Source organism: Citrus sinensis, chromosome 2 (assembly GCF_022201045.2).
Source record: "Citrus sinensis cultivar Valencia sweet orange chromosome 2, DVS_A1.0, whole genome shotgun sequence".
NCBI classification, from domain to species: Eukaryota; Viridiplantae; Streptophyta; class Magnoliopsida; order Sapindales; family Rutaceae; genus Citrus; species Citrus sinensis.
In genome coordinates, this window is record NC_068557.1 from 25,322,175 (window position 1) to 25,447,379 (window position 125,205).

At 34.0% G+C, this 125,205-nt stretch overlaps 18 protein-coding genes across 32 annotated transcripts; 10 read left to right on the forward strand and 8 right to left on the reverse strand.

The window, feature by feature from the left end:
- Positions 1–570: 570 nt before the first annotated feature.
- Positions 571–3,524, reverse strand: LOC102609919 (lipid phosphate phosphatase 2-like). 2 transcript variants are annotated; one of them, XM_006468696.4, is made up of 9 exons: positions 3,363–3,524; positions 3,057–3,164; positions 2,426–2,650; positions 2,005–2,092; positions 1,797–1,906; positions 1,586–1,679; positions 1,246–1,434; positions 1,087–1,146; positions 571–924 (listed from the first exon to the last, which is right to left on the reverse strand). In XM_006468696.4, the coding sequence occupies exons 2-9, from the start codon at positions 3,114–3,116 to the stop codon at positions 719–721; spliced, it is 1,032 nt and encodes a 343-aa protein (XP_006468759.1). In that variant the 5' UTR covers positions 3,117–3,164; positions 3,363–3,524; the 3' UTR covers positions 571–718. The 2 variants fall into 2 exon arrangements, with proteins under 2 accessions (XP_006468759.1, XP_052287825.1); XM_052431865.1 differs by having other exon boundaries at positions 3,057–3,091; positions 3,363–3,460.
- A 17,731-nt stretch (positions 3,525–21,255) lies between these two features.
- On the forward strand, positions 21,256–23,886 carry LOC102609615 (uncharacterized). The gene is made up of 2 exons (XM_006468695.3): positions 21,256–22,510; positions 22,628–23,886. Exons 1-2 carry the CDS (start codon positions 21,357–21,359, stop codon positions 23,583–23,585), a joined length of 2,112 nt encoding a protein of 703 aa, XP_006468758.1. The 5' UTR covers positions 21,256–21,356; the 3' UTR covers positions 23,586–23,886.
- Positions 23,887–26,012: 2,126 nt separating this feature from the next.
- On the reverse strand, positions 26,013–32,155 carry LOC102609346 (elongator complex protein 2). Its single transcript, XM_006468694.4, has 10 exons — positions 31,865–32,155; positions 31,620–31,707; positions 31,439–31,524; positions 31,054–31,207; positions 30,491–30,651; positions 29,715–30,392; positions 29,193–29,514; positions 28,107–28,324; positions 27,648–27,825; positions 26,013–26,837 (listed from the first exon to the last, which is right to left on the reverse strand). Exons 1-10 carry the CDS (start codon positions 32,012–32,014, stop codon positions 26,347–26,349), a joined length of 2,526 nt encoding a protein of 841 aa, XP_006468757.1. The 5' UTR covers positions 32,015–32,155; the 3' UTR covers positions 26,013–26,346.
- An 828-nt stretch (positions 32,156–32,983) lies between these two features.
- On the forward strand, positions 32,984–37,727 carry LOC102609057 (uncharacterized). Of its 4 annotated transcripts, none has more exons than XM_015527315.3 (9): positions 32,989–33,472; positions 33,589–33,666; positions 34,213–34,923; positions 35,100–35,202; positions 35,861–35,952; positions 36,084–36,258; positions 36,828–36,998; positions 37,098–37,198; positions 37,311–37,727. In XM_015527315.3, the coding sequence occupies exons 1-9, from the start codon at positions 33,161–33,163 to the stop codon at positions 37,371–37,373; spliced, it is 1,806 nt and encodes a 601-aa protein (XP_015382801.1). In that variant the 5' UTR covers positions 32,989–33,160; the 3' UTR covers positions 37,374–37,727. The 4 variants fall into 4 exon arrangements, 3 of the variants coding, with proteins under 3 accessions (XP_015382801.1, XP_006468756.1, XP_015382804.1); XM_006468693.4 differs by having other exon boundaries at positions 32,991–33,472; positions 35,852–35,952; XR_003063981.2 differs by lacking the exon at positions 37,311–37,727 and having other exon boundaries at positions 32,984–33,472; positions 35,852–35,952; positions 36,857–36,998.
- A 249-nt stretch (positions 37,728–37,976) lies between these two features.
- On the forward strand, positions 37,977–40,843 carry LOC102628880 (auxin-responsive protein IAA32). Its single transcript, XM_015527255.3, has 4 exons — positions 37,977–39,111; positions 39,422–39,667; positions 39,773–39,881; positions 39,996–40,843. Exons 1-4 carry the CDS (start codon positions 38,967–38,969, stop codon positions 40,039–40,041), a joined length of 546 nt encoding a protein of 181 aa, XP_015382741.1. The 5' UTR covers positions 37,977–38,966; the 3' UTR covers positions 40,042–40,843.
- Positions 40,844–41,962: 1,119 nt separating this feature from the next.
- On the reverse strand, positions 41,963–44,870 carry LOC102608765 (receptor protein kinase-like protein ZAR1). The gene is made up of 2 exons (XM_006468692.4): positions 43,151–44,870; positions 41,963–43,029 (listed from the first exon to the last, which is right to left on the reverse strand). Exons 1-2 carry the CDS (start codon positions 44,622–44,624, stop codon positions 42,359–42,361), a joined length of 2,145 nt encoding a protein of 714 aa, XP_006468755.1. The 5' UTR covers positions 44,625–44,870; the 3' UTR covers positions 41,963–42,358.
- A 5,166-nt stretch (positions 44,871–50,036) lies between these two features.
- LOC102608277 (uncharacterized) lies at positions 50,037–54,000 on the forward strand. Of its 2 annotated transcripts, none has more exons than XM_006468690.4 (12): positions 50,037–50,203; positions 50,295–50,393; positions 50,506–50,590; positions 51,030–51,099; positions 51,467–51,527; positions 51,612–51,665; positions 51,977–52,133; positions 52,222–52,318; positions 52,676–52,785; positions 53,192–53,298; positions 53,396–53,506; positions 53,594–54,000. In XM_006468690.4, exons 1-12 carry the CDS (start codon positions 50,114–50,116, stop codon positions 53,708–53,710), a joined length of 1,158 nt encoding a protein of 385 aa, XP_006468753.1. In that variant the 5' UTR covers positions 50,037–50,113; the 3' UTR covers positions 53,711–54,000. The 2 variants fall into 2 exon arrangements, with proteins under 2 accessions (XP_006468753.1, XP_006468754.1); XM_006468691.3 differs by having other exon boundaries at positions 50,189–50,203; positions 50,295–50,407.
- A 7,698-nt stretch (positions 54,001–61,698) lies between these two features.
- On the forward strand, positions 61,699–64,312 carry LOC107175605 (transcription factor PHYTOCHROME INTERACTING FACTOR-LIKE 15-like). Of its 6 annotated transcripts, XR_003063702.2 has the most exons (7): positions 61,699–62,339; positions 62,414–62,503; positions 62,592–62,657; positions 63,052–63,117; positions 63,216–63,654; positions 63,751–63,798; positions 63,875–64,312. XR_003063702.2 is itself a non-coding variant. In XM_025094589.2 (5 exons), the coding sequence occupies exons 1-5, from the start codon at positions 61,998–62,000 to the stop codon at positions 63,531–63,533; spliced, it is 882 nt and encodes a 293-aa protein (XP_024950357.1). In that variant the 5' UTR covers positions 61,699–61,997; the 3' UTR covers positions 63,534–64,312. The 6 variants fall into 6 exon arrangements, 2 of the variants coding, with proteins under 2 accessions (XP_024950357.1, XP_052291524.1); XR_003063701.2 differs by having other exon boundaries at positions 63,216–63,798; XR_008052615.1 differs by having other exon boundaries at positions 63,751–64,312.
- Positions 64,313–64,528: 216 nt separating this feature from the next.
- LOC102628594 (reticulon-like protein B14) lies at positions 64,529–65,914 on the reverse strand. Of its 2 annotated transcripts, XM_006469029.4 has the most exons (5): positions 65,554–65,914; positions 65,258–65,438; positions 65,032–65,161; positions 64,868–64,937; positions 64,529–64,780 (listed from the first exon to the last, which is right to left on the reverse strand). In XM_006469029.4, the coding sequence occupies exons 1-5, from the start codon at positions 65,612–65,614 to the stop codon at positions 64,611–64,613; spliced, it is 612 nt and encodes a 203-aa protein (XP_006469092.1). In that variant the 5' UTR covers positions 65,615–65,914; the 3' UTR covers positions 64,529–64,610. The 2 variants fall into 2 exon arrangements, with proteins under 2 accessions (XP_006469092.1, XP_024950011.1); XM_025094243.2 differs by having other exon boundaries at positions 64,529–64,937.
- Positions 65,915–66,051: 137 nt separating this feature from the next.
- On the forward strand, positions 66,052–67,598 carry LOC102608086 (DNA-directed RNA polymerases II, IV and V subunit 12). Its single transcript, XM_025094251.2, has 3 exons — positions 66,052–66,219; positions 66,324–66,416; positions 67,298–67,598. Exons 1-3 carry the CDS (start codon positions 66,180–66,182, stop codon positions 67,318–67,320), a joined length of 156 nt encoding a protein of 51 aa, XP_024950019.1. The 5' UTR covers positions 66,052–66,179; the 3' UTR covers positions 67,321–67,598.
- Positions 67,599–69,532: 1,934 nt separating this feature from the next.
- On the forward strand, positions 69,533–70,059 carry LOC102607790 (non-specific lipid-transfer protein 2). The gene has a single exon (XM_006468689.4). It carries the CDS (start codon positions 69,593–69,595, stop codon positions 69,872–69,874), a length of 282 nt encoding a protein of 93 aa, XP_006468752.1. The 5' UTR covers positions 69,533–69,592; the 3' UTR covers positions 69,875–70,059.
- An 801-nt stretch (positions 70,060–70,860) lies between these two features.
- Positions 70,861–73,288, reverse strand: LOC102607499 (hypothetical protein). Its single transcript, XM_006468688.4, has 3 exons — positions 72,992–73,288; positions 72,680–72,888; positions 70,861–71,324 (listed from the first exon to the last, which is right to left on the reverse strand). Exons 1-3 carry the CDS (start codon positions 73,082–73,084, stop codon positions 71,036–71,038), a joined length of 591 nt encoding a protein of 196 aa, XP_006468751.1. The 5' UTR covers positions 73,085–73,288; the 3' UTR covers positions 70,861–71,035.
- A 3,895-nt stretch (positions 73,289–77,183) lies between these two features.
- LOC102607203 (putative glutamine amidotransferase GAT1_2.1) lies at positions 77,184–79,565 on the forward strand. The gene is made up of 4 exons (XM_006468687.4): positions 77,184–77,576; positions 77,928–78,658; positions 78,776–78,982; positions 79,111–79,565. Exons 1-4 carry the CDS (start codon positions 77,486–77,488, stop codon positions 79,366–79,368), a joined length of 1,287 nt encoding a protein of 428 aa, XP_006468750.1. The 5' UTR covers positions 77,184–77,485; the 3' UTR covers positions 79,369–79,565.
- A 432-nt stretch (positions 79,566–79,997) lies between these two features.
- On the reverse strand, positions 79,998–84,351 carry LOC102606915 (uncharacterized). 2 transcript variants are annotated; one of them, XM_006468686.4, is made up of 6 exons: positions 83,705–84,338; positions 82,966–83,177; positions 81,522–81,783; positions 81,293–81,378; positions 81,119–81,210; positions 79,998–80,781 (listed from the first exon to the last, which is right to left on the reverse strand). In XM_006468686.4, the coding sequence occupies exons 1-6, from the start codon at positions 84,002–84,004 to the stop codon at positions 80,549–80,551; spliced, it is 1,185 nt and encodes a 394-aa protein (XP_006468749.1). In that variant the 5' UTR covers positions 84,005–84,338; the 3' UTR covers positions 79,998–80,548. The 2 variants fall into 2 exon arrangements, 1 of the variants encoding a protein (XP_006468749.1); XR_003063933.2 differs by having other exon boundaries at positions 80,713–80,781; positions 81,119–81,195; positions 83,705–84,351.
- Positions 84,352–93,171: 8,820 nt separating this feature from the next.
- LOC102630906 (thioredoxin-like 3-3) lies at positions 93,172–94,467 on the reverse strand. Its single transcript, XM_006468682.4, has 3 exons — positions 94,196–94,467; positions 94,069–94,094; positions 93,172–93,524 (listed from the first exon to the last, which is right to left on the reverse strand). The coding sequence occupies exons 1-3, from the start codon at positions 94,340–94,342 to the stop codon at positions 93,305–93,307; spliced, it is 393 nt and encodes a 130-aa protein (XP_006468745.1). The 5' UTR covers positions 94,343–94,467; the 3' UTR covers positions 93,172–93,304.
- Positions 94,468–101,189: 6,722 nt separating this feature from the next.
- On the forward strand, positions 101,190–112,277 carry LOC102628686 (LEAF RUST 10 DISEASE-RESISTANCE LOCUS RECEPTOR-LIKE PROTEIN KINASE-like 1.1). 3 transcript variants are annotated; one of them, XM_006468675.4, is made up of 4 exons: positions 101,190–102,069; positions 110,470–110,508; positions 110,653–110,904; positions 111,042–112,277. In XM_006468675.4, exons 1-4 carry the CDS (start codon positions 101,289–101,291, stop codon positions 112,016–112,018), a joined length of 2,049 nt encoding a protein of 682 aa, XP_006468738.1. In that variant the 5' UTR covers positions 101,190–101,288; the 3' UTR covers positions 112,019–112,277. The 3 variants fall into 3 exon arrangements, with proteins under 3 accessions (XP_006468738.1, XP_015382746.1, XP_015382745.1); XM_015527260.3 differs by lacking the exon at positions 101,190–102,069 and adding an exon at positions 107,446–108,543; XM_015527259.3 differs by lacking the exon at positions 101,190–102,069 and adding an exon at positions 108,978–110,073.
- A 2,757-nt stretch (positions 112,278–115,034) lies between these two features.
- Positions 115,035–116,087, forward strand: LOC102628956 (uncharacterized). Its single transcript, XM_006468676.4, has one exon. The coding sequence runs from the start codon at positions 115,337–115,339 to the stop codon at positions 115,838–115,840; it is 504 nt and encodes a 167-aa protein (XP_006468739.1). The 5' UTR covers positions 115,035–115,336; the 3' UTR covers positions 115,841–116,087.
- A 784-nt stretch (positions 116,088–116,871) lies between these two features.
- LOC102629236 (nicotinamide adenine dinucleotide transporter 1, chloroplastic) lies at positions 116,872–121,441 on the reverse strand. The gene is made up of 9 exons (XM_006468677.4): positions 120,788–121,441; positions 120,500–120,595; positions 119,745–119,851; positions 118,849–118,897; positions 118,635–118,747; positions 118,073–118,167; positions 117,725–117,813; positions 117,532–117,626; positions 116,872–117,385 (listed from the first exon to the last, which is right to left on the reverse strand). Exons 1-9 carry the CDS (start codon positions 120,885–120,887, stop codon positions 116,990–116,992), a joined length of 1,140 nt encoding a protein of 379 aa, XP_006468740.1. The 5' UTR covers positions 120,888–121,441; the 3' UTR covers positions 116,872–116,989.
- Between the last annotated feature and the right edge of the window lie 3,764 nt (positions 121,442–125,205).

The following is a 125,205-nucleotide window of genomic DNA, read 5'->3' on the forward strand; positions in this document are numbered from 1 at the left end:
CGATTTTGATTCATCAAAATCTTTGATCCCCTTGTCAAAACTCCATTCTTTCTTTTTCAATATTCTTTGCTTGTCCATGGCATTATCTCTTTTGTTCTTTTATCTCGCAAGATTCAATGATCTATAACGCATGATGAACTTTGAGAAAAAGTGGAACGTGGCAACGTCGCATCCGTGCGGATTAGAAACAGAGATAAATTAATTATTTTAAATGGGTAAATGAAACAACTGCCCACTTCTCTAATTTGGGATCTCAGATTCTGAAAATCATTAATAATTGTAAGTCGTGTTCATAATAAAGACGCTTAGGAAACGTTTATGCTTGCAGTAGCAAGTTGAAAAATTACATTAGTGAGTTTTCTATTCAAACAAGTGGTTGAAATCCGGGGCACTATTAAGCTAATGCAAGCCTGCACGGGTTGGTCTATCAATCAGAGAGCTTGCATATATAAAATTATTGATCCATCTAGGGAAGGCTTATCCTTAAACTTATTAATATCTTTAATTAACTTGACTAATTTCACAAGTAGAGATTCAAGTGGGGACGGCTCGACCAGGAAGGCCAACGACTTGCTAAAAGCCTAAGCATATTTTATTATTTAACCCAAAAAAGAAAATTAGTATACATTCAAAATAGCAAATTAGGGAACATATATGTACATAAAGCTACAAGTAATAAAGAATGTGAAGCAAAGGCAAAACTGAAGATGCGTAGGTTTCATCTCCTTCCTGACTCCATTTCATCCAATGTTGAGCTTGGAGGGCTGTTCGCATATACTGGCAAAAATGCGTCACCATTTGGTTCTGTTCGTTGATTAACAGAATGAATCTCCATCTCAAGTGCATTCACTGAATTCCTGGAATGCCCCATGTTGTTGCTATGTGACTCCTCCCTTGCTCTGAAATATGCATAAGGTCCCCATCCTGAAGTTCACAAAATTAAGCGAAGACAGAATGATTAATTCAACAAGATGCATTACATTCTGCCTATGATGACTATTTGTGCTGAAATCTCCATTAAGAGGGCTTATGTATATCAATCCAAAGATTAGCTTGAAATATGAAAGGTATGAAGATAAATTTTACCATCGTCATAATGTGGGGGTGGGAAGAATTGCAGATAGCACAAAGTGGCCACAACGAGCCCTGTATGAAGTAAAACATGCAGAAAGTTATTAACTTCCTAGGTTCAATGCATATTGATTATAGTTTTAGTCGTATGTAACAATGGAGTTCAAAACAGACCTATCATGCCACCAGCAAATACATCTTGCCAATGGTGCCAATAGTCAGAAACTCGAGAAACGCCAACGAGAGATGCAACGAGTAGAGGAAGAAGAACAATGCAGAGCTTCGCCACATGCCCTCTGCCATCAAATGCTTTAATTTTTCCGGATAAGTACAGTGAGAGGAAACCTAATCCTGCAAAGGACCCTGCAGAGTAGTCTCCATTAGATATTAACTACGTGGTTCGGTCGGTACTATGAAGCAATGAGGTGATCATGAAACAGCGATTCTCTTATATCACTACTGACAACATCAATATGTTTCACCACACTATGTAAACAGCAGGGAATTTGCTTACATGAAGTGTGACCACTTGGAAAACTCTTGTGTCCTTCCCTAACTTCACTGTCCTTACCATGACATACCACATCTCCCCAATGCCCACCATAATTCTGGAAACAAATGGCAAGTAAAAGGATCAGAAATGAAGTGTCACCTATCTAAAAACCAAAACCTGCAATCTTAGTATTAAAACATGTAACAGTTAAAAATGTTGAAGGCATATGTACCGGAACTCCATCGGGAAAGCAACGCCAGAAGAAGTTGGGTCGAGGCCTACCAGTTGCATTTTTTATTGCATCAGTAATAACCCCAGTAATCAACACAGCATATAAGAGCCCTGATACAGTTGACCATATAAAATTTAATGGACAGTTAATAAGCACCGGTTTATACACTGAGCTGATCATATATAAAATGATTGCAAAATGTAATTACCTAGAATGCCGTGGTGCAAATCATAAACGTCTCTCCTTCTAAGATAGCAGAGAAGGAAAATGGCTATGGGCAACAAAACTGCATACATCTGCCCATCAATGGTGAAAAACAAAAGTTCAATACATAACTCTTCCAGCGAGTACTATGACCAGAAGAACTTCAAGTGCCAGTAGCCACAAAGCAGGCTTCCAAAAACAAAGTGAAATAGGCATAAATGGACAGGCGTATTAGCCACTTGAGGATAACGAATGCACATGGACGAAAAGACATAAAATGGCCTTGAAGCTTATTATGCTCCTTCTATCTCTCTTAAGCCTCCGTTCTTTTCTTTGGTATACTTGTAATGTTGTTTTGTTTACAACTGAATAATACGGTAAAAGCAGCAATTGATTAAAAGCACATACAAGAAATGAAAACTTACAGGCACAGCCCAGATGGGCACTGTGTTGTCTTTGAAGGGATACTTCAAGTCTGTCATCATATCCTCTCCCACAAAGCGATAAAATGGATGAATTACATACAGAACAACCTCAATCACAGCCAGCAGCAACAATATAATCCAATCATGCAAGTGATTTCTCGCAACTCTGGCTCCATGAGATTTAATAGTGTGTGCACCAAGATCAATCTCCCTCATTTCCCCACGCTACTCAATGCCACCGAAACAACACCAAACAACACCCCAAGACAATAATTAACTACCCCATAAAGACACAAAAAACTTGATCATACGGTGATTAAATTATAATTACTTATGGCACATGTAAGACCACATGCATAAATGCGTTACCATGCAAAGCAACTTTATTTAATCAAATAATTATTCCCTGCAGAAACAATTTGAACGCAATAAACAGGCCACAAATACATCGACAACATTCTTAATTTTATAAATTTTCTGATCTGGGACTGGTCAAACATGGACTCCTTAGACAAATCATCAGTATCGAAGCATCTAATAACCCATTTCATCCGACAAATAAATCCCAAAACCATATACTTTTGAATGAGAAAAGGAACAAAAAATGTACAATCTTGTAGAACTTGCTGACCTGGAAGAAACCACGGAGGCCGGCAGAAGAACAGACTGATCGGAGCCATCCCCAAGCCATTGATGATGATGAATATGCAGGGCAGTTTATGCCAAAATTTTACCAAAACTGATCAACAAAATGAACCCAGATGAGGGAAAAAAAGAAAAAGAAAAATGCCGATAAATACTATGTAACCAACATATAAAAACAAGAAACGGAACTTTTATACAAGTATAAAACTTGAAAATAAATTAAGTCAAGTAGTGAAGGAAAAGCTAAAAAAAAAAAAAAATGCAAGTAAATATGAAGCAAAACCAGACTCACTTGTTCACGTTGTTTCTTAATACAAGAGAAAATTGAGAGAGAAGTGAAAATGAGAGGGACGCTGTAATGGAAAGAAATGGCGCCGGTTGGTTAACAAACAACTTACAAGTATGAAAGTAGTTCAGTTATTTTATACAATTAATTAATTAATTAATTCTTTATTGTAATCCGAAATTGAACCTTTTTTTTCTTTTTCATTTTTTCTCCTTTGTAGTCTTACGTTGAAATTGTCAAAACTGGGGTTGGACTTTCGCGAGCGTGACAGCTGCGGTGCTGCCATCACATTGTTTGACTCTTGCCGGCCCGACGCAGTAATTGCATGTAGCTCTCTATATTTTAGAAAATTACTTATAATGATATGGTTTACATTTATTTTACACTGGTCTATGTTGTTGGATCCGTACAAACGTCTGTTATCAATTACTTCACTGTTATACGCATGAAAAGTTTGGAAAATAAGTTCTCGAATAAATATTGTCATTGCGAATGGATTTTCTACAAAATCTAATGATAATATTAGTGATAAACTATGAAAATAATTTGCCGATCACATTAAACAAGATACAGCTTTAACAAATATTTTACTTAAATAAATTAATAGTATAATACTTGTATTATCCGTTTAATAATAACAATGTCGCATTTGTATAATTGGGATTCACAATTTGTATTCTAATTGATGTTTCACTTATCATTAACTAATCACACGTATAGTATCAGTTAACTTTATTAATGTGATAAGTTGTAACAATTATCAACGAATGACATGTTGCTATGTCACAATACAAACCATGCATCCTAACTATGTAAAATAGTATTTCTTACTTAATAATAAAGTTTTATTAATTAATTTAGTTAAAAATCAATTATATTAAGAGCTAATTAAATTTTGAGTATATAGTATTATAAATAATTAAGTATCAACAGAGAAGATATTATATATATATACACACACACACACATACATACATACATTATATGCATACATATTAGGTTAAACAATGGAGTAGCCAGAAAACCGAATCCATGAAACAAAACTATTTATCAATATAAAAAGAAAATAAGGAATGAAACATAAAAATATCAAAAAATTTACTACAATATTTATATGTCAATAGTTGATACATTTACAATTATCTTTGTGTTCTACACTTCTAGACTGTTGTTTTTGTTCTCGTTTAATGTTACTCTTCTCCAAAGAAACAATGATGCCCCCATTTGCCGTATCAAAGTTTTAGCTAGAAATCAAGGCATTTAGCCTGTTAGAGAAAGGCAGCAAAATGCCTAAATTATGAAAAGCTAAAATACGACTTTAGGTTTTTTTTTTTTTAAAAAAAATTATTCGGTTGGGCATTTGTTCATTAGATTCTATCAAGTTGGACATTTGGGCTTAATTTAAATTTCATAATTGGGCTAAAATTATAAATAGATGAGATATTTAATAAAAAAATTAAACTTAAATTAATGAAATAATTAATCCACTTAAGAAAATTTGTACATTTTACTGAATATGACAGAAACATATATTTTTAGAAAATTTAGGACATGTGGAGATAGCTGTCACTTCAAGTCCCTTGGTGGCTTCGCTACCAATGTTGAGTAGGTAACTCAGTTACAAGCTAATTGATAATTATATTGGATTATTTTTTAACAAAATTAATAAACAGGTTATCTTCTTTGTTTAACACACACAAACACTATTGTGAACTCAAATTACTTTTATTTGCCTCTAAGAATTTGATCAAATGGTTTTCAAATAATTTTATTTGATCAATCACTCAAGTTTAAATTATAAGAGAGAAGTGGCAATTTAAATCAAGATTCTTCTATTCAGTTTGGTTCGATTCAAACTAAATAAGCTTGGGTATGAAAATATTGATTCATAATTCGATTTGATTCGATAAATAAACGGACCGAATTTAAGTTTAAGGACATTCGTTTATTCTTTTGGGATTCATTTAATAAATGGAACATAAATGAATTGAGCATGGTCATTTGTTTGCAATTTATTAATTAAATTATTTTTTACCCTTAAATTTATTTGAAAAATTTTAAAACTTAAAAGTTAATTCAGTAATTATAAATGATAATAAGACAAAATATATAAGCGAGGGCAGGCATAATTTGACTTAATTTTTATCCACCCTTTACTAGTAATAAAAGATCAAACAAATTCAATTCATTTTTTATTTACGCTTAGCTTATCTTGGAGAAGTTCTAATATCAATCTTCACATTCTTGGTGTTTTTGGTGGTCTTTGCAGGATTCAGACTCACTTCCTTCTCATCATCTCCTTTTAGTAACTTGCTTTTCATTGTCACTCCAATCAAATCATCAGCAGCAGCACAAATCTGTCAAAATCATTTACTAGCTTCCTCTTATAACTCTTCTTCTTCAGAACAACTTCTTCCTCTTCTTCTTCATCGCTCAAAGCCAAAAGCCTCCTCCTCTTCACAGCCACAAGTGCTGGAGGGCGCGAAACAAAAGAACACTTTCATGGGTTGTGTTACTTGCTGCCGCCGATTATTTGTTAGCTAGAAATCTCTCAACTCGAGTCTTGAATCGTTGATCATCGAGATAGTTTCGTCTGATCCGTCGTCATTTTCTCCTGATCGGTAACAAATTTATTTAAAGCATTTGTAAACAAATTCATATTCAATTCGATTCGTTATGGATTTGTTTATTATGAGATAAGCGAATCTATATTCGATTGGATTCATATATTAATTCTACTAAATAAATTAAACGAATCAAAGCGAATTTTCATATAATAAACAAATCAAATCTGAATTTTGATATCGTAATTCATTTAATAAACAAATCAAATTTGAATCAGTGGAGTTTTGATTCAATTCGATTAAGATTCGATTCGGATTATATTTGTTTATTAGTTTTGCCATCCCTTAGAGAGGTAGAGTTATTTTATTATTATTATTTCTTCTTTTTTGCTTTAGTCTCCTAACTTTTATGAAAATAAAATATAGAAACAAAAAGATCTATATAAAAAAAGTTGAAAATTATATCCTTATTTGTGATTATATAAAACTTACGGACCCATGGCCTATTATTCCCTTTTTGATTCTTTAATTTGGCTGTGCCGCGTGAGACCCACGAGAGGGCCGGGAATGGACAGACAGATTCATAGATCTTAACACTTTTGGGGTACTCTAATTCCTCTTATTTTTTGAAAGGGGTTTGAATGTTTATCATGACTTTCGCTTTTTAAAAATGAATATTAATAACGAGTGACGACTTGTCGTCTGGTTTACAAGGAAGGACTTGCCACTCCTTTCCATTAGAAGCTGAATTGCCTAGAAATTTCACTTGAATTTTCACCTTCTGGAAGTCTCTCGGACATATAAGCTAGAATGCCAATATCCTTCAATTCAGAAGAATCTTGGAAGATTCGAAAATTATTTAGCATGATCTCCATGTATCACATAATGTCATATTTGACAGAGGTAATAATAAAATATAATGATATTCCACAACATGCTTCTTCTTCTTCTTTAATCCCTGTAACATGCTTCTTAATTAAGCTAAAACAGGCACCTAATATACCTATCATTTTGATAAATAATGATTTTAGCATGAGAATTATATATATATATATATATATATATTTTATCTCATAAATATAAAAAGACTCGAATTCTTTGCAACTTTAAGAAAAATAAGAATGTACTAACACGCACAATTGAAGTTGAAGGAGGTGTTGGTTTAAGAAATTTTGCATGTACTCAACTTTTTTCTTTGATTGCCTCGCATAAATAAATAGTAAAAACTTGATGTGAAATGAATATATTCTTAAATAGCAAAAACTTGATGCAAAATGAATTTATCCTTTTGTTTATGGATTAGGCATGGGACAAAGGCTTTAAACCTAATCTACGGGTCTACTGATGTAGCAATCAGCAATGGTCCCAAAACTCTAAATAATTACCAACTCAAGCCATTATATCCTTTTTTTTTTCTTCGAATGACGAAAGAATAATTGGAGCAAATGTATCAATCATCCATTGTTAAAGATTGTCCTTAAGTTCAACATTTTCATCTCAAATGGTGAAAAATTTGGACCAACATTAGTCTACATAATCATATCTATTAATTTATCTCATATTCAACGTACAATCGATGTTTTATTATTATTATTATTATTATTATTATTATTATTATTATTATTATTATTATTATTATTATTATTATCGTTGTTGTTGTTGTTATTTTACTTCATAAGCGTTATTGTTGAGTGACTAGGTTTTTTTTAAAGTAATTTTTGGGCTACATTTTACTCCCAATATCTTGTTAATCCCTGTAGCTTCAAGTGGCTAACACCACAGAATTTGTTGGGCTCGACACAGAAAGGATATAAACACTTGCCTTTGGGCCCAAATATCTTGGAATTGAACTGCTTGCGAAAAATTGGGACCAGCCGACTCATTATTTAAAGTAGATATAAATAAATAAATAATCTGAAATTATCCCAAAACTTCATCTTAAATTGTTGCGACTTTTAAATTGTAGAATTAATATTGTAAACAGATAACACTCCGCATATATTATTATGGTGTTTTACATTTACCACATATGTAAAAAAAATTAAAATGTTTTAAACAAAACTATATAATAGGTTAAAAGATCTTGCATACATCAACGTGTAATTTATAATCAACAGTTGTATCAACTATAAAATATAGTGTAATGGTGTGACAAAGTTAACTATGTACAATCAATTAATCATGATATCTAAATTAACACTTACAGATCAATCACATTGAGTGCTGGTTTGGTAATGACGTAGTTTTTAAAATAATTATTATTAGTTATCCTATATAAATAATCAATCATAAAAAGAATTAGTTAACTTTTAGTAAAATTTATTTTTAAAAATATTGTGAATTTTAAAAACAATGATATATGTTTAGTAAATCTTATAATTTAAGACTGGGTATAGAATCAGATTCAGATAGATTCGATCTGATCAGATCCAATCCGTATAAATTCATATTGAATTTGAATTTGGCTTCAAATCAAATCAAATCAGATATGATTTGTAACATCCTATTAGATTAGATTTGGATTTGGATCGATCCAAATAATCTACTCGAATTCATAGCTGCAATAACGGTAGTGCCACTACCGAAAAAAAAAAAAAAAAAAAAGAAGAGAGAGAGAAAGAAAATATAAAAGGCAAAGTCACAGCACAAATGTGAAAATCCGTAATTCCATCTTCCTAAACTAGCAGCAGCCACGACCACGAGAAACGGACTTGACCCAAGAAACCACAAACCAAGCATAAGCCGCGGAAGACCAAACCAACACCACCAACGACATAAACTAAACGAACTCAGCCGCATCTTCGCAGACTACTGCATTTAAACCTCACCATATCGACCTTGATGTCGGAGAGATATTCTGGTAAATGTACCTTACAGATTCTGTAACGTAGTTTTGTCCTCTGATGAGCAGATCAAGAAGATGAGCTGATTTGACACCCTGGGCTTCTGCTAATGAAGCCAATGAAGGAATTTTCTAAGGATTTTTGTTCTCATTAATTATAGATTTCATAAATTTCTCGTGAAAATTGTCAAAAAGGTCCTAAATCTGAATTCAATTTGAACCAATCTGAATCCAAACTTACAGGAATATTAATCTGATCCACGCAATTTCGAATCAGATCGGATCAAAATTGAGGTTCGGATTGGAATCAAATGATATTTTTTTCAATCCGAATTATTTGAAATCCGATCGGACTCATCCTAATATGAAATTAGCTAACCTTATTAGTATTAAACTGCTGTAAAAGTATAAATAATTGAATTTTACATAATATTGAATAAAATTTATTTAAAGATTTATAAGCACTTATATTAAATATTTTTAATTGTGTATATATAATAATTGATAACTAAAATAAATATTTATTAATTTTATTTTTTACTTTGTTATCTCAATATAATTGATAATAATAATTTCTTTAAATTTGATGATCTTATTTCCTAATTAATAAGGATAAATTTGAATTTTTATAATATATATGAGAACATATATGGAATTGTATTAATTATAAAAATAATTTTTAAAATCAAATGTTGAAAAGTTATTTTTTTTTCTTCTTTTCAAAATATGATTTAAAATGAAGTGATTTGTCAACAGTAATCTTTTAAAAAATTTAACAAACACCAAAATCAACTTTTAATTATAAAAAAAATCACTTTTAAACTTTTCAAAAATAATCCCAAAGATAAGTGTGATAATGTAACAAAGGTAACAACGTATAATCAGTTAATCACGATACCTTAATTAACACTAACCGACCAATCACATTGAATTGCTTTAAAAAATCTTAAAAGAATAATCACATTTGCTATCGAACTTTCAAATTTCAACTTTAAAACAAAGTCCCACCAAATGCTAGTTGGTCTTCAATTTGTATTTCTTCTTTATTCTCGGAATAAAAAGGATTAGAGGATGGTTGTGTCCATTCTTTACAAGTTAATGATATCTTTTATCATCACATCATTATCACGATTATCGTCATCTTAAGAAATTAAAGTATCCTATGAATATTTATTTGTCCTATTTTGAGATTTTTTTTTTCTTTAAAATCTTTGACGAATTTCGGCAAAAGGTTAAATTTAAAACCGAGGTGGTCTCCACAGCTCCACCACCGCTAGTGGGTCGATTTTTTGATTGGTTGGTTGACAAAAATTTTATGTGATTCCAAGATGTTATTTTCATCTGAGTTTTTAATCCAAAACAAGGACTTGGCTTTTCTCCCTCGCAATGTACTGAAATTGAATCAATGTTTTTAGGTATTCAATGATAGTTCCGAAAACATATGACGTTGATATTACACCTTGTTGACAAAGTTAGGTCTGTATTTTATTATTATTTTGTTCTAGGGCGGTAATTGGGCCATGACAGTAAAATTAGTAGTTTGAATTGTATTGTTAGGAAATATATCACATTTTAGATAAGATTTTTTTTTTCTTCTTTAGAAGAATTTATATTTAAGGAATAATTATTTTTGTCTCTGAAACTTAACTTATGCAAGGAGGTATACAACCTATACAAGAAAGTAGTACTATATGTAGAAGTTGAGTTTACTTATTTGTATAACACAACAATCAGTTTCTAATGTGAGAGGAACGGTAGATTTATTGCGAGAATGAGTGTTGATAAAATTATAGGTGTGAGAAAAAGATAGAGTGTTATTAGAATTTTTAGGTGTGATGAAAGTATAAGAGTGATTGTAATAAATTTTTAAATAGTGATTTTTTTTTCTTGTCGGCCATCTAAAATTTTTTCGCGTAAATTTTTGTATTATGGGACTGATTTTGTTCTCTCTCTCTCTATGTGTGCGTTTGAGATTGAGGTTGGACAACTGTACCTTAAAAGATACAGCACTAAAGTGTTTGGTAAACACTAACTGTTGTAACTTATAAGTTATCTTGATATGATTTTTCATTTATATGATGAAAAATCTATTATATCTTTAATAATTTTATCAAAATTATTATTAAAAAATTATATTTACTATATACTATTAATTTTTATTTTATAATTACAATTTTTTTTTCTACAATAACTATAGTTTAAAAGTTACAACACCTCAATTTCAAACAGTCAAAATGAGATGATCAAGAAATGTGGTGTGCCTAAATCCCTTCACCACATCCCATTTCATTAAGGCGACTTTCCTTTACGTGGGAGCCATCCGAGCTGCAGCACAGCGCTGGAAAGTATTTAATGTTCTTTTATAAAGGGAATACCAATTATAAGTAAATCTATTTACTACATTGATAGAATGACTATGATTACATTTATATTGAGACTGTTATATCAAGAAAGTGTTATGAAACGACAAAGGAATTGAGTAGATGAAGATCAAATCTATACGAGAATTTATTCTCGTTTATCTAAAGGTGGCCATTTTCGTGAGCATGCAAAAATTTTTCCACCGGGAATCAACTTACTATTATTGCAAAGATAGACATTTCGTGCTGGAGCTGACTCGGACGACAGTGAGTTGTTTGCTTTACTCTTTCCCTTAAAAAATGTTACTTGCCTTCACAGCCAATAATGTCCGCAGAGTGCTAAAACTAAAATAGGTTGAAAGATGATTGCTTAAATTCAATCATTACGAAAATGTAAGTGAGTTGGGTTGACGGTAAATATTTGTTCTTTTTTATTTTTTGGTCTCAAGGTAAATATTCGAATGTAATAATATTGTTTAATATTTAAAGATTCAATATGGGCATTGCCTGATTAAATATTGTCCCAAATGCGATGTGTTACATGTCAGTGACAGTGAGACTTAACATTAAAAAGGCAACAAAATAAGTAGTAATTAAGGGACGTGGGCTGGCACGCTATAGCCGTAAATGGGGAGAGGGAAAATTGAAAAAATAAAATAAAATAGAAAAAAAATTCACAGAAATCGAGGTGGCTTTCATTAATGAAGTTTGACGACACCTCGGGGCCCTAAAACATAAAACAGTGAAGGGGAAATGGGGGAAAATGGCAGCTCTCCCTTCCAGTCGATTGATTAGCTGTTTCTTAAAGTGTTCACAGTCTCCCAGATTTCCATTCACCTGGTTCTTAAAAAAGTTAATAACAATTTACAGCTCTGGTGTTGTCACTTTTGACTTTTTGAGCTGCAGGCTTTGCCATTTGGAATCCAATTACTTACTTGCATAACACAAACTAAAGTTAATGCTCTCAAATTAAATAAATTTGAGTTTTGTTAAAAACAATAGTTACATAGTCATCCATTAAAATTTTGATATCTGTTAGTGATATTTAAGATTATAAATAAGCTTCGAGAAACTGATATTTTGTGAGTGAAAAAAAATTAATAGATGTTATCTTTATATTTTATGACATAATGAAACATTAAATTTAATCTTTTAATTTTTCTACATAAAATATATGATTATACACGCGCGCGCGCACACACAACACAGCAAAGGCAAAGACAAGTTGCTCCAAACGTTAATTACTTGAATGTGAGTCTCTTTCGCAAGAAAAGATGAATTGGTGCATGTATGATATCACAAGCTCCAAAATGACTTTATCATAAAGCCATTAGGTGAACAATTTTACGTTTTTTGTCCCCCCCTTTCTCCACCTAATATTAATTAGATTGTGGAGTCCCCCGAAAAATAAATTATGTCAGTTTAAAATTTCAGTTAGCCAAAAATCTCAATGGCGTTTGAGTCAAGCATTGCATTATTGCCCTATCTTATCTTCACGCGGGCAAAAAAAAAATGAAGAGGACAAACGTTTGATTTGGTGAATCATGACGTTTGTCACATGACCTTTGTGAAGGATTATCGTTGGCCTAATTAACTTTATTTTGTGATATTTTGTTGTTAATTTTTTTTCACCAATTATTTTCACGGGTAGATCTACTTTCAATCAGTCGAGCCCCATCCGTATACTAATCTACTCCTTAAATTTTCAATTATTTGAATCGATAAATAAAATCGGTTGAAATTCTAATGAATTTTGTCTAATATTTTGTAGATTAAAAGTCTATAATTATAGAGTAATAACATGCTTATTTTATCGTTATGATCGGTAGTTTTGATGATGTGGTCATATTAATAACATAATGTGATAGCTCAATTAATTAGCCACGTTAATCGCATAATTAATATATGAGTGGAGTTATCTGAGCTCATTAAACCAATCATTAAACTCATTTACTAAATAAACTCACTTTCAAATTTTAAAATTTTAAAATTTATTTAATAATCCTACTTAAATATCAAGTAAACTCTTAGTAAACTTAATTTTTATAATAGTAGTGTTTTTACGCACTAAACCTATCAAATTCATTTATAAACCTTAATTGATTTTTTTTTTTTTTAAAAGAGTGATGGAGATGGCAATGCAATTGAAATGGAATCCTCAACCCAGGTGCCACTTCAGCATGTGATAATAGTTAGATAGTTGAGAATCAAGCATGCCTAGTGGCTGGTGGTTAGGCTAAGTTGTCATTGGTGAATGATGATGCAGCTTAGCTTGATATAGCTCCATTAATTGGCCAAGTTAAACAGAAAAGAACTTTAACCTGTTAATTAAAATCTGCTTTTGATTAATGATAATTACAGCTTTCAGTAAATTTAAGGATTACTATTGTAATCAGAGCAGAGGACTCAATAATCGATGATGAGCTCCATTTGAATAAATAGAAGACCGTAGGAAGATAATTGAAAGAAAAAGATTGTCACTTGTAATTCATACCTCTAGTCGATCAGGGTTTAACGAAAATATAATTAAAATTTAACAAAATTATATTAAATATAAAAATGAGCTCAAAGAGTAAAGATTTTATTTTTTTTCTTTTTTATTTTATTTTAATGTTCATAATTATAATTTAATTTGGGAGTATTTTAATCATAATTTTTTTTAAAAAAAAATAAATTTAATGAGTAATTTAGTGGGTTTAAATAGTCATATCCTTAACATATTTGATTAGTTTTGTTACCCAAATCATCGCCTTCACAATCATCCTAGATTACCAAAAAGTAGTAGCTTGTAAAATTGCATCAAGGACAGAAGTTTATAAACATAAATAATAAATTAATGATTTTATTAAGAATACTTTTAGGTATTGTTTAATAATAAATCGACAATGATATTAGGTGAATTGGATGAGAGCATCAAAGTGACAAAGCAATGGCAACGCGCCACATTATCCTTAGTTAGGTACTTATATTTTTAATTGAAGGTCAAATTACTACCTCGATTCATATTTAAAGCAAGTTGGGACTTGGGACCGTATTTTATTACCTCGATTATTCTATTAATAATCCACCGTACATTTTATTTATTTTTACTTCAATTTAATGCATGACCATTGACGAATTCAATGAGAGAATGGTTTATGGAATTAGGTTATATTTGGTATGGAAATTTAAAAAAAAAATAAAGATCAAATTACCATATTTTAACCGAAATATAACTTAATTAAGAATAAGTGCATAATGAGTTATATTTACAAAAAGTGCTTGTATGAATGCTACACAAAATTGGGAGATAAATTGTTATTCTCGGTGGGCAAAGTTTCTTAATTAGAAGACAATTAAAGTTTTTACCTAAACAAAAATGAAGTCCTCCATGGCTCGGTATTTTTTAAATCTCATCAAATATGTCGTGTAACAAAGCTCCCAACTTGCTTGTAGGACCCGTTTCTTTTAAGAAAAGAATGTAAGGGCAGTGTTTCTAGTGTCGAAAATTCAATATTCCTACACTAGGCTAGACTTCTCAATCTCCCTTGGAAATTTTACTCTATTAAAAAAAGACCATTGGAATTATATCAATTTTGACTTGAATTCTCAATATTTGTTTCAATACTCTTATCCATCAGTTCTTTATTGATTCCAATGTTCTTTATTAGATGGTGAATATATATATATATACATAAAGAGAGAGAGAGAGAGAGAATAGTTTTTTGGTCTAAAATCTTCAAGTATGGGAAAAGTTTTGAGAAAATTTTAAAATCGTGGTGAGAGGATTAAAATTTAAAATTCTTAAACCGCACAGTTTATGTGTTTTTTCAAAATTTTCCGCATTTTAAAATTACAATCAGACATATTTCATACCGTAGAAGATTACAGTAAAATAGCAATAACTTAGAGTTTATAGAAATTTCGTGGTTTAAATACCAAGTTTATCTATCATAAATGTGAAAAATAGTTTTGATAAAATGATTATGAAATAACCATATAAATAATTATAAGTTAGTAATGGCAATTAAAGCCTAACATTCAATGACGGCATACTATGGCTAGAAGAAAAAGGAGAGAATATGTAGCCTTCTTCATTCACTAGGATATGCACATAGAATGACAATTACGTAAAGCAATCTCATGCCAAAATCTTACGACTAAATGTAAAGTTTAAAAAAGGAAGGAAAATATGTATGATGGGCAATTTTTTTATTGGGCATGGAGCTATGGAGCTGCCAGAGTTGCATGGACCATTTCAGATGTTACATATTCAATGAACTACTAGTACTATAGGGTCATCACCCATCAAGATTTAATTTATTCCATATGATAATTTATGCATACGTTCGCAAAAGCATCCACAAATTACAAGATCATTAAAATTTGTCTAAAGTAAAATCATTGCGATTAGAGGAAGTACTGTATGTAGATTTAAACAAACCATTTTATTAGTAATGGGGGTAAAAAATTAATAATTTTTTTTTCGAACAAATATTACAAATGATTGATACTTCCGTGAAGTCTTGAAATTACTAACTCTTAAAGATTAGAGGGGAAAAAAAAAATCACTTCTCAAAGCTTCTAAAAAAGAGAATGAGAAAAAAAAGTCTTCAAAGAATATCTCTCGGCAGCCAAAATCTTCCTAAAATATGCTGAATGTAAGCCTGAAATGATATGAACCTTAAACAAAAAGCTTGTAGTTGTAGACCAGAAGCACCTGATTCTTCCTTTATTTATTAATTTTATATATATGTATGATTATGGGAGCTGCTAAGTTACAGCTGCCGTAACTTACATCTACTTCAAAATCATTGTTTTAACAAATGGTGGGACTCATATATTTTTTAAGCAGCTGTAAGTTACGGCAGCCGTAACTTAACAAAATCCGTATGATTATTGATTAAAAAAGCTATGTAGAAACTGAAAACGTTGCCCTGGCAGTTGGCGAAACGCTGCTATATTAACACCTTACAGCATAGCATCGCATGGCAACCACGTGGACGCCGTCTGGAACTGCTCCACGCTTCCTACACACGCGCCATTAACGTATCCACCTGCTTCTGACAATCCAGACCGGTGGCTAGAGATGAGCGTGCGGCGCGTCGCATGAAGGGTCCGCTGTCTCTCTTCACCTTTTTTCCTGCGCAAGAGAGCTTCAAGCCTTCAACCGTCGTTCTATATTTTTCAATGGGAAATTATTATTTTACTACTAAAATTTTATTGACATATTATATTAGTATTAAGATTTATTAAAAAGTATATTTTATTATCAAAATTTTGAGTCGTTATCAATTCACTACTATTCTGTTAAGAAAAAATTAATGTTTAACGAAAATTGAGTTAAAAGTCGATTTTACTCTTAAAAATTTAGTAGTAAAATAATAATTCTCTTAAAAATTTGGTAATAAAATGATAATTCTCCTAAAATTTTAGTAGTAAAATGATAATTTATCTATTGAATTAATAAATAATTTTACTCTTATATCTGAAAATATCTTTGATACTCTTATGATATAAATAAATTTTTAACGTTGTTAACGGAATGATAGTGAATTGATAACGACGTAAAATTTTAGTAGTAAAATATACTTTTTAACGAATCTTAACATTGATATAATATGCCAATAAAATTTTAATAGCAAAAATAATAATATCCTTTTTCAATTTCGAAAAGTTAAAAATAACGATTGCGTCACCCGATGGTGTAGTGTATAAGATGCCGAAGTTGCGGCTAAGACTGCGTTTGGACCGTGCCTGGAAAATTTCGTAACTTGTTAATTGTAATTTTTTTTTAAATCATAAGTTTCTTTCTTTTTAAGAAAACAAAAAACGCGTTTTCTAAAGTGATTTCCATATAAAGATAAAATACCCAAAATTACAATAAAATCATATAATTTGATTCTTTATTTAGACTCCAATAAATAAAATAATTATTCTTGGGATTTCTTTATGATGCTGTAATTTTTTTTTACAGCATCAATAATATTTTAATTGTGTACCATTGGATTAAATCTAATGGTATACAATATTTGTACTAAAGAAAAAAAAATAAAAATAATAGTAAACAGATTGTTAACCGTTCAAGGGGTGGAGAAATTTTGAAAAATAATTGTGACCACCCTTAGAGTTTGAAGCAATTTCACTTAAATAACATATTTTATTTAAAATTACTTTTCAACTCTCCTTTAAATTTGTGATAATTTTTTTTAATAAATCTTTCAAAATCTATTACCATTAAGTATAAAATATAATATGAAGTATGTTATTTAACACAAATCAAATAAATAAGTTGCAATTTTAAAATTAATTATATATAATATAACACTAGTAAATAACATAACTAAATACATATACTTAAGTAAATGTCATAAGTACATCAATAAATTCATTGGTGAGATTGCTTGTAATCTAAAAAATACTTAATCACATATTTTAATAAAATTTAATATCTTTTATCAAAATATTCATTATTTTATTTATTATTAAGGACCGTTGTATAATTGACTATGAAGTATATATTATTTTTAACACTCATTTAATATACCTATTCTCTAAGCTTTTTATTTAGGATTTCTCTATAATATTGTATGAGTTTTTACAGCATTGATAATAGAATTGTTGTGGACTCGTAGATGTTAGGGTTTTCATGTTTACCATTCATTTGACATAGTGAATAAAAAATTAGTTATTTAAATCATAACATGTAATCTTCATGTTGCAAGTAAATATATATTTTTTATTTTTAATTAATTGATTAAAGAAAATTTATATTATAATGGATAAAAATCCCACAATCAATAATGGGATCATTGGATTTAATATTAGAATCTTCACCCTTAATTTAATTTTAATGGATAAGTAATTATGTAACAAGTAATCTGCAAGTTGTGATATTTCTTCATATTTTAAATTATTTTTTATCTAATCAATCGATAAATATTTTAAATCATCAAAAAATGAAAGAAATACAAATAATTTTGGAATTAAAATTATTATGTATTAATCCTCTTACTTTACAATTTTACATTTTTTTCACTTTTACATTTAGTATTAGAAATATATTTAATAGCATTAAAAAAATGTAATTAATAAGTAATTTTATTTCAATAATACTTTATATAAAGATATTACATAAAGTCTTATAATAATTTGTATTGTCTGAATTTAATTACAAACCATTAATACCTAAACAATAATGATAATAGAAGTTATTGTAATAAAATATTTTTTTATATATTTTATTAGTAATATTATGAGTCACAACAAATGAGAAATATTTTATTCACCAATGAAAAAAATATATATGGCTATATAAATATATAGTGAGAAATATTTTAATTTAAATTTTTAACAAAAAATTAAACTATTAATTTCATGCAATTCAGTTGCGGAGGATATGACAATATGAAATGTTGTTTTAACTTTTAATATTAACCATTAGACTATAAGACATTAATGGCTCAAATATTGTGTCAAAATTTTAAGTTCAAGTATCCCAATCCATGTCTTTAAAATGAAAATATAAAAACATGCAATGAATTTTTTTCTCATTTTGTCATTAAATATTATTAGATGTAATATTTTATTTATTGTCACTATTACTTATCATAATAAAAGCAATGACTCTTAGTAACATAAAAATTTTATAATTACAATCAAAGAATAATAATAAAATAATTTTTCATGATTCATAAACTAAAGTTAATTAGAAATATGTGTTAGATTAAACTTTTATGAAATTAACTAAGTGACATTTGAAAATAAAATGAAAACAAGCTTGTTAAAGTTAAATTTTATAAGGCTTGGATAATTTTCTACCATGTAAATAAAAATATAAAAAGATTTTCTTTCCTATTTTTTTCCACGTAAATATTATTGGAGGTAATATTTTATTCATTGTCACTATTAATTACCGTAATAAAAATAATGACTCTTAGTAACATAAAATTTTATAATTACAATCAAAGGATGTCAATAAAATAATCTTTCATGATTCATAAACTAAAGCTCATTAGGAATATATATTAGATTTAACTTTTATGCAATTAACAAAGTGATATTTGAAAATAAAATGAAAATATATAGCCTTGTCAAAATTGAAATTCCTATCATGTAAGAATATTAATTATAAGATAAACAAAAATAATATATACTTTATGATCAATTATACAATGTTCTTAGTATTATATAAAATAATGAGCATTTTAATATGCGATTTTAAATTTTATTAAAACATGAGTGATTAAATAGTTTTTAAGTTACAAGCAATCTCACCAATGAGTTTATTGATGTAACTATGACGTTTACTTGAGTATATGTACTTAGTTGTGTTGTTTATTAGTATTATATCATTTATAAATTTTGTAATTGCAATTTATTTATTTGATTTGTGTTAAATAACCTACTTCATATTATATTTTATACTTAATGGTAATAGATTTTTGAAGATTTATTTATAAAAAAAATCAAAATTCAAATTTAAAGGAGAGTTGAAAAGTAATTTAAAATAAAATATGTTATTTAAGTGAAATTGCTTCAAACTCTAAGGGTGGTCACAACGACTTTACAAAAATTTCTCCACCTCTTAAACGGTTAACAAAGTACTTACCATTATTTTTATTTTTTGCTTTAGCAAAAATATTGTATACCATTAGATTTAATCCAATGGTACACAATTTAAACATTATTCATGCTGTAAAAAAAAATTACAGCATCATAGAGGGACCCTTATTCTTGCTATAAATTTACTATAAAATAATTATTCTTGCTATAAATTTACTTTTTTTAATGGAAAAGAAAAGCATTTTTTATTAACACTAATTCATGCATATTAGCTTCTTTATTCATTGCAATTGTTATTTTCTAGAGGAAATCAAGATCAGATCCTTATTTTCAACCTATCCTTTTACGAAGCAAAATTACTTTAATTTCAAAAACAAAATGATTTTCTTCAACTTGTTGCCGATGAGTTACAATTATGACACTCTGTATTTTTAGGGCTGCTAGATGCTACTCCATCCCCAAAAATAATATAGTTTAACGGACTTGACTAGCTTACAGATTCTGTAAGCTACAGACAGCAGCATCAGCCGTTGGATGTGGAGTGAGAAACTAAACAATAGACAATCGGATGGTTGGATGACGAGAGATGTTTGTTACAGAATCTGTACCATAGACAGGTCCTAGTTTAACACATAAGTTCGTTATTATGGTATCTGTCTGTATCAATCGTATTGGGGGCTTGCTTGAGAGAATAATGGGTCCAGACGAACACTAACCGAAGATCGTCTTTTCAGCTCTGCTGTTACCATCAGACGGCAGATAACAAGTGAAGCGCACAACACTACCACGAGCCTTGCCGTAGAAAATTCACAAGCTACACCTCCCAAAGCACCCACACATGGTGCTCCAACTGGAAACAATCAGTAGACGAGCTGTCAAACCATCCGACCGTACACAGTTTCATTTCCTACTTGGTCTTTGCCGTTTTCCCTCTTCTTAAATTTTCTAGGCTTTTAGCTATTAATTCTCACAGCAATTATCATTTAACCAAAAAAAAAAAGAGTCTCTATTACATCAATTATCACTCTCTTTTCCTAAAATAACATGTAAAATGTACCATTAATTTAGCGAGGGCTCATTTTATTTTTTTCAAACCGACAATTTAACATTACTTTAATTCCTTTTTAAAGCAACTTCGGTTAAATGAAGGAATTTTTTACAATTTAAAATTTCAGAGATCAATCAGTAAAATCTCCGACGTAATAATACAAAAGGTTTGATTTTTTGTTTTTGTTTTTTAGTGTTGAAGACGAAGTGTCTCATTTGTATATGTTTTATTAAAAAAAACTCAATTTTAGTTTAAAAAATTTAAAATGATTGAACAATGCCTTAAAAAAAGTTTTTTTTTTTATTTTGATAAGATTATATAAAAAATAACTAGAAAATTAATCTTGAATTTAAAATTAAATATTTTTGTAGCTTTTTAAATTTAAAAAGGCATAATTCAATTTCTTATATCATTTATCCTTCAAATTAAATTTTAAATTCAAATAAGGCAAGCCAATTTTTTTTTTTTAAAAACGAAATAAAATAAATAGACAGCTGGAGTAGGCTAAGCAAGGTGTGATTGCGATGAGTGCCTATTAGAGAACAAACTCCCACTGACACCATCCCCTTCTCTCTCTCTCACCCCCCCAGCAAAAAATAATCAAATATACACTCCCCAAGGCCCCCATTTCCCCCACCGGCGATGGACCCTCCACCGCCGCCACCACCTCTCTCGTCCGCTGCACCCACCACAACCACAACCGCCGCCATCACTACCCAACCCTATGCCGACTCCATCGACTCCTCTCCCCGTTCCCGCCACACCGACTCCTGGGACGATCCTCCCACAAACGGCGCAGCCGCCGTTGCCCTGTCCTCTAAGCTCCGCCTCATGTGCAGCTACGGCGGCCATATAGTCCCCCGCCCACATGACAAGTCCCTCTGCTACGTCGGCGGCGAAACTCGCATCATCGTCGTCGATCGTAACGTCACTCTCTCTTCCCTCATGTCGCGCCTCTCGCAGTCTTTGCTAAACGGCGGGTCGTTTAGCTTGAAGTACCAACTTCCATCAGAAGACCTTGACTCGTTAATCTCCGTTACGACGGACGAAGATTTGGAAAACATGATCGAAGAATACGAGCGTACGACGTCGAATTATCAGAAACCTTGTCGTTTGCGCTTGTTTTTGTTTCAACAGAAATTGGAATCTTCTCAATCGGTACTCGAAACCAAAACTATCAAATCTGATGAGTGGTTTTTAAACGCGTTAAACGGAGCCGCTGGTGTCGTTTTGAATCGAGGATTTTCGGATTCCGCGTCGGTTAATTGTTTGTTAGGTCTCGATGACGAGATTGTCGCGGCAGACGCCGCTGCCGTATCTGGCGGCGCAGGCAGCGGGGGAGGGATGGTCAAGAAGGTGCAAGACGTACACTCGGTGCCGGATTCTCCCATGATGGAAACAACGTCTTCGTTCGGATCGAGTTCGTCGTCTCCGTCGTTGGCGAATTTGCCGCCAATTAGGGTTCATGTAGAGGAGAGTGGCAAGGTTCAAGAGCAATTTGGGCAGATGAATATTAGTGGTGGTAGTGGCGGTGGGCAAAAGCTCCAACAAGAGGAGGGGTTTGTGGTTATGTCGTCACCTCATCCGCCGCCGGTGGTGACAACTGCTGCGACGGTGGGTTTGGTTTCTGGTGAGTACGTAAATAGGGTGGTTTCTGACGATGAGAGATCGGATCATGGCGTGCCTGTTGGTTTCAAAAAAGCACCACCTCCACCTCAGCCGTTGCCGCAGAAGTCAAGCGGCGGCGGGGGCGGCGGCGTTGTTCTGGACTTGCCCTCCCCAGATTCAATTTCAAGGTTGGTAAATATTCATTTCTATATTTGAATTCATAATTTTAATCATGTTGGTTGTTAAGTGTGGAGAAATGAGTGGAATCTGAAACGTGTGCAAATATGTTTGTCGAAATGTTTCAGTGATAGTAGCCTTACAAATGCCATTTCTCGTCAAAAGCCTATGATTTATCAAGACTCAGTCGTGCAAATCCCTTCTGGAGGCAACAGGGTTGCTGTCAATGTTAACCCTGTTGATCCGACACCTAATGTCTCCGATCCCAACGCCCGTGTCCATGTACAACAGATTCAGGATCCTGGTTCAGGGTATGTATTTCAATCCCAACTTGATCAACAACAACCGCAGCAACCACAACAGCAGCAACAACTACAGCAGCAGCCGCAACAACTACAGCAGCAACAACTACCACAGCAGCAACAATTTGTTCATGCTGGTGGACATTATATTCATCATCACCCTGCAGGAGCAATGCCAATTTCAGCTTATTATCCTGTGTATCCATCACAACAGCAACCTCAAGTCCACCATCATCAACATCAACACCAAGTCCATCAGCTTGATCAGCAGTACCCAGTTTACTATGTGCCCGCGGGAAGACAGCCGCAAGCTTACAATTTGTCCGTGCAACAACAATCTCATTCTGTCAGTGAATCGCCCACAGCCATCACCTCTAGCCGTCCCCAGACACCACCAAATCCTTCCATGGTTCCCCCTCCAGCAGCAGCTTATAACCCGATGAGAAACACACATATTACTAAACCTGAAATGGCAGCAGCAGCAGGTGTGTATAGAACTACTACTACAGGCACTCCACAGATGGTTCAAGTGCCATCTAGTCAGCAGCAGTATGTTAATTACTCTCAGATTCACCATCCATCTCAGTCTGTTGCGCCTACCTCTGCGGCAATGGCAACTGCTAATTACGGTTATGAATATGCGGATCCTGCTCATTCCCAGATATATTACACTCAGCCTCTGGCACCAACAATGCCTTCTCAGTATCAAACCATGACTGAAGCTTCTGCTCAGCTTTCCAATGAGAATATCAAGCAACAGATCAGAACTTCTCAGGCACTATAATATCTGTCAAGAAAGAAGAAACAATTTTGAAGGAAGGGTTTGGTTCATATATACCTTTTTTTTTTTTCCTTTTAAAGAAGTTTTTTGGTTTAATGTTTTTCTTGTTATTGGTATTGGTTTGTGATATGTATCTGTGATTAGATATAATAAGGAACTGTGGATGTGTTTACTCTTTTCTTGTATTTCATATTTGTCATAGGAAACGATAGTGGTCTGAGAATTATACTGTAAAAGCTGAAACTCGAATATTGTGTACTTATGCAGTTCATATATCAGAGTTTCTGAATGATGCTTTTCTTAATCTGCTAGGTGTGTTTGGTTAATTGTTTTACATCGTCTTCGAGTTAAGGATTGTGAAGAACTTCATTTAACCTGTGAAGAACTTCATTTCCAGTTTAGAATTGCTGCAGCCCCCCTAACTCTGTTGCTGTTTCCTTCTGCACTTGATTCAGTTTCCCCACCGGTGCATCATTGATGCCAAATGTAACTTCTTGGTGCGGATTCAATCTTTTCATCGCAATGAATGATTGGACATTATCATATACAAAGATTTTCTTTATCTGAATAGGTAAATTTCATCTCTCAGAACTGTAATATAGCGCCTAGAAATTCCTGAAGATGAGAATGATCTTTCATTCTAGTGCAACCAATTCTTATCGATTTCCAAGTTTTCTGCCAAAGTCGTTATTTCTTTCGCTAGGATTATGGTCATCATCTGCTTTAGAGCTTAGCACAGGATCACATGGATTGTTACATGCCCCCAATTCAGCTCTCATTTCTTTAACGGAAACAAAATCATTGGAACATGAAGACTCACCCACCGGCCGAAGTGTGATTCAAGAATGATCAGAGTCACGTGGGAGGACCAAATGCAATGCATGTCCTAGATTGGGGACCTTCTCCAACCCAAGGTCATGAAAATGACAACCAATTATTTGATTTTATTTTGAATGGGATATCAGCCTTTACCGAAACTCAACAAGTGTTTGGAAGAGCAGGAACATGAGATAGGGGGCATGGGCGTCTGCTGGCAAGCTAAAAAGTTGGATCTAAAAAGGAAGGAAATAATACAATAGTAACATCGACAATAACCTTATCAGATATTTTTTTGATTTTCCCTTCCGTCAATCAATCGCCGGTAATCAGTCCAAACACTACTCATAAGAAAGTACATAATAAGAGAGAGTTCCGTGGTCCCATTTTTTTAAGCGACCCTCTTCACGAATTCCATCTTTTATTGATTCTATGAATATTCATAATGGATCGGAATTTGAACCGCTCAGAAGGATTGAGAAATTCAAATTGAATAGTTTGTAACTTTTTAACGATTGAATTTATTTTCTTCTAAAAATTGACTAGGCGACAAACTTTGGTTCTCTCTGGCCACATAACATAATAAAACCGTCCCATTGTTTTGACGCTGGGGCTCATAGATTTACCCATATCATTATGTGATAATATATACGCCCCCCTGATTTTCATGTGTGTACAGTCTGACACAACAGGAGACAACTACTTTTTGATTCTTGTTTGAAGTTTTCTTTTGTTTTTGTTAGTGCTAACTTATGTTAAATTATGTAGTAAATGTACGAGGTTAATGCGTGTTTGTTTTTCGAGATGTGAGAGTTTCGGCCTTCAGGTTGTTTTTATTTGGATGATGAGGCCAAATCACACGTGATTTTTAGCTAATTCTGCGAAGCATCTACGTGCATCCACTCTTCTCTGTCTTGGGTCCTATCCCAGCGAGGACAAGGTCATAACTCAATAAGTTGTGGTTTTCAACTATTCAATGTTAGGCCGTGTCCCTAACGTTCTTGTTCTGCATATGCAACATTTTGTAATTATCTCGTCGATTAAGTTAAAACGCTAAATTGCTTAATTAAATGTATGGCATTGTCTAGATCAGAATCAGAATTTGAATTTTCTGTTGTCCGGATTGTAATGGTTAAGATGAGTAAAAAATTCAGTGAGATTAAATTATAAAGGGGGTCAAACAACAATAAGAAATTTGTAAAAACTCTAAAAGAAACTTGTTAGAGTAGGGAAATGATTCATGCGTGTATCGTTTCATCATAGAACCTTTCGAAAGTGGGACAATTACATGACGTGAAGATGGATGAAACTTAACAGGAAACTTTGCCAAGGGCAAATGGCTTTTCAGTTCACACAACGGTCAATATGGAATAATGCTTGCCGCAGCTGACATTATAATATCTATAAAAAGGTGCTTATTCAATGTTCTTGACCCAATAATAGGAATGCCATATGTAGGACCGAATGCATGCTCCATGGCCACGCCCATAATGAGAAAAGCACGATAATATAATATGATGACACACATGGAAAATTCTTAGATTCAAGGTAGTAGATACTAACGTATTTCAAACACCAGAATTTTCTGCTTGTCTGTATCGGCAAGTAGCTATATTCTCTCAAAAATTTATATGAAATGTCAAAATTGACAAGTCACAACACGTAGCAGATTAAATCTGCAATATGTGTGAATCCTTAGTTACAACTTGTGGAAATCATGTACGCAGCCATCGAACCAGGGGACCATGAAAGATAGTTCTATCTAAATTTTCCAAGTTCAACCAGGGGACCATGAAAGATAGATCTATCTTTTTTCCAAGTTCAATAAAAGAGGCGTGTCTCAAGCGTCTACTACAAAGAATTTCATTTCTTCAACAAATGAGAGAATTAGCCCATACGCACAGATGTCAAAATTTTGTCTGTGGATACAAAATAATTATTCAACTAATCAAACATTAACCTGAAAAACTCTTACAGTATTGTCGGCTCCGCAGGAAGCAAGTTGCATCATCCTGGAATTTTTGGGCTTCTCATAGGTTTTCCAGGCCAAGCGGTTCACTGCAGCAACATGGCACGTGAAAGGATCAAATCTAATGACGAGATTAGCAGTACTGGGTGCTGTTGTGCTACCATCATCAGTTCTATTAACGGAAATACTACACAGTTCAATAACTCCACTTTCCATTCCCACTGCAAGAAACCCATGATTCTTCTGACGATCAAGACCGACCCATGATAGGGCAGTGACACTGCTGTTGAATGGTGGCAAAGCCAGAATCTGCTTAACTGAAGATTTGTTTTCCACAGCCCAAATCTTAACTGTTTTGTCTCTTGAACCAGTTGCGAATTCATGACCAAATGGGTTCCAAGAGCATGACCAAATTATTCTTTTGTGAGCCTCCTGCCTTGCTATAAGCTGATAGTCTATTTCACCAGTACCTAACGGAAAACAAGAAACATTGAATAATTAGTCTTTCATACATTTCCATCACAGAACACTTTATGAAAAGCGATGTTCATTCACGCAGAGTGATCGGGAATGGTGGTAAATATTTCCCATCATGAATCCAAAAAATTCTCCCTTTTGACTAGTTGACCTCCACATTAAATTTCATATCGCCATGGAGTTGCATATTGATCTCCAATGAGTTTCTTAGGAAGTAGAGTTCATGATAGATAGAGAAGTCACATGAAAATAATTACAGCTACCATGACAACTAGAGATCCCAGTAGTAGGGATAATTCCAAAAAGAACAGAATGAGGTTCTGGCACCTAAAATTGTAATATTTTTTTTTGTTCTCTGCCTTTTATCTTTGAAAGGAAATAACCAAATGAATTTGTTAAGAGTTAAAATCTATTGTTGGGCTCTTAGTTATACTATCATCTAAAGCGTTAGGAATTAATTATTTCTCAACATGGTATTAGCTAGTTTGACTAATTTCATGTTGAAATCAACTCAGTATTTCTATTAAATTATAGCAAGATGAGTTTATACTAGCATTTATATTTGTGTTTAATCGACATGAGAATCCATTACTCATTATCTTGCGCACAACAGAGATTATGACATGAGTTTCCCAGAATTGTTATCTCGTTATGTTAAAGTTACAAGATATCTTTTCAAAGAAAGCTTCATTAAATGAAAATTTGAGTATGAGACATTAAAATTCACTGGTGGGCTACAAGCAAACTGAAGAAGATGCAAAATTATAAGAGAATCTCTAAAGAATAGAAAGAATTTACAGTACCTGTCCTTCGAATTGCAAAGACAGAGAATTGCCGGTCTCTTGAGACAGACAAAAGAAGATTATCATCATGAGAAAACCTGATCTGTGTTACTGTTAAGCTGTGAGACTGCAAGCGACCCATTGCTTTCCATGAACCCACTTCCCATAGCCATATTTCTGCCGCTGCAGTTGATTGAGCCTACACGATATGTAACAAATAAGAGTAGCAATATACACATTGCATATACAATTCCACCACAGCCAATATGATGCATTAGAGTGAAAACAAAACTAGAAACTGCTGTCTATTCATAGCTGACTTTGAGTGATTTGAAGGGGAGTCGGGTAAGAAAATAGAAATTAGCACCACCTTAATGCACTCTTAAATTGCAAAACTTCCTGCAAACGTAATAGTCTTGCGTGCTTATGCATGCTTTAATTAGAGCACAAATTAACAGCTACAAGAAAGACGTCATATACCTTACACGATGAAGCAACAAGCTTCCCCTGGTGGTCACAACATAATGAGAACAGCTCATTCCCATGACCATAAAGTTTATGTGACTCTGGCCACAGCGTATGCCATGCCAACTGATCTTCAATGGGAGGCTCAGTGAACACAGCTGGAACTGCATCTGGGACACTTTCAAGGGTGTCAAGACCATCATTCCCATGTCTTTCCACCGTCTCACGTGTAGCTGCATAAGCCACTGGCTCATTAGATATTTACATTAGAAGTCATCAATACTGGCTGATAGTCAATGAAAAACAAAAATCTATTGCCTACAGAAACGAAGCAAAAGTGATAACATATTATGTGTTCTTTTAAGTACTGAAAAGCATGTTTCTGAAACAAGTTGACATTTCCAGTTTTCTGGTTTGCCATAGGCAAAGATTATGGTCTTAATATATGCATTCATGATGCTGTTAGTGAGACAGTAAAACTTCTATCTTAAAAAGAGTATCATGTTTGGCTACAAAATGGTCTCAACTGCCAAATCTGCCTAAGAACCCCCCCCCCCCCCCCCCCAACAAAACCGTTCCCAATAAATCAAGCTTTGGTTGGTACATGAACCCTTTATAGCTCTTCAAATAAGCCTTTCCCGACGCTAAAGCACAAAAGGTATACTTTTGCCTGCATCATACTTTCTCCTATAGCACTAAATCACCCCAGATCTCAAGGCAGAGCTGAGAACTGTAACCCTCTGCATGATGGTCCAATAAAAGGATCAAATAACCTTCTGGCAACCTTCTGACTCCTCTCAAACGGGTAATATTAACCTTTCTTCAAAGTAGGAGATGATATTAAGAAAGGACTCATACTGCAAGTGACACTTCGCGGTCTCTCCCCATTAGGTTATGCACCAAATGGAACAAAACAATTTGCTAATCCACAGAATAATCTGAAAGGCATGAACTATGAGCTGGGTAAAATGAGAAAAATGCGAAGTCCTAAAAGACTGGATCAGATTTGCATCAATTAATATGAAGTCCAGTTGAAAAATCCCAAAAAAGCTCCAAAAAATCGTGACAAGCCAAATTTATCAGAGAGAAAGAGAAACTTGCCATTTACATAAATAGGCTTCTGCGATAGCCCGAGAGCAGACATATTAGCTCCTAAAATCTGAACATCTACTTGGAGATCTTCAGGAAAACTAGACTCCTGAGAAGTGCCATGATTTAACGTCTTCAGAAAAGACAAAGGAGCTTCAAAGACTCTGGCAACTTTCTCATCAGCTCCACTAACAAAACGATGGTTTCCCTTTCCTTGAATTATGGTCACACAATTAATATCATGACCATGAACTTGAGGGCGTGCAACTTCATGCCAGGAGTTTTCACCCATGAGAGAAGCTACATTTTTCCATGGAGCAAAAACACGAGTTGTCTGCAATTGTAGATTAATGAGTCTATAATCACTATCAGGACTCAAGATTAATTGGATTCATCCAAAAAGAAACTAAATAAAAAAGATCAACCTCTGGAATTTGAAATGCTAAACACGAAAGAAATCAACCCAATTGACTAGATTTGTAAAGATATGTTGGTAATTTCTCAAAAGAGAGCCCTCATAAAGTAATCACTCACCTGGTCATGACTAACTGACAGCAAGTAATCACTAGACCTTGACCATGAAATATCCATCACAGCAGCAAAGTGCCCAGAAGGAACTTTCTGTGGTTGCCAATTATCTATGTCAACACCAACATTTCTCCACAGATGGAATGCTCCACCATATCCATGCGCCAAAATAGAACGTCCATCTGGGCTCCAATGGCCACCATAAAACCCTAGAGCAGAATGACTTAATTCTCCAACAGTGACTACATTCATCCAGATACCAGTTGTCTTTTCAGGTTGCCAGATCATCATTGTCTTGTCCATAGAAGCAGATAAAATACTTGACGGTTGTTGGCAGGAAACCCCATCAGAAGGTGCAGTTGAAGGAGGTTCCCACTGCACTGAGTACACCCAATCCTCATGGCCAATTAGAAGAGATTCCACAGATACTTGGTAAGATGATGATCCGGCTACAAGGACAGGACCTTCAATGTACGAAGCCAGGCTTATTACCTCTTTCCTGTATGTACTCTGGGTGTTGGCTGAAGAACCTCGTAGAGCCAACTTCCAAATTCGTATTACCTTGTCCTGAGATGAACTCACAAGTAGGATGCTGATTGCTTCACCACTTGTGCATACAGGTAATGAGAAGTCCAAACTTCGGATCCAATCTGTATGCCCTTTTAATTCACAAGCACGAACAAACTGGAAGCATAAACAAAATAACCACATAATATCTGAATGCCGTAGGAAAAATGCATGCAGGAAATTACATGGTAATTTCTTAATTTGAAGTTAAATACCTTTCCCGTTCTCTGCCCACGGTAAAGATGAATCTTGTTATCCAACCCCCCCATGGCCAGGACCAAATGATTGGTGTTTCCTGGCAACTCTGCCAAAGAAAGCGCCACCATAGCCTTCGAACCAACACATAGTGATTCCAGACATGACAACTTACAGTCACCTAAAGGAAACAGAGGCAGTATTTTTAGTGTTTCAGTTAGCAAACATGCCCAGCATGAATATTTGAACAAAACCAAGTATCCCAGCAAAACACAGATGATGATTGATATCAAATAACAGCATAAACTACTAATTGATCTTGAGTTCAAGCATTGTAACAATTTAAAGTTACATACAAACTCTGCACCTTAGTTGACACACAGCAACCAAGACTTTTAGGGTAAATGCTTAACCAAAAGTGAAAAGTGCAGAAAAAACATAGTAAAAACGGAAAAATGTTTCCAACAATCCAACCATCAATCAATGTTGTAGAATAGTGATCGAAAAAACTTGCATTACCCAACTGAAACTGAAATAATTACATTTAGTGCAAATGGAAAAGGAAGAAAACATAATGATTTACCTCCTGGAATAGATGGGAAGACCACTTCCCAAATATGAACTGCACCATCAGAAGAAGTAGATGCGAAAACTGCCTCACTTTGTGAAACCATAATTCCAGTAATGCAAGTAACACCCTTCTTATGTGATTGTGGCAATTGTAACACATGCCTCCACTGTAAAGGAGAAAAATAAAAACATACAACAATACTTACAAAGAATATTACTCAGACAAACTGTTAAGATAGCAAAATAAATTAATAATGGTTTGCATCTCTTCAAGTGAAAGACTTTGACAATTGACTAACACTTTGATGTAGCAGAAAATGAAACAGAAAAGAAGAACGGTCACATAGCTTTCAGTTTAAGATATTCTAAAGACAGAATACAATGGCACATTAGAATACCTTTTTGTCAACCAGTGATAATTCCCACAGAATAATTACACCATCAGTATCTCCAGAAAGCAGATAATGGCGCTCCAAATGTTTAGCTGTAAACACACTCATTAACCTAAACTTCTAAAGAAAAGATTTCGTACATAAAAGCAACGATTTTTAACGGAAATAAAGGAAAAAAAAATTATACCTTTGAATGCAAACTTAGTACTGGGAAGCCAGTGGGTGCAGTTGACAGAAGCCTTATGACCCGGAAGTGTAGTCAAAATCTGAGCAGTCTGTAAAAGTAAAACAAATATCTTGATATTAAGTAACAATAATAATAATAATAATAATAATAATAATAATAATAATAAGATAGATGAGTTTAAAAAAAAAAAAGATAGACGAGTTTAAGGCAAAGAAATGAAAAAATTAAAGTGGGGTAGTGCGGACCTTGGGACAGAATATGGAGACGGCGTTTTGGGCACCGAAAGAGACCAAACCAGAGGCGCCCCATGATACGTTATTGACAATTCGGTTGCAGCCTGCTCCTATGAACACTCTGTTTACATCTACTTCATTAGCAGTGTCATTCGATGACATGACTTTTAAACTTGCAGAGAGAGTGTTTTAGTGACGGCTCTGTGCTTTTCGTTTGCTTGTATCAGAAGGCGGCCCCAGCTGCTGAAACTCTGTTTTCTGCGTAGTTGAGCTTCAGCGAGAGGAAGGAAGACGAAGGTGTGGGGGAATAATAACAACTTCAATTTACGAAGGCAGTTTAGGACATTGGATTGGGCTATTCGGCCCAAAATATTTGGATCGCAGTAGCCCAGCAAGCGTGAAAATTGAAAAATACAAATTTTAAAAATAAAAATAAACAACCTTTATAAAACTGACGAAATTTTGACACATTGACTTAAGTTTTAATAAAATAAAAGAAAGAATTACAATTTTTGCTAATTAAGAGTAAAGTGATGATCAATTTTAAATAATTGAACTTTCACTTATTCTAATGGCTACCAATTTATTGTATAGATGATAAGATGTTATTCTATACTAGGGTTGGCAATGAGACGGGATGAGATGAGATTTACCAATCTCAGTCCCGTCCCGTATATATAAATGAGATGAAAAAATATCTCACTTCCGTTCTTATATATTTTTTTGGGATAAAAATTATGTCACGATTCCATCTCAAAAGAAATGGGATCCTACGGAATCTCATTATGATTGAAAAAAATATTTCATTCTTAGTCGACAATGAGACGAAATGAGACAAAATTTGTCAATCTTACTCTCGTCCTGTATATGCAAGTGAGATAAAAAAAATCTCATTCCCGTCCTTAAATTTTTTTTATGAGACAAAAATATATTACAATCTCATCTCAAATGAAATGGAATCCCACAATATCTCATCCTATCAGAAAAAATTATCATATACTTTTCTAAAATTATAATTTTTTTTTGTAGAAATGTTTAAATTACATAATAATATAACTTATATTAATTTGACAGGAGTGTGCCTGTGCACTAATACAAAAGTTGAATCGATTTTACCGATACAATTTTTGGTTGACCAAAGGCTATAGAGAAAATAGAGAGCCGCCGAATTTTGACGACACCTGTGGCGTACTACCAACCGACGCAAAGCAATTGAAGCAAAGCACCGAATCAAAGGCACCTCCATCAAATCTTTGGGAAAAAACAAAAAAAAAAAAACACAAACACAATCATAAGACAAAAACGCAAATGGCAACAACGACTGCAACACTTTACCACCAATTGCCATCCGATATTCGTCTTGCGACTTGCACGCTCTTCCGCTCTTTTAACCACCGCCACCTACTCATTCCCCAGTGGGCCGGCGCCTTGCGTTGTCCGCATTTCTCTCGCTCCACGACACCGTTTCGACTTTTAGCTTTTTCCACCAACGCGAATGAACCGTTCGTCGAGAAAGTTTCGGATAAACCGCCGATATGTTCGGCCGACGAGCTCCATTACGTCTCCGTCGCTAACTGCGACTGGCGACTCGCTCTTTGGCGCTACAATCCTCCGCCGCAGGTCCGTTTCACATCGTAACATTTCTATTTATTCATTTTTTTTCTTAAATTTTGTTTAAAGTTATAATTTTTGTTTTGATGAAACTTATGTTTCCATTTTATTGGAATTATTTATAGGCGCCAACAAGGAATCATCCGCTGTTGCTTTTGTCTGGAGTGGGGACTAATGCTATTGGTTACGATCTTTCTCCTGGAGTGAGTTGTAATTTATAACATGTGAACATCAACTTGTCTTACCTATATTCTGCTCTGGAGAATTTAATGTTATAGTTATAAACCACGACTATTACACTACTAACTAGTATTACTGTGCATTTCCCAAAAAAAAAAACTAGTATTACAGTGATAGTATGGTAGTGTTTGTAAATTGTAACCGTTTTGTTTCAAAGTACATATAACTACTCAAGTGTTTGGTTTGGTAAGAACCCAATTATTATGGCAGCTCAACATATCAAAATTTAGGATTCAAACTTGTACTGTTCAGGGGGAAAAAAAATGATGAAATTAGTTTATAATTTATGCAGAATGAGAAAAGGTATCGAATTTTTTAGAATCTCACACAATCAAGGATTTTGTTTGTTGTGCCTTTTGTTCCTTTGCTTTTTGGGTATTGTTTTTATATGAAGTGGGTTCATAGTGATTTGATGTTGTCATTTTCTACTCGATGCTTTTTGTCTAATTAATGTTGTGTATATCTGCTTAGACTTAAACCTGATAGTAATGCTAGTGATACATTTGCAGTCTTCGTTTGCACGGTACATGGCTGGCCAGGGATTTGACACGTGGATCCTTGAGGTTCGAGGTGCTGGGTTGAGTGTGCGGGGATCAAATTTGAAAGAAGCGCAGCAGTCTGCCCATGGAGTATCTGAACAGATGGAAGCTGTCGCTAACAGTACAACCAGTGAAGCTTTTGCTAAGAGTGCAACCAATGGAGTTTATTCTGCAGATCCGCAATTGACTGATTTCCCTGGTGCCTTGTCAGATTCCAAGATTTCTCCTGTCAAAAAAGAAGATGACTTGACACGGTTAGCGACAGTATGGGATGAATCAAAGTTGGTGACAAAGTTGACAGAAACATTTATGAGTTTGTCAGAAAGACTCTCTGGCTTTCTCAGTGAAAATCAATCTAAGATAATGTCTGCTAAATTATTTGATCAAATATCCAAACTTTTGGAAGATTCTCAGTTGTCTGAAGGCTTTAACGAGATAAGGGGGAAGCTTTCAAGCTTGTTGGAAAGAAGGCAAAGCTCCGCTATTGCTATTCAAATCAGAGATCTGAGTCAAAACCTTGTAAATATGATTGAAGAAGGTCAACTGTCTGTTTCACCTCAGTTGTTTGACTTGCAAGAACGTCTGTTTTCAACAATAGATGATTTTCAGAAGCAACTTGATCTGATTGTGCGATATGACTGGGATTTTGATCATTACCTAGAAGAAGATGTTCCTGCTGCGGTGAGGTGACATTTTATCATGCTGGAATTATAATATGGTTGTTTGGTTCTGTCTTACTCTACTTTTGCCAGTTTTAATCAGAACTAAATATACCAGTTTTGGGCTATATAATATGTAGGTCTAATATATGTACTCTTTGCATTTTGAATTAACATTCTCATATCTTATTGATGTAGATGGAATATATAAGGGCACAAAGCAAGCCAAAGGATGGTAAGCTGCTAGCAATTGGACACTCCATGGGCGGTATCTTGCTTTATGCAATGTTGTCAAGATGTGGTAAGATACCATCACTTGCCATTTCTAATGATATTACTATTACCTAGTCATAATAATGCATAAAGAATAAGTCTTTTTTTCTAGGGGGGAAAAAGATATATCTGATTGAGAAAAGCAATATTTTTTATTGGTTACATCATATGATTTATGTGTCCTGACATTCTAAATGTTATTAATATTTCTTATGTATAACTCTAATCGCTTTGCCCTAGGCAGCCTTCCGCACAAAACAAACCCCCACCCCCCTCCCTTTCCCCCTTTTTCCAGCTTGCAGCTCTCTTTGCCATCCTTTTTTTTTTTTTTTCTAATGACTTGGCTCTTAGATTGTCTTTAATTATCTATTTAGCATTGTAAATGGATTTTTATTTCTTATTAGAAAATAAGCTGTTTCATTACCGCTGGGAATGCTTCAGTGTCAAGCTGAACTTTAAGACTGATACTTTATCACAGCTTTAAGAATGGTGACTCCCTTGAAACTTCAATACTCACACTCTGCACATGTTTATGGTGCAGTTTCCCTGTTATTTGTCATTTGGGCACTATAGATGATGGAGTAACACAGCATTTGGAAACTTTATGCTGATAGTTTTGTTTTCTTCAATTTTGTATTCACCAATTATATACTTATTAAACAGTTTCATCTCATAAGGTTTTGAAGGAAGGGAATCTAGATTGGCGGCTATTGTTACCTTGGCATCATCTCTTGACTACACTTCTTCAAAATCGACACTTAAATTGCTCTTACCCCTCGTAAGTGGTTGAAAAAAATATATTGTTTTATGCATAAAGAAAGCGTTTGTTGGTGTCTGAAAAACTTACATGTAGAGTTTTAGGAGATTAGCCCTCATTGAGATAACAATGTCGAAGTTACTTGTATACAGGCTGATCCAGCTCAGGCGCTCAATGTACCTGTTGTACCTTTAGGGGCGTTATTGACAGCTGCTTATCCTCTTTCATCTAGTCCCCCGTATGTCTTTTCTTGGCTTAATAATTTGATATCAGCAGAAGACATGATGCATCCAGAGTTGTTGAAAAAGCTTGTCTTGAACAACTTCTGTAAGTATGATTGTGCTTTCTCGACATGACATGCAAGATTTATCTTTGTGCACAAATATGGATAGCATGCACATCAGGGTAGATACTGTCACATATGTGTTAAACATCAGTAGTTGGTATTCATTAATGGGCCACAACACTTAACTCACCCACAATACTTAACTCACTAGAATGGTTTGAGATTATTATTTTAGGCCAGCAGATTTCACTGAGGTCTAGCATTTCTTTCTACAGCTGAATGTTTCCTTTGAGTATCTAAAGTACTATTTTATATTTTGGAAAATATTTATGGACCACTCCTAAGGTTTGATGTAAATACTAGCAGATGCGGAGTTAAAGTTACCACTTTTATAGAGGCTCACAAATTCATGAGAGCCTTTTGAACAAATTTGAAAATTCCAAGAACTCACAGGATGCAAACTCTGTGTCCAACAAAGAACTTTGACTTTTAAAGGCTTTTTGTTAACTACAGTTATTTTATTAATTAGTGTACAGAATCTAATGCTTTACTTCCCTCTTATTTTGGTGCCTCCTGAGTTTGACCTCATAAATTTAAATATTATCGGTAGGTACTATTCCTGCCAAACTTATCTTGCAGCTTACAACAGCTTTTCGAGAGGGTGGGCTGCGTGATAGGGGTGGGAAATTTTTCTACAAGGACCATATACATAAATGCAACATCCCTATCTTAGCGATTGCTGGAGATCAGGATCTTATTTGCCCACCAGAAGCTGTAGAGGGTATGTTTTAACTACCATACAGAATATGCATGCACACGTTAGTCTTTCTTTTAGGAGATACTAATTTCTCTGCTTGCTGCTTCTCATGATTTGAACCAGAAACTGTCAAGCTCCTTCCTGAGGACTTGGTTACCTATAAAGTTTTTGGCGAACCCAGCGGTCCACATTATGCTCATTATGATTTGGTTGGAGGACGGATGGTATGCAGTTCTTTCTTACTCCTATAAAATTTTGCAGGAAAAGATCGTCGCTCAAGCTTGATAGTTATTTCCTTAGCTGCACGTATTAAATTTCCCTTCTCTGAAATTGCAGGCGGTGGAGCAAGTTTATCCATGTATAGTCCAATTTCTTGGTCGTTATGACTCAGTATCATGATCTAGGTCACAGACCTTCATTTCTGTTTCGGGTAGCAATACTCGTCCTAATGGCATGCATATCTTTATCCAGTTTTTAATTTGGTTCCGGATCGTGACAATGTGTACTCTATTTAGCAATTGATGCCACTTATGTGGTAAATGTATACCCGCTTTTTCTGCCATGATGCTCAAAGCATTATGGTGAAGGACCTCCAAAGAAAGGGAGAGAACGTTTGCTTACCAGGTTGTACTTTAAAATCGAAAATGAAAGAAAACTGTAAAAAATAGGGTTTCTCCAGTCGTCTTAAAACTGTGTAAATTAAGTGAAATTGGTTACGGAGCTCTGCATGAAAATTTTGATTATTGCTGGGCCTGAAGCTGTATACCAGATTGTGTAGTTATGGAGTCGTCATGTATCTTTTTATCTGCCTTTTTTTTTTAATAAAAATAAAGCGAACATTTCTTTTTTCTTTTTTTAATTTTTAAGAATGTAATGTTAAGTTTGGAAGATGTAATCGAACACTTGAAACAGGTAATAGAACTCTTAAAAAATGTGACGGAAATTTTTGTGGATGTGCAACATTATAACATGGAAATTTTAGAGTGACCTGTTGAATTTAATAGGATTTTCCATTCACCAGGTTGAATGTAAACTCGATCCTGATTTTAAAACCTATCATAATTAGATGATAGGTTTTAGGGCATGGACAATGGACGCTACTACTATTATCTTGATAGGGGGAAAACAAGAAGGGAAAGGGAAGAGAAAAGAAAACTTGTTTAGTGCAGAGCAGTGCAGTTATGTGCGTTTGGATCTCTGGTTAAAGCAAACTGCTCTAATCTCTACGGCAGGGCGGTGTGGGGTGCCTGATTCCTTACGAACAAATGTCTCCTTTGAGAGTGGCACTACATTGCTGTTTGAGAGAGACCATCTAACTGAATAGATGTGACAGAGAAACTACTGCATTAAGCATTTGATAACATTTTTTTTCTTTTTTCAAATAAAAACGATGAAATATATAATTGCTTTATGCTTGGTCATGAAATGTTGTCACAATGTAATGCAGTTCCTCTTTGGAGGATTTTTGAGTATGCAAAATTTTGAGTTGTAGAATTATTATTAGACTACATCTGTAATACTTCAAATGTACTTGCTCTGTGTATTGTGGCTTGTTTAGTATAAGCAATTGAATTTGAATCTTCATTATGCACTGGCAGGTTGCCCACTTTTGGTCACCAGTGGATGTCTGCCTGAAAAGCAGAAACAAATGTAGTAATGTTGGGTTGCAGGATCCAAACCAACTTTTGTTAAAATCACTTTGGCCATCCCTTGTTCTCCTGTTTTTTAGTTAACTTGCTTGTGTATCACCATGTTGATAGTAGCAGACTACCAGAAGAAGATAAGCAACATTAAATGATTGATAATGGGAGAAACCCTCCACTTATCTTCCATGTCTCTCTTTTGGTCCCCACTTTCGTTTCGGATTTGTAGATTCAGTTATATATTTCACTTGCTTGTCATAATATAAATAGCTGCCTCCAGTAATAGTTAGCATCATATCATTCTGCCTTGGCTGACAACACTGACTCAGTTGTTTTTCACGGTATTCCGATGGATTCGAATGCTTCAGGCTTCCTTCTCAAACCTTCAACTTTTCACTCAGTTTACAATCAAGCCAAACAAGATGATGGTGCTATTGATCTCGGTCTCAGCCTGAGAACTTTTCAACCCGAGGCCTATCATCCATCCGGACATAGTATGCCTTTACATTTTAGTTTGCATTTCTAGCCTTTTCGTCCCATGCATTGGGAAACTGATGCCCGTTAAAAAATCAAGGGCCTTGTTCATTCTAACATTAGGAAATAGTATGCATAATTTGTAAGTTGCATCATATTCATGCATTGGTTGTTCGGGAAGCTGAATGAGTAAGAAAAAAAGAAGGCTTAAAATCTTTCATTGGTTCTTTATAATGTTAAACAGAAGGATTTATTTATTCTCTCTTTTGTTCTTTTGGGAAAATGATTGCTTATAATGATTTAACTGAAGCTTGCATTTTACCGTGGCAGGCCTGGAGGGGTATGGTGATGATTTGATAGAATGGCCAGAGACTAATTTACAGCTGAAGAACTCAAACAGAAGATTCCAAGGGCTTGTAGAAGAAGATGTTGACGAGGAAGCAGAGGGAATCCAGAGCAAAGAGAGGTGGGCTTATGTGAAAGTTAACATGGATGGAGTTATGGTTGGTCGCAAAATTTGCATACTTGATCATTGTGGTTACTCAAGCCTAGCATGCCAATTGGAAGACATGTTTGGTAGGAATCAACTATATCTTGAGTCTCACGACCTCGAGATTTTTTCCCATTTTTCTTCTTAGAAATGAATAACATGATTAAGATTTTTTTTTTTTTTTTTGGTAGGGAGAAGTTCCACGTCTGGACTAAGGTTGTTCCAGGCTAGGTCTGAATTTTCCCTGTTGTATAAGGACGGGGAGGAGAATTGGAGGACTGTTGGTGATGTTCCGTGGACGTAAGTGCTTTAATGCTGCCAACAACTACTAACTTCTTCAATTTTCACGTTTATACCTGTTCTACTTTGGGTTGAATACAATTGTTGAACAACCTGTGTTTTGAATCCTGACAGAGAGTTTGTAGAATCAGTGAAGCGGCTAAGGATTGCACGAAATTGAGGCTCTTCGTTATGGTTCACCAAATTCTAGCCGCTTGATTTCAAGTTACTGTTACTTTTCAATGTGTTTTGAAGCATCTTTGAGAACTGACTTGACTTAAGAGTGAGGAATCAAAATTTGCAACTTCTGTGTCACAAAAAGAAAATGAGAAAATATTTGGAATCAGAATGGTGGCCAGTAAATACTGTTACAATTTGCAATCAAGTGTTATAAATTTCATACACTAGGTCATATTATTCTATGGCTGACAGGACTTTCCAAGTATATTAGAACGAATAACAACAATGAATTTCCTGGTATGATTGTCTATAAACTGCGTGAAATGAACTCGTCAATTGAGACAATCAAGATATATACCAGGGAAACCTTACAGTCATATATTCACAAAATGTAGAACAAAAATGTCAAAGATTCATAATGCTTCAGAAACTCACAATGCCACCAGACTTTGAACAAAGAAGAGATTTCAACCTAAACCGCTTGTACATTTGTGCGGAGATTTCTGTGAAACCATTGCACCTCGTTGTTGTGGTGGAATGAACGATAAGTATTCAACGATGTTGCAGATGCACAACATGCATTGCAACTGTACAGATAAATCGAATTAACCAGATGAACTTTACTGTCAAGCTGAGTTTTAATATCTAACCTCTGAGCATGGGGGAAATTTTAGGTTGCAGTAAGTTCTCCTCAGGAACTGAGATACACATTCATTAGTGAATTCTACTAAAAATTTCCCATAGAAAAGCCTATTTTGGGCAAGTTTTCGAAGTTAGGAACTCGGTATTTGATTGCCTCTTTGGAAAATAGAATGGCACCTTAGACGACCAAAACTATGGGTTAAGTGCCTACTTTCTAAAACTACAACCACAGGCCATCAATAATCAACATTCTCCGTATTCTGTAAGTTAATTATAAAGATAAAATAAGTTCAACAAATCAATCCCACAATCCCAGTTATCCTGTTTACAAGCACATGGTTTGTGACATATAAAATGACTTGCATTGATATGATACAAACATAACTCATAAGACCAACATTCTTATGCATTCCTAGAATTTGCCTCCATAAACTGAAAGTCCCGCGCTCTGGCTCCCTCATTTTGGAGTAAATCAGTATCAGCCCTTTGATTACTCAAACATTGAGACTAAGATGATCATTGATACTAAGAAATGGTAGCTGGCAGAGAATTGACCAAATACATTCAGACAAGAAAGATATGTTAAAGTCAAGACCGAGACAAATGAATCAATTATTAAATCCAATGGACAGCTAAGAATTTTCCACGCATTGCATCCTCGGGTTGGTGGACTCCACTCACCTAAATTCCCGCATCGTGGTTTGCTAGCTAGAAGATGCACCATTTCTGTTTTGACCATAACACAAGTGATTTTCACCAAAATTTAACAAAGATAAAAATTGTACTAAGGCTATTAATTTTATTAATTGAAATTAGGATAGGTTAGATAGGACAAAAGTTGCGTGAAAACAGCACCAAAGTTAAAATGTAAAGTAGAGCATCTAAAAGACAGATCATAGATGTGTCATATCAGACATAGACTATTAGCATTTCGTGAATGTGGCTGAAAGATTCGGAAACTGACTGTAGATAAGCAGATTGTCTTACTTGGCAATGCACTTCTCCTATTCACTTTTTTCACTTCCTGCCAGGATGCGAAATATGGGATGCAAATCGTTGTAATGCTGTAAGTCATAAGACAGGGACGGATACTTCCAAAATTAACTCAAAAAACACTTCCAATAATCTTCATCATCAGGTGGTTGCAGGGCCATTTCATTAGAAAATTGAATAAAGGATGAAATTAATGTGTAAGAAGTTCTTTCTTAAATCATGTGAGTTGTGAGTAGAAAATGCTTGTCATGCATTGTTTACTGAATGGTTATTATGACAAAAGGAAAGAAACAAACGAACAAACATTCAATAACTTCGCTGCCCGAGAAAAACAAAAGACAAAAGGTCTGTAATACGAGCAAGAAGAAGAATACATACTTTTACAAATATACTAAGAGCCAACTCATGCTCAGGGCAGTTACAAGTTACAGACTCTCTTAGCATGCTCTTACAGCAGACCAACATTCAGTTATCCCTTATGCATTGAGAAAGATGGGAATCCCACAAAAAAATAAAAATAAAAAGATGAACACTTTTCTTTAGAAGACAACTAGCAACATTTGTCTCCACTGCTGCAACATAATAAGGGTGCGCGTACTTTCCGATTATCTTCAAACCCCGCCCCTAGTCAGTGTAAGCAGGAAACTTCAAGCAATTGTTGAGACACAGGATTCTCTGATTTCTCAATCACTGGATACAATCAATCTGTCCAAAGCATCGGAGATATGCCTCATCGTAGGTCTCTTTTCAGGGCTGCTATGAACACAAGCCATTGCAATCTTTAGAACAGCAATAATCTCTTCTTCCTTATCAGCATCTGGAGCTAAATATGGATCTAAAACATCTGCAAGCGGCTTCTTCTCTTCAATGCAGAGCTGCATCCAGTTAACAAGATCCATTTCTGAGGATCCCACCTGGACAACTGCTGTTCTTCCAGTGATCATTTCAAGCAAAATCACTCCGTACGAGTAAATATCCCATTTCTGTGATGGTTTCACCACCTTGAGTGATTCGGGGGCCTGATAATAAGATCCCAAGTTACTTGAAGAGTTGGTCGTAGTAACCTCCAAGGACACACTCTTCTGTTGTCTTTCTTGAGGCTTCTCTGCAGGCATTCTATTAGATTGCAGTGTTGGAGACCCTCCAGCAATATTAGCAAGGCGTGCAAGTCCAAAATCAGATACGTGTGGTTCCATATTATGTCCAAGCAAAATATTGCTAGGTTTCAGATCTCCATGGACATACTTTTTGGGGCTGAATTCATGCAGATAAACCAAGCCTTTTGCAATCCCTTTTATGATTTTCACCCGTACTGACCATGGCACTGGCGTAAATGATACCATTCCTGGCTTCCCTGATTACATTAAGATAAAGATGAAAAAAGAAAATGAGGCAATCAAATAACCAAAACTCTATCTAGGAAACAAAATTATCTATCGCTGACAGTATTCACAAGAGGGTTTTGTAAAACATACCATGGAGTGCAGTGGCTAGGCTTCCATTAGGTATATAATCATATATGAGCAGTTTCTCATCAACAGACCAGTAATATGCTCTGAGAGTTACAATGTTTGAATGCCTTATCTTCCCAATTGCTTCTACTTCGGTTTGGAACTCCTTAAACCTCTGAGAGCCGCCTTCACCCAACCTTCTCACTGCTAAGGTATGTCCATCTTCAAGCACAACTTTGTATACAATCCCAATTCCACTCTTGCCAAGAACAAAAGCTGAAGCCTTAAGCAGCTCATCCAAATCAAAAGCCACCTGTGTATCCAGCGGCACAAGGTCATACTGTTCAACATTCTCTGAGAGAGTCTCTGATTCATCTTTCCTGAAGCACAAACACTCTTTTCTTCCCTTACCTCCTTTTGCATAACAATTTTCATCCTTGCCCTCGCCAAAACCACAAACCCTTGAATAGCAATATGAGAACAATAGCCCGACAAGGCAAATTCCAATTACATCACTCACAATTATAGCTACTATAGCACTCTTACTAAGCCCTCTTCCTTTTTCTCTCTTTCCTCCACCATCATCTCCATTCTCAGGTGGGTAATTATTAGGCAGAAACGGATATGAAGCTGGTGAACTTGCACCTGGAACATCTGAAGAACAAGGGTTCTTCAATGGGGGCCCACAGAGCCTGGGGTTCCCAATAAATGCAGTCGGTCCTCTATTCATTAGAGCACCATTTTGGGGTATCGGTCCACTCAAATTGTTATAAGTTAAATCAATGTATACCTTCTCAGGAAGATTTCCTAAGCTAGCTGGAATTGAACCACTAAAGAGATTATGGGAAAAATCAACAGTTCCTTGCAAACTAGACAAATTTCCCGTGTTACTTGGAATCGAACCATTGAATTTATTGAATGAAAGATTAAGTTTTTCAAGTGAAACCAAACCACTACCAAACCCATTTGGCAAAGGACCAGTGAAATTATTTTGACTAAGATCAAGAGCTTTCAGTCTCTTGCATTGCACAATTGACACAGGTAATGACCCATTAAAGAAATTCTGAGACAAATCCAAAATTTGAAGGTACTTAAGCTTGCCAATCTCATTCGGCACAGACCCAGAAAAGGAATTCCCATAAAGAACCAAACTTTGGAGCCCTTGTGCTTCAAGAAGCTCAACAGGCAAGCTACCAAAAAACATATTATTCCTTAAATTTACATGACGAAGATCAGTCAAAGAGCCTAAGGCAGAAGGAAGAAACCCAAGAAGTTTCTTCTTGGGAATGCTAACAGAAACAACTCTTTGTTCCTTGCATGTAATTCCATTCCATGAACAAGGATTCTCATCAGAAGAGTTCCAGTTACTCAAAGACCCTTCGGGGTCTTCATGTACAGACTGCTTAAATGACAAAAGTGCATAGCCTTCACCATTCAGAGAATCCACAAAACCATTGAAGTTACAAAGAACAAGAAACAAAACAACCCAAAAACACATCTTTTTACAGAGAACTAGAAGAAAAGTGACCGTTGGAGAAAATTTATGAAATGCAAAGTGAACAACTTGCTTACCTTTGAAGCTGAGACTCAAGTGAGCTGAGGGAGACAAACAATGGAGGTTTAGAGAGAGAGAGAGAGAGAGAGAGAGAGAGAGAGAGTGAGGAGAGTGTGAAAGCTGCCAAAGTGATGTAGAAAAGAATGTGCGTTGAGGAATGGTAAAGTTTTTGCAGCTGAGCTAGCACCTAGCAACGCAAAGCCAAAAAGCCTTGGGAAAATAGATAATTAATTGTGGGGAAAAAAAATGAAACTGAGAAAAAAACGGAGAAGGTTGGTGAGAAATTCCAGGGGAGAAGTTTTCTTCAATTTTTTCATAACATACAATTTCTCGTGATATCTCGGTGATGGGAGCGCCCTCAGTTGCTCACTACAAGGAGCTTCTCTTGCATAAATGCAACTATAAAATTTGCATTTTGCTTTCATTATTTATTAATCATTAATTATTTAGCGATCATCTACGTGTCAATCTCACAATATGGTTCTTTCATAATGCTGTACCACACACCCAAATGCTTTACTTATTACACCATTTTTACTATCAGTGACTTATCATTTAGGCGAATATTCTGAAATAAAATTATTCATAATATTTGCTGGATATAACTTTTTTAATTTTATTGTGCTTTTATGCAAGTTTTCAGTATTTAATTATTAACACAGCTTCCCCAAAAAAAAAAATGTTTCGGTTAGTTTTCCAAAATAAAAATAGTAATATAAACTTATCACAAGCTTACTCATAATTATGTTCAATACTTGTTTAGATCAGTACAATTTTCAAATTGAGCAACAAGATGAAACCATGACAAAAAAATTTTGTCGGTCGGTAAATTTTGGAATTTGTTTAAAAAGAAAAAAGAAAAATCATTATAGAAAATTACATAAATTGACTAGAAGACTTTTTTTTTTAATCATGGTTTTATTTCTTTAACATTATTCTTTAAAATTATGTTTCACATTATGAACAATGTAACTATCGTAACAGATGCATAGATATTCAAAGGAATAAAGGAGAATATTATTATTTGCTTTTGCTAACTGTACTGTAATAGAATATAACCGCCCCCCCCCCCCCTTTTTTTTTTAAGTCCACTGCTTTAAGAGAATCTTATTCAATGCTCTTTAAACTATTTGTCCATTTTGTGGCTAACATAACAATTTTATTTTTCTTTTTTAACATCTTTTTTTTTTTTAATCAGTAGCCAGTAGGGGTAAAATGTTCAATTTAAGAGAATATATTGATATGGGTTTAAATCGAATATATGTTTAAAAAAAAAAGAAAAGAAAAGAAAAGGTGTTCGATCCCATATGAGAGCCCCACGATAATGTTATTTAGGGCAGGGGGCTGGAGCCTTACTCATTTTTGGCAACTTTCCAAATTGAAGGCGGATTATCCAATGGCCACGGTTGGAAGATGAATTGGACTGCGATGATTATCCCACATTGCCTCTGAACCGTTAAGGGGACATTGTTATGATTATGGCCATTTTTCTGTCCCTAATCCATGATCATGCATTAAAATTAAGTTATAATAATTCAGTAGAGGCGACCAATAGAAATGTGATCATAGATGGAATCTTGACCGCCGTTGATCAGAACAACTGCCTGATTTGACCAGAAAGTTAATCACCATCAAAACAAATTAGTGGTCAGTAGGTCCCTAGCAGTGTAGCTCTTGAATGTCCAACACGTGCGTGCAAAGTCACGAGATGTTAAAATATACAAATTTTTTATTCACTCTACATTAAAATAATAAATGATAAATTGAATGAATTCATCAACTCATACAGCATGTTAGAATTCGATAGATAAAAATAAATAAATTAATGGAATAAATAAGATTTTTTTTTTGAATACAATGGAATAAATAAGATTAAACGATAATGATATCACATTTATTTATTTTTAACACATTAATAGCAATTCGTAGCTGAAAACTTTTATTTGTTTTTAGAATGACAAAAAATTGAAAAATCTATAAAGCCCTCTCTAGCCAAGTGGATATGCCCATGATTACGTGTTTCGGTCTGTTCTCTATTTATAAAGACCCAGCAGAGAATGGATAATATTTAAATTAATTTTTAAGTTCATGCATCTCTAAGATTTTAAATTAGATGATTGATTAAAAAAAATTGTTTAAAAACTAAGCGGTCAAACATTAAGTCAATTTGTTCCTGAAAATTGAATAGCCATATATATATCTATAGCTTCACATTGTTTTCTTTTTTAATTATTGTTACAACCGCTCAAAACCGCACCTCTAATTAGTTAATTAATTTATTTATACTATAAAACTAAAATAGATTAAAGCTTAATTAATTAATTTATTTATACTGTACAATTAAAATATATTAAAAATTTTCTAATAAATATTTAACATAACTATATTTATAAGACTCGAACAAAAAAGTTTAGTTAAATTTAAAATAACCGCGTGTCAGCTGATCTATGCAATACATTAAAAACTATTTAAACACTTTTTTTTTTTTTTAAGAAAACTCTGTCAAATGGAGTAATATTTGATTATTATATTTTTTTATGATAAAGATATTTTGTACGTAGTAGTTCTATTCTGTTAACAACAAGAGCAACTTTCACATGCAGTCAACACACGAAAAAGTAATTGAAGTTATCGTGATACGAAAGTGAATAATATCGAAAAACATTTAGCGCTAAATTGACACGTGAACTATTGATGTAGCCGTTTGTCAGTGGGGCTCGATGGTGAACCCCACGCCAGAGCTCAGGCTTTATCCTTCACATATGGGGCTCCTAGGAACAGTTTCATTTTCTTGAAGGACTTGTTTGTGGTAATTAAATTACTCGGCTGAGAAATTTATAAATAAAGAGAAAGTTCGGGTTCGTCTCTCTCTTCTCTCTAATGTCTCGAAGCTTACAATACAGTCAGCTGTTTATTCACACTTCCACGTAATAGAAAGACCATCTTGTCCCTTTCCATTTTATTCATTTAGAACTACTACGTTCAGTATAATTTTTTCAAGATAAAGTATTCTTATTTACTCACAATTTTAATTTTTTTAAAAAAGAAAGGTTAATTTTCAAGGCGTACTTCAAGTAACATTAACAGATTTTTTGTTTTTTAGAAAAAAAAAAACAGTGACAGATTTAATGCATGCGGAGGAACAAGGACACTATCATCGAGGTTGATTATTATTATTATTATTATTCTGGGTACATGTGGTTAGGCAAAAAGGCAAGCACTAATACATCGGTTAACACGTTGTTTACTACTCTCCAGTCTCAAAATTAGAGTGCATAGCTTGTAGTCTTTCTTATACTCTTCATTATATAAACATATGATAAGGCCAATTGTGCCTTTTTTTTTATTTTCTTTTGAATTTGTTACAATTCAATAAATGTATTATACTATGAAACTATTGTGATTCCAAATACTTACATTTGTAGTATAATCTAAAAGTCTCTGTCAATCATTAGCTCCAAATATACTCCCATAATAAATAATAAAAAAGAAATTTGTCTTCCATTTTATATTTTTGAGATTGAGGATTGAGATGAATTCGTATAAAGCTCGAACCCACGCTCCTAAGCACCTCGAGGACATGAGTTAACACTCCGCAACTAGGCCCACTGGCAAGTCGGTTGTGTCTTTACAACATGCAAAAGCCTGCGGCTTGTGAATACGAACGGGGAATCAATTTTTAAAGAAGTATTTTTAGTCCTATCATGCAATTAATTAAACATTTTGCTTCTCTTTAGAGACAGACACAGGCTTCAATCTTTGGAGCCCACTTCTATTTAATTGGCAGATCAATCTGTCTCCAAACACAACGCTTTACAGCCGAAGACAATACATTTTTAAAAAAAATTAAATTCTCGAGGAGCTGAAGATAATTACTTAAATACTATATTTTCAGCACCATTTTTTTTTGGTCTAGCCATCTCATATCTGTTATGTGTCAAGTAAAACACAAACAGATCCAGAAATCTGTACAGAACAGAAGTATTTTTGTTGGAACAGAGACTAATATTATGAAGATTGCCAAGTCACCGCGGCCTGTTTTTGTTTACAGGGTTTTGCTTCTTTCTTAAATACGTTCAGTTGCGTTGAGGACCATTTTGCAAAATAATGGTACTTGTACGTGCTGTATCATTGCAGCAGCCACACGGCGTACGGTGTGGTTGAGTTAACGGATGAAAAATATTAGTACAAAGAAAAGCAGTAGAAATAATGAATGAATAGTTTACCTTTATATTTGCGAGAGCAGTAATGAGAAGAAATGCCTTTGCCAATGCTCTAAATGAAATTATCGGCCAATTTAGTGCTTTTTTTTTTCTTTTCTTTTTGAAGAAGGTATATCGAGCTGTCTAAGCTCTTTATTTTATCTTTTCAGAGCATATGGGCTATTTTCATTTGGTACCTAATTTGAGCATGATTAGAGGCAGTTTTATTTCAGCATGCCTCATTGAAATCGGATTTGGTCCAATGGTCTCCGTCCATCGCGGTGTTGGTGTCCATGCACTGATGCAAGTTGCACGTGCTCATGCCAACTACAATGGGCCCGTGGCCGAAGCATAAACCCTAAATGAGTCTGTTTAATATTCAGTTGTTATGATCTTATGACTTGAAAAGTTAATGTTCTTGTGGGGGGCGTGTGTATTTATAATTTTGAATAATATTTTTGACAAAATCAATGAAAATATTATCAGATTTTTTTACTTAAAAACAGTCAAATAAAATCACTTTTAACTAAAAAATTACAACTACAGATGTCTTCCAAGCACTTAACAACTATAATCCTTTAAGTCTTCAATAGTAATACCAAACATACCTAACACCTCTCTAAGCATACTAGTTGAGTTGTGGTAATCGAATTCGTAAAGAAAAAAATATATTATGAAATATAAGTGTACGAGGATTCTATATTTTTAAAATCTTACGAGAAATATAAAAGGTATGATTATAAGTAAGACTTTTCATTATTAGTTGTGTTGTCATAATTGTATTGTTGCCACCAAATTGTAAGATAATATTTATCAAATTTAATCTAGTTCAATGCGACTATAATAAATTTGATCAAATTTAATGTTATTTGAAGTAGTGTAATAAGTATACATAATTTTTTCTCCAATGTTTTCATTCCAGAAACTGACGAGGGAAATTTATTTGTGAGATGATCAATTTTGTAATATGTAAATTTATCTAGTGTCATCTCATTACTCGGGAATATTTTTTGAAAAAAAGGTAATTCGTAATTGAATAATAATAATAATAATTAGACTTTTTAAATAATATCATAATTTCTAAAATTATTTTATCACTCCGCTGTTAAAAATGATCAAATTTTAATATCATGGTTGACAAAACGACACCGTTCAGATCGTTATCCAGTTGACTACATTCGATATACCGTGCTGCTAAACGACGAGCCGAGAGCAAACTGCAAAGCGAAAATGACGGACGCTTGCATCCGAGGTGTCGTGGAAGCCATACACGCTAGCCCCACTCAAGCCGTCGTCTACATCGCCGGCGGCGCATCTCAGGTCACATTTCTTTCTCACACTTTTTGTTAACACTAATTAGCGTATTAATTAAAAACTAATATTATATTGAGTAATTGAAAATTGTGATCAGGCTTTAGGAATGTTAATGTCAATTCCGGGAGCAACAAACACTGTGCTTGAAGCAGTGGTACCGTACTCCAGAATGTCCATGATTCAATTACTCGGCCAGGTTCATTGATTTTGGTCTGTCTGAATCTGATTAACATAATTGTAGCGACGAATTTGAGTTAATTCGTTTGGTATGCGTTAAAAATAATTATTTGATTAATTAAATGTTGCAGATTCCAAATCAGTTTTGTAGTCAACAAACTGCTGTTAATATGGCTTTGTTAGCTTATAATCGGGCACTTAAGCTCTCTAGACCAGGTTTTAACTCAGCTCTCTCACTCTGTTTCACAGGCTACTTAATTGCTAGCTTATATTTAGATTGTGTGGCGATATGAACTGTCAATAGCTCATGCTTTATGGCCTTTTTTTAGCCAGAGTATTTGTGAAATTCTATCTGTTGTGTGTGCATTAATTTAAGCTATGGCGACCTTTGCTGCTACAGACAAATGTTTAAATATATACTCCGTTTATAAGAAACTTGATCAAAATCTTGGTGAGAGTAGTATTATTCATGTTTTAGTCATGTTATTGTCACTACTGATCCTTTTATAATTTTATGAAAAGAAACAAGTTAACTAATATGCAGAACATCTGCATGCGCAGATAGACACATTTGTTTATTGATGTTGATTTATAAAAGTTGTGGCAATGGGAATTGTTACCTGACCCCATCTCCTTTTTTTTGTTTTCGGAATAGGTGCCCCTGTTCTTGGTGTGGGCTTTACTGGTGCTTTAGCCAGCACTCATCCAAAACTTGGAGACCACAGGTATTATTATTTGAATTCTTCACTTTATACGAGATGTTCCTTTACAACTATAAATAGATAGAACACTTTGTTAGATATTTTTAGAATCTAGATTTGAGCCCTTTGTTTGTATGAACAATATACTTAGATAATATTATTTTTTGTTTCTTGATTTCTAGACTGCAGCAATTTATGCTGCTGGTCATATACAATTGATGCTGGAATGTAGGTTGAGTTCATCAACTATAGAAGATGGGCATCAGTATTTGAAATAGCTTTCATGCATACTTCCCATTATGTGATTGGAGAATTTTTTGGGGTTGTTGAAAGCTGTTTTTCATGGCTATCCTCAGACTTGTTGAACATCTTGTTTCTTTGGCATGCATAGGTTCCACTTGTCTACAAGAACGTCTGACAGACTATGGGTATCTACAGTTACCTTGTCAAAGGTGAGGCAACAATTTGATTTGGTTTTGGGTTCAATTGTTAGTGTTTTAATTTTCATTCATATTTTGTTTGCTGAACAAATTTAGGGTTTGCGAACTCGAGAGCAAGAAGATAAGGTTTCAAGTCATCTTTTACTCAAGGTATGAGATGAAAGATTGAGGATGATTATAACCTTTGGTGCTGTTAAACTGTTGCATATTTTTCAGTGGAACCATTAGATTTATATTTTCGTTTCTTCTGTCCAATTATTGTTAATAAAGTTAAAGCACATTGAAGATCTGAAAATGTTAAAAAAAAAATCTGTTTGATGAACCAACAGCAATTATTTCATTTTATTGTGGTGCATCTCAAATGTCAATTCATTATGTATTTTTTTTTTAAATTTTTTTTTGAAGGCATTGTTTCCTATGTTGAACATCTTAATTAATTTGTTTTTTATTTTTTGGTTCAGGCAATGGCAAGTGCTTGCAAAGTTCCAGCAACATTTAACTCCGAGTTGACTGACTCTGAAACAGTCGATGAATGTGAGCAGCAGTTCAGTGAAGATCAAGAACTAGAACAGATTATAAATGGGGAGATATGCTTTAAGGTCTATCCATTTTTGAATGGTATGGTTTAACCTTTGAATGAAACCCAGTTATAGTATTACATTCAGTTTTATTTTATTTCCTATTGTCTATTGACTGCTTTCTGCAGAGACACAAGTGTTCAATGAAGAAAGGAAAATAATACTGTCTGGTTCTTTTAATCCGTTACACGATGGTCACCTCAAGCTTTTGGAAGTTGCGACTAGGTATATCAATAAGTTTCTATTATCATTCACGTTTGATTTGTTTTCCACATCAGTCATCTTCTAGACATTCATGTTTCTGTTTGTCAGCTACTGATGTTCCATGATCAGTCATTTCTTTTTCCTTAGAAGGCTTTGTTAACTAGTAATATATATAGATATCTTGTTCTAGATTAGTCATCCCCTGTAGACTAGCCTTCAGCTGCTATTGTCATCAGTTGCCTGATTTTCTAGATTCTTACAGTTTTCTCTAATGGGTTTTACATCTGCATGGCATTCCTGTCATATAATATTTCATAATACATTGTGGAATAATGTTGTTTATGAAGTACCTTTCGTCCATGATTGATATTTGTGTAGAATTTGTGGCAATGGCTACCCATGCTTTGAGTTATCAGCAGTCAATGCTGACAAACCTCCATTATCAGTTTCTCAAATCAAAGATCGTGTGAAGCAATTTGAAAAAGTTGGTGAGGCTAATTACTTGTAATTGTGTATCATTCTTTTTCCTGTATGTTTGATGTTGATTTGTGAATAATGCGTGTTTCCTGGTCATCTGGGCATATAAAACCATGTGTTGTACCCTACTAATCTGGCATTCTGGCGTTGTGATTGAAAACTGATCTTCTTAAAGATTTAAACTTCATTCATATATTGTGGAAATTCAATGTAATTATAACCCTTTATTTCTTTTTGTTATGAATATATGTTTTTCAACTCTTCATGTTATCTATTATTAAATGTACTTTGATACCAACTTATAATCATAACTGTAATCTCACTCGTATCATTGAATTTGTTTTTTAGAAGCCATTTTAGATACTAATTTGATCAATATTTTCCCAACACATTAATGATTTCTGTTTTGATTTGCAGGAATGACTGTGATTATTTCAAATCAGCCTTATTTTTATAAGAAAGCTGAATTTTTTCCTGGCAGTGCTTTTGTAATTGGCGCAGACACAGCAGCGAGGCTAATAGATGTATGGAACTTCAAATCTTTTAAAAATAATTTTGCTCAAATTATATTATTCATAATAAACTAGCTGAATTTTAAGCTTGGTTCTATCGCCGTTCTAGCCCAAGTATTATGATGGGGACCCTGGAAAGATGGTGGAGGTACTGAGTGGATGCAAAAGAACTGGATGCACTTTCATTGTGGCTGGCCGTAATATTGATGGCGTTTTCAAGGTGTGTACCTGAAACACATGCTCCTATTTCATGCTTGATTTGTTTGTCCTGAAATCTCTTCAATGCCATCAAATGACTTTTCTGCAGGTTCTTGAAGATTTTGACATTCCAGAGGTGGTACGAGACATTTTTGTCTCCATACCAGTAGAAGAGTTCCGCATGGATATATCCTCTACTGAGATAAGGAAGCGCGGTGGAATGTAAAATCCCGCAGTAGCTACATTATTCAAACAGGACATAATTCTTCCTAGCAATCATTGATTAGGGACTACATGTCTCCAAGGAAGATTCTATATATAATACACAACACACACAAGTTGACAGAGATCGCAACAAAACCTTAACAAAAAAATCAAAAAAAGCCTATAGAATTTTTCAGCCGTGTAATTTTATCTGCCATTGCTAGTTCTGCTCTATGAGTGTATTGGTGGGAAATTTGCTTGAGCAACTAATTTGAGTGAATATATCTGTATTTTTATCTTGTGCACTATTAATTGCAATTCGTCAAATTGTTCTTTTATGCCATGTTACTTTGTCGCATTAGGAGGGTGACATCTTGTATTTAAAAAGTCTGTTTGAATTTGAGATGCCTTGTATTGTAAGTATGAAACAGTTAGGCTTTCAAAATTAGGTTGAAACGAAATGGTTAAAAATGGTTTTTGCTGCAATCTACAGATTTATTACAATATAAGGTCTACTAAAAAGTTAGATTCATACATTTTACAGTGAAGTCTAGAGTTCTAAATTTACCTCTATTCCACAGCTTGTGGAAGAGGGGAAAGTGCATTAGTCCATCATAGGACTACAAGCTCGCTGCTTTAATTCTAGAAATGCCTTTTTTCAGCCATGCGAGGTTTCTTTTAATGGGTAAACGTTCATTTAGTCCTTATATTTTAAACTTAGTATCCGTTTAGTCTCTATCTTTTTAAAAATACCTCAAACAATTCCTACCATTAAATTATTGACACTCTTGTCATTATCTTCAACTTATTTTTACAATATTACCCTATTATAATATTTTTTTAGACATTATTAAAAGAAAAAAATAAATTACTAGTTTAACACTAAAAAATAAAATGAAATAAAATAAATATGTTAATTTTTGTGGAACACTCTCTTGAGTTAAAATATTAATTTTTCTAAAAAAATTGATAATGTAATTTTTTACCATATTAATTTTTTAGACATACGTGAGCTTCCCTAAAAATTAATATATACTTTTTTTGAGTTTAATTTAATAATTTAATTTTTTATTAATATCCAAAAAAGAAATATTATTGTAAGAGTATAATATTGTAAAAGTAAGTTAAAAAGAATAAAAAAAATAATGACATGAGTGTTAATATTTAACAACAGGGATATTTTGAGATATTTTAAAAAATATAAAGATTAAATAGACACTAACCATATAATATAAGAACTAAATAAATTTTTACCCTCTTTTAATTAAAGTATAGGGGTTTCCTTTTTGAAGAGACTTTTACAAAAAGGAAACCTTTTGAACTAATAATTAATTGGTGAAATTTGACTGTTCACTTTTGCAACAAAACAAACTTGCAAATTGTCAATCCACCGCTGATGAGAAAGGAAAAGGGATAAGAAATTGCTGGCTGTGATCAATTCCCCTTATCAACACAGTTAAATGTGACTATACTCTTATCCGAATACTGTTAAATTAACTAATCTAATGAGAAATTGAAGAAGCGATTGCGGCGATGGCAATTTGTTTCGGCACCTATTGCATTAACTGAATCGACGACTACAATTAATGTTTCAATTTTGTGCTCAATCAAAAGTCTGCAAGATTGCTCAAAGCTTGAAAGAAAGAAAGCTAAACTTACATTACTACTGGTCTTGGAGATGCTGAGTGTTCTATACATGCAATGAAAGCTGGTATATCAAAGAGACTCAGCCCCCGCAGGCGGCGCCGCAGCCGGCAACACAAGTGGAGCCGCCATAACCATCTGCATGGGTGGTAGAGTCTTTGTCTTTGGATGCACCACCACCACCTGCACAGGAGAAAACAATAGCTGAAATGACCGAGAGACTAACTAATGCTGCCCAAATAAGCAAAACTACTGCACTGCTTCCTCCTTCGTCCCCTCGTGTAGTGATTTCTCTCAAATATTCCCTCACCATTTTTGTTTATTTATATAGCTATTAGCTTCTCCCTCTCTCTTTCCTTCTCTTTTGAAGAATTAATATATATAGAAACTATTATGACTCTGGGGGGATAAAGAATATAAATGTGAGTGGTGGTTTTTTTTCCTTTTTAACTTTTTTTTTTTTTAAATCAAAGACTAGAGGTTGATTTTTTATTTTTTTCTCTTTCAGTTGAGGCAATTTTTCAATAGAGTCTTCTTATATTTGGTCTCCAATTCATAATTTACCGTTTCAAAATATGAAGGGCTACTACTTAATTATGGTGGAGTGCTTGTGTAGCTTTAATATTAAGTGGAATATTCACAATGGACAATATCGGATTTGTGTTGTAAAGCCATAAAGGGGAAGGGGTGACCATTCCAGGCTATAAATCTTATCCAATTGGAGCCAGCTTTGTTGACAAAAAGTTTTTTTTTTTTTTTTTGATATGGACAAAAAGTTGCATATGAAAAAGAAAACCAAAAAGTGGCAGAAGAGAGAAACAAAGGTCTCATTTCATAAGAGATCCGCCATTATTGCAACTTGTCATGGTCTTATTTGCTAACTTTATTTCCTCTCTGCCATGTTCTTAATGTCCTTGATGTAGGGTGTTCGCGGATCGGATTTTACGGATTAGACATCAATCCATATCCGATCCATAATTTTACGAATTATAATTTTTTAATTCAATTCAATTTACGGATTGATAAAATTAAATCTAAATCCAATCCATACATATGCAGATCGGATGCAGATTTGACTCAATCCATATCCAATCGACCATTTTATGCATTAGTTTTTGAATTAAAAATTTTTAGTTCTCTCCAACTAATGAAATAAAAAAATCTAATATAAAAATAATTTTGCTACCAATTAAATTTAAAATTGAATAAAATTTAAATAAATTAATTATTTAAATAAAGCTAAAATAATACATTCAAAGTTTCAAAATATAACGCATCGAGACTAATTATTCAAATAAAGCTATAATAATACGTTCAAAGTTTCAAAATATAACACATCAAGCTTAATTGTTCAAATAAAGTTACAATAATATGTTAATATAACACCGAAATTAATTGTTCAAATAAAACCACAATTAATTGAAATGGCAAACCTTCGGAAACCAAACACAGTCTGATCTTTCACCAGGGCTGTTGCACCTGTCGAAAAGTGGTGATTATGGAGCCGTCCACGATGGGAATCAGGAGAAGCCGTACGGGTGGCGATCTTGAAGGTTGTGATAGTGAAATTGTTCAGCTGGAACCAGTGAATGTGAAGTGACTCGATGGACTTGGGAAAGAAGATGGCTTGCTCTCGCCGGAATCGCGTGGCCGATGTTCTTCAAATCCGTGTCGAGAGTGTATCCAACCAATATTGAGTGTTGCTAGTGTGTGTGACGATGGAGAAGCTTAAGGTTTTTTGTTTGCAAATTGTTGGTGACTTGACGTTATGTTACTTTGCTTTTGAGTGACTTTGCAAATTGTTGGTGACTTGGCGTTATGTTACTTTGCTTTTGCTAGTGCATGTGACTTTACTTTTATTTTGTTTTACAATTTTTACAAGTTATATTTGTATATTATTATTGAGTAATGGTTAAGATATGTTATAGTGCTTATGTAACTATGTAATGTCACATTTATAATTTTTTTAATTAAATTTATAATAAATTTTTAATTATATATATATATATATATTTTTTTTTTTTGCGGATTCACGGATTGGATTTATACGGATCGGATTGAGCGGATCGGATTGGATTCTGAACACCCCTACCTTGATGCATGAAACCTCGGTTGATAAATAATTTAAAAGACATGGAGATTGAGTACTTGAGTTTTCATTGTCATGCTTAGAGAAGCTCAAAGTTGATCCATTAAGGCTTTTCATGTTTTTTTCACTAGTTTTTTTTTTTATTTTTAATTTTTCAACAACGCGAGCTTTAATAAAGCAAATAAAACATCAAGCGCTACCCTTGACAACAGCATAACAGTAACACCTAGAGGGGACACGCGAACGCTTAAAAGCAGATGAGTTAATATACAAAAGAAAAAGACCATTGACAGAACCAATAATTTAGAAAACCAATAGTCTCATTAGATAAAAAAAATTACAAATTCAGTTGGAGAAACGTCGCCCCAGGTGCGATAAAAACAAATAAAGCCCAGATTAGCAAGAGCATTCGCTACCCATTGCTTTCACGACAGACATATGGGAAAATCTGAATCACATCTAACTAACAAGTTGACAACACTAATCCATCTATTATGTACACTCTCAACCCAAATATTAGACACCCACAAGCTCCAACTTCCTCGTTAGCCATAACTCCTAAAGGCACCTGGATTTTTTTTTTTAAAAAAAAAAAAAAATTCCCAAAGGCATTGTCCCCAAGGCCTAACAAATAATTTTTAAATAGTTTTAATTAGATGGCCATCTAAAGTTTACATTTCAGAGATAGTGTAAAGTTCAAAAATTAATTTATACTTTACCAACCTCATTCCTTTAAACGAAAAAATTCAGCATGCGGGAAAAAAAAAAAAAAAAACTCCATGAAAGTTAGTTATTAAAGACTACACCCCATTGTCGGGGTTTCCTTTCGAAATACCATCTGAATTTGCGTTGACCAACCGATTAGAGGATGGCACTTGTTAAGAATATAAACTTTTGAAGCTCGGCCAAAAGAGTCCGGCACCCCAAGAGGCGGGAGGCAAAAAGATAATGAAATGTTTCTTCACAATTAGGAGTTGGGCAGAAAGAACATGGATATTGAATCTATGAAAATGCCTCCTCTCAATTGATTATTAGCTTAATTTGTAACAGACATCATAGCGAAATGGAGAATTTGGCGGGATGAAGAGCTTATTCACTAATTGTTTGTGGCCAACAGGATCCATTAAATTATACGGGTCATCAGAAGGGTTCATGAAATCATGATTTATGGGGTTCAACTTCGACACGAATGGGCGTAGTCACTATAGGATCAGGTGGGGCACAGCCCTTAGCCACTATAGGCAGGGGTTATATTAATGGTTGTGAATGAAGAAATTCAAATATCAACTTTAGTAATCAACTTATTACTTTACAAGTATTTTTTTTATATCATGATATCTTATACTCTACTAATTGTATTTAAAATACACACACACATACATATATACCAACTTATAATTGTGAGGTAAGCTAAGACTCGAAGCTATTCCTTAATAATAATCTAACACATATTGGTTGTCTCTGGGCTACGAGCATTGTGACTTGACTTAATTTACTAGTTTTGATGCTATGTTAATTTTTTAACTGTCTCTGAAGTAACAACATCAAAGTTTTGGCAACTACAGGGCAATGTATATGTAGTACGTAAAACACATTCGTTAACCGAGAGAAGTGTTTTCTTTTCTTTCCTATCTTTTTAAATTAAAAAGTTAAAAATAAAAAACTAAAATATAAACTAAATCACATAAAATGTCGCCTTTAAGACCGTACAGATTGAACCGACAAAAAAAAAATGCAACTGACACAACCTTAGCAAGTTAGCAAGTTGATGAGTGACCTTTTACTAGTTAACATACATAGGAAATTCCTTAAACATAACTCAAAACTAAGGGCGTGAATAGCAAAAGTAACTTTCTCAAACATCTACGATGAGGTAAGCAATGCATAAAATTGATGGAGCAGAGACAAATCAAGTTGAGGGATTCATCAATGTGTGTGTATGGTTCGATTTCCTATATGAACTGTAATACAGGGCTTTCCAGCGTAAGCCGCCAATACTCGCTAACCAAACCCTCACCAAGAGGAAACGAGCAAGTACTAGCTTTTGTGCTTTCATTTCCAAGAATTAAATTTAGAAAGTCCCGCGTCCCTTATATAAGATACAATTAGTCTAATCCAATTTCCCCTTCTCGTCTCTTATTTTACTAAGTAAACTCACATATATTACATGATACTCGATTTTAAAATTTAGGTCATGATAACTGTATCGTTAATTAATGGAACTAATCTTAACTTTAATTTTTCCGTTTAAATTTGAGATTTTTTTACTTAAATTATGAAACAAACACAAAAATTGGTATTTCCCAATAGATTCGAGTTTCTTTTAACAGGATTTAAGTGGGATATCTTACCCAGAAAAATCTTTGAAGTTTCAGGCACGCAAAACTAAGAACACAAATTAATTAAAATGGTAAATTAAAGGGTAAGCACTAAATCCAAATTCATTAATTGTTTCTGAAACAAGGAATGGTGGCGTGCTTTCTTTGTCGGCAACAATGAAACAAAGAGCTGGCAAATTGACGCGACCATTACAATAACGAACATGCATGGAAGAGTATATATGTCAGGAGAACAGAAGCAATCTTCACCTCGAGGGAGGATTGCATTAGAATTTATTTATTTATTTATATGTTAAAGTGTAGAATAAGGACAAAAATCGATTTCATGGGGATTGGGATGAGTCGGATGAGAGTATATAACTAAGCCCAATTTTATTAAGAATTTGACGATTAATTTTTTTATTTTTTACCTTGTTCTTAAAAAAATTAATCTCAATCACATTTTTTTATTTATAGTGGACCCTAAACTCATAGAGAATTTTATCATCCTTCATTATGAAAAGGAAAAATGGAGTCGGAGATATCAATGTCATAAAAATGAAATTCAAAATAATAATTGGTGAAAATTCACACATCGTACGACTAAATTCATGATGATCATATGCTAATTATAATGCAACAATAGCGTTGATCAAAAGTTTTTTGCCCTCGCCAAATCTAATGACAGGGTCCCAATTTTGAGAAATATTTGATGTTTTGCTCAAGTCAAAATTCAAGTGAAATTTCTTCTTTGGTAGGAAACTCGAAAAAGGTAAGAGTAACAGAAATGTGCAGCAGCAATGGAAATACAACTACCGCCCAAGGATTGGATGAGAACCTTACAGTGTCAACCACTCCAGAAACGAACAACGAAGCATGGAACACTAAAAGAGTTGGATGAATCAAGCTCGCGCCAACCTGGAAAAGGAATTTAGTAATAACGATGAGTTGATACAATTGAAATTGCACCGCATGCCTTGCCTGCGAAAAGCAAAAAAGTTTCTTTGAGCAGATTAACATGCATGAGATCAAGAAAACTCACATATTTGTCTGCTCCAAAGGTCAAGATAACAGTCTTGTACCTGGTTTAATTTCTACTGTTGCTCCCAATCCAACAATTTAACTACAGATCATCTGAAGCATTTATTTGATCTATTTATCAGAATTAGACGTGTCTTGTGACTCGAATCCTTAGAAGTATTAGGCCGAATCAGGGCTATGAATAGCAAATAACCACACTCTGCCTTGAAGTAAAAAAACACTTAGTTGTTTTGGTCCAAGAACATACAACATCAAGGTTTGCCGCCCAAAAAAATAAAAAGAAAAAGAAAAATAAATCAACAACGTAAAGTGAGCAAGATGATAAGATAGTTTAACGGAAAATTAAATGGAGTTACTACTAGCACATCCAGAAAATTAAGATTTGGGTCATCTAATTTCACGGAGGGAATTTTCAAGTTTAGTCAACTTTAGACGATAATAAATCATATTATATCATCTATCTATGGCCTAATCTAAACTTGAACCTGGCATAAACTTCAGCCACAAACGAGGTTCAAGGTCATTATGACTTGACGTAAAATGCTAAAAGTTTAACATATAATAATATAATGTGAACTCAAAGATGGATGAACAGAAAAAGGAGAGACATTTAATTGCTCGGCCATCATATTAACTAATTCGGCGTCTGACTTACCGTATTAAATTAAGCTTGAAGCACATGATAACTTGCCTGGTATGAGGGAGCCATAATTTCCGAATTAAGCTAGCTCCAAGTTGCCTCATCTGACGCTACCGATATATCCTAGTCAGAAGCAAACATCGACACGAGGCATCGATGTCTACGTGTAATGCCAAACATCCGACAGGTGTTTCACAAAACGGACAGGTTGTCCAGTGAATCTTCTCCCAGAAATAGGATTGTATATATTTTTCAGGAAAGTCCGATAGTTCAGAATTCCATGTTTGCAATGACAACTGTAGTAAAAAGACAATTTGACCCACTACCCCATATTAGCTGAAGTGTAACACCCCCTAAATTTAGTTCCAGGATATCTAGAACAGTAAAAAATCCTGACAGTTTTATAACATCACTTCCCAATGCTCCAAACGCCGTCACCTGATCGGCTGATTCCTGCTTCTTCGTTAACTAAAAACTGTTCATTTCTGAGAGCACATGTATATTTTGAAATTGTGCAGCTTCAGTTATACGTATTCCCCACCTTCATCTCTTCCTTTCACTTTGTTACTGTACTAACATGAACAACCAGGTACCTTGGAATTTTAGTGTCGCTAGTGGGGACAGCGAAAAAGGGCAATCCTCCCGAAATGAAAACAGTTTTGATTTTCTTGAATCTTCTGCCAGTCAGCTGCCAACTTCTTGGCATCAAACTTCCCATTCATTGGATACTGACGTGGATGACTTTTCAGACGTTTTCGGGAACTTAATGGACGTTGAGCTTTCTGCAGCATCATCTGCACATTTCCCTTCTAGCCTTGTATCAAAGTTGGAGACTAGCTCCTGTGAACATGATAAGGGTCAATCGAGTGGGATGGTGAAGAAACCCGATAAAATTGTTCTCCGAAAGTGTCTATGTGATGTAAGTTGTATAAACTGGTAGAGCTTTTTTAACCTTTTTCTTTCATTTTGTAATATATTTCAAATTGTCTGTAGGCAACAGAAATATCAGAAGGGATGGAGAGAAAGCCAGATAACCGTCCTAAAAGAACGCATTCAGCTGAAGTACATAATCAGTCTGAGAGGGTGAGATTGTGGAGAAAACTTCGTCTTTTACGGTACCTTTGTTTTCTCTTCCTTATTTCAATCATCATTTGTTTTGAAACTTCAACAGAGGAGAAGGGACCGGATCAACAAAAGGCTTAAAAGTTTGAAGGAATTAGTACCCAATTGCAACAAGGTAACAGCACCAACTCATTATTTCGCTTTACTTCTCCTTTTTTGGATTTTTTATTTGAACCAGAGCTTAGCAATTGTGGCACTCATAATTGATGAACTTAACAACAAAGTTCAGAATTAGCTGTTTATAGTTCAATATGTTTGATTCATAATTGGTCGGAGTTATGTAAAACAGAATCAAATGGATATAGAAGACTAGTGCTCGCTTCTGTAGGAACAAAATGAGAGTGTCATTATACTTGGTAGCTGTGATGCCACTCTACAGCAGATGCGGATTTAAAGCCTCAGCACCTCAATCCCGAACTTATACTTAGTATTTCAATAAGTGGCTTTTTAGCATTCTCTCAATTGTATTTGTAACCTACAGTCAACTAACTGAGTTTGCTTGTTTTCAGTCTGATAGAGCTTCTGTGCTGGATGATGCTGTTAATTATGTTAAAGCCTTAAGGCATCAACTTGAAGTAATCTCTTTTTTAATATTAATTATGTGTGTGTGTATATATGACTCACTTTCTTATAGAGCTAACATGCTGTTATTTATCATGTTAATGTACATAAGATGATGTCAGCTCAGGGAGGAGCCATATTCCAGTCTCCATTCATGTCACCAAGTGGGCATCAAAGTACAGAAGTTCCCCAGATTTCCCCAAATGTGCCCATTAGTCCAAAATTAGGAATGGGCAGTGGCATTGGGACCGGAATGGTTGACGTGTTGTTCAGCTGGTCATCCCGTGATATCATCGGCTCCCTCGGCCAGTCTGCATCCTTCATTAGCAGCAGGTGTAGGCTTGCCACTAATGCCTGCATCCAGAAATCTTGCAGTCTCTCAAATGCAAATGCCATGTGTTCGTTCACAACACTTGCGTCCATCTGTTGACACATCTGCTATGCCACCAAAGTTTGTTTTGGGTCGATACTCTCCTGCCTTTAACTTCTCAAATGAAGTAGAATCTAGTTCTAAAACAATGCCAGGCACTTCCAATGACCATCATCAACAGGTGCATATAAAGCTCTGTTCTCTAATAAATTCTTTTACTTCCACCTCTCAGTTTCTATTGATTTTTTTGGCTTTTTGATAGAGATTTTGTAAACAGGCTCTGCATTCATATCCTCAGCAAGGCCATTGAGCACTTGGTTTTTCTGTAATACATATTTTAATGCTCTTAATATGCAATAAGATTCTATGAATTTATCCTGAGTTCGAATTTAATTTTGCAGGATTATCGCCCATCTGGACATGGTTGCTTATGTAGTGTCTCAATTTTAACTTAAAAGCAGATTTGCAAGTCGTTTGAAATCTAGGACTCCGGATAGTTTGCCCTTGCTTTCACTTAACCAAGCATGTTTCTTGATTTGCACAATTTCCCATGTTCCAGTTCAACCATCCCCACACCTGGATCGAAGCTGAATCAGAGTATAATGCCAAAGTATCTCGAGATGTTAGCTATACAGCTAGAAGTTGGGTTGTTGAGGTTTTTGAAGTTAGTTGATTAAAGAAAGCTTGCTGTAGTTTGCATCATGGTTCATTTTCTTGGCTTTAAAATCTCAACTGAAACACCATTAAACTTACAAACTAAATCCAGCTTGATCATTGAAAATTCTAGGCTTTCATGAACAAACGACTCTGCATATTAGCTAAAATGTGACGTAGCATCGGCTTTGGCGTTTGTACATGGGAGTTATTTGATCTACTTGATAAAGAAAAAGAAAGAGAGAGAGAGAGAAAGAAAAACTCCTGTGAAATAAATAAAGTTTATGCAGAGGACTTGGAGGATGAAAAAAAAAAAAAAAAACTGAAAATATATTGGTTTAGAATTGTTATTCAGTAGTAGTTCCTCTTAGATGTAAAGCATTGTTGGAAAAATCATACAGAGTTGCAGACTACAGCCCTGGAGAAAGTTTTGGCACTTTTAACTCGTCAAGCTATTTCCAGGGTAATTACAAAATCCCTTGTTCACAGATACTTCTTTTCTTTAGCAGATGCCCTTGGAATCTTGTCAAGAACTTTGGAATTGAAATCGTTAAACAACCTCCACATGTCTTGAGTACTTTTAAAGGCAAGATAATCCACCTCCCCTTGAAATCGCAAATACAAAGCCGGTAGTGCTTCCAGGCACAGAAAGCCTTTGATTCCAGAAACAAAAACAAACGTTGAGGGTATAACAACAATACAACTGCGGCGGAATATGCAAGAAAGTTCCATCTTCTTACCGAAATATAGAAGACTTAGAGAGCTGACATATTCACCAACAATTGACAGAATCCATAGAGAAACCAGGGTCTGATTAAAAGCAAACAAGTGCTAGGGAAATTTTCCTTAAACCACAAGAAAAGCAAATACAAGAAATGAAACAGTGAAGGCAGGATTTTGATACCAGAATATAGAGCTTTAAATTCTCCCCACATGAAATATCATAGAATTTCGTCAGTAAACAGTTGACATTCGCAAACAGAGATGTGCATGTCCTATCCGACAGCCTGATTTCATCAACTGTGGGTGGACTCCTGAAGATCGTGAATATATTAATTTATTAGTAGTCCTCGACCCACAATTACTTAGTGAAATAGAATCACTAGTTGTCAAGTAGAAGATGGCTTTACATGGGGATTAGGCCGGCTGCTTTAGACCAGATGAAGAGGGTGATCATAATGAAACAGAGGAAGTAGCAGAGAAGAGTAATGAAATTGTACTCAAGAATCTCAAAAAGGAGCCATATAACCGTCACCACGACTAGGATTGCTGCTGATAAATTCCTGTTCTTCCATAATAGCATGTCTGCAACTGCAATATCAGACCATGGCATTATAAAATATAAAAAGTGATTTCTGAGTAACAAAAAAGATACTTATTTCGAATAAAATGGAAATAATTTACGGGAGACTGCATTCAAGATTACCAGTTCCTCCACCGAGGATATCATGGAGAGGCCTTTGAAGACCAAACAAACACCCGGACATAATTATGTTCAAATCAGTGTTACAATTTTTAACTGATGCCTTCACAACAATCTATCATATCAACTCCTCCTATATAAGGTGTTGTAATTCCAAGCTTTGAAGGAAAGAAACCAATTATATCAAGAAGAAAAGAATGGATTTGGCATGTATGTGAAGGTTGCATCACGTGCCCAAAATGAACAATAATAACTCACAATAGTTAGTTTATCCACGCATGTAGAGAATCAAAAAAGCATGCTCAAGAGATTAATTACCATTAATATTTTAGAAAGTGTTTTGAACATTTTAATTAATTTGAGTCATTTTCTGGGTATTAATGCTCGTGGGTTTAGCATGTCTGATTTTTATTAATTTTTTTGGGTTATTTATTAGCATTCGTGGGCTTTTGCCCCAAATCGCTAGTAACTGTTAAAACAGGCCCAATAGTTTCGACGACTTTCGTAGTCGACAAGAAAGGAAACAGACCCGCCACAAGTTCAATAAAAGGAAGATTCATCGTGCGCTAAAACCCTAGAAAGTTGTTTCTTTGACTTTGTTTGTGAATCTCTTGAACCTTGAAACTGCAATGGATCCTCAGCCAGAGCCAGTCAGCTACATCTGTGGAGGTACGTATTTCTTTCTAAACAATTACATTTTTTATTTTTTTATTTTTTTATTTTTTTGTTAGCAATTAAAACTCGATCATGATGCTTGTAACCGAAATTTGTAGATTGTGGAATGGAGAACACGCTTAAGCCAGGTGACGTCATCCAGTGCCGTGAATGCGGTTACCGTATCTTGTACAAGAAGCGCACCCGCCGAAGTAATTTTGTTTTTCTTCTTCTTTTTTTTCCTTGTTGATTTTCATCTTAAAAAAAAAAAAACAAAATTAGGGTTTTATTTCAAAGGCGAATGTCAGATATTTGAATGGTTGTTCTATGACTTTGGAATTTTAGGTATTTAGGAAAAAGCTATGGCTTGAATGATTTAATTAGTGGCAAATTTTGAAAGAGTAGTGGAGGTGGCTGTTTTCTTTTTAGTATGTGAAGGGAAGTTGCGGCAGCATTGTTGGCGGCAGTTCTCTAGCAGTTTGGTTCGCTATGTGGTGAATTAGGGCTTTCAAGAGTGTATTAATTGGATGTTCGTTAACGTTGTAATTGTTATGCATTGAATACATACCCGCAGGGCAAAATCGCGTTCTTGACATTATATAGAGGCAGGTTGTTCGGTCTTGTGAATATTGGGCATTTAGTTTAGGTTTCGTGTCTTTAGTGATTCTTCTTTAAGGAATAGTTGATGATACCTCCAATTTGCACAATAATGTTCTTTTAAGGATGGATGGCAAATAGCCTAAATGCATTTCACATTATCATATCAGCTTTGTTCTCACCTATCTTCTTTTTATTATTGGTTGAAGACATTGGAATAACAATGAAATTAAGCTTTTGTCTTAGTCGTTGTGCAAGTCCAGCTTTAGACAACCAAATTATTCTGCCTGGATCTAATCTTCTGGCACTTAGGTGAAAGAAAAGCTTTAATTACTTGTGATACTTTTTATTCATATGTTGCCAATCTGTGCTGCAATTATTAATAATTACCTCTTTCACTGGTACTGGTCTTGCATTTTTTTCCCTGTTCACCTGTCACATTGCATTGCTTAGTGATCAAACATTTGTTCTTATATGAGCATTTTTCTTCTTGCAGTTGTTCAATATGAGGCACGTTAATGGGGAGATGTGGGTGGAGAGCCAATGCCTATGAAGCATAACCAGCTGTCTTGCAAACTGCCAGTTTCGTTGTAGCTTCTCAGCAGTTCACTGTGGTTTGTGTGGTGATTTGTAGAATAGCTGTAATGAACATTCCATGATGCAAGTATGTTGTGTGTCGGGCACATATTGTTTCTAAAAGTTCATTGAAAGTAGATATAAACTGCAAAAATAGAAAGCTTGTTGTGTTTTAGTCGCCATAGACAAATATATGCTAACTCGTATGGGGTTTGATTTTCTGGTGCGGTGTCACTCCTCTCAATTCACGAAATCATGGAATAGAGTTTGTCATCATACAATAATGGTTAAAGATGTTAATAAAAAAACATGCCGAAGATATAATGAAGGGGATCTTTTGTCAGGATATGATCATTTCACCAGCATTGTGTATATTCTGAATAATTGTGAACCAGTATTTGTTACTGAAAGATCAGTAAATAGGAAGTCGACAAGTTAATTTTTTGTTTTTCCCAACAAGATAATTTTTGTTTTTTCCTAGCTATTTCATAAAAGAGTGTAGTACGTAGATTTTGATAAATACTTTTCAAATTTGAAATTCAATCTGAAACCTAAGAAAATAGCAATTGAAAAAATTATCACATCCATGGGGAACCCTTGGTCTCTAGGAATATCTGCGGTAACCAACTTGATCTCAAGGTTGAGGGATGCATTTAAACAAGTGGTTTCCATTTGTATATATCCCTTCGCTCAGATTTTAGTGAGCATGGAAAGGGTTAAGGGCTTGTTAGTTAAAGAGGAAGAAGAAGAAGAAAGGGTAGCATCAGGCATCAGTAATTGGTTTATCATATTGGTTGAATGCGTTATAATCAATAAGTGTTCACTGACTGAACCAGTTTACTTAATTGTAAATTTGTAATCGGTGGGCACGGTTGCATACTAATCTAGAGCGGCTTTCAAAGCCCAGCTGGCCCGTTTCGTTTAAAATCTTCGATGACGACTAGTGAGAGAAACAGGCTCTAATTTCGCCCCTTTTGGCACTAAGGCACTTCATCAGAAGTTTATTGCGGCTTTGGAATTGTTACTGAATGCTTTTAATTTTAGAAATAGTAAAGTGTGAAAGACAATGAAAATGTGAATTTAAAAAGTATATGAATAAACTTGACCTCGGTAAAATTTCAAGGGCGTGCTTTAGCAATATTTTTAAAGAAACGTGGGAGTGTTTATTGTAATTAGAGCCTCGTTACATCACATCACCGAAAGATGATTTGCTTAGCTTTGACTAACAAAATGGATTAACAATGAATTATTTGGTAAATCAAATGCTAGTTTGACATTTGCGTCCCGCTTTTGGCCCCAGTTTTGGGCACGCCAGTCATCAAAAAGTTGTTTGAATTGATCCTGTTTCAAACCACGCCAAGAAATTTTTGGGCTTAGCGATGGGGAGCTTAGACGTACATGTTTATGATTTTAAATCTTGAAACTAAGATAATTTTAAATTGGCTTAAAAGTAATCTAATTTCAATGATTCTGACTTAAATAAAACAAAATGAGAGAGACGACACACACCCCTCTAATCATGTTATGGAAGCATAAATCATGATAAGTACGTACGCTTTACATTAATTGTCCTTATGATCAATGCATGTGTACATACGTGAGTTACATGATAATATTCACAGCCCCATGTTATTTGGTAACTCAAACAACGTGCTATTCTTTTTTTAACTTTTAAAGATTTGGATTAGAAAAATAAAAGCGGAAATTATACCAACATCAGAATTCAGAAGCTTTAAGATTTGTCGCCATTGGTCCAATTGATTGCTATGATGATATCATGAGAATACGTATCATGGGTGCAAAGAAACATCAAGAAAAAATCAAATACAATTATTAGTGTCTAAATAACTGGAAGAACGAAGGTGAAAGATACAAGTATTGGGTATTATAATTAAAAGTGTCAAAAACTTAGGTTCCTAATATAGGCATTGTTGAAAGATAATGAAAACAAAGCCAAAAGAAATTAACCAAAGGGCGTGCTGGAGTCCCTGCCCCACGCACACCACAAATTCATTAAGTATGCTCACCGATCTTTGTGTTCTCAAACCTCCATGAAAATTTATGCATGCACTAACACTTTAATCATAATATCATATGATGAAAGAAAAGTGAACAATTCCCATGCGTCTCGTCTACTATAAATAGCTCGTTGATCTTCATCCAACTGCAGACTCATTTGGGCCAATTGGGTTATATTCAAGTGATCAAAATCACAATGAAGATTTCATATGCAGCAATTTGCATTGTGTTTGTTCTGCTTCTAAGTGAAGCAGAATTGTCTATGGGAGCCATGACTTGCAACCCGTTGGAGCTGAGCCCGTGTGCCAGTGCAATCACTGGTGCAAATGCCCCCTCGGCAATTTGTTGCAGCAAATTGAAGGAGCAAAGGATTTGCCTTTGCCAGTATATGAAGGATCCAAACTTGCGAAAGTTTGTAAACTCTCCTAATGCTAGAAAAGTTGCTACCGTTTGTGGCTCCCCTTTTCCCCGCTGCTAGGCATCTGATTTCATTTGGGTTCTTTTGCCAAGTACTACCTTGTCTGTTTAATGAGTTTGTGTCATGGGGTCACCCTGAATGTGGTTTTTGCCTTTTATTTTTCTTGTGTTGTACTTGCATTATATCGTTCAGTTATGTGTTCAGACTAATTATTATTAAGAGATAATAGAGCTTTGTTTGTCTGATATCTCAGTACCATTTATTTTTTGTTTTTTGGAGGTATTATGCCAAAGCATTTCCTCTTAGTTTCGGATGGACTTCTTTTGCTCTAATATTCTACAGTCGTTTAAAAAGAATGCTTTTCAAATTTCAACTATATATGGCAAAGACATTCTTAAAATGAATGAATTTATTTTATCAAAACAATATACTCAGATGTGTACATCCCCTCTTAGTGACCAGATTCTTCCCACGTACTCTTACAACGGACAAAGAATAAGTTTAAAACTTGCTCCTCCGTGTGTAGATCAAAGTTTCTCTTGCTAAATTATTGCAAGTTGATCATATTCTACTCTGAACTATTGAAAATCATAGTCAGTCAAGTGACACAAACCAAGGCACCCCAAGTAACGAAACAACTGAATCAGCATTATTGGTCGTTAAAAGAGGCAAAGCCAAAATAAACAAATTGGCATAATGGCTGGCAAAGCCCAACTCATATTTTTAATCGTATTTAAAGTTCATGAAAAATACCCGTGATATCTAATGGGTTATATGAAATAAAAAATCTCGTGCACTTCCCTACCGTTAATTGTTGACCTCTACAGGGCTGTATTGATTTATATTCCTGGCTTGCCCCTGCAGAAGCAAAATTGTACTTCCCTACACTTGCATCATCTAATATCGTTCTTGTATTCCGTTCCGCTCCTTGCAGAAGCAGAGTTGTCAATGGTTGTCAACGGCAGCTATTTGGAGCTGAGTGCATCAGCCAATGATACACCAGAAAAACCGCCATACCAAGCGACATTCGATATAACAATTGCAGAAGCACTGAAACATGACACTATATATTTCCTTTCTAACGTTTAAAACGATGCAACACAATACATATATATGCAACTACTTAGTTGAAGACCATATATATATGATTTTCATCGATGTATATTTCCCCCAATAACAAAAGACACCGAAACTTTGTGAATTAATCTACACAGACAATAATTAAGCTTTCTCAAAGTCATTGCCAGGTTGCTGCTGCTGCATAGCCATGCCCAGGCCTTCATTTCGGTGCTTCTCCCATCCACCAGTATCAGCCCTTGTGTGAGCCCAGTAATAAAGGATTGATCCTGCCAGCGACAACAATGTTAAAGCAGCCCCAGCAGCAAACACGCCTTTGCGTAGAGTAGCACAAGACAAGTCACCTCCACCAAAGATTTTTCGGTATTTGGTGTGGTATGCATTCCTTGCTGAGCCGGCCAATAAGCATGCCTCGGCCCCCAAAAAGCTAACCCTGATATCATTCCAATTTTTGTTAGTGAGAATCTATACAAAAATATCACCAAACATGTAAAACACAATCTAACATTTCACTCACTCTCCACCAAAGAAGGAAGTGCAAATAGAAGAACCAACATGCACAGATCAAACTGAATCAACCAATCACAGTCACCCATCTCATGGACCTAGAACAAAAACCTTCTGTTGTGGAGTATGTTCGTCAACTAAGGAGCAAAACTTCCGATGTTAAGTGATAGTGAATCCCTAAATACTAATACATTCAATCTTGTCATGTCCAAAAAAGTTTACCCCAAATTACAAATTACTGTAGAATTTATTTTTGTCGACCTCGTCGTTAAAATACACATCTAATACTTTGTAATACACGCCATTATCACATCAATTGAATGCCTGTAAAATGGTCATATTACATTTTAGTAGTGGACCAGTTACCACCCAAACCAATCAAAGCTTTACAAAACAGTATCAATCTCCAAAAGTCTGAATTAACCAAAAGAGACTGCCTAACCCTATACAAAAATGAGCACAACACATAGTAAATCCCTAAAACTCCCCTCCAATTATGATTAATGAAGAAAAATGAAGTGTCCTGGAAATACTTAGTCACAACACCAAAGCGAAGCTAAAAGGTGAACTGTATCCCACTGGCTATCATAACTGTCCCCTCTTGACTCTTTAAAGATTCTACTGTTTCTTTCATTCCAAATCACCTCAAAGAATGCCTATAACTTAAACCTATAGACACAGATTAAGGATGACATGAAACCATGTTTTCGAAAAGACTTGTATGAATTTTTCTAATAAAACACAGAAAAAAGAACAAACTCTCATATTATAAGAGGCACAGCACTTTCACTAATCCGAGGTCATCCATCATAAAGCAATAGGCAATGTAAGCAAAGATTCCATAATTGAACTGTTATCGATAACATTGATGGTTCATATGACAGAAGTCACAGAAAAATGATGAGCAGTTGTTTTAAAGAGGTATAAGAATTGCATAAGAGTTTTGTAGAAAAGCACTTTTCAGTAACAACGTCGTCTGTGAAAGCATTTCAAGGAGCTCCTTCAGATAGCTCTTTCAATTAACGAAAATATTTTCATCTATTTCAATTAAACATTTAAAAATAGATACCATATCACTATCAATTATAGCTGAAATTTTTTCAACTATTTGTGTAATGAAAGTCAAAACGATAAGAACATGTCAATCCACCAAACCCCTCTGAAGTCCAACTATTAGCAAATCATTTACTCTAATACAAGTAAGTATACTACCGATAACAAATATAATAGTAACAAAAACGAAAAAAAAAATGGAGCGAGGGATAAAATAGTAAATTTTACCAAGAAACGATGAAGAAGAAAACGGCCCAAGTAGTGGAAGAGGTGCCAGTGACAAGCCCTTTACCGAAGCAAAGACACCTAGTAACGCCGTTAACCACCGCTTGACTTATAAGCAGCAGCCCAAACGCCGATAATCCGTAAACCGTCGACGCGTCCGTACTGTACACGCAGTACGTCATCTCATCGTACTGATCCGGCACCACCTTAGCCTTCAAACACAAAAACACCCAAAATATCAGCGACCCAGAGAAAGACAAAAATAATTTTCCAAAAAAATATGTGTATATATAAAATAGAGTGAGTAAAGAGTACAGTGCTACGGCGTCGTTCAGCTCCGACAGCGAAAACGAAGGCGATGAGGTGGAGGGCCGTCACGACGGCTACAATGGAGACTGACATTGCCATTTTCCTGTGTTGTGCTGATTTTTTTCTCTCTCACAGTGAACCGTTTCTCTCTCCTTTTTTTTAGTAAATATATAAAATAGTTGAAAGATATTTTTATAAAGAGAAAATATTATTATGATTTATGCAATAAATCTCTGCTTTTGAGGAAGAGTAGTTTTTTTTTTCCTCCCCCCAGCTTGCTTTTAGACTCTTTGTAAGGCTGCTTTTTTTGGATTCTGCTTTGGGTGCCAATTTGTTTCACCCTCAGCGGGATAAGTGAGTCATCATTACTTGCGAGGAGTTTCGATATAGTGCATCCGGGACCACGATAGATCTAGCTAGGTGAGTGAATGGCGTATTTGCAACTGTCCTGTGTTCTTTAAAATTAAATAATTGTAATGACGGTTGCCGAATCCCAAGTATTATTAGTTGGAGAATGGAGGTGTAAGTTTTGTGCGGTGGCGTTGGGAGCAGATAAGTATTTCTAGTCAGAGTGGCGGGACCATTATACCGACTGCGATTGGCAAACGTGTCCGCCGAAATAGCTGGAGCCCGGTTGGCTTGTCGGAAAGAGCCCATGTTTCCCGGTCTCGTTACCGGCTATAGCCTGTCAATCGCAACCATTGGGCTCTCGCCAAGTCCCACTCGAATAGAAATGTCAAGTTGATGGTGTGGGCCTCATCCTACGTTCATTTTCTCAGAGACTCAACTTTTAAGACCCGTTATGAATTGTAATTCCTAAAATACCCCTACTAAGCATATATTAAAATCAACACTATCGCCATAAAATTTTACTCTAAAAAGATTTTTTTTAATAAAATGCATAAAAATCATACATTCTTAAATTATTTTCTTTTTATTATATAGTTTCTATTTTCAAAATCATAAACTCTTAGTTGTTTCTCAAAAAAAAAAAAATTCTAATTAAAACTTAAAATATAATATAAATTTTAAAATAGGATAAATGAAAAAAAATTAAAAGAAAATTTTATTTACGCATTTAATCGAATTTCAATTTTAAAAATAAATGAATTAATTTATCTTACGTTATTTAAGTAATTTGAATTGAAAAAGAGTTTTAAAGAGAAATGGTGGAAAGACCTACTCATTCTCTAAACGCAACTAATGAAGCGAGCGATCCAAATTCCCAAACTTCTTTTACATTATTTCTGAAAAAAAAAACACCATAGAGTTTGTTTAGCATATTACGGAAATTTTTGGCGCTTTTTCTTTTTAATAATACAATTAATATTTTACTCTCATTTGCTGGGATTCGAACTCACTCTCTCTCTCATGAATAAATTGTTACAATGGGATTTGACACGTTGGCACCATTTGACATTTGCAAAATGATAATGGACATAAAGACGTGTGTATGTGGTTTAAAATAAACAATATCTTCTTGATGATTAAATTCCAATTAGCGTCTATTTATTTAGATATTCTCAAACATATGTTTCTCAAAAGTAATCAACGCATCAACTTTATAGCCCGTTTGGGAGTGTGGTGAGGTAGCTGGGCTGCTAAAGTCTAGCTACTAAGGTGTTTGTTAACATTTGTAGCTGGGCTTTGGTAGCTTAATAAATTTTTTTCTCAACTTCTATTCTATAGTTATAACTTTTACTCTACAGCAGCTGCAGCTTAAAAGGTACAACATCTCACTCCCAAACACACCCTTAATCTTACTCGTAAGAATGGCATTTGCAAGCAAACACTAAACCTGTTTAGGGTATTATAAGGTAGAAGAGTAATGATAATCATATTAAATTTTTATCCTAAACAATGTGATATATAATGTATCATTCATTAAGTAGTTGACAACTTTTAATAAGGTTTAATTAAATTAATTATATTATCTCACCATCTAATAGATGAATGCCAAAATTATTTGGGATTCAATTTTAAAATAAAATTTTGATACATGTACAAAACCATGATGGATTATGTGCCCAAAGCGGATAACATTTACTTGGATGTGGAACCCAGGCTATTACAATTGGTATCTAAGTTGACTCGTGACTTGATGTGTGGATGGATATGTTTACGATATGATTTCGTTTTGTTTTGTTTCTAATTACTTTTACGAGAATTAATATGAGGTCCTCAAAGGAGAAAATATGTAATATCTCACATCTCTAACAATTGATTTTTAAGACTAATTTATAAGTTTTGGATTTTCTTTTTCTTAACTAAGTAGATGCATTTTAAGTTATAAAGTCAATAGCAAAACTTATTTGTCCAAAGTGAACAATATCTACTTGATTATTAAGCTGAAGATACTATAATTCTATCGCACTACAAATCAAATTGATATATGGACATTTAAACTTCAGTACTTATCAACTAACGTATGCATGCACATTTAAGGAAATATGAAACGACTTTTCATCTTCTTCAACCGATACGAACGAGGATAAACTTAGCCACAACCTTTGATTAGATAAGTTTTCCTTATTTTCTATAATATTAGTTTTGAAAACTTTGAAAATTTCTTTCAAAGGTAGCTGAAGAGTAAATAAATTGAGAAGTTATAAATGTTGAACTCTGTAATATTTTGAGAATATATATGTGTGTGTATTGACAATTTAACTATGGAAGTCATTTTTAACTTTGAATTCGTAATGATTCAATTTCACTTTTTGGATTTTTAAATTATACAGTATACATTGAAATAAAAAAGCAAAACGCTCCTCTTGTTTTATTCAACTCCTTTCTCTCTCACAAACCACAAATAAAAATTTAAACCTTGGTACATTTCAGTTTCATCAAACTAAAATCTTATAGATTGTTCTTATAAATGAATTGAGGCCCTTGTAACACACATCATAAATTTGATAAGCATTCCCAACTCCCCACAAATTTTATTACTGTTACCTTATATTTTCACAACCGTTAAATTTTTGTCCTTAAAATCAAACGCTTGTTATTTACTTATGTTTGGTACCTTATTTATGTAGGGTAACAAAATCCATAAATTTAGCATGATTAAATATCAAGCATATTCTATTTTAAGATTCTTCTCTTCTTGTCTTGATAAGTTTAAGTATGATATAACCTTATCCTGTTCATAAAATAATACCTTATTGATAAACAATTTAGGTAACTATAAACATATATTTTTATCCTAGCTGGATGCTATCACTTGATCAAAATGAGGTTACATAAATCAAATGTCTTATGTGTGACATCACATACATTATTTAAAACTTTTATATTTTATTGCATTTGACGAGTCAATAAATGATGCCTGTATTAGCTGAAGCAACTCCATTCCTTAAATATATGAATTTTGTCGTCAAAAATATAAATTTACTTGTATAAAGATGTAAAATGGAACCATGTCGTCGGCAATGACAAGTGATATTTTTTCTATATTAAAAAAAAAATCTAGAAAATTCATTTAGATAACCAATCGAAATTATTCAATTGGTAGCTAGAGAGTTGTACCTACTAAATTATTTCATCCAGTCATTTGAATTTTTTTTTCCTTTTTCCAAAATGAAAGTTTTAGACTTATAACCTTTTAAAGATTGAATAATTAAACTGCTTACAACCAATCCGAACTTTTGTTTGTATTGTTTGTTTTAGGATCGTGGGCATCATTATTCTTATCCAAACAGTCTAAATAAGGCTGCCAATCCTTTTGCATACCTCAACATAAGACAAATTTTGATGACAATAATCCACCAAACAAATTATGCATCTTGTTTTATTAATTTAGACACGTGGAGTAAATAACTAATGAAAAAAAAAAATACTTGATATATATCCGATCCTGCAGTATTTTAATTTTTAAGCTTAGCTTTCACTTATAAGCTAATGTTTTATTTCTTTCGAGAGATGCCCAATTAAGTAAATTCCTCAATATATATATGTATATATAGTAATATCAATTGTACAACAAATATAATTAACAAAACTAATCAAAATAGCCACTGATAAAAAGATTAAACGCAAAAATATTCTAAAATAGAAAAAGAATCAATCAGTTATTTCAAACAAAACCTCATTATCCATTAAATCTAACACGTCGGAATATAATCATCAAGTTTTGACTTAACCTACGATAACGTTAACAAATAAATAACAAAAAAAGAAAACAAATTAACAAATCCCATAATAACATGTGCATAAACGCGGCGACTAGACTCCTCAATCACCCTCTTTCATCTCCTATAAATAAAATCTTAATCTTACCAATATATGAACTCATCACTTCTTCTACTTTGCAACAAAATCCAATACCAAAAGCCACATTAAAGAAGAAGATCAAACTGTAATCTCCAGAGATGCTTTCATTGTTTATATAAAGAAAGTGACATTTATTATAAGGCTCAATTCACCTCTTCAAAGCTTCTGAGATCTCTCTTAACGCCCTTTTTGAAGCTTGTAAATATATAAATAATCCAAGTTTGTGTTTCAATGGGTTCTTCTGATCTCTCAATGATCCTTCCTAGGGTTCTCATCGTCTCTCGACGTACCGTTCGCAAGAACAAGTTTGTCGATTTCGTGGGTTCGTTTCTCTATCTCTGATCTCGATTTTGTTCCCATTATTTCTTGTTCTTTTAATATGTATATCATTGTCTATTGTATATATCATTGTATGTACGTCAGTTCCTAATTGTTTCTTGTGATAGAATTCTATTAAAGGTTCATGTACATTTTAATTTATTGAATAACATTCATAGTTTTCTCTTTGCAACATATGAGAGCATGTGCCTTTAGTATACATGTAAATGTAATTCTTTTATCATCTAGATGATCTATTGTGATGCTTGTTACTGTTATAGATTTGTTAAATGATTCAAAGCAATTTTCTTGGGTTCTAATAACAAAGAGAACTTTTCATTGAATGATCAAGCAGGAGAATATCATTTAGATCTCATTGTAAGCTATGGAGCAGTGCCTGTGATAGTCCCGAGAGTCACTGGCGTTCACATGCTACTAGAAAGCTTTGAGCCCATTCATGGGGTTCTTCTTTGCGAAGGGGAAGATATAGACCCATCCTTATATGATGCTGAACTATCCGGCTTTGCACCAGAAGAACTCGAAGAGATTAGAGCGCTGCATGCCAGTGACACTGCCATTGATAAAGAAAAAGACACTATTGAGTTAAGATTAGCAAAGCTTTGCTTGGAAAGAAACATTCCATACTTGGGAATTTGTAGAGGGTCACAAGTCCTTAATGTTGCTTGTGGTGGCACGCTTTATCAAGACATCGAGAAAGAGATGTCAAAAAACTGTTCATTAGGTCAAAGAGTTGTTCATATGAACTATGAAAATTATGATGGGCATAGGCACTTGGTTAAGGTTGTAGAGGATACCCCATTGCACCAATGGTTTAGGGATTCATTGGAGGAGAATAAAATGGAAATCATGGTGAATAGTTATCACCATCAAGGAGTGAAGAAGTTGGCTCAAAGATTTGTGCCAATGGCTTTTGCTTCTGATGGTTTGATTGAAGGGTTTTATGATCCTGATGCTTATAATCCTCAAGAGGGTAAGTTTATCATGGGTCTTCAATTTCATCCAGAAAGAATGCGGAACCAGGATTCGGATAATTTTGATTATCCTGGATGCAAATCTGCATATCAGGTAACATTAATTATGCTAGTACAAGCAGTTGTTTTACTCTTTTTTCTTCTTCTTCTTCAGAATAGCATGATTTTGTGGGAACTGCCATTAGAAAAATGTTTGCGGGTTATTGTGCAGGAATTTGTGAAGGCCGTGATTGCTTATGAGAAGAAGCTTAGTTGCTCAGCAAGCATCCCAAAATCTGTCAAGCTTGACCAGGAAATAGAGAAGAAGAGAAAAGTAATTGTGAGAAGTTTCTCAATTGCTAGAAACATGTACAGTTCGGGAGGTGGAAAGGTTTCAGGTCAAGAATCTGAATTGCAAGTTGGAGCAGAGTTCCTAGAGGTTAGCTGAAGATTTAAATCTAATTATAACAATTCCATCTTAATGCAACTCGATAACTGCTGTATAATGAAAGCAGTGAAAACATTTGGAGCATCACAATTCTAACGGCAATGCAATATGGCCTACAGGCAAATACAGCGCTGAGTTTGCAGCAAGAGAACAGGCTGAAACAAATGGGGGCAACAGTGAGGAATGCTTCGACATATATTGAAAGACTAAAGATGAATGAGGAGAGGGAGAGAGTTGCAAGGAATTTAATTGGGAAGATGTCTGTAGGACAGCTCTCTGATCTCATATCTTTCTACCACATGATGGGTCAGATCTGTTCTGAAGCATTGGAAAAAAGGCTTCATGATCTAGTTGTGAGTGAAGACATCAGCCACTGACTTGTTCATTCCCTGTACTGTCTTGGTGGTCATTTGTTGTGGATGAACTGTGATTTTTATGTGGATGTTTTTGTTCAGGTTCTATTTCTTTTACTCTTCTTTTATATATAACTTGGGGGCGATGATTATATGTATGTAACCGTTTCCCCTTCAATAAACAAACAAAGGAAAAAACATTAGAGGCACTTTTGGCCATACTACTGGTATTCCTGTACTGAACATAATCTTGATCTTGGGTTAAATCCAGACTAATTAGCTATTCATGAAACATCTCATTTCTCTGCAGTTACATGCAAAAATGCACTTTGCAGCTACAGCCTAGACCATAAAAACATAGAATTCCAATTATCAACACCAAAAGCTACTGCAGTACCTTGCAATCATAAGATGATATATAAATATGCCGAAATTCAAATAGCTAAAAAATAGACTAGTTCACAACTACTGCTACTGCAGTAACTTGCAATCATAAGATGATATATACATATGCCGAAATTCAAATAGCTAGAAACTAGACTAGCTCACAACTACTTTGGGGAAGTTAATTCCTAATAGCAGCAGAAAATACAAGCGTTTTAAACATACCAACTCCAGCAAACTCAATTAACCAAAACAAAACTGAAAGCAAAAAAAAGAGCAATTTTAACTAACCTAATCATTATCATTTATATTTTAACACACTGATCTTCACATGGAGTTAACAAACATAAGAGTTAGTGCCTAGTACATATGTCTGGGGTTGCTCAAACTTGATACTTATACAACCTACCTATCAAAATCCCCTCCAAGATGTAAATGAATTATTAAATCCTAAACTCAGGACAGAAAAAAGAGCCTGGTTTTCTTTTAACATGGAATACTTTTGAGATAAATAAAGGAAAGAACAAAATGAAACTTGCTTAACACTGATTCAAGCCTAGACCACATCTGCACCTCGGTTTAGCTCAGCACTTTCAGCAGCTTTCATTAAACTATTCACTTGAGCCTTTGCAGTTGTTCCCGTTCCGTTTGAAGAGACTGCCACTATTTTGTGCATTTCTTTTTTCAACTTTCGATATAAATTGCTTATGACTTACAGGATACAGAACAACTTTAACTCATAGTTTTTGTATTCCATCCACAACTGAGCAGTATTTGCTTTCAAGAATTGGAGCATTACCGTTACACTCATATCCTCGCATCACCTACGGCAGAAAAACAAGAAATCTGGGTGATTGACCTGAAGCAATCTCAACCAATTATCAGCTGCCTGCAGTAGGGAGCTTGCCAATTGGCGCTCACATCCCCCAGTAGGGGTCCACAAAGATCCCTTGAATTTGTATGAAGCAAGACCGAAAACAGGTAGGGCCATCTTAGGAACACCATCAATCTCGCTGGGATAGGACACTTCAGGAGAAGGCGCACCTTGTGCACCTTCAAATATTCAAAAGGACGACAGGATAAGTCACACAAAAGCATATGAGATAACACAATTCAGTGGGTGGTAATATAAATCATACACTCGTACATATAACTCGTGATATTGAACACAGAAATAATTCAAAATTACACGGGACGAAAAAAAAAAGGCATCTGTGCCAAATAAATAGTGCTTAAATAATAAAAGTGGCTTCAATATTACCAAGAACCCACACAATTAATCGATCTATACATATGGACCACAAGAAACCATAGACATATAGAGAAATGACATTACTATCACCATCATGGTTTTAGGTATTACAAAATCAATACAAGCTATTTGACTTACCTCCCATAGGTGTATGAAGAGAATGATATGTCAAAAAGCAAGCATTGAGGTCTTTTAGTGTTGGGCCTGTTGGTATTCTGTAAATTGGATACCTACAAAATTTTCATTAGAACAGTGAATTCATACACACATAACAAGACCCATAGAGGTATATGTGATGGTAAATGATAATACCAGGCCACAGAAATCCAGCTAGATGGCAGTAGATCACAACTTCTTAGTGTCTTCAGCATAGGGAACCGGAAGGCAAGATCTGATAACTGAGCCAAAGGTGAATTAAAATTAGTCCAGAAAAAGACAAAAAAAGCAGTAAGGGCTAAAAGGGAGAAGACATATCCAGACATGGTGTTGATGTCTAATTTTTGTCAAAAGGACCAAACAAAGAAAGGAGAATAGTGCTAGCCTTGTCAGCTAAAGGTTCCCGACTGTACGGAACATCCCGCTCAAGATACTCGAATAGCAGGCGACCTTGCGAGTTTGTGGATTCACCTTCATCACTAGAAAAGCCTTCTTGAAGTGCAGTCTGCTGGTCTCTCAAAGAAAATCTATCCATTCTAAGAGTAATTTCATCTCTACAGTTTTTAAGCCCTCTATCAGCTTCACAATCACTGCTACCATCACTACTTGAGTCTCTAAAATCACTGTCACTGTCCTCACCTGGTTGCCTGTCACACAGAGTAATATTCATTTTTGTATGCCAAAACAAAATGAAATCATCTTCCTCTGAATACTGTATGACAATGAACTACCACCAACCAAAAAGTTCAAAAACAAAGGAATAAGCAAAAGAATTTGAGAAATATTAACCACTGAACAGTTGCCTTAGATTATAATCTGGACCAGACAGATAGGTCTTCATCTTAGCTGAGACCAACCTCTTTTAGCATATTTAAGCATGACTCGTTAACATTTAGACAATAGCTTATAACTCGGCCAACCTCTTATAGCATTTTTAAGCATGACTCATTGAGATTTAGACAATAGCTTATTTAAAACTCAGCCAACCACTTTTAGCATATTTGAGCATGACTCGTTAAGACCTAGACAATAGCTTATTTAAAACTCAGCCAACCTCTTATAGCATATTTAAGCACGACTCATTAAGATTTAGACAATAGCTTATTTAAACTCAACCAACCCTCCAGCATCAAATCCTCTACCCCCATTTCCTTCAAGGAGGTTGTCCACTGTTAGGGAAATTCCTTGGCCACAATACGGCTAATGCTTCATAATTCGACTGGTAAAACCATAATGGATCTGATCATTAAATTAATTCAGATTTGAAAGAACTTTATACAGCATGCACTCATTCTCTGAAGACAATGTCAAATCAAGCAATCAATTATAAACAGCCATATATCATCAATATAGTAAGGACAGAGTTCTCGACATGTTCAAAATAATCTACCCCAATCACCAACATCATTTTTCCCCTCGTTGCTGTTGTTCCTTGTCAACGTCATCTAATAAAAAGTGAATAGTTGATCCACATCCTTCTACTAAAATTATACAGGAGTGTTAGGGCAGTTTAATAATTCATATTCCAAACTCTATAATGGAATCTGTAATTATACAGACAAATTCTACAAAAGCTTCAATAAGTCCCTAGCAATAGAAGATCTCATTCATTTCCATCCATAAAAAGATCACATATTAGAATCGTTATCGACTTTACACCACCTCATCTGAAACCAGATAAAGATGGCACACTCTCAATAAAAATATAATAATATAAAGCAACTGCTAGCTTACTAAAACTGAGATTCTAAAGACAAACAAAATTAGATTGTCATACAAATATTGCGATGAAACCCAACAAAATCTGATGCCATTCACATAGTCTTTACCTTGATTTCTGGGATAATTTACTAGAGTCGCCATATATTTGAATACCGGACAGATATGGAACATAATACTGAACAACACAATCAGTGTTGTTTAGAATCAGAGGAACTCCTGCACCATAGGCACTCCACTCCTTGAACGACTCCCATAAATCACCAAGCACAAAATATGGCTTATACTCCACATCGAATGTCTTCCAGCTCCTCATTGTAGTCTGCCCAAATTCAAAAATTTGTATTTTTTAATTTAGAAAACAAAGTAAAATTTTCGAATTAAAAGAAAGCTGCATCATTTATCATAACAAACTATAAAATTACAGGAAAACGTAACAGAGTAAAAGTTAAAAGAAATATTTCAATAACAAACAAAAGTACAATCAATTCATTACTTCATTTTCTCTTCTTATCTAAAACAAAATTCAAAACCAGCAATTCAGCATGAAAAATCGAAAAATTAAAAAAAAAAATTACAATATAAAATAATCATTTAAAAAGATTTATTTTTACCAAAAGACCAAAGTAAAATTTCCCAATAAACAGAAACTTACTTTTTATCATAACAAACTATAAATGAAAGAAATATTCAAAAATACTGAAAGAAAGTTGTAACGGACTGAAAATTAAACAATGTATTTTGATTACAAAATTAAAAATTAAATTCGATCGATTACTTCATTCTTCTTAATAAATCCATTAATGCAACTGAAGGAAGAGCCAAAAAAAAAAAAAATCAGCATCAAACCTTGGATAGATATTGCGCCGGCACCGACGGCGTGATCGACTCCAAAAACCGTTCTAAATTACTCAACTGTGGGACCGCCAGTTCAAAAGCAGGCCGGGCCACCGGTTTGGGAGTGTCATCAGAACCGGTCCGGTCCTCCGGTTCTCTAACCGCCGCAAGCGAATGTTTTTCAGACGATTGGCTCGGCGTCACGTCGCTCTTAGCTCTCTGCAAATAATGTTGCGTTCGTCGCGCTTTCGGCGGATTGTAAAACCGATCCTCGCCGCGACCACGCGTCAACTGCAATCCGGCACCAGACATTTTAGGGAATTGACGAGAATTTGATGAGAAATATGTGAGAATTTGGTAGAAAGAGAATTAGATCAGAAGAAATAGAGAAGAGTTCGGTCAAATAAAACCCTAGCGATTAAAATGGGGAAGGCGAAGGGCAAAATGGTAAAAACGGTTAAGATATAGGAAAGCAAGAAGGGAGATTCAAAAACCAGACTCTGACTGAATAAATGGATGGGCAGAGGAAGAAGAAAACAATTATTACTATTTTTTTAATTTTATAATTATTTTATATGTGTTTGTTGTGGCGCTAACATCTGGGCCCCTAACTTTCATAAAACCACAGATAAGTTACGAATTTATATTTCAATTTTACGAGTCCATATTGTGCTGCATGTTCTATCGTTGATCTCTGCAATAAATTTATATTAAAAAAATAAAATTTTGAGTTTTGATGGGTTATTTGTGATAAAAATAAAAATTAATTTAAATTTAAACCGTCCTCGATCTTTAAAAATAAAAAAATATATTTCTAATAACAAAATATCAATTTTAGGAACTCAGATAATATAATGCTGGCTTCAGTAGTAGTTTATCATAAAAAAAAGGACCTATTTGTTATTGTATCATATTTGTGTTACGTTTTGAATTTCCAAAATAGGTAAAAAGCAGATTTGACAAAATCAGGCTGTGATTGGTGGAAAATGGGAAATAAGGATTAGTTATTGGGGCTGAGGACAGACGTGACGCCATCTGTCGAGCGAATTCATGGACACGTGTATGGTGGGATTTTCGATGTGGCGTTAGCTGTCTTTTCCTTATCCCATTCGATTGTATCGAGGGATTTGAAGGGTTTTTCCTGGCGACGCGCCTTTTTTGAATGTGTGAAAACGCGCCAACGATTCGCGGAAATCGTGGGGTCACATTTCCACGTTGGAGGCTTGCCTATCTTGCGTCGTTTTAACTAGTTTCCCTTCAATCTTAATTATATTTATTTTGGAATGTTTTTAATTGATTTTACTTTGATTTCGATGTAGATGTTTTTATGAATACTCCAACCTAATAAAATCCTTGTCCGGTGCGATGTGGATTTTGAAATTTCACACGGTCATGAAATGTTTTTATAATATTTTGAAATCTTAAATTCACATTTAAAAAATTAAAGACACCCGTATAAAAAAAAATAATTACTCTAATCTAAAAAATAATTACTTAGTTATAGCCTTACACATTAATATTAGTTAAATTGAAGTTCATATAGAAATCTAAAAGTCAAATAAAATAATAAATAATAAATAAACTCTCACACTTTTTGAGAGATTCAAAATTATGACTTCGAGAATGAACCAATGACATATTAGCCAACTCAACTCAATAATTATTAGAAAAAAAAAAACATGAGTTAAGCGAAAACATAAATCAAGTTGAAACAACACAAATAAACTAGAATAACTTCATCGAATCATGTCGAAATAAAAAGCCGAGTTTCATTGTCTCGAATTGAAAAATTCAGATGCTATCATTTCATTGGTTGAGTTGATTTTCACATCTTAACTTTATCCGTAAGGTGGATACTTTAAGTCTTCCCATAATATGTGAGCAAAAAATTTTAAAAAAATAATTGAATAATTAGGATCAAGATGTTACATCAATTCTAAACTAAACCTAATAAAATGTTGTAAAAAAAATAAACGAATAATAACCATGTATATCTAATGTACATATATAGTTCCAATTTAAAACTATACTGATCTTGAGGCTTTAATTGGGTTAAAAAAGAAAAAGGAAAAAGAAAAAATTGTGTTACAACAAGATTTACTTCTAGACTGAATGTAATTATAGTATAGTACCATAATTACACTGTAATCGGACGCCATGAATTATGGTTCAACCGTCAACACTCTTAACCACTCGGGCAGTAGCCCGAGTGGCCAGGGCTGCTGCCCTCCAACTTGGAGGGCAGCAGTTCGAACCCCCACAAAAGCATTGTGGGGGTATTTTCTTCTTCAATTAATTTGAGTGAAGGTAGTCTTCTCCATTACCCATGAGTGAGGAGTAGACATCCCTCGAATATTTGTGAGGGTTAAAATCTGGGCAGAGCTCTATTAGTATTGATGTCAGTTGGTCCCAGTAATAGTCTGATTTGTAAATATCAGTAATAGTCTCATGTATATGAGTTGTAATCTGAGCAATAGTCTCATGTAATCAAAAAAAAAAAAAAACCGTCAACACTCTTGAAGTATGAACGTACAACTTTCACCAGCTCATCAATTTTATGGCCACTAATGGGGTTTGGGGATAGAAATGGACGGTCAAAAGAGCTGAGCAGTGACAGATAGATCCACAGCAATCTCAATCTGATGGGACCCTTAGTTGCATGGTGACCTTTATCATTTCTCTGTATTTAATATTTTTGCCTTTTTGAAAGGCCCTTCTTCACACATGCATGGGCCATATTAATTATCTATGTCTTTGTGCTACAACCACAAAGAAGAAATTTCACGGTCATCTAAATTTAAACCTCCGACCACTCATTTGAAAAAGAAAATCAAATCAATCTTTAAATTACAAAAACACAAAATAATTTTTTTTAAAAAAAACATTAAAAAAGAAATCGACGAGGACCGGTTATTTCTGATTAAAAATAAGGAGGTGCGAGTAAAAGTGTGTCATAAAATAAATAATAATTAAATGTAGGTGAAAATTTTTAAATGGATCGAGCTTAATAATAACTCAACATGTTCGTGAGACTCAATAATTATTATTATTTGAAAAGTATGTCGTAAATTTCTCTTTCAATTATAATAGCCAATTATTGACTCAAGAGAGTAACCAAATGTTTATGGTCTGTGATTTTATATTGTGTGTGCCTAGCACGCAAATAAGTTGTTTATTGGTATCCGCGCATCCCCGGCACCACGATGGTTAGGAATACCAGTTACAATTAGACATTTGATTTTTATCATATCTTATAACACAAATCTTATTTAATTATTCCGTCGTCTCACTTCCAAGTTACCAAAAAATGGGCAAGATAACGTGACGGTAGGTCACATGTCACATAATCAAATGAAACAGATAATCAGAGACATGTACAAATAAATAAATAAATGATCCAATAATAATAATGGAACGGTTGCCTGGTGATCAAGACTATTCATCACATGGAATGCAATTTCATGTACAATGTACAATTCATTTGACTAAATTTTTAAAAGAGTTGGAACTAAACATATTTATATTGAAGTTTTGGTTTGGAAGCGCCGTCCATGGAAGGCAATTGAAACTGAGAACAGCAAAAGGTTTTGTTCATTTACATTCATTATGGCAAAGAATGTGAGGTGCGGTGAGGCGCCAAAACCAAGCAAAAGATGCGAGAGGGTTGGAGATTGAAAATGACGCCTGGATTTTGGGTTTGGGACTCAAAGATAAGTGGGACTCAAATATAATGAGTTTTTTTTTAAAAAAAAAACAAAGGATCGTTTTAATTCAAATTTAAATAATTATAAATAAAAATTTTGACTCTTTATCTATAAAAATAAGAACCAATGGTATAAAAAATTTAGATCGATGCCACACTCAAAAAATAAGAGAAAATTGTGAGTAATAAGTGTATAAATAACACCATAAGATAATATCTTGATAAGTTCTAAAAATTTTTTAAAGAACTAAAAAGAGAAAAACTCTCATTGTTATGAAAAACTCCGATAGGAAATTTCCAATAGATTTACATGGATTTATATAGTTGAATTTTATTAATGGAATAATATTTTCTTTACTGCTAACTACAACATAAAATAAAAAAAGAAATAAAATATCTTATTGATCCTAAATTAAAAAAATATTAAAAATAAAAGGAAAATAAAAGATTTTATTTTCAAAAATAGATTAGGAAATAAAGATTATACCAGATTTTCTTACTTATTTGATAACGCCTTATTTATTCTTCATGCAAGTCACTCCAAATCAAATGAGATTTAAAATGTTGAATAACATTGACTATCTCAAATATTCAATTCAGGCACATTAATTTCTTGAAAAATGCATGAATTTGAGATGTGGTCAATTAATCCATTCAATCCATTCTTCATTTTCTTGGTTCTTTCTTTTGTCATTACACTTCCATGGATGCTTAATGGATGTCGTGAAGCATTAGCAACCTGTTGGCTGGTTCTCATCATTAGCAAGCTTTCAATGAGCTGACTTTATGTGAATCTACATTGTCCATTTCATTAAAAACTGCTGTCCCACAAATTGAAGGAGAAATTTTTTTAACTCTCCCTGCCGGCTCCAATCTTCCGTCAGAAAGCATGTACGCGGGATTAAATTTCTCTTTGTTATTGGAGGAATCGTTGATGCATTGTAATGCATTTGGAACAATGTCATGTGTGCTTCCAATCGAAGCACAGCTGCAAATGATGATAATAATCAAATAAAATTTTTCAGAAAGAATAGAAGCGTAAACTTAGTTAAAATTTATACATTTATATAAACTAGTATAATTTGCATCAAGGAACAAGTAAACCTCAAGGAAATGGCTTAAACCTATAAAACTTAATAACGCATTTTAATAGTGGAAGGCACAGAGAAAATCTTTACCCTCGATCATTAAGAGTTAAAGACTGCAGTACTGGACCTAGAAAGTTAAGATGAAGGGCCATACATCTCTGACAAAGAAACATCGAAAAGTCAAAACTCTGAAATTCACCCCAAGTAAAACCGACTGAAAAGGGGAAATTTTCCCATTTAACCACTTTCCAACTTTTAATATTAAAAGAGACATCATTTCTTTTTTTTTTTACAATAGCAATCACTTATAAACTTTTGGAACTGAACTACCCATAAATTCTTAAAATAAAACACATAAATATTTCGCCCAATATTATCCAACTCTCAAGCAACAGCCAAACATCTACACACACCACCAAAACACTCCTCATTTCACCTCTCCCACATTATTCAACTATCACTCAACCTCTCTTTTATCTATCTAACACTCATCAAACTAATGTATTTATCCAAGTATTGAAGACAAAATCAAGCAACAAACTAAAGGATAATAAGAAGTTAAAGTTAGTATTTCTTCAATCTTTATCTCTTATTTTTTTATTGTGTTTATATAAAAAATTAGTTGTTCATTTTATTACAATGTGAGTATATTAAATGGTTAATATTGTTAACATATATGTTTCCATAATGTTGATTTTGACGATAACAAACAAGATTAAGAATGATTAATCTTTTAAGCTCAAATTATTTTTTATACTTTTTAAATAAATCATTATTTTCTCATTATAAAGGTTTCATATTTAATGGAAAAATAGTTTTATGAAATTGGTTGTTTTTCAAGTTTATGGGTTAATTGAAAGAATTTTGAAAACTTTGAAATCAACAAGTATTGCTTGAAATTTTAGAAAATGACTTATTTGAAAAGTTTCATATCATTTTGGGCCATATCATAATTTCAAAAAATTTTAGAAATAACAAGTATTATTTAGCGATTATGAAATTGGACCGATTTGTAAAATTTATAACTTTTTGGGCCCTAGTACAGTTATGGAAAGTTTTGAGGCTAAAATGTAATTTTAGAAAATAATTAACTGTAGCAGTCACTGTAGCAAGCGGCTAACCGGATCCTGACAAACGGTAATCCGATTGTTGGGCAGTAAGCTTCTGGAGCTTAAACGGCTAATCGGATTTCGCGGCATATCGGATGTTCATAAATTCAAAATTGTGGCTGTAACGGTAACATTAAGCGGCTAACCGGATGTCCATAAACGGTAAAACGATTATGACTAAAATGTGCATAACGGCTAGTTTTGGAGCTCAAACTATATAAACTCAAAACCAATTCATTTTTGGTAACCTAAGCAAGCATAAACAAGTGCACACAACTTATATTGAGCTTCAAATTCGAAAATAATCATAGATTAAATCTTCATTGAGCTATCATTTGTATATTCACTCTTAAAGAGAGTTTTATTGTTGTAGTTTTTATTTCTCATCAAATTGTGAGTGTACAAGTGTGAGAACCACTTGGGGTGAAGAGATTGGGGAGATGATCTCTTGATTGTACAGGTTCATTGACACCTTGGAAGTCAATTGCAAAAACTTGAAGCCTTGGGAGGCTTGAATAGTGAAATCCTCAAGCGGGTGAGCTTGGAGGCGTGAACGTAGGTGGGGATTGCCGAACCACGTAAAAATCCTTGTGTTTGTTTTTTCTTCCCTTACTCTTTTAATATTGTGCATGATTGAATTTATTGTTTTCAATTTGATTAAGGCAATAAATTAAATTGTTGTGTGGTTTGCTTAGTTTAAATTTTAAAATCTCAATTCACCCCCCCTCTTGGGTTGCCTAGTTAGTATTTCAAATATGAGGTCATAAGTTTAGAAATTAGTAAAATTTCGACAAAATCCGATGAAAATGAGTTTTGAACAATGTTGAAGACGAAACCCAAAATTCAGGCAACAAGTACCTATCGCCCTGGCGACAAAACTGTCGCCCAAGCTTAGAATGACTTGTCGCCCTGGCGACAGGTACGTGTCGCCTAGATTTTGGTATTTGTTACCCGGGCGAAGTATTAATATACAATACCGTCGCCTAGGCGATAGTGTTGTCACCCCGATCACCCGAATTTGTTGATAATTAGTTATTTATTTAATATAATAATGTTATTGTTTGCAATGTTTTTAATAAAGTAGTATTATTATTTTGCATCAGGTTAATGGAGTCGGTAGTTCTTAAGATATATTTTGATGGAGCGTGGAAGACTTTGGAGGATGGTCGTATGGAGTATGATAATGGAAAAGTTACTGCATTTTATTTCTAAAAAGATGCAATATTTGAACAATTTATTGCAAAGTTATATGGAATTATGAAGAAAAGTCCAGAGAGCTGTCTATTGCTTGGTTTAGTCAAGCAATATATAGGTCTCGGGGAAATCAGGCGACATGATGTGTTGCCCGAGCGACAGGCTGTGTCGCTCGATTTTTCAGAGAACTGTCTATTGCTTGGTTTAGTCAAGTAATGTGTAGGTCTCGAGAAAATCGAGCGATAGGATGTGTCACCCGAGCGACAGGCTGTGTCGCCCGATTTTCTAGAGAGCTATCTATTGCTTGGTTTAATCAAGCATTATATAGGTCTCGGGAAAATCGAGCAACAAGCTGTGTCGCCCGAGCAACAACCTGTGTCGCCTGACTTTTCAGAGAGTTGCATATTGCTAAATTTTGGTGGCTGCTGAAAATATCAATTGACAATAAGAATATAAAATAAGACTACTTAATAGTATGTGTTTAATAATATGTCTTTTTACATAATTTCATCCATAAAGATATCCATAGCAATCTTCTTCCTAAGCAAATCTCCACAATAGCTAAAGTTAGGTATATGACCTAACATTAGATAAGACATGTACATTAACATATACACTCCACAGCCGCCTCTACCTGGGGTTTGTTGCGGTAAATCGTAAAAACGTTTACATTCCCAACATCTATTTGGTTGCTTATCCTCACATGTTTTGTAAAAATCTATTCGTGCTAACCAATGAGGAATGATAACTCTGAGTGGTAATAGCTTCCTGAAGTAGTCTGAGTCATCGTAAAGCACAATCGACGAGTCATATAACCATATCTCCTTTTTTCTTAGATCCAATTGAGCCAAACAACCAATGACCTCCTTTGAAGTTCACTAGAATATAGACCTATACATCAAATTAAATAAAAGGATTATTACGTATTAATTATTATTAAGTTGAGAGATTGGAAAAAAAAAATTGTATGCATACTATGTCTACGTCCACCCAAGGCTCAGACAACGTGTCTTCCCAACCATTTTCGTAGCCTGCTAAACTCTCGTAATCTATTGTCGCTAAATCAACCTTCCCAACTCCCCACAATGATTCCAAATATATCTAATCATAATTTAATTATTATGTAAAATCGTAGACAATCTCATCAATTAAATATTATTAAGTAACTTACAAAAAAAGAAAAATGCATTCGTATGTGTGCAACGCTGAGGTAAATATTTTAAAGAAAAAATAAAATTGAAACAATCAGAAAACTCGGGCGACGGAATTCTATCGTCCAAATTCAGTTGTTGTCGCCCATGTACCTACATCGTCCGATACATGGGCAACATGATATATTGCCCAAACAAATCTAGACGACACAATTTTGTTGCCCAAAAAGCGGGTGACGTAGGTACATGGGCGACAACATGTATCGCCCAACCAAATCATATTTTTACTTGTTTACATGGTTGGGCGACGCAAGCGTGTCGCCCGCGTTGCTCAGCCTCCCACGCCATGCATGGGCATTTGGTTGGGTGATGAGGAAAAGCCACTCGCCTTGCCCAAGCTTGACATGGCCAAATTTTAGGTAACACAGGCAACCATCTACGTTCTTGATTGGCCGACACACCAACCTTCTCTTTAACCTCAAAATAATTCTAAATTTAGATCAATAATTTTTTAGAGGTATTTAAACAAACACTTGGTGTGCCATTTATTAGATATCTTAATTTTCAAAAAACTCTCATATTTTCATACCCAATATACATCCTAGTGATTAACCATGATCAATGATGAACCAAGCAGACAAGTTTAGCAAAAAAAATTTTTAAATTCATTTAAAAAAATCAAGGAAGTACCTAAGCCACCGAAACCGTATGTAAAGAAACTTGTTGGAAGCAAAATAACTCACACTCGCCATTGGAAGTGAAGGAAATTGCTGCTGGAAGTGAATGAACTTGGCGAAACTCAAGAAACACCGAAAGTGAAGGAACTTTGTGTGGGCATATTTCAAGCGATGTTTTTAGGTGAATATTGTGAGATATGTTTGTGTGTTTTGTTTTGAAAATTTAGGGATAATTTGGTCTCAGAGCTTTGTAAATGGTTGTTATTGTAAGAAAAATTGAAGTGATGTCTTTGTTTATATTAAAAGTTGGAAAGTGGTTAAATGAGAAAATTTCCCAATGAAAATGGGGAACAACCTCAAAATGCACAATGGACAGGATTAAAAATAGCACAAAAAAATTGCCTGAGCAATGACATATTTCCTCAATATGGTTACAAACGAAGTTCAATTTATCATTTATTTCTGTTTATGAAATTCATTGTGAACATACTTACTAATGTTTAGCACAACAATCAGATTATAAAGGGTATGCCCAAATGGAATCAATAAAGCATCAGTAGTAAAAGAGAAATTGCAAAATGATAAAGCTAAGAGCCAAAGGGTATATCCGTATATTGTCTGACAAAATACATATCACTCACAGGTCACAGCAAATTGTCTTAAACAAAAGCTAATTTAAAAGACATGTTTTCATGAATGTAACCACAATCGATCATGCAGGCGTTCTTCTCCAGCACCAAACATCTCATCTACTCTCTCACCATCACGATAAAAATGAAATGTAGGCGTGTAACGAATATGCTGAGTTGTTTCCGGGCATTCGTCAATATCTGCATAAATGAAAGAAAGCTTGGGAAAATTGTTGCTCAGCTTACAGAATGCGGGGAGAATCTGGTTGCACACTCCACACCTGAAAATGATAACAATTTCACAAATGTGGAACACTAATACTTTTTTCTGCACTTGAGCCAATATTAGCAGTTACACGAAACGAAGTGTAATTACAAAAAGCTTACGGTTTATGTTATCATTCAAGTATTAAAGCAACAAATACAGAGACTGCTTTTAGGAGCACTAAAAAGTCTTCAAAAGAAAAACAAACAATAATTTTAAGGACTTCAACTATTATTCCAGCATTTGAGTCGCAATTGACGTGGCAATTTATTTATAAATATTATTAATTGACTAACATGGCCATTACAGATAAGCTATCACCTCTGAAATGTTGAGATTATAGCTAGGATCCCTAGCGTCTTCTGGAAAACAATTTTTGAAGAAAATATTTATCTATACATTGTTGGAGCACAAATGATACTTAAGCTTTTCAAGTGCTCCTCCTGCCCAAACATGCTTTCTATCAAACACCTGGTGCTCGTTTGAATTCATTATATGAACCCGCAAGGAGATAACAAGGATTTTAATTAATAATTTCTGTGAAAACCTGGAAAACGTACCATGATGCCCCGTAATTGATAACCGCCTGGAAGCCAAAAAAAGAAAAAGAAATATTTTAATTATTGTCAGGAAGCAAAGGGAAGCAAAATTCTTGAAAAAAAAAAGAGCTACGGGGCAGGGGCTCACAGGGATTTTAGAGGACTTAATTTGAAGAAGAATATCCTTGTGATTTTGATCACTGGACGCAGTTTTCAAGTGGCCATGATGATTATTAAGATCCATCATGCCCTCTAAGTCTTTCTTTGGTTTCTCACCATCGAAATTGCCCTCCATTTTTCACAGAGAGAGAATCCCAGCTGCAACTCGCCAGTGCTACTGTAAGGTCATTACCATAGGGAAAGTAAAAAGCCCGACCCGCCCTCAGCCCGATTGACCCGATTAAATCTAATCCCATCAATCTGATTAAATAAAAACTTATAAACAGAAATCATCAATTGCTCTACAAAATTCTAATTACTGAGTACTGACAGTTGAAAAAGAAAAAAAAATATCAACTCCTTGGTGGGTAAAAAAATATCATTCAAATTTGAATATCAAAACTAAGGCTTTGGCTAAGTTACGTTAAACGTAACTTACGCCAAATACAGCAACAGTGTTAGTGATAGGACTTGTCACTGTTGCTGTGCCTGGCGTAAGTTACGTTTAACGTAACTTAGCCGGCTCCCAAAACTAAATATTGATTTTGGCATTCGGCTTGTACTCTATATTATATTATTTTATTTTGCAGAATCGAAAAAGGACGAGAGAGGACTCCTAATTCCGAAATCCAACGTTGTAGTGACGTATTTCTTGCAACAGTTTCAGCAAGTTGTTGCTCTTCATTTGGATGGCATGTGTGTATCTTGGTAACATCATATATGCATGCGGGAACGCCTAAGTTACAATCATTGTATCTTACGTTTTTTTTTTATTCTTCTTGGCTAATTTCATATAGACCCTTTTGATTTTATTTATTTCTAAATTTTATAGTTACGGATGCATTTGTCTTCTAAATTTTATTTATTTCACCACCTGTAGTGTCTATGAATCTTTCCCTAAGTTCTTCGGTTAGTTCAAGCTCTATATTTCTAATGTTATTTTTATCAGTTTTTAATACTTTTATTAAATCTTTTATTTCTTCTTTATTATATACCTTTAGTGTATATAAACAATTAACTATTCCCTGTATATGATCCATGTTTATAGCTCCATGGCTCTGATACCATTTTTCGCATTAGCAAAATTTAACAGAAATAAACAGAAAATTAACAAAAATAAACAAAAATAAACAGAAATAACAAAAAATGAACAGAAGTAACAGAATTTTAAAACAGTTGATAACAAAATTAATTTACAATCTTTGTTAATTTACAATCTACATTAAAAATTATTGTAAAATAATGAATTTGATTATCTGAATAAATACATTTATGATAAAAATTGTTATTAGAAAAGTACGTGGCATTGTTCTACCGCTAGGTACAGCTATCCAGGTAGCCCTTTGGACCAGTAGTCTGCAACCCGAAGTGGTTTCCAGCCGATATACTTTTCATATTTCTAAGATTATATTTCAAGTTCTTCGTTATCTGAATTATAGATATATGAAGGTTCAGCTTTATGAAATCTATGTTCTAAATAAGCTTTTGCTATATCTAATCCTTCTTCTATTGTTAATATAATTATATTATGTTTTAAATTATCTATTTCAATATCGTTTATAATTTTTCTTTTTATTTCTCTGGGTAATTTAAGTGAGTCTACTGCTAATAAATCCTCCGTTCTAACAAGCTCTTGTTTACTAAACAGATACGAACTCTGTTTAAATGAACCTAAATTAAAATCTATTATCATCATGTATTCATTATATGTTATTTTTGTAGTTGGATTTATCATGTATTCTTTAGATTTTCCTAAATAAAATCTGTGATCCATGTTATAAAAAATAATTAAAGATTTGCTATTGCTTGAGAGATTGCTCATCCTCCATAAATCTCTCCATCAATCAACCATCAACAACTTCCACCAATAGATAAAAGTTGAGAATTATTACCTAAATTATCTTTTCTTCTTTTCCTCACGATCTCCCTCCAGTGACCTGCAGCCTGGTTGTCCTGTTCCCTTAACGGCCTCCTGCCTCAGCGGGATCTGTGGACTCAGATGGCTTTACTGTGTGGATTTTGATCGTTTTGTTAAAGAAGGACGAGATCGTTTTATGTTTCTCTTCTTCTTCTCTAATGGTTTTGTTTTTTGATTGATGATGTTTTGGTTTAGGATTTAGAGCAAAGAAGTGTTTAGTTATTCATTTTGATTTCAGAGAAAACCCGAAAAAAATTTGAGAAAAAATTCCTCCTCCTTTTTTTTTTTCTTTCTCCCTTTTTTTATTGATCTTCTCTTGCTTCTATTACATTATTGTCGTTACATTATTAGGCTTTTACGTCATTGCTTACATCATCTTACATTATTACAAAATAAGATAATTATTACAGGTCAGGAGCATCTTCTTTTCCTTTTTGTTTTGTCTGCCACAATTCTTTATCTTGTCGGGCATCAGGAGCATCTTCTTTTCCTTTTTATTTTGTCGGGCATCTTCTTTTTCTTGTCTGCCACGATGCTTTATTTGCTGGGCATCTTTATCTCCATAAGCTGATATGCTTGCTGCATAGTTTCACTGCTACTGGGGAATCTCATTGTGCTGATTTCATTGATGAGTTCTAAAAGAATATTTGAAGGTGTATGGCTATCCTCTGAGGTGACAAGGATATAATTTTGGAATCGAATGATTGTTCTATAGTTTCTTTTATAAAGATCTTTAGCAATACTCCAGATTGCTTTTATCCCACGGGCTTTGCGAGTTCTGATCCAGGCTTTGGTTATTTGAGGAACACTTGTGTATTCTGTTCCTACCTCTACTTGGAAATTTTTTGTGAGATGGCCCACAGAAATCATGTAAAATGCTTGATACTCGACATTTTGGTGGTATTCTGGACTAATAGTGTAAAATTTTAAGTATATGGGCCTCTTTTGGGTAAATTTTGACACTTCTTTGACTAATAGCTCATCTAACAAAGTGGCAACAAGATTGTATCCACTTTTATTTTCTTCTTTTTCTATTTCTTCAATTTCAATTTCCTCTTTCTCTATAATTTCTTCTTTATTCTGATTCATTTTCTGATTCTACTGCCATATACACTTCTTTTCCTTCATAATCTAATAAATCACTTATTTCTTCTAAATCATTCTTTATATTTTCAAAATCTTCTCTTAAGAGTCTAACTTTCTTTTTTGTGCAGTCTGTACTAATATGTCTTATTTCTCCACAATTCCAGTATTTACATTTAGATTTATCTAGTATTTTTCTTTGGTTTTTATGCTTTCTTTTATAATACTTCCTTTCAGGTTTTCTGTATTTTCTTTTAAAGTTTCAGTTTTTTTTTTATATTTTTTCTCTTTTTTATATGACTTTCTTTTTTGTTTATAAGGTGTATAACATCCCCATTGGGTAGGCATCTCTGTTTTCTCACAACATATTTTTCCTATATTTTTACTCTTCTTTATTAAACTTCTTTGAATACATATTTCACTTAATCTTATATTTAAAAATCTTATCCTAAATCCTAATGTATCTGGAAGTCTATTATTAATACTATTATATTTTTCATATTCATTAATAAAATATCCATTCCAAGGATATGGTAGTTTAGAATAATATAAATTTTTATAAATATTTTGATCTTCATGGCTCATAAATTGATTATAATAATATTTACTAAATTCACAAGTATATTCTTTTACAAAACACATGTTACAGTTTGTTAGGTTTATTAATTTCATTATTGCTTCTAATTTGTCATTTTTTGCTTCATTTTCTAAGTTTTGTTACCAGTCTTCTCCTAAGAATTCGCTAGCAATATACTCAATTATTCTCTCAATTCCTAATCCTCTATTTCTGCTTAATGCTATTTTAGTTGAATCTTTTATTAGTTTTTGTGTATCTTCACTTAGTCCTTTCCACCAGTTGAATATATTTCCTGAAAAACTTGCTATTAAGATATCTGCAAATATATTTATTTTTCCTTCTTCAGTTTCTACATTTCAATCATCTCTGGAACCATTAAATATAAAAAATAACTTCATTTGCATTCCCCATTCTACTAAAGTTTTCGGGGATCTATTTTGCAGTCTAGATCTAAGAATGTTCTTGCATTACTTATTGGTGTTAGATTATCATTATTAGGTTGATATTCCTTTTTCCAGGGGGTATTTTTAATGGGTGGATAATATTCAAAAAATAGTCTATTTTTCTTTTTATTTGTTTCATATCTATGGCTTGGTTCTCCAACATTGGGTTTCATTTCTGGACCTCCAGCTGTATTCATTCTTATGCAATATTCTTTTTCAAAATCTTCTAGATCACTTAAGTTTATATCACTAAATTTTTCAGTTAATTCTTCTATTGTACTGTCCATTAATCTGAATCACTGGGAGTTACTTCTTTTATCTCTAATTTTTCTTTACCTTTCTCTTTATTTTTTAATTCTGCTTTTATCTTTTCTGTTTCTTCTAATATTCTCGGGTATTGAGTTTTTATAAACCAATCATCATAACTTCATGTTTGCGGTTTTTGTATGGGTTTATTAAAACTTGTTCCAATTATCCCTGATTTTAATAGTTCAAATTTTTCTACTTTTTTATTTTTCTTTTGACTTATCTGTATTACAGATAACTCTATCTTTATTTTTCCTATTTCTTGTTTTATATCCTTTATTTCTTCTTTAAGATTTAAAAGTATTTCTTTTAGTTCTATTAATGTGGTTTCCATAGAGTTTAGGGGTACCAATAGATATTTTTTCTTTGATTGTATGTTATGTTACACGTAACTTAGTGTTGGCCTCATACATCCTTCTCAATTGATAATTGTAATAAAGGCCAGAAGGCATAAGTGACCGCCAATGTCACGCATAAGATTAATTAAGATTGTGAGGCTTAATGTTAATTTCTTCATCGCAGGCACTGCGATTTGCGTGCGGTCCTCGTGTAAGAAAATTGGAGGAAAGTTGTTCATTCTTTAAATTGCAATCAAATTGCATAAACTAATTTTCATTTTTTCTTGCCTCTGAGGCGATCATTCACGACCCCGCTTTGGTGAAGCCCACTAGCCCAGCGGGCTCGGCAAAATTGCTTTCAATGAGTTGTTATTATGCCCCAGAATTTAGTAACAAGAATGGGGTTATGTAGGTAGGTCGGCACCATCCCATGATCGCCTTGAGTTCCCTCCAAAGCCATTTCATCATTCAAACTGTTCTCTGATTCACCATCTGTCTCAGGATCTGGCTGCGATGTCTTCAGCAAATATGAAGTTATATATAAACTAAGGCAACAATTGACAAGGAGAAATGATATGATACCTGAGGTGAAGAAGCTAGTAGTCCCTTGTTATTCTAGTTCTCCCGTCATTGCCAAGTCAAGTTCTATACTTTTTTTGTTTGGGAACCTACCTGTATAGAAGATGAAGCAACTACCTGGTGTTGTGAAGATACTAAAAGGTAAAATGGAAGCCATATTTTGTCGATTTGGCTACCTTGGTGCAGATATAATGTTCATGTATTTTCTTTGCTTGTAATTAAAGAATATTCTTGGTGATGTAAGAACATAAAATTATTTTGGTTTTTCTGATCGATTCTCTTAGTTGTGATGACTTGTTTACTTTTTCAACAGAGAATAATAATCATTATTAAATAATATAATGCAGTATAATATAAAAAATAACCATTATTGCAGTATAATATAAATAATTAAATATAGTGTGTCAAACATAGCAAATATGTATTCATTTTTTTAAATTTTTTTCAAAGGAAAAGAAAAGAAAATATTAAATTAAATATAATAGTGCACCAAAAAAATTGAATAATATAAAGTTAGGACCAGAACCAGTCGCTTTGGGCCAGGCTTAATTTTTAGCAGGCCGTACCAAATGATGTCAAGGCCGAATTAGATTACCCGTTATTATTTTTCATGTTGATTAAACTACTCGGCCTGGTATATCTTGAATGAAGTAAATCTTATCGTTTCTAATTCGCACAAGCAAAATATTTAACAAAAAGTTATTGATTAGTTGGTAATCAAATGAAAATTTTTATTAAAAGTTACAAAATTATTTTAACAGACAATAATTTCGAAGAGATAATGAACATAACGACCAAACAAGTGAGAAAAGAAAAATTATTTCCAAAGAAAAACAAAGCGGAGAAGATGAAATTCTAGTTGGTTTTTTTCTTGGCTCTTCGATTAATTCTCTCCATAGCAATGATAACGTTTGACAATCTATCTATTATTAGTATTCACTATTCAGTAACAAAATTTCCATTTTCAGGAAACTAATTGGATAATCCAGAGAACATTTAAAGCTTTTCAATTTATGATCAGAAGTGACGGCTTGTTAGCGAGGCATTCAGCAAAACCGTCGTTATCTCGTACGCCATCGGGATTTTCGGATAAATTATTTGGGGCTGGAGAAGATTTAATTTTGATAGATCCACGCACTGTGTGTTACATAAATTATTAAATTTAAATTAGATAGAATATGTAATAATACCCATTAATTAAATAGGGAAAAAAAAAAGGAAGAATGGTGAAGATGCATGTTTGCGTACGACAACTTGCTCAGGAGTCAGGACTAGGACAGCCCATCTCAGAGTGGCCAAAATCATGTGAGTTATCACACGGTTACTTTATTTTAAATATTAATTTTGTTATCACCTGCTTGAGCATGTGAACTCTCATGAAAAAGAAAATTAAAAAAAAAAAGTCTGAATCTGGATACTTTTCATTTTTCAACCGCAATACGATGAAAGTTTCTTTTTTATTATTGTGGATGTTTCTGATGATAATATTCTAAAATTGGTCAAAAAAAAAGTAATGTACATTAAATTCAAAGTGTATATTAAACTCTTCATAAGTAAATCTAATTAAATACGTTACCAAATTTATCACAACTGGGTCAACTTGCTCATCTGCTTCTTACCACCGCCCAACATTTTTTTTTTTTTTGCATTTTTTGGTAAGAGTCTTAATTTGCCATAAATTCAACAGTCCAAATTATGAGGCTTGTCAAAGACAAAGACTGCAATTTCACAAGTCAAACATATTATCTCGCCAACTCTCACTGGCTAATCTAATATTCAATCATCAAAACCATCTTCTCTCTCTCTCTCTCCAGACTCGATTCCAACCAACTTCACAAATGGACTTATCCCAAATATCTGATTCTCCATTAACAAGCTTCTGTATGTTCATTCTCTGCTTATTGCTAGCAAGAACAGTCTCAGGAGAAATCGACCGTCAATATCTAGCCTGCGTTACGAAAACCTGCGGCGATGGCCAAAACATAAGCTTCCCATTCTACATCGAAAATCAACAAGAAGCCTATTGTGGGTACCCTGGATTCAATCTCTCATGCAATGACAAAGGGAACCCAGTTCTCAAACTCTCCAGTGATACCAACTACATTGTTGAGAAAATTGTATACGATAATCACTCTGTTCATGTATCAAACGCAGCCTTTTCTGAAACAAACAGCGACGCTGCTTGTACTTTTACTCGCATAAAAAACGTGTCTCTTCCCGCGGAGTTCCAGCTGGCTCCCGACCAAAAACAAGCGGTGTTTCTGTACAACTGCAACAGCTCATTGCCTGAGAAACTGTTACGGCACAAGCTGCTGGCTGGTAATTGTTCAGGTGATGATACAGTTTTGGGAATGTTTGAGGATGATTCTGATTTGGATTATGCTTCCAAGCAATGTAAAGAATCTGCGGTGGCACCGGTGGCCGTGGATATGAATGGAGAGGGGATGGGTGATCATATTGGGATTGAAGAAATGGTGAGAAAAGGGTTTTTGTTGAAATGGAGAGCGAGTGACTGCCGCGTTTGTAAGGAAAGTGGCGGCAGGTGTGGCTTCGATGCGGATACTTTCCATTTCCAGTGTTATTGCCCTGACAGGCCGCATGCTAAGCATTGTACTCCCGGTATGTATGTTTCTTAATTTCTCCCTCTCTTCAATTATTATTTACCACAAAGCTTTTAGATTTTCTTTCTTGATACTATAAGTTGGCTGAAAATTTAACTTTTCTGATTTATTTTATTTTATTTTTTTAAACCTCATCATCTTCATCGGGCACGATTAGCTCTTAGGATATTTGAGGGCGTGAGTTGGAACTCCATTGATATACTCTAAAATTTGACGAATATAGATAATTGTTATTTATCATAAATAAGAGACTCTCTTGAATTAGGACATATATACCATGATATGGCCATCTTATTGCAATGTTCACTCTTTTTAAAATTAATCAATCATGATCATAATTAGTTAGAACAAAAAAAATGACCTTAAGGTATACTTACTGATTAGTAATTGGACCAAGTTAAAATCAGAATAAATAAGAATTGAAATGAGTTGGAATGAAGTGATGAATAGGAATTATAATAATTTTTTCACTTGAGCTATAGGAATTAGAATTAGAATAGAGTGTATTTTTATTTGTGCTTACTTATTTAAGAATGGGAATGAACTATTTTAAATTACTAAAATACCTTTAGTTAATTATTATTATTATTACAATAATTGTAATTATTATTATTTTTTAAAAAAAAATTGTTATCAATAATAATAATAATAATAATAATGAATATAATAAATAATAGTAACAATAATAATAATCATATTATTTTTTCGTTATTATTATTGTAAAACTTCAACAATTGAAAAAATTACAATCTTTAATAGGAAGTGGGAAATCTGTAGCAAACAGAATCGCATTATAGACGTACCCAGAGAGTGGTTGAAGTGGTGTTACAAATGGCTTCTAATTCCAGTGGTTAAACAAGAGAAAATACAAATCGTGCATCTCTAGAACTCTCTTTTTTTTTTCTTCTTTTTTTTATCCCTAAAATACATTGTGGGCTAATGGCCACATGGGGCAACACGCTGGGCGCATTGTGTCCACTCGTTCGGAGAGTGGGGGACGAAAATGTGGCAGCCTCTGGTCCAAAAGCCTATCTGAACTCGGTTCACTTATGACTTAACCCACCAAAATCGGCACTTAGCAGTAATAAAAGTTATAATGGGGGAGTTGAGCTTGAAATAAGTTGGACAATTGTTAAAATATTATTTTGACAGAGGAAAGGTCCGGGAGTTTGCGTAAGAAATATAGATCATTTTCCTCAATCTAGGTGCAAAATCCCACGTATTAATTAGGTAAATGTATTTTGGATTGTAAAACTTAATAATAAAATTGTGAAGGGTTATGAGCTCAAAGCAGAGAATTATATAATTGGTTATTAGATTTAGATTATTCATTTCATTTTGTTACTCAAGAGAACATGAGATCCTCATTTTGGGTTCTAATAATAAAATCATGGTAGGTAGTATGTTCAAAACAGATAATATTTACTTACACACTTAACTGTTGGGTCTGGACTGTTATAATTAGTAGTAGAGTTGACTCGCAACCTGTTATGTCGATGGACATGTTATGATGTGATTTTGTTTTGTTTTGTTTTCCAAGACCCTTACGAGAATGCAAGATCTTCAAGAAAAAAAAAGTACATAATACCTTATATCACTAGTAAGAGAGTTCTTAAATTGATTTATAAACCATTAGCTTTCCTAACTAAATAGATGCGTTTTAGATTACAAAATCTAATAATAAAATCATGACGAGCAATTCGCTCAAAGCAAACAATACTTAGTTAATTATTAGGTGCAAACTGTTTCATTAGGCCTTTATATTTATCTATACACGCACTAGCGTGTAGTACATACGGGTTTCAGTCAACGAAGCCATTGCATTTAGCCTCACAATCTCAAATTTGCTACGTGCTTAGATATTTCCTGTACTATTCTTTTGGCCCATCCCAAAGATATCATATAAGACCTATACAATTGCAATTGCAACACTTTTCCCCTTCTCTTGACTGTGCCAAAACATCAACTTGAAATCTAGAATTTGACAAACTTCCCCTTGTTTACTGAAGCATAGTATTTCGTAACGGAGGCATGCATTTTATTATTTAATGTCTTGTAGCCCAAGTTTGATTTCAGTTGTCCATTGACTGTGTTATTAGGCAGGAGCTGCCAGGACCTGTTTAGTTTAATAGTATTTCTTTCCCAAAGAGTAGACTTTGAAATTTGAAAAACTGCCCCCTTCCCCCAACAACACCCCCCCCCCCCCAAAAAAAAATCGGTTGGTTGTAAAAGACTGCCTAGTTGGTTGATATGATTTTATAAATAGTTTTTGAAAAAACTAATTTCTAAAATTTAAGATTGTGTTTGGAAATATATATATATATATATAAATTATTTCAATTATATGCTCTTTTAATTTTAATTTTAGAGTGAGTTTGAGATTGTTTTTACAAGTCTTAATAGTGATTTTCAAAAGTTAAAAATTAATTTTGGTTTTTGATAAATTTTTATAGAAATTATTTTTGTCAAAATCACCTCATCTTACAATAGACTTTGAAAAACTGACAAGTAATAGCTTTTCAAAATCTAATTTTAAAAATAAGTTTTATACTTAATACAATTTCATATATATCTTTATTTATACCATAAAAATATAAAATTATTCTTATTAATTAGGAAATAAATTATTATTATTACTAATTATATTGAGATAACAAAATAAAAATTAATACAAAATATTTATTTTAATCATCAATTACTATAAATACACAATAAAACATATTTTATATACATATTTATAAATGTATAAATAAATTTTATTCAACATTATGTCCAATTTAGTCATTTATATTATGATAGCAATTTAACAGTAAAACCTTCTAAACACATACGACTGCTTTTAAAGCTTACAATACTTGTAAAAATAAATTTTACTAAATATTTAATTAATTCTTTTCACAACTGATTATTTATACAACACATGTAATATCTCACATCACTAACAAGTGAGTTCCTAGATTGATTTATAAGTCACGGGCTCTCCTAATCAAGTAGATGCGTTTTAGGTTGCAAAGCCCAATAATAAAACCATGACAGATTATGTTCCTAAAGCAGACAATATCTACTTAGTTGTTGGGCTCGGATTGTTACAATTGATATTAGAGCCGACTCACGACTCGATGTGGGGATGAATATGTTAATGATATGATCTCATATTGTTCCCAATATTTTTCCAGGATGTGAGGTCTTGTGGGGGAAAGTATATAATATCCTACATCTCTAGCGTGTGCATTCTTAGATTAGTTTATAAGTTTTGAGTTGTCCTAACCAAGTAGATGTGTTTTGGGTTACAAAACCCAATAACAAAATTGCGACAGATTATGTGCCCAAAGCAGATAATATCTACTTGGTTGTTAGGTCATGTTAAAATCAAATGTTGTATATTACATCCCCTACTTTATGTAGAGTATCAAATATTATCTTTTAACTTCAAAGCTTGCATTTTACTCCCACTTTTCGTAGAAGCAACGTAACTATAATCCTTCTTTAATCTGAGGATAAATTTTTCACTTCCAAGTTTTAGGTGACTGCTATTTGCAGATTGAGTTTTTCAATTCTGTACTTCTGAATTAAGCTATTAATTACTATTAGATGACTTAAATTTTGATTATTCAGTCATCGGACGTTAGGTTAGTGTAGTTTAAATTGAGTTTGTCACCTAATTAGATCTTTATTTTGTTTCATTCGGAGGTGACTTGAAGTTGCTGTTACATCTCCAAACATTTTCCATTTTTCCTAGAATCTGCAAAATCCACCCAGAAAAATCTAAGCCATAGAATTGCCTTTTGTTGTTTTTGATTGTTGGTTCAAGAGAAGTTATCTGCATTAGATTCTGAATGGTATTGCAAGTAGATAATTTTATTATTATAACAAGCAAATCGTTCATAATTAATGATACAGTGGGTAGTACAATGACATAATATGTGACGTTGATTGCATTACTAACATTCTGATTAAGAAAAAAACAAATTCACCCCAAGTAAAATTCCGTATCCCAGTGGTGGATTTGTGTTGGGAGTTTGGGGGGGGGGGGGGGGGGGGTTTGAGGAGCTGTAAAGGGAGAGTAATTGAACAATTGGGGGCTGTCAGTCTGATCCTGAATTCCTCAAAGCCTTGTTCTTCATCAAGGTGCTCCCATCTGGGGTTGCCGAATTTGTTCAGCTTCAGAGTACTCTTCAATATAGGAATCACTTTCTTTACAGACGCCATCTTTTTGAATCCAGTTCTATCAACAGCTTCAAAGTATGAAGCTTGCAAGCCTAGTAACTGTGTCAATGGCCCCAACATAAGCTATCATTTCTTCATCCGAGGTGCTGGTGCAGATTTCTGTGGCTATCTAGGCTTTCAAATTCACTGTAAAGAGGATAAACCCATTTATAAAACTTCAAAACGTTACTTCTCCATACAAGATATTTCTTACGAAAACCAGTCATTTCGGTCAGTTGATGAAGGGTTGTTCAATGATTCATGCGTTGCTCCAGTTCAAAATTTCTCATTTGATCGTTCTTCCCTCGACTTCAGTCTCTACCATGCTGATCTCTACTTCTTTAACAGCTGCAACGATTCGTTTTATGTCAATCACACAAAATCTAAGGTTACGTGCGCTTCTAATGCCACGCATGGTACTTTTGTGGTATTAGCCCCTGGTGATGAGGGTTTGAATTGGTCTACAATTGCATGTGAATCTTTAGTTGCTTCACCTGTTCAATTAGAAACAGAGGAAATTAGTCGAACAATAGAAAGTTTCAACCATGTAAAGTTGTTAAAAGGATGGATTTGCACTGAAATGGACTGGACACAGTTGTGCTGAGTGCAGAAGAAGTGGTGGCCAATGTGGATTTGAAGAGGTAATAGTGTATGTTTCTGCCCGGATGGATCTCATCTCCGGAACTGCAGTGACGGTAGGCTTATAGCCTTAAACTTTATCTTTTTGCCTAATATCTCTAGATCATGCTCTTGCTTTCAAGAGGAAAAGAGATTAACCCTTGCCTGTCTGATAAATATAGCCAATTAGTTCTCAAGCACATGCTTTAACGAGGTTCACGGATCCTCGTTGTCTTTAGTCTATTATTGATAGGCAAAATCGCAGAGTCATACAGGATCCCGAGATTTGTTTGCTTTTAAGTTCATCACCGGCTCTTGATTTTCTTGTGCATGCATTTTCTCTTTGCCCCATCTCCTACTTCACAGACAAAGACTTCCCGAGAAGAAAATGTTTACCTCCGATTGATAAGACTCATTACGCAACTTGTTACTTTCTAGTGTTTCAACTATTTCTTGAATGTCAAACCCGCTTTCCCTTTCCTCACCATTTTCCAACTTCTGCGTTTATGTTTGATTATGAACAGCCTGCACAAGCATTAAAAACCCACTACGGTCTGATCGGTCTGCCTTCGGATAGAATTAGAGCCACATATTTTTGGTTGCGTTCTTTTTTTCAGACGTGTCAAATAAGCCGCAGAAAGGCTATCTTGAAACCACCGTCATAATTTTGAATGCTTAAGTTTTTGAAGACTAAACTTGGTCAAGTCTTTCGAGCGCTAAGGGATTGGGGGGGATGGGTTGAAATTTTTACCTTTAGTCCTCGGCTGATCGATCGAAAACTCAACTTGCACCTATTTCAGAATGATTCTATGTATCTTAACAATCAACTTTCCACCTCAGCTGGCAGCTTAACCGAAGAACATAAAAAGGAACTGACAGAGAATAACCAACTAAAATAATAAGTGTTACAAAGGCTTCTCAGAACTAATGGCTCACGGCTGTTATCTTATGTTCTTCATTCTCTCGTATCTTTTACTTCTTTCCTTAGCTGAAGAACAAAGGAGAGTCAATCTAAGTTGTCCATCTTTTTCTTGCGGAAAATTCCGCAATATCGACTTCCCCTACTCTAAGCGAAAACACCCAGAGTGTGGATTCTGCTTAATAGATGACTGCGAGAAGCCAGTTCAAAAGATTCAACTGGGAAAGGATGAGCCATGGTTCTCTGTCACGAGCATCTCTCAGGATCAAACTGTTACACTTTATGATCAAGTGTTTCAAAGGCACTTGGACAACCGCAGCTGTGAATCCTTCAAAAATATTTCCCTTCCCAGCTCTCCTTCCATCTCTTTTGAAATCCAATCATATTTAACCCTGTTCAAATGCCCCAAAATTCTTGGCAATATTCCCATGAATTTCAATATGTCCTGTGATGACTCCATGATCTATTACAATCACCCAGATGACGATGATCTACCAAGTCTTCCACCTCAGTGTTCACTTATTCAGCTCCCAGTGGCAGTGAGTAAGACTCGCAACGCGTCTGACTTGTTTCGTCTGTTAACTGGCAATTTCTCTCTAAAAGTACGCCCTAACTGGCGTGCAAGACGACAATGTATTGACTGTCCTTCGAGAGGAGGAGGCCAATGTCTAATTAACAGCAAGGGGTATCTTCACTGTTCAAATGGAATAGTAGCTACAGATAGTTACGGTATGGTTCTCACAACTTCTCAAGTTTTACTTATCATTTCTTTACGATCTATACAAAACTCATTCATACAAACAGTCATTTCATAATATGATTAGAAGTGTGAAAATCCCATGAGACGAGATGAAATGGAATCATCTCTTCCTCCCACGGATTCTCTTTTAGTTTCTAGTGTGAAATTCTATCTGTTGTGTGTAGCGTAGAATCTTGTTAGGATTTTGGATTGTGACAATTTAGTTTCATAGTGGCGTAGGAGTTTTATATGGCAAGTATCAACCTGTTCTTTCTAATTAGAAAAGAATCACAGAGTCAATATCTTTGGGTTTCTTCCACGCGTTCGTCCAGACGTGACGTGAGAACGAAGCACAGAGGACGACTTGAGCCTATCGTGATATTTTTATTTATTTATTTATTTATTTTGTTTTATGTAGCTTTTGAAGAGTCAAGGAGTCAAGGCTTTGTTTGTGGTAGTAATTAATTAATGGGAAAATAGAGTTGTAGTCCGTGCCCACCTATTAGCAAAGAGTTCATTGGCCAGTGGCTATGCCTGATCTACATGTACTACCGTAACCATTACTTGCTGTCAGTCTATTTCTTCCGGTCTACTCTATAAGTTTCCAAGTCAACTTGCGTGTTTTAAAGGATAAACATTGAAATTATGGAGGGGCAGCGGTATCAGAAACAACACAATAAAGAAACCACGCGGTTGATCCTGGGTGTATGTAGCTGTTATTGCTTCTGTCCCCAAGGATTTTGGAATGGCGTGTCGCTCTTATCTTCAGTTCTTTGTTATCTCCCAACTTTTACTTCTTTCTTCGGCTGAAGAAGAACGTGAACTGAATAAAACATGTTTATGTTCTTTTCCCCCTTGTGGAAATCTCAGTCAATTTACCTTTCCTTTCACCAATCTGAAGCATCCTGAATGTGGGTTGATGGTAGTAGATAACTGCAACAAACCAGTTCCGAGAATTCGATTGGGGAAGGCCGGGCCGTTTTATAATATTTTAAACATCGCTCAGGATGTTTCAATTACAGTCGAAGACCAAGTGTTTCAAAATCACTTGAACCAACGTAGCTGTGAATCCTTCAAAAATTTCTCTCTCCCCAGCTCTGCTTCTCTCTCTTTCTATGTCAAATCCAAACTACTAAGTCTCTTCAGATGCACCGACAAGCTTGACAACAAATTCACAAGTTTCAATTCTACCTGCAACAGTAGTTCCTTTATTTATTACAATCACCCAGATGATGATTTACCAAGTATTCTTCCACCTAACTGTTCACTGATTCAGCTCCCAGTGAATAAGACTAGAAAATCTGGTGACTTGTTCAATATGTTAACTTCTGTTTTCTCTCTTCAAGTGGAAGTACATCGGGTTTGTTGGGAATGTCGCTGGAGAGGGGGCCAGTGTCAAAATGATAGCAAGGGAAATTTTCAATGTGCTGAAACAAGAGAATGTAATGATTGTCATAAGAAACGAGGCTATTGTCATATTGATGACAAGGGAAATTTTCAATGTGAAAACGAACGGACAGGTATCAAAAGTTAACATAAGGTATTAGGACTAGTTCATCTTCATGAACATATACACGTTCGTTCATAGTCTTTCTGCTCTGTACTACTCACATTATTGAACAGTTTTAAAACCTAGGTCTATTTCGATAACATGCCACAAACGAATTCCTCTCTTTCTACACTGATTTCTTTATTTGGTTATTTCAACTGGCTCCTTACCCGGGATTGGAAGAAGCCGCTAATTCATCTCAGGAAGATAAAAATATCAGTTTGAGATGTGCAGTCTCCCTGTTTCTGTGCGATGATGTCAAGAATTTGGATGCTCTGATTACATAACTGCTGTATTTATTGCCTAAATTATAACTTCTCTATTTATTGTCTAAACTAACACCATTTTCTTTGTATTTGTGTTGCAGGACATAAAAAATCGGAATTAAAGCTAGGCCTGGGACTAGGTAATATACCTCTCTAATCTCTGCTGCATAAAGTTCTCTGCAGCCTTCAATGGGAATTGAAAAGAAATTTCATTTGTAATTTGTGTTTTCCAGCACAGCACCATGTTGGTGAAAAAAATTAAAGCTTTTCATTTTGCACATTAGGTGGCGGATCAATTGTCCTGATTGCACTTTTGTCCTTCTGGATCATGTTCTATCGCAAGAGACAAAAATATGCTTCTGCAAACATCCACTCAGGCAATAATTCTTCTGGTCCTTCCTCAAAATCAGACCTGGAAACAGGCACAGTCTACTTCGGCGTCCCTATCTTCTCCTACAGTGACCTTGCAGAAGCAACAAATGATTTTAGTCGTGAGAAAGAACTCGGAGATGGAGGTTTTGGAACTGTGTATTATGGTAAGAATAGAAAATCGGATGTATGTTCAAAGATTACCTTCAGGAAATGCATTGACTTAACAGTTTGCCTTTTTTTTTTTTTTTGGGAATAAGACTTAAAAGTTTGCTAAATGGCCTATTTATTCATTCTCAACCAGGTAAGCTCAAAGATGGACGGGAAGTTGCAGTCAAGCGCCTATATGACAACAACTACAGAAGGGTTGAACAATTTATGAATGAAGTTGAAATCCTCACACGTTTGCGCCACAAAAATCTTGTCTCCCTTTTTGGCTGCACCTCTCGTTACAGTCAGGGTCTCCTACTTGTGTATGAATTTGTTGCCAATGGCACTGTTGCGGATCAACTCCATGGTGATCGAGCTAAGCATGGTTTGCTGACATGGCCTATCCGTATGAACATTGCCATAGAAACTGCCAGTGCATTGGCATATCTTCATGCTTCTGATATCATTCATCGTGATGTGAAGACTAACAACATTCTCCTTGACAGCAATTTTTGTGTCAAAGTTGCAGATTTTGGGCTTTCGCGATTGTTCCCTTTAGATGTTACTCACGTCTCAACTGCACCACAAGGAACTCCAGGCTATGTTGATCCAGAATATCATCAGTGTTATCAGCTAACTGATAAAAGTGATGTGTACAGTTTTGGGGTTGTCCTTATTGAGCTCATATCATCAATGCCTGCTGTTGATATGAACAGGCATAGACATGAGATTAACTTGGCTAACTTAGCAATAAACAAGATTCAGAAATGTGCATTTGATGAGTTGATTGATCCATGCCTTGGGTTTGAATCAGATGAAGAAGTTAAAAGGATGACAACTTCAGTCGCAGAGCTGGCTTTTCTATGTTTACAACAGGACAAGGAACTGAGACCTTCAATGGAAGAAGTTTTTGCGGAGTTGCAGAGAATTAAAAGTGGGGAATCCAAGTTTGAGAATCATGAAGAGAAGCAAGATGATAGTGAAGGGATAAAGAATACTCAACCACCACCATCACCACCATATTGTGACGAGGATTCCCTGTTGAAGAATATGCGGCTGCCACCTTCACCCACTTCTGTGACTGAAAAATGGGTAAGTATCAGTAGCACAACACCTAATGCCAGTGGTTAAAATTTTTGTGTACATGCTGCTTGAATTTTCAGGTGGGTGGTGAAAATATGTTTTAACATCCATCTGCTTGTATTTTTTTGTGTTCATAACAAGATATAATATATATGTAAGGCGCATTATTGGTAGGCTAAGGGAAGAGGGAATGTACATAGCTAAAATGGAGCTGTTTCTAGTACCCCTTGGCTTTTCTTTTTGAATGTGTCATTGTTATACCAGTACTATTCATATCCTGAAGATATGAAATCTTTTCTTGATTAAACTCTGTCTGAGTTAAAATCAGAACGATGAATGATGAAAGATGTGTGATGACAATAATTGATGTATAAAAATAGTTCAAGTTAATATCAACAAGGCACTACCTAGGAAACAATCTATGTAATTTCAATCAAGTAGAAGAATTCATCCTTTACACAAGATCTTATTTTGGTAAAAACAACATGCTTGTGAGCAAGGATGGAGAAATGTATATGTAAATACGAACTAATAAAATTTATTTAGTTATTAGGATCCAAGTATTAGAGGGTGTGGTTCAAGATCTTATTGGGTATTGAAATTGGACAGTTGTATGTTAAAAGTTATAAAATTAGAGTGTTTAGTAGACACTAAATGCTATTACTTGAAAGTTGAAATTTAAGTTGATTTAATTCTGTATATGATAAAAACTTATAATATCTTTATTATAATTTTCAAAATTATTATTTATAAGTCATATTTACTACATATTATCTACATTTATTTTATAGTTAATTTTTTTTTTCACATGAGTTATGACTTAAAAATTGCAATATTTTAATACCAAATAGAGCTTAACTAGATCTCATAGGGATATATTGTTATAAAATAGAAGACTACATATTACATCTTTAAAATCTATTTGCCTAATTGTTTATGATTGATCCTGAAAATAAGAGGTTAAGGGTAAAATTCCTCTAGCTTTTTAAAAAGAGAGATTGTTTTCAATTCATTGATTGAAAAATTAAATCCACAATGAATGAAGTAAAAGGCAAATAATTTTGACACCAGACGTGATACAATTTAACTTTAGCACTCCTCTAAAAATCTCTTAAAATTCTTCTTATTTATTTACTTTTTGAAAATATTTTAAAAATGTAGGAGGCGCCTTCACTTAAAATTTTGACTTTAAAAAATAAATTTATTTATTTATTATCAATCAATTTAATAATAGATGAGTGGTGACATAAATGTTATTTTTTAATTTTAAATATTTATTATTGGATTGAATGAATATAATAGATAAAAAATTAAGTCACTCTTTTATGTCAAAATTTTAACTTAGTGGTACCCCAACCTTTAAAAATTAATGCAATCTCTTATTGTTCTTGTTATTATTTGCTGCTAATTTTCAATTCCACTTGTCTGTTACTCTCTTCTCAATTAAGCCTATTGGTAAAATGTGAAAGAGTTTGAGCAGTAGATATTCTGGACCTCTATATGAAATCTGAAAATTTATTTCAACCTTCATTTTCTATTAAGAAACAACAGGAAAAATGAATCAACGTTATGAAATAAATAAATAAATTTAATTTACGGTTGAAAAGAGAAAGGAAAATTATCTCGGCACCACCTTTATTTTATCATATGTGCATTTAGCCACTAAAAATAAAAAGAATTAGATATGTTCAATGTATAAATCTGTATCAGTCAAATCACTTTACCAATTACACCATTATGATCTATTAAAGAAATTAAGTAAAATATATTAAAAGACTATTTTACTTTTCAGAATTTTAAAAAGATAACAAAATTTATAGTTACGTAAGAAGCCGGTAGACAAACACTCAAACAGAGAAGTTAGTTGAATACATTTTTTATTTTTTGTGAATAATGGTCTTTTAATTAAATTCATAAATTTTATAGATTTCCAACGTTTTAAAGGGTAAATAATCTTTTAATAAATTTAGGAGGGGAAATTTATTTTATTTAATTTTTTTTACATTATTAACTGTAAGGTAGTTGATTGATACAAGTTTAAAAATATAAATAACAGATAAAACTTTATCTTTTTTTTGTAATTAGATATACAAATGATAAAAAAGTGGTAGTTGAGACGAGAGAAAAAAATTGGTGCTAAAAGTTGTTAAAGAAGAGTGGGTAACATGCACAACGTGGTGTTAAGTGTTTTCGGTAAAAGAATAATTATTTGTTGTTGACATGATGTAAATTTGATTCGATAAATTTGTCTCATGATGTAAATTTCAAGTAAGGTTAAATTTGTAAATATCTAAAACGAGGTTTTTGAATGGGCTTTCGGGGTTGCCAATAGTCAAATTTAATTAATTATATTCTGTAATAATCCCACCTACGGAAAATGGGCCGTCGCAGCCCATATGACACCCATTAACCACGGGAGCGGAGTTTTTAAAATCCCACCAAAATCCTTGCAACATTCTTTTTTAATTTTATTTCTTAAAAAATGCTTTATTTTAATTTATAAAATATAAATTTTACATATTAAAATTAATAATCTTCCCACAAAATTTTTACTTAGAAAATTGAACATCTTTTAAGTTTTTATTTATGAAACACGTACAAAAACTTAAAATATTGAATTATTTTCTTCTTATTATATAGTTTCTATTCTCATAACTCTAAATTTTTTTATAATCTTCTCAAAAAGAGTATTTTTATTAAAATTAAAACATAAATATAAACTATAAAATGGAGTTGGTATAAAATGTTTATTAAAAAATTTATTTTAGTATTTAATCAAATTTCTGATTTAAAAGTTAAATATGAAATAAATTACATTTAGTTATTTATGTAATTTTAATTAAAAAAAAGAGTTTCGCAAGGAGTTTTAAAGGTGTCAAAAGACCTATGCAAACAATAATTTTCTTTCTTAAAATTTAAATGGAGTGTTTAGCGCTTTTTATTTTTTGATAGAATAGTCTGTTAAGCTTCAATCATTCATCTCTTTGATTCTTTTCTTTTTAGAGGAAAAGCTACAGTTAACGTGGAATTTTCAATGCACACACAACAAGACAAAGAATGAACACCCTCTCTCTCTCTCTCTCTCTCTCTCTCTCTGATTTGTTTTGATTCAGTCATTTAGAATTTTCTTGGGAAATGTACATCCATTCTTTCACTTTTCTCCAATTCCATTCAAAGCACCGAACTTTTGAATATCTAAAAAAGAAAAAGAAACAACTCCACGACATGTTTTGCTCCTTATTTAGATCCTTTCTCTCTTTTACAAGCAAAACATCACCACACCCTTAAACACACAGTCCTGAACTCAAACGCCAAAACCCTGAACCAAAAATATCTCTGAAGAAAACAGAGAGAAAGCTTGGATGAATGGCGACATTACAGAAGTTCAAGATCCTGGCAACGCAATGCGGGGTGGCTCAGAGCCCCACCAGGAGCCCCAGAACGAGCCCATTGGTTCAATTCCCGCGTAAGAAGACAACCCTGCGCATGCTGCTCACACGAAGCTCCAGCAGCCGCTGTAAAGAGATCACACTGCCAACTCCAAAGGAAATTGCTGTTGATGATCAGAAACAGAGAGACTGCAGAGATTTGTTGGTCGTTCAGAGTCGTAACAAGTTGAAGGATCTGTTTGTCTCTTCCTTTGACGAAGAAGAAGAAGAACAACAACAACGACAAAACAAGGTTAGTGATAATGATAGTGGCAAGATTAGAGACAAGACTGAAGTTTTGCGTGCAATGAAGAAGTTGCATGGCAGTGGAGCTGGGGTGGGGGATGAACCGGGTTTGTCTAGACCGGTTTGGGTCGGGTTTAGACACAGGTACTTGCTGAGGAAAGCTTGGAGACCTATGCTTCTTACTATTCCTGAGTAATCTGCCCAATTTTGCTGTTGGTGATTCAATTACATATTACCTCTCTCTCTCTCATTCTCTTTCTCTGTGTGTTTCTTTTATTAATGGAATTATAATGGAATTACAGATATTTTAACTTCTGTGTTAAAATATTTGTATTTAATATTTGCGTTCAGGCCTTCAAGGTTCTATTGTTCTGCCTCTAATTTCTAACTCATAAATAAAGTATATATAAAAAATGAAACTAACGTTCTAAGTTATGTTTTCATATTATATATATGGATGCTTGTAGTTTTTAAAATTGAATGTTCTTATTTATCATCAATGTTTCTTGTAACTTTCATTCCTAAATTTAATCTAAATTTTATGTTGTTAAAAAGAGGTGAAGAAAAAGAAAAGTGAACGCATGTACGAATCTATCATATTGGTAAAGAAAAGAGAAAAAGAAATAGCAATGGCCTGAATTATTTGTAAGTTGGAGAAAAAAGAGTGGCTTGTCATTGCAGAATGAGATGGAATGGGGGACCAGTTTTACACATGATAAACGCAGAAGTTCCACTAACAAGGAAAAGCCATGGATAAAGCTAAGGCAAAGCTCACAAGATGAAATGCTTGTGTTCGCAGGCATTCGAATCAAAATGAAAAAGCATCATCGGTATACAAAAAATTGCACATATGTTATTGTTGCTCAGTTACTTGCATAATGGGATATGATAATTCTGCAGAGAAACAAGGTACATACCAACTTCAATAAACTGTTCATGCCTCAAGGCACCAAGCATCCTGGGTTTCGAGAGACTATATCTGCAATACAAGAAGCATGTATAATTTGCCATGAGAGTTCCCCATTCTTATTGCTATCCACAACACTAACTTAAATTTTGTGATATTACTTCTACTACACCATAGTGCAATGTCATGAAGTACTCCTATGTATTGAGGAAAAATTTCAACCCAAATATAAGGACCTTGTAAATGCATTGAAATTTTGTAGAACATTCGAAAGGTATACAGGAAGATGATAATGGAAAAAAATTATCGAACAGAGGGAATTAAAAAGAACAATTACTTTTATTAAACTTACAGCAAAATTCAATTTTATGGAAAATTTCCCCAACAGGGAAGATGGAAAATTTCCCCAACAGGGAAGTTGGAAAAGAAAAAAGCCGGTCAGTGTCTCGCAGTTAGCTGATCCTTGCTTCCAAGAGGAATTGAGGGAGTCAGTTTGTTTGATTGGATTTGCGATTGCCGCAAAGTATCGTTTTCTTCAGCCCCAGCATCATCGATTTTCTGCTGAGGCTTAACATGCCCACCAGATTTAGGCTGGATTTGTGAATGATTCTTGTCCGGAGGTAGAACTCGCAGCAAGAACCTCTGTATTATCTCATAACTGGTAAACGTAATTACAGCAGATGGAGTCGTTCTCAATAGATTTGTCGCACAGCCACGGTAAAAGCCAGGGAAACCTTCCTTTTGGAATACCTTCTTGACACAATCAACAACGCCTGCATATTGTACATCAACCTTTCTGTTCTGCCCTTGCTCTTGAAGCCTTGAACGTACAACCTAGTAACATGAAATTTAGACATTATAAACAGAAATGAAGAAAACTAAAGCCGAAATATATATTCCAAGGGAAAGATAAATTTTTGGGATATCATATAAGCCCACTACTGCAAGAGAATTGGTGAGGAGAGCTTGGCAAAACACACCTCATGTGGGTAAGTCATTACAGAGGCAAGTACTTTTGCTATTGAAGAAGCAATCATAACACTTCCAGGATTTAGCTTATCAACATCTGTGTCATCTGATAACTTCAAAATTAACATGATTAGCAAAGAATAAATGTTACATATCAGCTATTTAATTGGAAAAAAGAGCAAAATGGTACAGCGATCATTTTACCCTTTTTGGCCATGTAATGCTTGATTCTCTCATATGCAGGAAACTGAATAGCAACATGACTAACTCCGGCCAACGAAGGCAGAATGCCACTGTTTCAAAGCACGAAGCAACATTAAGCGACCAAAAGAATTGAAGGAAAATAAAATTTGAAGATCAAAGTTATGTCAAACAAAAATTGTAGAAACAATGTTTGCAAAATGTTTTCAAAAGTTACATCCAGCAGCAGTTAAAAGAGATGATCACTAGAAAGATTCATCGTCTACAAGAATCATAATTGAATGCTTAATAGGTTGTGTCCCAAAACTCGATCATTTCCAAACTTTCATTTTAAGAACCTAAACCACTGACCTATATAACCCTCGCATGCCTTCTTCATGAGAAATCCTTCTCAGAGCAGAAAGTATGCTTTTGTAGGGAACCACATTTGATCTCATTCCCTGAGTCTAAAAAAGGATGAAAAACACATTAATTCCCAAGATGTGACCAGAACCATGGAATAAACGCGAAAAATTAGATAATCATGAAACACACACAATTAGATAATCATGAAACACACACATTAATTCCAATGCACCAAACGCAACAGTAGTTTGAATCGAGCTTCCTAAATAGAATCCTGAAGAATCTCCAAGTAGTCCAACTATTTTCTTCAAATCTTACCCAAAATAAGAGATCTTATATACTTCCAATTTCGAAGTGGAAGAGCAGCATACAGAAGTAAGTTTTGTTGCATCAAAGAAAAATACTCATAGGCTTATTTCATAGTTCTTAGTTAGAGATAACATTATAAACATTTGATTTCACAGATTATGCATGCAACCAAGTGTGATATAAGACACAGCCACCAATGTTCTAACTTTAAATGAAACAAAGATAATAAGATATTGAGGACAAATGAAAACCCACTTACTTGGAGTCTGGTCTTCACAACCCACAGTGGATTAGTTGTGATGGCTGTAGCAGCCCCAGCACCAGCTGCAGCTATCATATTTTTCCCAACTGAGAGTTGACTATTGCCATCCCCTACAATACAATGATATAGAATGTCAACAGTAGTCAAACTAACCAATTCAACAGTCTACAAGCACAGATTTATCAAGTAAACAACAATAAAAATGACCAACCATGTGTTCGGAGAAGACCTTTTAATCGCTCATAAACTGCGAAGTATACCTACATACAAAATGAGCACTCCTGTCACTTGGTAAAATATTAAATTACATAAAAATGGTTTTGTCCACTGGCACATAACTTGATTGATTCAAGAAAAAAAGATGCCCAAATCTGCATTTGTTTCTTCGAGAAACAAATGATACACATACAAGTAGAATATCCCAAATTTGTTATACCAAAAGTTGAATAACAATTACTCAAAACGTGAATGGTTCCTTGAAACTTGTCCGTGAATGATTGTGTTAAATGATATGATATTTTAACCAAATAAAAATGTCAAAAAGATTTATCAAGGTAATCTTGCATCTAAAGATCTACATTCCCCTGACATTTTACAAATTGTAGAGAAAACTGATGAATGCTTTCTTCTCATGGAGGAAAGGGACTCTAAACAGTTCAAGCAAGAAGCTTTTACTGATAGTCCTACAGTTTATGATGATGTATAAAAGATTGTTTGTCCTTTCTGAACTAAACTAAATATTAAAGCAAAAGAAACCAGATTCACTCAAAATAGAGTTTCCAAAAAATATTTGACTAAAGAAGACAAAAGGAAAGAAAAGGTAGAGTGCAATAAGAAGACAAATAAGAAGACTGAACAATCTGATTTGACGGAAAATTGAACCTAAACATTATAGTTCAGATGAAAATATCTATCAACAAGCTGATATATTTTAATAAAATGTTAAGGTGATTTGATGGAAAATTGAACCTAAACATTATAGTTCAGAAGAAAATATCTATCAACAAGTTGATAAATTTTAATAAAATGTTAAGGCTTTTATCTCAACATAGCAGAAGGCCCTTAATTACTTTTCACAGGAAACAAATCATCAATAATAGTACTCACAGCCCAATTTGGAAGTAATGCTAGTAATGTCGGTGAAAGACCACGATACAATCCCTTCAGACCTTCATTCTTCAATATGTTCTGTAAACTTATTATAATGATACTACCTGAGTGAAGTCAAAAAGAGAAGCGTAAACAATTATCACAATCAACAGGCATAGAAACAAAAAGTATCCATCAAACTTAAGCATAAGAGTATTTATTCAGAGTAGCATCAAACTGTTGTCACAAGCTCTGAGCTTGCAAAACATATTTCTTCTTCAGAAAATAAAGGAACCATATATTGGTATATTTATCAGGATAAAAGTTTATAATGATAACTAGGATTTTATGCCAATAGTGTGTCCTGCCCAGTTCATAGTTCACATGCTACTGACGTTTGGAGTGCCATTTTTCACATAGTTCGATACGAGAAACAAATCAAATCACTTATATGAAAATACAACATCCCATACAAACTAACTGTAAAATGTAAATTAAGTTACACCAACCCTCCATTTCTATTTTTCAAAGTTTACGCCCTACAAGGGTGTGTTTGTTTGAAATTAAGGTGGTTGTGTCTTTAAATCACAGCTGTTGTTGAATAGAATCACTATAGTAGTATAAGTGGATGGATAATTGGTAATCATTAAGCTATCTAAAGTAAGAGTGGGTGTTTATCAAGTATTTTAGCTGTCACCCTTTCAAAATTAAGTAAAACAAAAAACAGGTACAATTAGCAGAAACTGCTCAAAGTTTTATAGGATCAACTGTACCTCTGCGTCCAGAGTGAGTGCCTTCGGGAAGGCCATGTACCTGTAACCTTGTCTTGATCACATCCAACGGGCACATAAATGTTGCCGCAATTGCACCTGCAATAACCCAGAAAACACACACGCAACCAAAAGGAAAAAAGAAAAAGAAAAAAAAAAGAAAAGAAAAAAACACCCACAATGGTTATTCAGAAAATTAAACAGAAGGGCTAAATAACCTCAAAATTCAACAAATTTAAACAACCCATAATAAAGAAATTACAAAAAAAAAAAAGAAACAAAGAAACAAACCAGCAGCAGCTCCAGCTGCCGCGTGGGAAAGTAAGACCCTGCGTGTTAGAGCTTGTAAAGATTCTCCATCGGCGTCTCCACCTCCTTTTTCACTCACCATGTCTTCTACAATTTCGAAAGAGATGTATCCAATTCTTTCTGTCTTTGCATATATATAGAAGTATTTTGTAAGTAAAAAAAATTCAAACTTTGTTTCTGGGGGTTACATTGGGTGGTTCGGTTGAATTGAACAAATTTTGTTGTCTTGTTTGAAGGGTTAAGGAGGGAGGGATGGTGAATTGAACAAGACCCAACAGTTGTTGGACTACTATCAATTCAACTCCTACGTGTTGAATCAAACACAAACACACTCGGGGCCTTCACTCACGAACCAGCGTAAACTTTGTTGATGGGGTCACCTATTTTAATTTGTTTTCTGAGGGAGAGAGATTCCATAAATGGGTAATTTTTATAATTGCTGTTGTTGTCACAATTCTGACCCTTTTTTGGGGTCTGCGACTGAAAGTTTGTTACTCATTGCTTGAGATCATATTATTGTATAATTTTGCTGATCATATAATTTTTTATTGGAAAATTTGTCATATTAGTATTTTTTAAGAAACAAAAAGATATAAGTATTAAATATATAATTGAGCTCCTAAATTTTTCATTAAAATTCTTGAGACATGTTTTGCGAGACTTTTCTTTTTGCTTACATACATTTGTGATACTTTTAGGGTTTTTCTTTAATTTTTGTAAATAAATAATTTATATATATATATATATAATTAATATCTAGAAATAAAAAAATATATTTTTCCATTGAAAGCACTTTTAGTATTATCAAAAGCACTTCCGCAGATGCCTTAATTAGTAATTTCGCAAATGGTGTGAATTATGCAAAGGGATAAAGTTTGCACTGACTTTTATTTTTTGCTTTCCAATCAAAAGTTTGGACCAATTAGCCATAGATTCATTCTACAGCGATCCGAAACGCATCATTTGTTTTTATTGTTGGGGGTGGTTTATTGGTTGTAATATAAATAAAATGAATTGTTGTTAGTTATACTTTAAAAAGAGTAATGATACAATCATAAACTCTTGTATAAATTTATTTTGTACAAACTGACGTGGCATGATAAGATTTGTTGAATTAAATATCATTTGGCCCACATGATTTGTTTTTATTAATTTATATTTTCATTCAACCAATGAATTAATGCCACGTCAGTTTGTACAAAATAAGTTTGTACAATAGTTTGTGGCTGTATCATTACTCCTTTAAAAATAATCAGCTGTAAAAACTGAAGAGATTCAGTTAAGTATTTGGTAAATTTTATTTTCATAAATACTATGAACAATTATAGACGTTTAGTAAATTGTATTGTTAAACTATTGAGAAAAAACATATGATTGAAATATACATAATATAGATAAAATTTACTTACACATATAAATACGTGTACATACAATATTTTTAGTTGTTTATTATAATAATTTTAACTAATAATAAAGTATACACACACTTGTAATTATCAGAAGCACACTTGTAATTAGTTATTTACACTTCTAATTTTTGTAACTAACTAAATTATATATATTGTGAAATGTCAAAATTTGATTAAGTTTAATGATCTAAAATCAGAATTGACGTAGCCCAAAGGAACACTTTAAATGGGTGCAGTTGGCATTCGATTTGAGTTTTGAGAGTCTTGAGAGCGGGGCCACAGAAAGCAGAGTCGATGACCTTATTATTATTGTGAAATGTCAAAATTTGATTAAGTCTAATTGTCTAGAATCAGAATTGACGTAGCCCAAAGGAACAATTTAATTGGGTGCAGTTGGCATTCGATTGAGTTTTGAAAGTCTTGAGAGCGGGGCCACAGAAAGCAGAGTCGATGGGGAACCAAAAGTAAAGATTGGCCCAGCTCAAAAACTTATTGGGCTTCATTCTTCTTAAAAGAAGAGTATGACTTTTGGCACGCCTGAAAATTCCTTCCAAAGCCCTTCTTTAATGGAAAATAACCTAACACATATTAATTAATTTTTTCCTTTTAAATGGATATTCAATTAAGCACTTTAGTAAATTATTATTTTAACAAATTTTTTATACCCACCCTATTTCATTATTTATATTTAAATTTTAATTGAAAAACATTTTCAATAAAATTATAAGAGCTTTAGAGTTATGAAAAAAAAAAGTATATAATAAGAAGAAAAAAATTTAAGATAAATTTAATATTTTAGTATTTATGTGCAAATTAAAAAGAAATTTTCTTTTTTCTTTTTTGGATAAAATTTTATAGAAAGATGGTTAATTTTAATATATGGATTTGTATTTTATAAGTTTAACTGAGGATATTTTAGAAAATAAATTTAAAATGGATTTTATAAAGATTTTGAAAAGTGTTAAAAGTCCTACCCTGAAAAGAAACCTCACAACTAAAATGAGGTTGCAGATGAAACATTTGTCCAGTTGGTTTGAATTTAATGGTTGTGGCTTGTGAATGCGAAGGCCACCTAATGTCTCACTTTATGTGACTACGATGGATTTTGTTATATAGAGAATGAGAATTGAGAAGGCCCTTAGCTTAGGTGTAGGATATTGGTGGTTTGTGAGTTGAGAATTGAGATGCCATCTTACCTTCAGGATAAGCATGGCCAAATAGAAAGAGGGAATTGAATTGAACACTTTGGTGGGCTAATGTTATTACGATGTGAAAGCTTTCACCAGAGGCCGGACCCAGATGCTGCCCTGCAAAAGATCCCACAGCTGGAAACTATATTCTCGGGACAAGGTCAGTTGATCAGAATTCGAATACCAATCTTGAGCAGCGGTCCCATGCCTCGTCTGGTGGGTAGTGGGTTCATTTCAATTTTCCCTAATTTTATTTGTGTATCAAATGGGGCGGGCCTTTAGGACCCAAATAAGGCACCGCTATATTTTTCACACACATCAAGTTTTCAAACATGATTTTCTTCCCTTGAATTTAAAGCATGCATGCACAAAAAGATGAACATTTGTTTATGATAGATCCAAGACACCTACCTCTGAGGCTTAGAAATATATATTTTATATATATCGAAATTTTAAAGTACGGAAAAGTTTGAAGAATTTTTAAAACCGTATAGTTTTAAAATATAATAAAATTAAAGTATTAAAACCGCAGGATTTTAAAAAAATTTCAAACTTTTATGCACTTTAAATTATATATATATATATATTAACGTACACAAGTTGGGATCTATAATGCCGGTTGTTGTTGTATCTTATTCATCATCATATATATTCACTGAGATTCATTAGGATGAGATTCAATTGTTTGATTGGGTTTAGAATAACTAATTAGCAATTTCACTGTTTGTAAGGTGCAACAATATATAACACAAGCGCATTGAGTTGTAATTTCTGGAGAACAATGTTAATTAATTGTATCTGCTTGTATTATACATATATCTAGCTAGCTTTCCAACTGCAGTTCCCTTATATCCACTTTCTGCAATTCATCATCTAACTGCCCCAAAAGCACAGACTAAATGCTTGTTCTAACATTTTTGCATGCATGCCTTAGCTTAGTTGTTATTACGTTTGCAGCGGCAAAAACGGTTACATGCTTTTGTTACCACAATTAATTTATGCAATCTGAAATAAATAAATAAGTAAATGTATTCATACAATTTCTAGAACGTTTTTATAACGAATTATATTTGTTTTTCTAATGCCCAATGGAGGTAAAAATAAATAAATAAACAAATAAAGGTCTGACCCTACTTTCCATATTCATAATTTCGCTAATATTTTTTCTTCTCTTTTTGGCTTTATAACTTTCTAATGAGCTATATGTATAAATACCATGTACCATATCTAATTAAATCATAATTAATTAGATTCGGTGTCTCTACCAGGAGGATGTCCCGTATATGTTAATTAATAAATGTAACATACGCATATCCAAATTAAATAGCACGATCTTCTGAAAGATCTCATACTCTTTGAATTTTTCAATTTCTCAACTTCTTATATGTTCATGCCCTAGCCACTCGTAATGGGGGATTCTGATTTTATTCATTATTTTATAGCAATCCACGCAGAGTTTACCAGCAGGAAACAAGAAATATGAAGGTAACTCTACCTACTTATAATAATTATAAATTAGGCCATTTCCATCGAACGTCGCAAATCAAGGGTGAAATGATTGCATCAGTTAATTATGTAATATTACAGCACTTTACCTCAAATTGAGTTGAACTTCATGATGCATAAGGGTTGTTGCCGTTTCACCAAATAAATGACAAAAATATTAATACAGACCAAACCTAAAATACAAATATCCACTAAAATTTAATTTTTCTTTTTAACTATATAACATTTAAGTTTGGCATTGCGTATGTAAAAATCGATCTCCTCACTTATTTCTTTTTACCTTAACTTGGAACGT

Excerpts from the sequence above, each read along its gene's own strand:
- LOC102609919 (XM_006468696.4), bottom strand. The coding sequence starts at position 3,116 with ATGGCTTGGGGATGGCTCCGATCAGTCTGTTCTTCTGCCGGCCTCCGT. Across the intron at positions 2,093-2,425 it reads TGCCCATCTGGGCTGTGCCT|ATGTATGCAGTTTTGTTGCC; the intron begins GTAAGTTTTCAT and ends ATTGATGGGCAG. Across the intron at positions 1,147-1,245 it reads ATTTGCTGGTGGCATGATAG|GGCTCGTTGTGGCCACTTTG; the intron begins GTCTGTTTTGAA and ends TACTTCATACAG.
- LOC102609615 (XM_006468695.3), top strand. The coding sequence starts at position 21,357 with ATGGACCCTCCACCGCCGCCACCACCTCTCTCGTCCGCTGCACCCACC. Across the intron at positions 22,511-22,627 it reads TCCCCAGATTCAATTTCAAG|TGATAGTAGCCTTACAAATG; the intron begins GTTGGTAAATAT and ends GAAATGTTTCAG.
- LOC102609346 (XM_006468694.4), bottom strand. The coding sequence starts at position 32,014 with ATGTCATCGAATGACACTGCTAATGAAGTAGATGTAAACAGAGTGTTC. Across the intron at positions 31,708-31,864 it reads TCTCCATATTCTGTCCCAAG|ACTGCTCAGATTTTGACTAC; the intron begins GTCCGCACTACC and ends TTACTTTTACAG. Across the intron at positions 30,393-30,490 it reads GTGGGCAGAGAACGGGAAAG|TTTGTTCGTGCTTGTGAATT; the intron begins GTATTTAACTTC and ends TTATGCTTCCAG.
- LOC102609057 (XM_006468693.4), top strand. The coding sequence starts at position 33,161 with ATGGCAACAACGACTGCAACACTTTACCACCAATTGCCATCCGATATT. Across the intron at positions 33,473-33,588 it reads GCTACAATCCTCCGCCGCAG|GCGCCAACAAGGAATCATCC; the intron begins GTCCGTTTCACA and ends AATTATTTATAG. Across the intron at positions 35,203-35,851 it reads TGCAATGTTGTCAAGATGTG|GTTTTGAAGGAAGGGAATCT; the intron begins GTAAGATACCAT and ends TCATCTCATAAG.
- LOC102628880 (XM_015527255.3), top strand. The coding sequence starts at position 38,967 with ATGGATTCGAATGCTTCAGGCTTCCTTCTCAAACCTTCAACTTTTCAC. Across the intron at positions 39,112-39,421 it reads CTATCATCCATCCGGACATA|GCCTGGAGGGGTATGGTGAT; the intron begins GTATGCCTTTAC and ends TTACCGTGGCAG. Across the intron at positions 39,882-39,995 it reads GTTGGTGATGTTCCGTGGAC|AGAGTTTGTAGAATCAGTGA; the intron begins GTAAGTGCTTTA and ends GAATCCTGACAG.
- LOC102608765 (XM_006468692.4), bottom strand. The coding sequence starts at position 44,624 with ATGTGTTTTTGGGTTGTTTTGTTTCTTGTTCTTTGTAACTTCAATGGT. Across the intron at positions 43,030-43,150 it reads CCTAGCCACTGCACTCCATG|GGAAGCCAGGAATGGTATCA; the intron begins GTATGTTTTACA and ends TAATGTAATCAG.
- LOC102608277 (XM_006468690.4), top strand. The coding sequence starts at position 50,114 with ATGACGGACGCTTGCATCCGAGGTGTCGTGGAAGCCATACACGCTAGC. Across the intron at positions 52,134-52,221 it reads GGTCTATCCATTTTTGAATG|AGACACAAGTGTTCAATGAA; the intron begins GTATGGTTTAAC and ends TGCTTTCTGCAG. Across the intron at positions 52,786-53,191 it reads GAAGCAATTTGAAAAAGTTG|GAATGACTGTGATTATTTCA; the intron begins GTGAGGCTAATT and ends TTTGATTTGCAG.
- LOC107175605 (XM_025094589.2), top strand. The coding sequence starts at position 61,998 with ATGAACAACCAGGTACCTTGGAATTTTAGTGTCGCTAGTGGGGACAGC. Across the intron at positions 62,504-62,591 it reads TACATAATCAGTCTGAGAGG|AGGAGAAGGGACCGGATCAA; the intron begins GTGAGATTGTGG and ends AAACTTCAACAG. Across the intron at positions 63,118-63,215 it reads CCTTAAGGCATCAACTTGAA|ATGATGTCAGCTCAGGGAGG; the intron begins GTAATCTCTTTT and ends AATGTACATAAG.
- LOC102628594 (XM_025094243.2), bottom strand. The coding sequence starts at position 65,614 with ATGTCCGGGTGTTTGTTTGGTCTTCAAAGGCCTCTCCATGATATCCTC. Across the intron at positions 65,439-65,553 it reads TATCCTCGGTGGAGGAACTG|TTGCAGACATGCTATTATGG; the intron begins GTAATCTTGAAT and ends CTGATATTGCAG. Across the intron at positions 65,162-65,257 it reads GCAGCCGGCCTAATCCCCAT|GAGTCCACCCACAGTTGATG; the intron begins GTAAAGCCATCT and ends CACGATCTTCAG.
- LOC102608086 (XM_025094251.2), top strand. The coding sequence starts at position 66,180 with ATGGATCCTCAGCCAGAGCCAGTCAGCTACATCTGTGGAG. Across the intron at positions 66,220-66,323 it reads AGTCAGCTACATCTGTGGAG|ATTGTGGAATGGAGAACACG; the intron begins GTACGTATTTCT and ends CGAAATTTGTAG. Across the intron at positions 66,417-67,297 it reads CAAGAAGCGCACCCGCCGAA|TTGTTCAATATGAGGCACGT; the intron begins GTAATTTTGTTT and ends TTCTTCTTGCAG.
- LOC102607790 (XM_006468689.4), top strand. The coding sequence starts at position 69,593 with ATGAAGATTTCATATGCAGCAATTTGCATTGTGTTTGTTCTGCTTCTA.
- LOC102607499 (XM_006468688.4), bottom strand. The coding sequence starts at position 73,084 with ATGGCAATGTCAGTCTCCATTGTAGCCGTCGTGACGGCCCTCCACCTC. Across the intron at positions 72,889-72,991 it reads CTGAACGACGCCGTAGCACT|GCTAAGGTGGTGCCGGATCA; the intron begins GTACTCTTTACT and ends TTGTGTTTGAAG. Across the intron at positions 71,325-72,679 it reads TTCTTCTTCATCGTTTCTTG|GGTTAGCTTTTTGGGGGCCG; the intron begins GTAAAATTTACT and ends GAATGATATCAG.
- LOC102607203 (XM_006468687.4), top strand. The coding sequence starts at position 77,486 with ATGGGTTCTTCTGATCTCTCAATGATCCTTCCTAGGGTTCTCATCGTC. Across the intron at positions 78,659-78,775 it reads GATGCAAATCTGCATATCAG|GAATTTGTGAAGGCCGTGAT; the intron begins GTAACATTAATT and ends GTTATTGTGCAG. Across the intron at positions 78,983-79,110 it reads TTGGAGCAGAGTTCCTAGAG|GCAAATACAGCGCTGAGTTT; the intron begins GTTAGCTGAAGA and ends TATGGCCTACAG.
- LOC102606915 (XM_006468686.4), bottom strand. The coding sequence starts at position 84,004 with ATGTCTGGTGCCGGATTGCAGTTGACGCGTGGTCGCGGCGAGGATCGG. Across the intron at positions 83,178-83,704 it reads CGGCGCAATATCTATCCAAG|ACTACAATGAGGAGCTGGAA; the intron begins GTTTGATGCTGA and ends GAATTTGGGCAG. Across the intron at positions 80,782-81,118 it reads TCTTCATACACCTATGGGAG|GTGCACAAGGTGCGCCTTCT; the intron begins GTAAGTCAAATA and ends GAATATTTGAAG.
- LOC102630906 (XM_006468682.4), bottom strand. The coding sequence starts at position 94,342 with ATGGAGGGCAATTTCGATGGTGAGAAACCAAAGAAAGACTTAGAGGGC. Across the intron at positions 94,095-94,195 it reads TTAAGTCCTCTAAAATCCCT|GCGGTTATCAATTACGGGGC; the intron begins GTGAGCCCCTGC and ends TTTGGCTTCCAG. Across the intron at positions 93,525-94,068 it reads ATCAATTACGGGGCATCATG|GTGTGGAGTGTGCAACCAGA; the intron begins GTACGTTTTCCA and ends TATCATTTTCAG.
- LOC102628686 (XM_006468675.4), top strand. The coding sequence starts at position 101,289 with ATGGACTTATCCCAAATATCTGATTCTCCATTAACAAGCTTCTGTATG. Across the intron at positions 102,070-110,469 it reads TGCTAAGCATTGTACTCCCG|GACATAAAAAATCGGAATTA; the intron begins GTATGTATGTTT and ends TTTGTGTTGCAG. Across the intron at positions 110,509-110,652 it reads AAAGCTAGGCCTGGGACTAG|GTGGCGGATCAATTGTCCTG; the intron begins GTAATATACCTC and ends TTTGCACATTAG.
- LOC102628956 (XM_006468676.4), top strand. The coding sequence starts at position 115,337 with ATGGCGACATTACAGAAGTTCAAGATCCTGGCAACGCAATGCGGGGTG.
- LOC102629236 (XM_006468677.4), bottom strand. The coding sequence starts at position 120,887 with ATGGTGAGTGAAAAAGGAGGTGGAGACGCCGATGGAGAATCTTTACAA. Across the intron at positions 117,627-117,724 it reads GCATTACATGGCCAAAAAGG|ATGACACAGATGTTGATAAG; the intron begins GTAAAATGATCG and ends TGAAGTTATCAG. Across the intron at positions 117,386-117,531 it reads TAATGACTTACCCACATGAG|GTTGTACGTTCAAGGCTTCA; the intron begins GTGTGTTTTGCC and ends TCATGTTACTAG.